Here is a 121,896-nt window from a genome sequence, read left to right on the forward strand (position 1 = left end):
AAACCCTTGATTTAGAGCTCCGACCAGCTTTGGCCATTGGGGCAAAATGAATGTACTTACTAGTTGTTCTAATGAATTTTCTGGAGTAAATTCTACCAGCACCTTAACAGTTAACTCCTTGACTTTCCAGTGATTGACAGCTCTGTCCTCCTATCTTAGCTCTTGTCTGCTCCAATCACCTCTGAGACTGGGACCTCCAGTTATTCACTGTGCCTGATGCCTGCTATAGTGTATACCTTGTGTGCATATACTTGCATCCTACCCTGTGATAGCTTTTCTGACCTATTGGTTTTCTAACTTGTGTCCCTGACTACATGTTTGTCTTCTGATTTGGTCTGTATTTAAGTCCTGTGTGACTCTGGTTTGCCTCATTGACTCTGTTTATTGCCCAGTGATTTTGCACTAGTATCTGCTTCTCTTGGTTTGACCTTAACTTGCTGCCCATCCACCATTGTGTATTTTTTGTCCTTGTCTTACAATTGTCTTGTATTTGTCTCATGTCCTGTTCCACCTGTATTAGCATAGAGAACATCTCCAAGTTGATCCGTGCCGTATAGGGCACATTGAGCCAAGTAGGCAGGGACAGTGGGCGTGGGACAGCGTCAGGGATGGACATGTCTCTGCGCCACCTGTGTGTACCCTGAACTGTCCTGACAGAGGTCTATGGAAATCTACTAAAGAGTGCTAGGGAAACATACTAAAAAGTTCTAAGGAAACCTACTAAAGAGTGCCGGGGAAATCTACTGAAAGGTTCTAGGGAAATCTACTTAAGGGTTCTAGGGAGACCTACTAAAAGGTTCTAGGGAAATCTACTAAAAGGTTCTAGGGAAATCTACTAAAAGGTTCTAGGGAAATCTACTAAAGGGTTCTAGGGAAATCTACTAAAGGGTTCTAGGGAGACCTACTAAAGAGTTCTAGGGAAATCTAAAGAGTGCTAGGGAAATCTACTAAAGAGTGCAAGAGAAATCTACTAAAGGGTTCTAGGGAAATCTACTAAAGGGTTCTAGGGAGACCTACTAAAGAGTTCTAGGGAAATCTACTAAAGGGTTCTAGGGAAATCTACTAAAGGGTTCTAGGGAGACCTACTAAAGAGTTCTAGGGAAATCTAAAGAGTTCTAGGGAAATCTACTAAAGGGTTCTAGGGAAATCTACTAAAGAGTTTAAGGGAAATCTACACTAATGTTGTCAACTAGAGGTTGCAGCAGAGAGTAAAAAGAAAATGTGAATGTAAGTGCGTGTGAATACATGTAAGTCAATGGCTTTAACTTTACGTTTTCCAATTGCTCTTACCTAGTAACAGCTTAAGACCGGGTTTACACACAGTAAGACACCAGCCGTTCTGTGAGCCGGCCGGTGTCATTGAAGATCATCCCAGACAGTATTGCAGTCTCGGCCAGATGAACTTCATTTCTGTTTAATTGGGATGCGGGCGCATTCCGGTGTGCCCGCTTCCCAGTTCACCATAGCACATAATGAAAAGTGCGTCTGGAGCTGCACTTTCCATTGTGTGAACTGATGACATTTCTGGGCGGCTGCACAATGAATAGCGGCTGCAAAAAACTGACATGTGAGTTTTTCCTGCGGCCACTAGGAATCCCGGTTGGAGTGTATACTATGTGTCAGAGGAGATTTCTACAGATCTCTTCTTCACCCGCCAAATCCTGAGGCCCAGGTGTGAGGCAGGAGTAAAGCTCTTTAAGTTAAAGATCACTTTGCCAAACATCTGAGATAAATAAAGTTTATTATAACAATATGTAGTATGTTCCTATTATATGTATATGGCACCACCACAATATCCAGTAGTACAAACATTGTTCTTATCACCCTTGATTAGGCGTCTGCTGAAGTCTACATGGCAAAAGCTCAAGGAAGTAAATTACCACCGCGCTACAACTTTTCTTCCCCTAACACCGCTGTGTAAAGTGTATTCGGCAGAGTGTTCAATTTCAGGTTGCCTAGCGACAACCTGGCTCCCTGCCTGGGTGACCACCATCTGCACTGTGGAGTAATATTACAGAAAGATCAAAGAGCAATAAACAGATTTTATGTGGACAGTATAGAGTAAGGCTCCATGACGTCTCAGCGTGACCGTGTATTATAGTGTTGGGTGCCATATAATGCTAAATTTAGAGAGTTTCCCCTGGTAATACCTACGTACCAGCTGTCCCGAGTGAGACAACCCCACAAACCAGAGAGCAAAAGAAGCAGAGCTTATGAAAACCCCACTATATCCAAACATTTTAGAGGTGTTCCAGGATGGTGGGGCTGATATATATATATATATATATATATATATATATATATATATATTTCCTGCTGGAATAACTTCCTCCAGTTAGTTCATGTGATCAATCTCATGGTGACCTCCTTGAAATTACAGATGTTTCTGTGCTTAAGAAAAAAAAAATCTGCATGGACTGTTCCGCACAACCTCATCGTGGGGGGAGACAGAGGCTCCCATTACAGTTACTGATGCTCCTATGTCCCTTTTCCAGATCTGCTCCTCCACACAATCCTGTCTCTGAGCTCTACAGGCAGCTCTTTCCTCCTCCACACAGTCCTGTCTCTGAGCTCTACAGGCAGCTCTTTCCTCCTCCACACAATCCTGTCTCTGAGCTCTACAGGCAGCTCTTTCCTCCTCCACACAATCCTGTCTCTGAGCTCTAGAGACAGATCTTTCCTCCTCCTCCACACAATCCTGTCTCTGAGCTCTACAGACAGCTCTTTCCTCCTCCACACAATCCTGTCTCTGAACTCTACAGACAGCTCTTTCCTCCTCCACACAATCCTGTCTCTGAGCTCTACAGACAGCTCTTTCCTCCTCCACACAATCCTGTCTCTGAGCTCTACAGACAGCTCTTTCCTCCTCTACACAATCCTGTCTATGAGCTCTACAGACAGCTCTTTCCTCCACCACACAATCCTGTCTTTGATCTCTACAGACAGCTCTTTCCTCCTCCACACAGTCCTGTCTCTGAGCTCTACAGACAGCTCTTTCCTCCTCTACACAATCCTGTCTCTGAACTCTACAGACAGCTCTTTCCTCCTCCACACAATCCTGTCTCTGAGCTCTACAGGCAGTCCTTTCCTCTTCTACACAGTCCTGTCTCTGAGCTCTACAGGCAGCTTTTTCCTCCTCTACACAATCCTGTCTCTGAGCTCTAGAGACAGCTCTTTCCTCCTCCCCCACACAATCCTGTCTCTGAGCTCTACAGGCAGCTCTTTCCTCTTCCCCCACACAATCCTGTCTCTGAGCTCTACAGACAGCTCTTTCCTCCTCCCCCACACAACCCTGTCTCTGAGCTCTACAGACAGCTTTTCCCTCCTACCCCACACAATCCTGTCTCTGAGCTCTACAGGCAGGTCTTTCCTCCTCCACACAATCCTGTCTCTGAGCTCTACAGACAGCTCTTTCCTCCTCCCCCACACAGTCCTGTATCTGAGCTCTACAGGCAGCTCTTTCCTCCTCCACACCGTCCTGTCTCTGAGCTCTACAGACAGCTCTTTCCTCCTCTACACAGTCCTGTCTATGAGCTCTACAGACAGCTCTTTCATCCTCCACCACACAATCCTGTCTTTGATCTCTACAGACAGCTCTTTCCTCCTCCACACAATCCTGTCTCTAAGCTCTACAGACAGCTCTTTCCTCCTCTACACAATCCTGTCTCTGAACTCTACAGACAGCTCTTTCCTCCTCCACACAATCCTGTCTCTGAGCTCTACAGGCAGTCCTTTCCTCTTCTACACAGTCCTGTCTCTGAGCTCTACAGGCAGCTTTTTCCTCCTCCCCCACACAGTCCTGTATCTGAGCTCTACAGGCAGCTCTTTCCTCCTCCACACAGTCCTGTCTCTGAGCTCTACAGACATCTCTTTCCTCCTCTACACAATCCTGTCTCTAAGCTCTAGAGACAGCTCTTTCCTCCTCCCCCACACAATCCTGTCTCTGAGCTCTACAGGCAGCTCTTTCCTCTTCCCCCACACAATCCTGTCTCTGAGCTCTACAGACAGCTCTTTCCTCCTCCCCCACACAACCCTGTCTCTGAGCTCTACAGACAGCTCTTCCCTCCTACCCCACACAATCCTGTCTCTGAGCTCTACAGGCAGGTCTTTCCTCCTCCACACAATCCTGTCTCTGAGCTCTACAGGCAGCTCTTTCCTCTTTCTCCACACAGTCCTGTCTTTGATCTCTAGAGACAGCTCTTTCCTCCTCCACACAGTCCTGTCTCTGAGCTCTACAGACAGCTCTTTCCTCCTCCCCTACACAACCCTGTCTCTGAGCTCTACAGACAGCTCTTCCCTCCTACCCCACACAATCCTGTCTCTGAGCTCTACAGGCAGCTTTTTCCTCCTCTACACAATCCTGTCTCTGAGCTCTAGAGACAGCTCTTTCCTCCTCCCCCACACAATCCTGTCTCTGAGCTCTACAGACAGCTCTTCCCTCCTACCCCACACAATCCTGTCTCTGAGCTCTACAGGCAGGTCTTTCCTCCTCCACACAATCCTGTCTCTGAGCTCTACAGGCAGCTTCTTCCTCCTCCACTCAATCCTGTCTCTGAGCTCTACAGACAGCTCTTTTCTCTTCCCCCACACAATCCTGTCTTTGAGCTCGACAGACAGCTCTTTTCTCCTCCACACAATCCTGTCTCTGAGCTCTACAGGCAGCTCTTTCCTCCTCCACACAATCCTGTCTCTGAGCTCTACAGGCAGCTCTTTCCTCCTCCACACAATCCTGTCTCTGAGCTCTACAGGCAGCTCTTTCCTCCTCCACACAATCCTGTCTCTGAGCTCTACAGGCAACTCTTTCCTCCTCCACACAGTCCTGTCTCTGAGCTCTACAGACAGCTCTTTCCTCTTCCACACAATCCTGTCTCTGAGCTCTACAGACAGCTCTTTCCTCCTCCACACAGTCCTGTCTCTGAGCTCTACAGACAGCTCTTTCCTCCTCCACACAATCCTGTCTCTGAGCTCTACAGACAGCTCTTTCCTCCTCCACACAATCCTGTCTCTGAGCTCTACAGGCAACTCTTTCCTCCTCCACACAGTCCTGTCTCTGAGCTCTACAGACAGCTCTTTCCTCCTCCACACAGTCCTGTCTCTGAGCTCTACAGACAGCTCTTTCCTCCTCCACACAATCCTGTCTCTGAGCTCTACAGGCAGCTCTTTCCTCCTCCACACAATCCTGTCTCTGAGCTCTACAGGCAGCTCTTTCCTCCTCCACACAATCCTGTCTCTGAGCTCTACAGGCAGCTCTTTCCTCCTCCACACAATCCTGTCTCTGAGCTCTACAGACATCTCTTTCCTCCTCCCCCACACAATCCTGCCTCTGAGCTCTACAGGCAGCTCTTTCCTCTTCCCCCACACAATCCTGTCTCTGAGCTCTACAGGCAGCTCTTTTCTCCTCCACACAATCCTGTCTCTGAGCTCTACAGGCAGCTCTTTCCTCCTCCACACAATCCTGTCTCTGAGCTCTACAGGCAGCTCTTTCCTCCTCCACACAATCCTGTCTCTGAGCTCTACAGGCAGCTCTTTCCTCCTCCTCCTCCACACAATCCTGTCTCTGAGCTCTATAGACAGCTCTTTCCTCCTCTACACAATCCACACTGTCATAGTAAATGCGTCTAAGTTAAAAGTCGGAAAAAAGTAGCAAACACATTCACCTGGTACTGACCAGACGTAGGCCTGCACCAGTCGTAAATGATAAATTGGGCACAAATCCCAGATTATGCACATTTTTGCTGATTCCAATAAACAGGAGGCGGCAGCTGTGGTTGAGCTTTACCATGACTGCTCTTAGTCTTTGCATACAGTACTCTAGTCTAGCACTAAGGGGGTGCTGTTCAAACTTAGCAAATTTCTATCACTGTGAACATATTACTATACATACATATAATAGAGGTAATAACATATTCCTATAATGCAGTGGACTGGGTGAATAAAGTGTTAAGAGTTTCAGCTTGTCTTGAAGGCTGCATACTTGGATGCACATTGAAGAAACCATTCATGTGTGAATAATGGCCACAAGAGGGCAGAAGTTCTGTCAATCAGATCCATGATCTCATAAGAGTGAATTCTTCGTGATGGCAGGGCACCACCTAGTGGCGTCATCTGGAAATGACATAACACCCAGGGCAGTAAAATCGTAAATTAGTTAATATTTTTTCTGTCTTCTTCCGTGGAGTAGCAAAATGTTTGATATGGTTGAGAAGAGATGTTTAAAGGTCATATTACTCCCTTTTCCTTTCCTTTTAAGGCCAAGCTGAATGTCTTGATGATCTTGGTAATATTCATAATCATTGTCCCCCAGTTACCCATCAAGAGGACAAATAGGAAACGGAGGGAAATCTGACAGTGTTACTGTTTTACTAGTGAAGAACAAGAGATGCATCAACTGACTAGTTCTCTGCATAGCTGTTGAGGTGTCACCATGTGTTGCTGCTCTCTGGAAGGGATGGTAAGGCATGGTTCAACCCAATGGGAAATAAGTCCAGAGAGTCAGGGTACACAGTAAACAGCAAAGCATGGTACAGGCAAAGCACTGAGCTGGCTTCTCTAGTCTCCAACCCCTAGCAGAAGAAGGTTTTGTGTGCAAGGGTAAGGCCTAAGAGTACTATTACACAGGCCAATGAAGGCCCGATAATAAATGTAGACGAGCCCTGCAACCTGGATAGGTAATTCTTCTTTGCTAATTGTCAGCCACCGGTCGCGTACTGCTATTACGACAATTATGGGTCAGAACCTATATCAATGATCAGCCGATGACAATGATCATCGGCTGATCGTTGTCTTTATTACACGGAACGATAATCGGCCGGATAGGGCTTATTCAGCCGATTATTATTCCGTGTAATAGTACCCCTAGCAAGCAGCCTTTTTCTAGGTCTCTGCAGGCTTGTGTTCTGGTCAAATGGCCCAGGGTCTGTAGAGTCTGTGTATTCTTCTTTGTCTTCTGTGCAGTCTAGCAGACTCTCTTCACCTCTCTAGTCTATGTCTGCAGAACCACAGGCTACTCACTGACTTTTGCTTTAGGGTACAAACCCACACACCGTATACGCAGCTTATTTACTGCTGCGATACGCAGCAAATACGCAACAAACACGCAACAAATACGCAGCAGATTAAATCTAAATAACTGGACACAGCATCAAATCTGCACCACCAAATCTGCTTCAAATCTGCTGCGTTTTTTCTGCGTATCTGCTGTGTATACGGTGTGTGGGTTTGTACCCTTAAGGCTGGGTTCACACATACCTGAATCGCAGTGGATCTCATGCCGCGAGTTCTGCAGCGCGATCTGCTGTAATTCCTGTCACTGTCAGTTTGAATAGGTTTATATACTCGCAGCGGAATTTTCATTCCCGCGGCCCGGTGAATACTTTACACATCCACGCTCCCCCCTGCTTCTTTGGCTCCCAGCTCCCTGACGTCTCACTCAGCCAATCAGTGGCTGCGGCAGGATAGCGCAATGATTGGCTAAGCGGAACAACAAGGGAGACGGTAAACTTTTATGTGTGTAGGAGGCCACATGTTATGGGGGTCTGCGCGTAGCTTGAGGGACCCCCAGCACAAATTGTTATGTCAAGTATATACAGTTATATCATACCTCCCAAGAGTCCCTCTTTTAGAGGGACAATCCCTACTTTTGACCCATGACCCTTTGTCCCTCTTTTCCCCTCGTTTTGACCTAGAAATGAGATTGGCATTAAAGGAAACCTATAACCTTGGGCACCCCCCTCCTGAAGCCACCCCAACCCTGCACAAGGCCCTGCATACATACCCACTCTTGCATATCCTACCCCTGGTGCCGGTCCCGCCGCGGAGATACGGCCGCCGGCTCATCTGTGCACGCAATATGCTAATTAGTGGAGATGAATTCGATAGCCATAAGAAATCACTGTTCCATCTCAGCTCATTTGTATATTTAGCGTGCAGATGAGCTGGCGGTCAGATCATTGTGGTGGGACCGGTAGCGGGACACGCAGGAGCGGGTATGTATGCGGGGGGCTGTGCAGGGGTGGGGTGGGTTCGGGGGGCTGCACAGGGTGACAGGATCGCCTTAATAGACATTTTATGTTGCTCTAGAACAGGGATGGGGAACCTTCGGCCCTCCAGCTGTTGCAAAACTACAATCCCCATCATGCCTGGACAGCCAAAGCTTAGCTTTGGCTGTCCAGGCATGATGGGGATTGTAGTTTTGCAACAGCTGGAGGGCCGAAGGTTCCCCATCCCTGCTTTAGAAATTGTCTTACTGTATGATAGACCCAAACTTGCATATTATTCCCTTGTGTGATGCAAGTTGGATCCTAAAAATCGTTATATTCCAATGAATCATGTGACATTACAGCCCCGGTCACACATGCAGATCATATGGCCCCATACACACATCTATAGGAGTTACGGATCACTTTTAGGGACATGATCCGTGCCGCCAAAAAATGATAAAGCCGTTGTGCGTCCGTGTCACCTATACTGAAACACATTTCTCATCCTGTCCGCAGTTGTGGGTCCGCAATAACAGACAGGGTTACTGATGTGTGACTGGGACCCTAGGCTGCAGTCTCACATACAGGATCTGCTGCAGATTTGCAGATATCAATGTAACTAAACGCATCAATCAATTTGCAGGATATCCTATATGTGTGATTGTGTGATTACATCCTTAAAAAAGTATAGAAATGTCTGTAAAATGTAGACTGAGCCACACGTGTGCGTCTTTTGCCGTCCAAAAAGTTGGGAGATATGGTTATATTAGTTATTATCATGTGTATGCCCTTATACCAGGCAGAGGGTGCACTGCGCAGCCGCAGACCTGACGGACTCTAGCGCTGTACAGCAGGGGGCGCGCAAGAGGAAACAGCCTGCACAGCTCTGCGCTCCAGCCTCTATGGTGTACACTGCGGCCATAGTAACAGTCGCTATGGCTCCGGTTGTCAGGGAGACGGGACGCGGCCTGGAAGCTACTGTGAAAAGTGCGAGATAGAGAGCGGCGTGTGATGATCCCGGGCGGGCGAGGACCATGACGGACATCATCTGCCAATGGCTGAACGACGATCTGGGGCTCTCCCGGCGTGTAGGTGAGTGACGGCCATACTCATAGTGTGTACAGTGCCCGAGGACGTGCTGGGACTTGTAGTGTCACCGCAGCTGACGGGACGGGACGGGGGAGAAGGGGGAGGGGGGTGTCTCACCAACCACCACTACAGAACAGTGAATGGCGCCCCCTATATAAGTCTATAAGAACATGTTACCATCCCATACACTGCTGCTGCAGAACATCTCACCATACACTGTTGCTGCAGAACATCTCACCATACACTGCTGCTGCAGAACATCTCACCATCCCATACACTGCTGCTGCAGAACATCTCACCATCCCATACACTGCTGATGCAGAACCTCTCACCATACACTGCTGCTGCAGAACATCTCACCATCCCATACACTGCTGCTGCAAAACATCTCACCATCCCATACACTGCTGCAGAACCTCTCACCATACACTGCTGCTGCACAACATCTAACCATCCCATACACTGCTGCTGCAGAACATCTCACCATACACTGTTGCTGCAGAACATCTCACCATACACTGCTGCTGCAGAACATCTCACCATCCCATACACTGCTGCTGCAGAACATCTCACCATACACTGTTGCTGCAGAACATCTCACCATACACTGCTGCTGCAGAACATCTCACCATCCCATACACTGCTGCTGCAGAACATCTCACCATCCCATACACTGCTGCTGCAGAACCTCTCACCATACACTGCTGCTGCAGAACATCTCACCATACACTGCTGCTGCAGAACATCTCACCATCCCATACACTGCTGCTGCAGAACATCTCACCATCCCATACACTGCTGCTGCAGAACCTCTCACCATACACTGCTGCTGCAGAACCTCTCACCATCCCATACACTGCTGCTGCAGAACATCTCACCATACACTGCTGCTGCAGAACATCTCACCATCCCATACACTGCTGCTGCAGAACATCTCACCATCACATACACTGCTGCTGCAGAACCTCTCACCATACACTGCTGCTGCAGAACATCTCACCATACACTGCTGCTGCAGAACATCTCACCATCCCATACACTGCTGCTGCAGAACATCTCACCATCCCATACACTGCTGCTGCAGAACCTCTCACCATACACTGCTGCTGCAGAACCTCTCACCATACACTGCTGCTGCAGAACATCTCACCATCCCATACACTGCTGCAGAACATCTCACCATCCCATACACTGCTGCTGCAGAACCTCTCACCATCCCATACACTGCTGCTGCAGAACCTCTCACCATACACTGCTGCTGCAGAACATCTCACCATCCCATACACTGCTGCAGAACATCTCACCATCCCATACACTGCTGCTGCAGAACCTCTCACCATACACTGCTGCTGCAGAACCTCTCACCATACACTGCTGCTGCAGAACATCTCACCATCCCATACACTGCTGCAGAACATCTCACCATCCCATACACTGCTGCTGCAGAACCTCTCACCATCCCATACACTGCTGCTGCAGAACCTCTCACCATACACTGCTGCTGCAGAACATCTCACCATCCCATACACTGCTGCAGAACATCTCACCATCCCATACACTGCTGCTGCAGAACCTCTCACCATCCCATACACTGCTGCTGCAAAACATCTCACCATCCCATACACTGCTGCTGCAGAACCTCTCACCATACACTGCTGCTGCAGAACATCTCACCATCCCATACACTGCTGCAGAACATCTCACCATCCCATACACTGCTGCTGCAGAACCTCTCACCATCCCATACACTGCTGCGGCAGAACCTCTCACCATCCCATACACTGCTGCTGCAGAACATCTCACCATCCCATACACTGTTGCTGCAGAACATCTCACCATCCCATACACTGCTGCTCCAGAACATCTCACCATCCCATACACTGTTGCTGCAGAACATCTCACCATCCCATACACTGCTGCTCCAGAACATCTCACCATCCCATACACTGTTGCTGCAGAAGATCTCACCATCCCATACACTGCAGAACCTCTCACCATCCCATACACTGCTGCTGCAGAACCTCTAACCATCCCATTCACTGCTGCAGAATATCTCACCATCCCATACACTGCTGAAGAATATCTCACCATCCCATACACTGCTGCAGAATATCTCACCATCCCATACACTGCTGCTGCAGAACCTCTCACCATCCCATACACTGCTGCTGCAGGACCTCTCACCTTCCCATACACTGCAGAACCTCTCACCATCCCATACACTGCTGCTGCAGAACCTCTCACCATCCCATACACTGTTGCAGAACATCTCACCATCCCATACACTGCTGCTGCAGAACCTCTCACCATCCCATACACTGCTGCTGCAGAACCTCTCACCATACACTGCTGCTGCAGAACATCTCACCATCCCATACACTGCTGCAGAACATCTCACCATCCCATACACTGCTGCTGCAGAACCTCTCACCATCCCATACACTGCTGCTGCAGAACATCTCACCATCCCATACACTGCTGCTGCAGAACCTCTCACCATACACTGCTGCTGCAGAACATCTCACCATCCCATACACTGCTGCAGAACATCTCACCATCCCATACACTGCTGCTGCAGAACCTCTCGCCATCCCATACACTGCTGCTGCAGAACCTCTCACCATCCCATACACTGCTGCTGCAGAACATCTCACCATCTCATACACTCTTGCTGCAGAACATCTCACCATCCCATACACTGTTGCTGCAGAACCTCTCACCATCCCATACACTGCAGAACCTCTCACCATCCCATACACTGCTGCTGCAGAACCTCTAACCATCCCATACACTGCTGCTGCAGAACCTCTAACCATCCCATACACTGCTGCAGAATATCTCACCATCCCATACACTGCTGCTGCAGAACCTCTCACCATCCCATACACTGCTGCTGCAGGACCTCTCACCTTCCCATACACTGCAGAACCTCTCACCATCCCATACACTGCTGCTGCAGAACCTCTCACCATCCCATACACTGTTGCAGAACATCTCACCATCCCATACACTGCTGCTGCAGAACCTCTCACCATGCCATACACTGCTGCAGAACCTCTCACCATACACTGCTGCTGCAGAACATCTCACCATCCCATACACTGCTGCAGAACATCTCACCATCCCATACACTGCTGCTGCAGAACCTTTCACCATACACTGCTGCTGCAGAACCTCTCACCATCCCATACACTGCTGTTGCAGAACCTCTCACCATCACATACACTGCTGCTGCAGAACCTCTCACCATCCCATACACTGCTTCTGCAGAACCTCTCACCATCCCATACACAGCTGCTGCAGAACCTCTCACCACCCCATACACTGCTGCAGAACATCTCACCATCCCATACACTGCTGCTGCAGAACCTTTTACCATACACTGCTGCTGCAGAACCTCTCACCATACACTGCTGCTGCAGAACATCTCACATCCCATACACTGCTGCTGCAGAACCTCTCACCATCCCATACACTGCTGCTGCAGAACCTCTCACCATCCCATACACTGCTGCTGCAGAACCTCTCACCATCCCATACATTACTGCTGCAGAATATCTCACCATCCCATACACTGCTGCTGCAGAACCTTTCACCATCCCATACACTGCTGCTGCAGAACCTCTCACCATCCCATACACAGCTGCTGCAGAACCTCTCACCATCCCATGCACTGCTGCTGCAGAACCTCTCACCATTCCATACACTGCTGCTGCAGAACCTTTCACCACCCCATAAACTGCAGAATATCTCACCATTCCATACACTGCTGCTGCAGAACCTCTCACCATCCCTTACACTGCTGCTGCAGAATATCTCACCATCCCATACACTGCTGCTGCAGAACCTCTCACCATCCCATACACTGCTGCTGCAAAACCTCTCACCATCCCATACACAGCTGCTGCAGAACCTCTCACCATCCCATACACTGCTGCTGCAGAACCTCTCACCATTCCATACACTGCTGCTGCAGAACCTTTCACCACCCCATAAACTGCAGAATATCTCACCATCCCATACACTGCTGCTGCAGAACCTCTCACCATCCCATACATTACTGTTGCAGAATATCTCACCATCCCATACACTGCTGCTGCAGAACCTCTCACCATCCCATACACTGCTGCTGCAGAACCTCTCACCATCCCATACACAGCTGCTGCAGAACCTCTCACCATCCCATACACTACTGCTGCAGAACCTCTCACCATCCCATACACAGCTGCTGCAGAACCTCTCACCATACACTGCTGCTGCAGAACCTCTCACCATCCCATACACTGCTGCTGCAGAACATCTCACCATCCCATACACTGCTGCAGAACATCTCACCATTCCATACACTGCCGCTGCAGAACATCTCACCATCCCATACACTGCTGCAGAACATCTCACCATCCCATACACTGCCGCTGCAGAACATCTCACCATCCCATACACTGCAGAACCTGTCACCATCCCATACACTGCTGCTGCAGCACATCTCACCATTCCATACACTGCTGCTGCAGAACCTCTCACCATCCCATACATTGCTGCTGCAGAATATCTCACCATCCCATACACTGCTGCTGCAGAACCTCTCACCATACACTGCTGCTGCAGTACCTCTCACCATCCTATACACTGCTGCTGCTGCAGAACCTCTCACCATCCCATACACTGCTGCTGCAGAACATCTCACCATCCCATACACTGCTGCTGCAGAACATCTCACTACCCCATACACTGCTGCTGCAGGACATCTCACCATCCCAAACACTGCTGCTGCAGAACCTCTCACCATCCCATACACTGTTGCTGCAGAACATCTCACCATCTCATACACTACTGCTGCAGAATATCTCACCATCCCATACACTGCTGCTGCAGAACCTCTCACCATCCCATACACTGCTGCTGCAGGACCTCTCACCACCCCATACACTGCTGCTGCAGAACCTCTCACCACCCCATACACTGCTGCTGCAGAACCTCTCACCACCCCATACACTGCTGCTGCAGAATATCTCACCATCCCATACACTGCTGCTGCAGAACCTCTCACCATCCCATACACTGCTGCTGCAGAACCTCTCACCATACACTGCTGCTGCAGAACATCTCACCATCCCATACACTACTGCTGCAGAATATCTCACCATCCTTATACACTGCTGCTGCAGAACCTCTCACCATCCCATACACTGCTGCTGCAGAACCTCTCACCATACACTGCTGCTGCAGAACCTCTCACCATCCCATACACTGCTGCTGCAGAACCTCTCACCGTCCCATACACTGCTGCTGCAGAACCTCTCACAATACACTGCTGCTGCAGAACCTCTCACCGTCCCATACACTGCTGCTGCAGGACCTCTCACCACCCCATACACTGCTGCTGCAGAACCTCTCACCACCCCATACACTGCTGCTGCAGAACCTCTCACCACCCCATACACTGCTGCTGCAGAATATCTCACCATCCCATACACTGCTGCTGCAGAACCTCTCACCATCCCATACACTGCTGCTGCAGAACCTCTCACCATACACTGCTGCTGCAGAACATCTCACCATCCCATACACTACTGCTGCAGAATATCTCACCATCCTTATACACTGCTGCTGCAGAACCTCTCACCATCCCATACACTGCTGCTGCAGAACCTCTCACCATACACTGCTGCTGCAGAACCTCTCACCATCCCATACACTGCTGCTGCAGAACCTCTCACCGTCCCATACACTGCTGCTGCAGAACCTCTCACAATACACTGCTGCTGCAGAACCTCTCACCGTCCCATACACTGCTGCTGCAGAACCTCTCACCATCCCATACACCAGTTAGTTATCACTCATCCTATCAAGAGGACAGAACTTTTTAAGTTGAAAACTCGCCTTTATAGAATCCTGCCATCTAGTGCCTGTATAACTCTATGCAGTGAGCACATACAGAACCATACCGCCACTGATGCCTCTCCATCATCTCAGGACTTCCTGGCGGTGGGGTCAGGGTGCCCCTGCATTAACCCCTTCTTTGCAGTAGTTCCAGCACAGCGGCTTGCTCTCTCTGCTCCTGTTACTAGGTAGTGGTAACAATAAAATTATCCCACAGGGAGTCTCATCTCTTCCCTCCTGAATTAGTGGGAAACTCCTCCGTTTACAGGAGTTTCCCTTTAAGGTTCATATTGAACAGCATAGACATCCAGATGTCATGGTGAGCTCAGCTCTGCTACATCCTTGTACACACATATCTACATTCTAGAGCGGGGGTGGGGAACCTTCTGCTCTCAAGCCTGATGGGAATTGTAGTTATGTAACAGCTGGAGGGCCGAGTCTTCCCCATCCCTGTTCTAGAGGCGGCTGCTTTACATGTTATCATAAGGGGTTAAATGGTGGTTTCCGATTTTGGCAGTCACCCTTTATTTGCTGTAGTTACAGCCATGCTTTACCTCAGTGGACCTGGCGAATGTCCCCAGCGTGTCACCTGTGTACACCGGGGAGGATCTTCCTGCAGCGCAGCGGAGCTCATCATCCTGCTGACTGCCTGCTATACCATCACACCATCACCCTGCCATGGTACTGCTCACTGCCTGCCAGCTGTCAGTGAGGGGCAGCCATCACACATCACCCTGCCATGGTACTGCTCACTGCCTGCCAGCTGTCAGTGAGGGGCAGCCATCACACATCACCCTGCCATGGTACTGCTGACTGCCTGCCAGCTGTCAGTGAGGGGCGGCCATCACACATCACCCTGCCATGGTACTGCTGACTGCCTGCCAGCTGTCAGTGAGGGGCAGCCATCACACATCACCCTGCCATGGTACTGCTGACTGCCTGCCAGCTGTCAGTGAGGGGCAGCCATCACACATCACCCTGCCATGGTACTGCTGACTGCCTGCCAGCTGTCAGTGAGGGGCGGCCATCACACATCACCCTACCATCATCCTGCTGACTGCCTGCCAGCTGTCAGTGAGGGGCAGCCATCACACATCACCCTACCATCATCCTGCTGACTGCCTGCCAGCTGTCAGTGAGGGGCGGCCATCACACATCACCCTACCATCATCCTGCTGACTGACTGCCAGCTGTCAGTGAGGGGCAGCCATCACACATCACCCTACCATCATCCTGCTGACTGCCTGCCAGCTGTCAGTGAGGGGCAGCCATCACACTTGACCCTACCATCATCCTGCTGACTGCCTGCCAGCTGTCAGTGAGGGGCGGTCATCACACATCACCCTACCATCATCCTGCTGACTGACTGCCAGCTGTCAGTGAGGGGCGGCCATCACACTTCACCCTGCCAACATCCTGCTCACTGCCTGCCAGCTGTCAGTGAGGAGCAGACGTCGCTCTGTTGACTGCCTGCCAGCTGTCAGTGAGGGGCAACCATCACACCATCATCCTGCTGACTGCCTGCCAGCTATCAATGAGGCGCGGCCATTACACATCACCCTTCCATCATCCTTCTGACTGCCTGCCAGCTATCAGTGAGGGGCAGCCATCACACCATCATCCTGCCATCGAAATATTCCATGTTGTGTAAGTGGTAGATAGGACGCTCAGACAGCAGTCACCCTATAGAGGTCATAAAGGGTCTCCTCTCTTTTGGTTTATTTGCCAGATAGAATAGCACAGATCTTAGATGGAGGATAATATGTAATGATGAGAATACTGATTTAAAGGGAGGGGTAAGCTATAAAAAAATCGATATGTTGCTGGGGAGTCGTAAAAAAACAAATCATACTCACCTTCCCTGATCCCCCACTGCCCCTGGTCCCAGTCCTCTCTTCCTCACTACTTGTTGCGGATTCCATGGTCAGTCTTCTTAGCAGGAACTGCCCGCTCAGCCAATCGCTAACAGCAGCAGTGTCCTGCCTCAGTTAGTGATTGGACAGGCAGGCAGGTCATGTACCAGTGTCCTGAAAATAGCAACAAGCAGAGAGGAACCAGGAACTGGAAGGTGCTGGAGGGGAGCTGTGGAGGACCAGGGTAGGTAAGTATGACTTGTTTCTAATGTGGCCCTAAATACATATTAAAAAAAGTTTACAAATTTACAAATGGAAATATCCCTGTATGTGGGTTCAACGCTTGATCCCATGGCCGTTTCTAAGTAATAGTGCCAGGATAATAGTTTATAACATGGTTGTCAAACTCGCGGCTCTCCAGCTCTTACAAAACTACAATTCCTGCCATTCCATGTCGATGATCAGTAGAGGTATATATGGAATCAGGCTGAGAGGGAGTTGTGCATCCGAGGTGTCACATATATATGATTGAGACTCCTTTATATTGTAGATACATTGCTGAAGATCCGTGACCAGACACATAGGATCACCCATGGCGATGCCGCGTCATATGCTCTTTATAATTCAGTGTATAGACATAGACCACCATCAATAGATTGCATGTTATGCTGGACATCAGAAGATAGATTAAAGGGGAAAAAATTGTTTTTAAATCAGCTGGTGCCAGAAATGTATACAGATTTAAAATTGACTTCTATTAAAAAATCTCCAGTCTTTCAGTACTTATCAGCTGCTGTATGTCCTGCAGGAAGTGATGTATTCTTTCCAGTCTGACACAGTGCTCTCTGCTGCCACCTCTGTCCATGTCAGGAACTGTCCAGAGCGGGAGAGGTTTTCTACAGGGATTTTCTACTGCTCTGGACAGTTCCTGACATGGACAGAGGTGACAGCAGAGAACACTGTGTCAGACTGGAAAGAATACATCACTTCCTGCAGGACATACAGCAGCTGATAAGTACTGAAAGACTTAAGATTTTTAAATAGAAGTCATTTACTGATCTGTATAACCTTCTGACACCATTTGATTTAAAAGTATATTTTTTTCACTGGAGTTCCCCTTTAACCCCTTAACGACAAAGGGCATAAATTTACGCCCTATTGCCAGTAATGGGGTTCAGAACGGGGCCGCGCGGCGACCCCGCTCTGATCCGCCACGATTATTAGCGGGCACAGTCCGATCGCCGTGCCCGCTAATAAGGTAATCAGATGCAGCTGTCAAAGTTGACATCTGCATCCGAATACCGTATGCAGCCGTTCCCTGGTGTTGTCCCGGAGGAGCGATCTCTCCGCCAAGATGGCGCTGATGCCGGCTCGGCAGTCGAAAGCAAACAAGTGCCGATCTCATTGATCTATGCTGTATGCTGTATGCTGTATCTATGCAGCATAGATCTTAATGAGAGATCAGAGTGTATATACTAGAAGTCCCCCAGGGGGGCTTCTAGTATAAGTGTAAAAAAATAAAAATAAAGTGTTGTTGTCAATAAAAAGCCCCCTCCCCTAATAAAAGTTTGAATCCCCCCCCCTTTCCCCATGTTATAAATAAAAATAAATAAACATGTTTGCTATCGCCCGAACTATTAATTAATCCCATTCCTGATCTCGCACGGTAAACGGGGTCAGCGCAAAAAAATACCAAAGTGCAAAATTGCGCATTTTTGGTCACATCAAATCCAGAAAAATTGTAATAAAAAGTGATTAAAAAGTTGCATATGCGCAATCAAGGTGCCGATAGAAAGAACACATCATGGCGCAAAAAATGAAACCTCACACAGCCCCATAGACCAAAGGATAAAAGCGCTATAAGCCTGGGAATGGAGCGATTTTTAGGAACATATATTTGTTAACATTGGTTTTAATTTTTTACAGGCCATCAGATACAATGAAATTTCACCACATATTTTTTCTTTATGAAAAAATTCAGCCTGTCATTGCAAAGTACAATTAGTGGCACAAAAAATAAGGGCTCATCTAGGTTCCTGCCCGGATCGCATCGCCCGGTATTCCTGTCCCGCGGCCGCTTCCTGGTCAGAGCTGCAGCAGGAAATGTGACTTCTCAAGGCAGCTCTGCCATTCAACGGCTGAGGCGGCACTCCGGAGTCCCCAGGCGGGACTCCAGTACGGCCGCTGATTGGCAGAGCTGCTTTGAGACGTCACGTTTCATGCTGCAGCTCTGACCAGGAAGCGGCAGCGAGACGGGAGTACTGGGCGGTGCGATCAGGGCATCGGCGCTGGAACAGGGGAGGTGAGTGACCTCCGGCTTCAATATCCACTCCCTCCCTGGCGATCCTCCAAAATACCCCCCGGCCCGGAGTACCCCTTTAAACCACAAGCCTTAAAGGGAATGTACTGCTTAGATTTTTTGTTCATTAAATTAACATTTAAAAATAAAATAAAAATTATTATTTGGGCAGCATTTTGAAGGTTGCTTTACAGGAGCTCCATGGGTGTACAAAACAATAGACACTGTTGACTTACATGGGATGTTTTCTAGGTATGGTCTGTGACCTGTGCCGAGGTCTTCCTGCAGGTTTGGGGAGGAAAGCTGCTGTGACTATTACCTATTGTGAATAGCCTGACTCCATATTATATTATATTATACCATATTATATTATCAAGCAGTATCACTTTTCACTCTAATCCATTGTGTGATGAGAAGGAGGAGACTCTGTTAGGTGTAGGTGTCAGCTCATCATTAAACCGAGTGGCCAGAATGCAAGATTCCAGGATTACTTCATATTATACATAGAGATAGTAAAACCGAAAATTAGAAAAAAAACACAAAACAAATAATTTTTTTCAAAAATATATTTAACATAAAAACTTGATTTAAAGGAACTATCCATTGTTAGAAATACATGTCCGCTTTCTTCCAGCAGCGCCATTCTTGTTCTCAGGTGTGGCGCTTTTTTCAATGCCACCATGTGTTCAGCAATGGCCATGCCACGTTGCTGAGACTCTGACCACTTTGTCTAACCATTGGCTAATACATGAGGCAGAGGTTTCTGATTTTTCATTGTGTGGGAACGTCCTGTACTTTGTTGGATGTGCATTCATTTTTTTCCTGATGTCTCTTGGCTTCGCCATCTGTATAGGCCCGGTGGTCCAGGATACAGGTGGTGGTACATGTAGATACCTTATTGGGGCTATGCATTTTTTCTTTGCTGTGGTTCAGTAACATCGGTGGGGGGGTCTCCTCCTTCCTTTTGTTAGTTAGGATGATCTTGGGATTTATGAAAATACAGGTATATTATGTATTTACAGTGCGGTGTGTAATATGTATATTATTGTATGTGTACACATTGCACTATATGTAGTTGTAGGTATGACAGGTGAATAAAAGGTCACAATATGGACCATCACTCTGCATAAAAAAGTCCTATTGTTGGACTTAAAGGGTCAGTCCCACATGTTGTCCATTGAACGTATGGAAAGAAGGCAGCTTACACCAAGCCAAGGCAACCCTATGACACCTGTCCATGCACATGCCCTATTCTAATTATTAGGACTCACCGAGCATTGCATGGTACCTGGGTAATCTGACGTGTGGAGAGCAGATGGGACCGCATCATTGGACTGACAATTTAGTCATTGCTGAGTTAATAAACTTCACCTTTTTCACTTTAAACTTTCCTTAACTGAGGGAAAGGTGAGCGTGGACACATCTGTACGCTGCCTCAGACAGTTCCTAGACTCATCTCTGCCTGGTTCCTCAGTGCTTCTCACCACTGTCCCTTGGTCTGCTGGACTAACCACACTGAGTTATATGTTAGATACCCTAGAGGAAAGACCAGGTCCTCATAGGAAAACGTTTAACTTCAGCAACAATCTGTCCTGCTGTGCCTGCACTGCTCTCTATTACCAATGTATAGCAGGGAAACCCTATCATTGAGCTTACACTGTGGATCCTGGGGAAGAACCAGTGCCATTATATCTAATAAAACTAATCCCATACACGTCATTCATGAGTCACCTCCAGCAAACAAACAAGAACCAGCAGGAATACAAGGGAAAACAAACACCTCTGCGTCCCCAGAGGATTGGCTGCACATGCTGGTACTGGTCGAGGCGGAAGTCAGGGCTGATTGTTCTCTCTAATGATTTGTCTCTGCAGGTGTAGACACCCACTGAAAGTTCATTCTCCTAAAGTTTTTAGACCTGTAGCTTCAGTGCATCTCTGTATATAGACCTGATGAAGATGGAAATAAGGCTGGGTTCACACTGCGTTTTTGCAATCCGTTTTTTGCAAAATAAAACGGATGTAAAACGGATGCATTTGTGTGCATCCGTTTTGATCCGTTTTTCCATTGACTTCCATTGTAAAAAAAAAAAAAACGGATGAGATTGATGTACAGCTGCAAAAAGAATCACAATAGGAAAGTAGTTACCAGAGCTGGTGTAAGCAGAGAAGTGCTGCTGCTTCTGCTGTTGATGATGATGATGATGATGATGATGATGATGATGAAAAGCTAAAGGGAGGGGGGGGGGTAACATTCAGGAGGCAGCACTGTGTACATAGTAAGAACACAAGTGTTTACATAACTGATAGGTGGTCAGACATAAGGGAAGCCTTGATTTACCTTTCAGGCGCAGTGTGAACCATCTAGAGGAGGCTGTCAGGCTCAGCTTACATGCACACAGTACAGGTATCCCCCTTAACACTATCTAAGCCCCGCCCCCACTTCCTTTATTCCGTCTTTTTCTCTTTGCTGCTCTACAGACAGAGTTTATCAAACAGACAGAAGACACTAGATTATAGAGAAGGGAGACACCTAGCGGCCAAGGCTTTACAGCAGTTTCTTTTCAGGGGTAAGGGTTGGGAAACAGATATGTTAGCAATGACATGGAGGGAAGGTGACCCTGGTGAAATGACAGTGATAGTATAAAGTCAGCTGAAGCTGCCTGTATCTGCGTGAGTGATGTCTATGTATTCTCTATTACACTGTATATTCTTTTTTTACCATCTAGAACCAAAGACCTTTGCCAAGGAGTTCTCTACAGGATACCTGATCGGGGAGGTTTTACACAAATACGAGCTACAAAATGACTTTGACAAGTTTTCACAAAGCAGGTGAGTCCGAGTGTGTGACCTGGTCAGGGCTGATCTCTGCCTGTCCGCCTCATGGTGATACCTGGTGATACTTAGTCATTACATAACTCTCACACTCTCACGGCATGATGGGAGTTGTAGTTTTGCAACAGCAGGAGGGGGTAACCTAGACACCGAGCTGTCAACAATGGGAGGGATATAGCAGTGTATCAGGAGAAGGAGACACTTTGGTAAATGAATGTATGTGCCAAAATATTTAACTTGAAGGGTCCTACAAGTATAACTATATTAGATATGGGAATACCCCATTAATGACAGTGCCCAAGGAGCTGTAGTGCTGATAAAGTGCTGCATCCTCTTCTAAGTTTATGTGTGCACATTAGGATGACCAGGAGCAGAGAATACAGCACTATATCATCTCATTGAATTATTCCCCATCCACAGGATAAGGGATACCAAGCTGATCGGTGGAGGTCCAGTCACTGAGGCCCCACCTATTCCAATAACGGGATCACTTTATTCTTTCCAGGGAGAATTATGTACCTGTTCACCGATAAGCATGTGATCCCCTGTCCTGTTGATGTGGATGACTTAATAAGATTGCAGTACCCCCTTATTCTCCAGATCAGTGGAGTGGCATGTCCTAGCAATAGTTATTAGCTGGATAGGAACGCACAGCAGATTCCACTTTCCTATACAATGGGCCACTGCGAAAAAGGTCAGGACCCCGTCCGCTCTACGCCTGTACAGTGTTATACGTCAGAGGTATACGCAGGGGGTGTACAGGTTGAGTGCACAGAGCTTAATCGACGCCTTGTGAGACATCATAAAGACTCAGGTATTCTCCAGAGAAAATTATCTTGCAGCTCTTGTACTCAATGTGTTAGGTAAACAGTTAACCCTGAAGTGACCTGCAGGGAGGGAATAGAGCAGTCATAGCTGCGGCTCTCACCATAGGCTTTGGCTGCCCATGCATGATAGGAATTGTAATTTTACAACAGCTGGAGGGCTGCAGTTTCCCTGTCCCTGCTTTATAGGTTCCTTGATATTGGACATTGGAGATTACAGGGACATTAATGCGATTTCTCGCTATTTATTTCCGCAGATCAACCAACTCCAAACTGAACAACTTCACCCGGGTGGAGCCCACCTTACAGCTTCTCAGTGTCCCCTTTGACCAAAATGTGGCCCAGAATATCATGTCTGAGCAGCACGGAGCGGCCACTACGCTCCTCTACCATTTATACATTGCACTCCAGAAAAAGAAGAAAGCCGGGCTGACAGGTGTCGCATTGGAAACGCTAAGAGCAGCGGCCCCAGCAAAACTGCAAAGCATCGGAACCGAGATGTATCGGGAGGTAAGCCTTCAAAATGGTCCAGCAATGTTTCCCAACTTGTGGCTCTCCTGCACTAGTCCCAGCATTTCCACTATGTCCTATGCACTATGTATAACAGTGTTTCCCAGCCTGTTGCTCTTACCTTTTGCAAAACTACAACTCCCAGCATTTCCACCTTGGGCAGTGTACTGTGCTCTATGCATGGCATTCTTCCCCAATCTCCCAGCATACCTTAATGGGAACTAGTCAGCTCCCATATGTTGTATAAATGCTGAATTTAGTTGTCTGGCAGAGTGTCTAGTCATGGGAGAGGAGCCCTGCTCTCCTACTAACTTAGGCTTGATATCCTAAGGGCCATATTACATGGGGTGGTTATCGTTCGAAAAATCGTTAGAGTGTTCGGATATAAACGATAATCGCTTTGTGTAATAGCAGGCAGCAGTTAAACGACCAACGAGAAATCAGTGATTTTTTTGTTCATTGTTCACAAATTGTTCAAACATCATTTGGTGTAATAACACGTTGTTTGGTCATTCCATGGTCTATCAGCCAGGAAAGGACGAGCACTAGAATGACCGTAAGTAACAATCATTGTTCTATGTAATAGGGTGAACGATTTAAGATCGTTTGTCATTGCGGTCATTTGAGATTGTGAATTGCCCAAAAATCGTCCCATGTAATACCACCCAAAGTCTCGAACCTTGTATGAGGTTCCTAGCACTTAGAATGAGGGCAGGGGTAGCAGGGCCGCATGCACTGCAGCTCAGCCCCCATCACTACTTACCAAGATAACTGGTTAAATTGATTATTGACTTTTTGCCATAGCAACTAAATGCTGTGCCCGACAGCTAAACAGGTACTGGCCAGCTTTTACATAGCATGAGAGACCGGATTGCAGTTCTTTGGGGCATGCTGGGAGTTGTAGTTTTGCAAAAGGCTAAGGAACACTGATGGGGAGAATTACAGTCTTTTCAGACACTTCAGTCCACTGATGATCTATCCACAGAAGTAGTCATCAGTCACTAATCTCCACCCACTCTACACAGTGAATGGGGCCGGGTAACCCTACAAATTGCATTTCACAGAGACGTGCGCCAAATTAGTTAATCAGTCAGGTAAAACCCAAATAGGGAAAAACCCCACAAAAATAGTAAATCTGTATTTATTGTAAATTTCTAGAGATTAAAGACCCTGGTCCCTCGGCAGTCAGACATCAGTTTGCAGCAAGTCACCAAACAGTTTGAGTTAAAAGCCAAAGAGATGGAGGAAAGGTTGGCCCAGATTCAGAGCGACGAGCTGAAGAAAATTCAGAAGATACAAGAAGAATTAAGGATGCAAGATATTGAAAAGGTAAAATGTAGTGAGCCAATGCACATGTTACAATGAGATCTTACAGAGCAGGGGTGGCCAACCTCCCTCTAGCTGTGGAGAGCTACACTGTACACTACCGCAGGTCAGACACCACTGTACTAGGGTTATGTAACTCTCCTCAAATGCAAGTTCCCAAGCACACAGTAAGAGACTCTTACCACGGCACTGGCAATGGCATAGGCCAAATCTATAGGAATATAGGAACAAAAACACAGTCTGCAGTGCTGGCCCTTTAAAGGGAACCCTTCACCCTGAGGGGAGGATAATATATTGTGTAGAATGGGGAATCCCTACTTGTGTGCAGCCCACAGCGCATGCCCAGCACTGTAAGAGATGAGTCTGCTGTCACACTCTGCCCACCAGTCACTGTGCATAGGGAAAAGCCTGACAATCCCTGGCAGATGGGCAGGCAAAGTGACGCTTAATGAATACAGCAATCCCAGCGCCATTGTGGGAAACACTGGGCGGCTTACTGCTCACCTTACCTGTAGATAGGGGTAAGATAATGTAGGTCTGGATACCCCTTTAAAAAAGATATGCAACAACATTGTAATTTGTAAGAATCAAACCGCAGTGGGTTCTACTGAGAACAAAGAGACCGAGGTCCATTCAGCTTTTTGTGGCACAATGGGTGGAGGGGAGCGATGCAGAGCAAGGAAAACCCATAAGGTATTTCCGGTAGTCCTAGCTTTATGTCATCTCATCTTGTGCTGGTAAAATCCCTTTAACCCCATAGGTCAGGACATGGCACCCTGCCAGTTGTATACTTGTTGAGCTATGAAGCCATTTTACATAGATTTGTTTTACAGCTTCGTCGAGCAAGAAGAAGACAGAATGAAATAATGGCCAGAATCCAGGCAGCAATCGTGCAGATCCCGAAACCGCCTCTAAACCGCACGTTAAAGGCCATCGAGGCGCAAAAGTGTCTCAAAAAGAAGAAGGAAGCTGAGGTTGGTGTCGTAGAAGTATTCTACGCCCACTGCATATACATGGTTATGATGTAATAGACTGGAACCCACTGCTCGTCCAGCTTCTAAGGTCTTTTTAGAAGTTGCTGAATGGGGTACACGAGGCTCACCAGTGGACATGGCTATAGGGACACAATCTCCAATGTTACAGAATAAATGCACATTCAGTGTAAAGCGGGATGAACCTATTTTAGGGTGTTCAGAGTTTACAATAAGGTTCCTCATTTATTGATTTCAGTACCTGTGGTGGCTTGGAGGGAAAGTTAGCGCTAGCTGGCGATCACTACTGGTCTCAGCATTTCATCAAAGGATGGTCCAACATAGGACGCCATTGTAGGCTAGGGCTACACGGCAAGTGGTCACATGACAGCAAGTCTTATCCACATAAGATGATGGTTATAGAGGGGTTGTCCAGCAAGCAGAAGACAGCTAAATCCTTTTCTCGCTGTCGCTGAAACTTCCCTCCCTCTGAGACATGGGGGGCAGAGCTAAGTTTCGTCCCGGCAATGTCCGGATCTCAGAAAGTAAGCGCAGGTGAGCAGAAGGCTTTAGCCATCTTGTTAAGGAAGCATGTTCCGGTCTAGCTGCAGGGCCCACATGACCCGGTCTCTGACCCGCGGCATCTCACTGCTGCTTTGGAAAGATCTGAAGTTGCGGCTTTTTATGTTTCTCTATTTCAGACCTTCTATCCACCTTTCTCATAATCTTGTTTTGTCTCATATTACAATGAAGGCTTTGTTCACACACCTTCAGATTGACAGATGTTTGTATTGAATGGCTCTCATTCTACAGTGAATAACAGCCATTATTATAAGAATCATTTGCAGCAGTGTGAACATAGCCTAAACCTGTCTGGTTTTATGATAACAGACTGCAGCAGGAGCCTCCCCCCCTCTACTCTGTCTATAGTAAGTCAGAAAGTGTATTAAGCCCCACCCCTTAGTTAAGCCACACCCCTTACAGACCAGTGAGAGAGTAAGGGCCCTATTCCACCGGACGATTATCGTTCAGATTATCGTTAAATCGTTCGAATCTAAACAATAATCGTTCGGTTGAAATGCAGTTAAGGATTAACGACCGAACGAGAAATCGTTGATCGCTTTATAAGATCTGGACCTATTTTTATCGTTACTCGTTCGCAAAACGTTCGCAAATCGTTCGCATTGAATAAGACATCGTTTGGTCGTTCGCAATAGATACGAACGCAATAGCGAATAAATAGCGAAGAAAAAACAATCGCAATTACGATCATAAGTAACGATTATCGTTCCATGGAAATGACTGAACGTTTTCAGGTCTTTCGCAATAGCGGTCGTTTGAGATCGCTAATCGTTAACGATTATGCAAACGATAATCGTCCGGTGGAATAGGGCCCTAACCCGGTTTCTTTCAGGAACACACAAAGTATGTGATCTGTCTTACTATTCACCTGGGAGGAGATTGACCTCATGATCTCAGTTCTTGGGATCAGCTGTACCTTTCAGCCTTCAGTGAACTACTTTAGCATTTCTATTCCTGCCCAACTAGGACGGGATATACCAGATAATCTCATTAGATGTTTTGTAAATATTAACTGAATGTACTAAAATAATTTTTATTGTTATTTTTTTTAACAGGAGGTTTATAATGAACTAACAAAATTCGAGAAGTCGGTGAAAAAAGACGGCATATCAAACAGTGTCACCCCGAATGGCAGGTAGGGTCTTATGTGTTTGGCTGGACTTTTGCTTCAACTGCCCTGCCTGACCTATCCACGGGGGGCAGACAGAGAGGTGCAGAGCAAAAAGGAAGGGCGTTGGAGACTGAAGCAGTATAGGCGCTGTGTTTTTTACAGAGATAAAGCCACATACCCACCAGGCAGTAATAACATCACAATATGTAAGGCAGGTGCTATCTAACCGAGTCAGAAGGTTGTTAGCCGCATTGCAGGAGAGAGTTTCCCTTAACTGCTCACTGGCAAACATGACAAACATTGGCATACTGCTATTCCTGCATAGTGCCGTACATACAGGCCGTGGCAATCTGCATGTGTGCAGTTACCAGTATTACTGCCAATGACATCTCCCACAGTAACAGAGTAAATCCAGGCCATATAAAGGGTTTCTCCCATATTCTACCTATATCACCTATCTGCAGGTCAACTATAGGGAGCCCTAGGATCTGTACTGAGTCTTCCATTTCTCTTCATCACAAGACCTTGGTGAAGAGAAGTTTTGAGCGGTCATTGAGCATGGCACCTCCTGCTGTATTCAGTATCTATGGGGCTGACAAATACAGCATTGGCTATAGGATGACCTCTGTAACCCCTTATGTTACATGATCAGTACACATTATGGTCTCACTTGGGATATCAGCCTCAACATTTCAATCACTGGGATTGAAATCTTGGGCCTAGAAAAGTATTGTCTGGTGACCATCCTATACTTTATGTATGCCATTGTCCAGACTAGTGTTATGTGATAGTGATTCCTATGTATGTGTCCCCCAGGAGCCCAACCTTACAGAGAATCAGGTCTACAGCCAGCATTGGGGCAGCCCTGGTAAAGGTGGATTGTTCAGAAGATTATGTAAAGAAAATTCAGAGGAGGGTCGAGGAGGACGTTGTAGCTCGTGAGCAGCGGGAGAAGCGGCGACGCAGAATCCTAATGGAGCAGCTTGTTGCCCATGGGGCACAGGAGGTAATGGGTGGATATATCTACTTACACATGAAAGTTTCGATATTGGTTATCCAGAGACATGACATAAAACAATGTCACCGCACACCAATATATGATTGTGGCCATATTACATAAATTTCTGTGAGATGTTTGTATTGGTGGGGTCAGGGTGGTGAGACACAAACCGATCACCAAAATGAAGGATCAGAAGTGCTCAACTGGACGCACTGTACCCCTTCATCTCCGCTATAGCGAGCAGTATACAGAAATATAATGGAAGTCTATGGGACTTCTAGCAATATTGTGTACAGGAAGTCCCATAGACTTTCAATCTAGAACTGTTTAGAGTGGACATAAAGGGACAGATTGCATGGAACCGAGTGCTTCTGCCCCTTCATTTTAGCGATTGGTTGGGGTCTCGGCACCCAGTCTCTCACTAACACAAACTTCCTGACAAGTCACTATACACTTGACACTTTACAATCTATTTTTTGATCCTACAGGGGAAATATCTGTAATGGGGCATAGAGAATGGTTGCCATACACACCAGCTCCGTACACAAACATATGTGTGTGATGCCACATGACAGCTTTGTTGTATATCCATCCAATACAAAGTTCTCTTCTCAGGAAGCTTTTCGGGAAGAGCAGCTTATTAACCGTCTGATGAGACAGTCCCAGCAGGAGCGCAGGATTGCCGTACAGCTGATGCACGCTCGCCATGAGAAGGAAGTCATGAGGCAAAACAGAATTTTCCGGGAGAAACAATATCAAGAAAGACGGGAGCGAGAATTTCAAGAGGCTCTGGATAGGGAAGCGGTACGACAGACTAATACCTCTATATCCACTTACTGTACTCCGGATCCTGTTCCATTAAACTCTTTAAAGGGACTCTAACACCTTCAAAACTTAATTTATCAGTAATTATACAATCATGGAATATACAATGCTAATTTTGTATCTGCAATTGTTATCTTCCTATGCTCTTGCAATCGTTTGCTATAAGCCTCAAATGAAGGAGTCTATGTAGTCCTCTCCATTATATTTTTGGGCTAAGTAGTCCCGTCTATGCATCTACATGCCCAGTGTGTAGGCTTACAATGGGGAAATACAAGGGAGTGAAAAGCTACAGATTTGGAATAAGAATCCTTTATCTATCTTACAGATAACTTTAGTTTAGGGTTTGGGGGTAGGGGGAGGGTTTGGTGGTGACAGAGTCCCTTTAATGGTGCGTTCACACCTACAGGATCTGCAGCTGATTTTCTGCAGCAGATTTCATTTAAATAACTGAACACAGCATCAAATCTGCTGCAGATCTGCTGCAGATCCTGTAGGTGTGAACGCACCCTAACAATATATAATTTACAGCTGATCTTACAATAACAGGATATCCTAAAGAATCCCCACACAAGTACCAAAATCATAATTATTAGTCTCTATTATTCTCTGATTTTTAAGTGTCTAGTGTATATGCATTGTGTAAGGATTGTGCATAATGACCCACTCCTTAATATACATCTACCGTATATATGACTTTACTTCCTTTATAAGCTGGAGGGAGAATAGCTGCACATAACTCTGATTCTATACAGCGGTTCCTCTATAAAAGACACTATAACATCTTGCAAATTGGGGGCGTTGGATGAAGATAAACAGGCAGTGGAAGCATAAAAGTGTGAAGTATACCTGTCGCTTTAAGAAACATGTCAACACTTTTGTTTGGTCAGGGTCTTATGACAGTATTAGAAGGCCTGACTCTCACTGACCTTACTGAGCCTACTACACGGCTTCATAATCATGTGAGCGGGCCATGCTTTAAAGGTGTAAAAGCTTGTTCCTGTGCTCCCTGCTCCCCAACAGCTGGTGCTGACACTTCTCTGAAGTGACAGGCTGCTCAGCCTATCGCTGACCGAGACGGGACAGCCCCACGGCCAGTGATTGGCTGCATGGGCTGTCACTGCAGAGACGGGTGTAGAAGTGTCAGTAGTGGCTGTGGTGAGCCGTGAACACAGGAAAAAGCATCGGTGAGGACAAGGATTTTTGAACATGTTAAAAGACAGCGATCAGCTGGAGCAATATCTGCCCAATTCTGCCTGATTTATCAGATAATCACCCTGTGTGATAGGACCCTTAGTGTTCATTGTTATGCTACGTTTACACGGAGCGATAATTCGCCCAATAGATCGTTTAACGATTTTGAAGCAACATTTGGTTTTTATAACTATCAGCGTTTAGACAAATAAATCATAAGAAAAATCGTTATTGTGATCGTTTTTAAGATCACTTGAGCCCATCTTTTACATAGGGTAAATCGGTGAAAGACTGTTTACACAAAGCGATCCGCGAATTTTCAGCGAAGGACGAACAACGATTTAAGAACATGTTGAAAGATCAAAATGAGCGATTTCTTGTTCGTCGTTTGATCATTTGCTGTGTTTACACGATACGTTTATCGCTCAAATGCAATCGTTTATGCGAAAATTCCAACAATAATCATTCCGAGTAAACGCAGCATTAGTTTATGGTATATTCAGGCAGGGGCTACACAGTGATTCCTGATCACACAACCAGGAACCTTCGTGTTACGCTGTTACTACAAGTAAATGGGGTTGTGTTGGGACCTGTAGGCGACTGTGACCCCTCAAAAAAATCTGTGAATCGCTGTGTCCTCTCAGCCTAAAAGAGTTGAGTTTCTGGTGTATGGGAGCATAAAACCTCTCTAATATAAATAAATCTATTGCTCTATTACCCCCATCCCAAGACCACATACCTGTTATATGGGATGGCATGTATGAAGTGTGCTAACAAACCAAGCACGCTCCTTAGCTACCAGCTGGCACTATACTAGTTATAATAGCTCATAATGACTAATAAGAGCAAATCAGCTTTCACCCTTTAAATGACACATTTATTACAGTTGCAGCATGTGAAAGGCTAAATGACAGGTGCTGCTCCTGGGTGTCTGATTGACAGGGTGCCGAGGCTATGCCTGCCTTAGTGGATAAACTGATATAGTCTGCCTCAGTCTGTATTGGCAGAGCACAGACTTAAATCCATCTAACCTATGTATGTTAAATATTACAGGCCCTGCAGAAACAAGCCAAGCTAGATCGAGAGGAAGAGATCCGAAGAGTCCAGGAGCTGTATGACCAGATAGCAGCAGAGAGAGCGGAGGCCCGATACAAGAAGCACTACTCCTCCTGCCAGACAGTAGTCAGTCAAATTGTGGATCTGGTCACAAAAATTGGAGAATACAGAGAACTTACAAATAGGTAATAAAAGTTCACTGCTAATATTCATAATGATTATGGGCTGTGTCCATGCAAGCATTGAGCGCATACTACCACCACATAGTGGTACTGAAAAAAAACCATGCCTGTGGCCCTCTTCTGCAGCACCATCCCTATGCCTCATGTTAGATCTCAGCCTTAGGCACCCTTGGCAGCACCAATTCTATGCCTCATGTTACATGTCAACCATGGATACCCTCTGCAGAACTATCTGTATGCCTCATGTTAGATCTCAGCCATGAGCATCCTCCAAAGCACCATCCCTATGCCTCATATTAAATCTCAGCCATGGGCACCCTCTGCAGCAAAATCTTTATGCCTCATGTTATATCTCAGCCATGGGCACCCTTGACAGCTCCATCCCAATGCCTCATGTTATATCTCAGCCATGGGCACCCTTGGCAGCACCATCCCAATGCCTCATGTTAGATCTCAGCCATGGGCACCCTTGGCAGCACCATCCTAATGCCTCATGTTAAATCTCAGCCATGGGCACCCTTGGCAGCTCCATCCCAATGCCTCATGTTATATCTCAGCGTTGGGCACTCTTAGCAGCACCATCCCAATGCCTCATGTTAGATCTCAGCCATGGGCACCCTTGGCAGATCCATCCCAATGCCTCATGTTATATCTCAGCCATGGGCACCCTTGGCAGCTCCATCCCAATGCCTCATGTTATATCTCAGCCATGGGCACCCTTGGCAGCACCATCCCAATGCCTCATGTTAGATCTCAGCCATGGGCACCCTTGGCAGCTCCATCCCAATGCCTCATGTTATATCTCAGCGCTGGGCACTCTTAGCAGCACCATCCCAATGCCTCATGTTAGATCTCAGCCACAGGCAGCCTTGGCACATCCATCCCAATGCCTCATGTTATATCTCAGCCATGGGCACCCTTGGCAGATCCATCCCAATGCCTCATGTTATATCTCAGCCATGGGCACCCTTGGCAGCACCATCCCAATGCCTCATGTTAGATCTCAGCCATGGGCACCCTTGGCAGCTCCATCCCAATGCCTCATGTTATATCTCAGTGCTGGGCGCTCTTAGCAGCACCATCCCAATGCCTCATGTTAGATCTCAGCCACAGGCACCCTTGGCAGCACCATCCCAATGCCTCATGTTAGATCTCAGCCATGGGCACCCTTGGCAGCTCCATCCCAATGCCTCATATTATATCTCAGCGCTGGGCACTCTTAGCAGCACCATCCCAATGCCTCATGTTACATCTCAGCCACAGGCACCCTTGGCAGATCCATCCCAATGCCTCATGTTAGATCTCAGCGTTGGGCACCCTTAGCAGCACCATCCCAATGCCTCATGTTATATCTCAGCCATGGGCACCCTTGGCAGCTCCATCCCAATGCCTCATGTTATATCTCAGCCATGGGCACCCTTGGCAGCACCATCCCAATGCCTCATGTTAGATCTCAGCCATGGGCACCCTTGGCAACTCCATCCCAATGCCTCATGTTATATCTCAGCGCTGGGCACTCTTAGCAGCACCATCCCAATGCCTCATGTTAGATCTCAGCCACAGGCACCCTTGGCAGATCCATCCCAATGCCTCATGTTATATCTCAGCGTTGGGCACCCTTAGCAGCACCATCCCAATGCCTCATGTTATATCTCAGCCACAGGCACCCTTCGCAGCACCATCCCAATGCCTCATGTTATATCTCAGCCATGGGCACCCTTCGCAGCACCATCCCTGTGCTTTATGTTAGATCTCAGCCACAGGCACCCTTCACAGCACCATCCCTGTGCTTTATGTTAGACCTCAGCCATTGGTACCCCAGCAGGGGTACATCTGCTGTACGTGCAGTTTAGGTCTTGAGTTTTGGAAAAGTAATTCTAGGAAACTTTTGTTTCTATCTGCTTTCAGTATTGTTTCTGCTGTCATTGTGGAAAGCGTTACACAGAACTGCCCAAAAACTTCTCGCCAAGGAAGTGCTGAAATGGCAAATTCAGCTAAACCAACAGCAAAAAACTCCCGGATGGTGGAGTTATTGTATTATGCTCCCCAGTTATAATAAAAAGCCCACCAGCCACGATATTTATTGTGATTAGAGATACTCATTAGCCCCTTGTTTTTGGGTGAAGCATCATAGTCTAGAGCCATAGTCCACAATAGTCTATTGAAGTTTGAAAATCTTCTGAAATCCATTTTGGGTCAGATTTGCTTTATTTGGCTGTCGATTCCAAGTTGGATTTGAAGAAAATAGGCAAGATTCCCTGCTCCTCTACACTGAGCAGCAAAGCTAACACTGCATGCTTCACCACTGGCCTGTACATTTGCAGCGAATTTTAAAGGAGAAGCATCTAACCTGGTGATATCTCCCCATAGGGCACAGGGCACTGAGGATGAGGGTAAGTTTCTTACCTTTATCCTCATCACTCTTTTCGTCTACTTTGTAGTTTAATCCATATTCTAATGATGCACTGGTGAACTGGGTGTGGGACTACCTGCACCAATCCGCCCTGCCTGTCCCTTCTAATGAACATTGGGGTGGCTTTCTGCAGTAACATCACTCCAGCAACCATAATTGCAGAGCGCCACATGAATATCTAACCTGTCGATATGTCCCCATAACAATAATTTTTATTTATAAAGCGCCAGCACTTTACAGTTCTCCACGGGGCGCTGAGGATGAGGGTGAGTTTCTGACCTTGATCCTCAGCACTGTTTCCATGATATTAGAAGTTTAAGCCACATTCTTATTAAGCGTTTTGGTGCTCTTGGTGGGACTTCTAAGGAATATCAGCAGAGCGGGCTGATTCTTTGTACCGGGAGTTGTAGCCTCCAGTGCACTAAAACCATGCCTAACTAGTATGTGGGTTAAACTCCTAATATCACAGAAACGGCGCTGAGGATCAAGATCAGAAACTTCCCTTCATCCTCAGCACCCTTTGTCCTATAGGGACATATCAGCAGGTTAGATGTTTTGATGTTTTTCATATGTATATTGGCCCATGGCGGTTATCATGCTTATATGATCCAACCACAAAGTTATACCATGTAAACCAGTAAATACCATGTGAACCAGTAAATTCAGTGCAATGCAATGAGGAAAGAACTATTGTAAAAAATCTGCTTCCACCAAATACCTCCAAATACTGTGTGAACATTGCCGTATACTCTTCATATATTCTATCACTGGGTATCGGATAAATGTGTCTTTTTTTCCGTTCATCAGACTTATCCCTGGAAAACTGATGCGAGAATGGAAAGAAATCTTTTTTACGGGATTGCCTCTGTACGGAGAAGCTTCTATAGATCTGCTGTCGTCTGACCCAACGCCTGAGCAACGTGCGGAAATGGAGAAAGAAAGCCTGCTGGATGAGAAAGACTATGAAGAATACAAGGTACAGCCAGAGTCGCCCCCCACATTGTACACTGCCCACCAGCCATGACTGACTGTAACAATAAAATCCTAGACTTTCACATTTGAGGTCTCATTTCTCGATTATTTAGATTTCAGGAGAAATAAAGCGGATAATATGAGCAGACATTACATATAATACCATTGCCAGCTGCTTTGCTTCAGACATCCGGGGAAACTGGGATCCCCTTCATGCTGCCTGAACCACAAATCATCCAGGCCGTCCCAGCACCACCTCCCCATTCCACTATCTTTGATAGATCCAAAGAGAGAGAGAGAGAGCGATCTGTCAATCAAGGCTGGTGTGGTTAGGGCAGGAAGGTGGTGCCAGGGACCTTCCATATGACTTGTGGCTCAGGCAGCATGAAAGTGATGACAGGTTCCCTTTAAGTAGATATCTCATAAAGTTAGCATATGGTGTAAGTGAGGACATGTCATGTTTATTGAGATTTGGGAGTTGTCCTATCTTGTCTCAGTTTGTATATCGCGCGCTGTCTGTTGCCCCATCCTCTGTGTATTCTTTTGGCCCCCTCGGATATCCAGCCAGGGTGCAGCCTCTGTAGCAAATGCCATGAAGTTTTATGAGATGTAAATAAAAGGTAATATTTCCCCCCACCCATCGGGCTAATCTGCGCCTTCTCCCTGGTGTACGCCTCGGGCAGACCCTTCATAAATTTCCCCCATTGTGTTTTAATAATGATATATACCTTGAGGGACTTCCCAATATATACCTCTGCTGTATAGCTCTGATCATCCGGTGACAGTGTCAGAGCATGGCATGTATTAGGCATTAGTGTGCCCGGTCAGTTCATGGAGTTTAAGTGTTGGAAGTAGGGATGGCCCGAAACCGCTGAGGTTCGGGTTCGTATGAACCTGAACGCTCGGCATCAGATTCCCACTGTTTGCCCGCTCTGTGCAGCGGGTGGATACAGCGGGAGGACCGCCTGGAAAACTGGGATACAGCCTATGGTTATGGCTGTATCCTAGTTTTCCAGGCGGTCCTCGCGCTGTATCCACCCTCTCCACGGAGAGGGCAGACAGCGGGAATCATTGCCGAGAGTTTGGGTTCGCTAGTTGGAAGCAACCGGCTGGTCTTGTGTGTTCCCCGTATGAAGTGGTTAGTACCGACCAAAAGGGATCAAAGAAAGGGCAAGTGGGGCAAGTTAATGGGCACCAAGGGGGGTAAAAAATAGCCTTTCTAGTCTGATCCCACAGAAAAGCGTCTGTAGAGCAAACTGCTAGAAAAAACCTTCCTGCTGTCTATGATAGAAAGGTGTAAGGTCTCGCAGGATGTGGCAGCTTGTTGTGTATGGTGCCTGCAGATCGGTCAGAGCCCTTATGACCCCTGTTTACCCCATGAAAGTGGCATAGCAGCATGATGGAGACCTTGTGTCCTGGCATCATGTGGATGTTACTGTGACACGTACCACCTACCTATCCATTGTACACACCAAGTCCAAGGATAAGTGTGCAAAACAGCTGGAAAACAGCCACCCCTTTAAGATGTGTGCCTCCTCCACTGACTTCTTCCCTATATCCCCCTTGAAGGATTCCACCCACCTCCTTTTAAAGCTGCATGATACTCAAAAACCCAACGTTACGGGAATAGCTATAAAGATAAACCTTTCCATCCAGTTATTAGGAGACAATAAGTAATACATGTGAACAATAAAAAAACAATATGCAGTAAATGTTCTTTTCTTTTTTCACTGCACCAGTGGGCGGCAGCACTTCAGGTCATTAACCCCATAGGTGCTGTAAGGAAAGTGCTGTTTGCATTGCCACGATTACATGTACTTTGCGGCTGTACCCAGATGATGGCAATAACATGTGTCGGCTTCATCTCCACTAATCGTGTTCCTGAATCTACCTTGATTATAATCTCTCCTGCTGAGGTGAGAAAAACAAGAGGTGTGACCTGGGTTACAAGAGAACACGCTGGAGAGCTGTCAGAGATCCTAAGATTTATAATATATATACAGGCTGGAGAGCTGTCATAGATCCTAAGATTTATAATATATATACAGGCTGGAGAGCTGTCAGAGATCCTAAGATTTATAAGGCAGTCATTTTTCTTAACCTTGCAAGTCATAGAAGTCTATTCCCAAGAATACAATATATGTTGAGTCTGACAGCGAGAGTCAGATACATGGCATCCCACCCATCAACTATCTGTCATATATAATGAAAAGAGACGTCCCAGCTCAGCCTCTGCAATACAATCTGCTCCAGTCACTGTGTACGCAGGCTCCTTGGCTCTGGCATATTAACGTGAACTCCTTACAAAATATTCCATCCAGTCCCATAGTCTTCTCTCTTCCTTCTGCTTCCGAAAAGACCCCTCAGGAGCAGGACCTGCTGGCTCAGCCAATCACAAGCGCAAAAAGAAGAGAGATTGGGGTCCGGACATAGGTGAACATGGGCTGTGGGGGACTGAGGTTGGGTCAGTATGTTATTTTTTTCTATTTTGTAAAGGGGTCCAGGCACAATGTTAATTTTAAGTTTTAGCCACAAAAAACTTTTTGAAACCAGATCAAATGAAATTCAGAAATCAGTTCAGTACCGTGTGATTGTGGGATGCCTCCTGTACATCAATGTGCCAGTTATCTCCAATTTCTCTAACTAAGGTGGGATAATTTACCCCTTGTGACAGCCTTAAAGTGTCACTGTCGTTTACATTTTTTTTGCAGAAATCAATAGTTCAGGCGATTTTAAGAAACTTTGTAATTGGGTTTATTAACTGAAAAATGCATTTTTATCATGAAGAAGCAGTTTGAAGCTCTCCCCCGTCTTCATTGTTCTCTATGAAGAGGGGAATGGTGCAGGGAGATGAGGCACCAAAACAGGACAACAAAGAGTTAATTTACAGCTACATCACCGGGCTATCTCCTCTGAAGTCAGCACTGACCTCTCTGACCTCTGAATACCGCTTTCACACAGGTCCCTCTGTGTAATCCTTTGTTCTCTGCTGGCGACTAACCCCCTCCTCCTCCCTCCCCTCTCCGTAGGTTACACAGGGCTCGACTGATGTAAAAGAGTTGAAATTTCCTGATAATGAGCAGTGAAGGAGAGAAAGGAGGGGGGGGGGGCCTGGGGAAAGTCTTTTTGAATGCAGATAATGGCATATTTGCCTAATAAACCCAATTACAAAGTTTCTTAAAATCGTCTGTGCTATTGATTTCTGAAATTTTTTTTTTTTTAAATACGACAGTGACACTTTAAAGTGGTTATAGGAGGAGGGGTCCAACTCCCAATCAAGAGGCAAGGAGTGCCGACTTGGTGAAGTAACCATCAACCCAGCATAACACCAGGTGTATGATGAAGAAGTTCCATATGGACCGAAACATTACGGTTACTGCTGTAAAAAATTTAAACTTATACGACTATCCAAAATTCTACACTTGCTTGTGCGTAGCGATTTCTACCACTTTCTCTAACTGAGAGGGAAAGATTCTAAGACAGTAACTGAGACCATAGTCCGAGATGTCAGCGCCGTTCAAAATTGTGTGTCCTAGTGATTGAGAGACCAGTGACAAACTGGAATTACATCAAGAGGTGCAAAGAGAGGAAGCTTTGTACAGGCAGGTAGTTGGATTTGAAGAATTGTGCGTAGTGACCCATGATGTACTGTGAGTGACATACCAAGCCTAGGGTTTCACACAGTGTCTACATGACCATCAGGAGGCCACACTGGGCTACAAGACAGAAGGTCCAGCCAGAGGTGTCCATTGACCTTACGCCAAGACCCTCAAAAGGATAGTCCACTCAAACATAACATTTTCATATGTTGTTGCCCAGTTCCTTCCATACTTGTTATTATCTATTCAGTCTCCTTTCCCCAGTCCTAAGCTGCTACTTTCTACTAAAGACACAAAAAAATTGTGTGCAGGCTGTTAACTGTCTCCCCCTTCTCCCCCTTTTTAGACAACTGGTGTAAACAAGTCCCTATCTGCAACTTTGTAATTCTGGGAGGGTTAATCACAATGAGTTCATCAGCAACTTCACCTCAATTTAACCCTCCCAGCATTACAAAGTTGCAGATAGGGACTTGTTTACATCATCTCGGAAGGAAGGGGGAGATGGAGAGAAAAGCTCACACGCTGTTTTCTGCGTCTTCAGCAGAAAGCAACAGCTCAGCACGGGGAGAAGAAGACTAAAAAGATAATAACAAGTATGGAATGAATTGTTAGTCTCACCATGGGCAGAAACATATTAAGAGGTAAGTTTGAGTGAAATACCCATTTAAAGGCTTCAGAGCAAGATGGCAATAGAGAATGAAGGAGATGAAATTGAGGCTATTCTCTTCAGTCATTGGCCTGGATGGTGATGGGTCTGGAGACCATGTTCGCAACATAGTGATGAAGATCACATAAGAAACATCTATGTCCCAAGATTATGGTGCGGGGTGGAATAATGTAGGGTAGCCAGAGCCCTCTAGGTACACTAACAGCTCGGCAGCATTACATTCATTTGGTTGTGGAGTCAGTGGTTTGGCCATTCCTCTAAGGTGTCCCAGGAGCCATATTTCAACAAAACAACACCTGACACCATGTTGTTTGTGTGACTTTGCGAGGACCTGCTACCATGGCCCACAGGGTCTCCGGTCCCCCATCTAGCCCTTATCATTGGTTAGCTATTACAAAGGGAGCTGCCAGCAGAGAATCTTTGTGATTTTGATAAATTTGGCGTGGCATAACATCCCTCAGGCAACCATTAATAACCCGATATGTGAGAGTCTGTGTATATCTGCGAGTGGCGCTCACATTCGACAATCACTCAATCATCATTTGCATATGATTATCATGTCTACCGATCCTGCAATTCCCATAATTCCTTGACTTTTCCTCTCATATAACATGGAAGCACCAGGAAGGAATATTTGGTGTAGGGGGGCAGGATCAGCGCTATAAGCTAACAGGTTATATATGATGGTCTCGTATCTTTATCCACTCTTCTGAACCGTTCTTGTCGCTGTAGAATAGAGTGAATGAATAGCTTGTATCTGTACTACCACCACACACACACTCACATTTATTATATATTTCCTGCCGTGTTGGGGGAACATTCACCACAATAATCACGCCTTCAGGCCACTTCCTGACGCTACACACTGCGCCCTTATCTCTGGAGGAAGTCACAGCATTATTTTAGGTACCTGCAGCTACCTGATATATATATAACGCTTTATCCGTCTACACAGTATCTCTATGTTACCTTAGATCTGTGCAGATCTGAAGTTTACTCAGCTACACAAGTAGACCGAAGGTTGTAGAGTATTTTTGGAGCTCTCGTACTCTCATACGGTCTTTAATGTGTTATTATTAGAAGATATGATGAAAAGTAGACACAACATTCATCTTCCAGTCACTCATAGTAACATAGTAACCTAGTTAATAAGGTTGAAAGAAGACAAGAGTCCATAAGGTTCAACCTAGGGAAACCCTACTGTGTTAATCCAGGGGAAGGCAGATGACAATTGCCCCATCGCAGGGAGAAAATTCCTTCCCAACTCCAATGGCAATCAGAATAATCCCTGGATCAACGTGTCACCAGAAATCTAATGCCTATAACTTGTAATATTATGTTGTTCAAGAAAAGCATCCAGGGCTAAACTTATTTAATGAATCGGCCATAACAACATCATGTGGCAGAGAGTTCCACAGTCTTACCACTTGTACAATAAAGTACCTACGTCGATGCTGATGGTGAAATCTTCTTTCCTCTAGACGTAGTGGATGCCCCCTTGTCATGGTAACAGACCTAGGAGTAAAAAGACCACTACAAAGATCTCTGTACTGTCCATTCATATATTTGTACATTGTGATCAGATCGCCCCTAAAACGTCTTTTTTCTAGTTTAAATAACCCCAAGCTTGATAACCTGTCCTGGTACTGTAACCCACCCATTCCCTTAATGACCTTTGTTGCCCTCCTCTGCACCCGCTTCAGTTCAGCTGTGTTCTTCTTATATACCGGTGCCCAAAACTGTACACAATTTTCCATATGTGGTCTGAGCAGTGATTTATAAAGAGGCAAAACTATGTTCTCATCTTTAGCATCTATACCTCTTTTGATGCACCCCATTATTTTATTAGCCTTGGCAGCTGCTGCCTGGCACTGATCAGTAAAGTTGAGTTTACTGTCCACCAATACCCCCAGGTCCTTTTCGGAAGCAGTTTTACCCAGTGTTTTATTATTTAGCACATAACTGTACTTATTATTTCTACGGCCCAAGTGCATAACCTTACTTTTATCCACATTAAACTTCATTTGCCATTTCACTGCCCAAGCCTCTAGCTTCTCCAAATCCCTCTGTAATAAGATATTATCCTCCTTTGTACTGATTACTTTACCCAGTTTAGTATCATCTGCAAAAATGGAGATTCTACTTTGTAGCCCCTCTACAAGATCATTAATAAAAATATTAAAAAGAAGTGGACCCAACACTGACCCCTGTGGTACCCCACTAGTAACTAAAACCCAATCTGAATATGTTCCATCAATGACCACCCTCTGTTTTCTATCACACAACCAGTTACCCATTTGCATATGTTTTCCCCCAGTCCCAGCATCCTCATTTTGTACTTTAACCTTTCATGCGTTTGAAAAGTCCAAATACACAACATCCACAGCCTCCCCCAAGTTCAGTCTATAACTGACCTCTACATAGAAGCCGATCAGATTAGTCTGACAGGACCGATCCCTCATAAATCCATGCTGGTGCTGCGTCATAAGATTATTTTCATTAAGATACACCAGTATAGCATCTCTTACAATCCCCTCAAATACTTTACCTACTATAGATGTTAGACTTACGGGCCTGTAGTTTCCAGGATCGCTCTTTGATCCCTTCTTGAATATTGGTACCACATTAGCTATGCGCCAGTCCTGTGGAACAATCCCTGTCATTATAGAATCTTAAAATATTAGGAATATCGGTCTGTCTAACACAGTACTTAATTCTTGCAAAACTCTAGGATGGATACCTTCTGGGCCTGGTGACTTATGGATTTTAATGTTTTTCAGGCGTCTCCCCATTTCTTGTTGTGTTAGGCAGGTGAGATTTATGGGAGGATTTATATTATCCCCAGTCATGTCGTCTGTTATGGGATTCTCCTCTGTGAATACAGTAGAGAAGAATGTATTTAATAAATTGGCTTTTTCCTCTTCCCCATCCACCATTACACCCAGATTATTTTTGAGGGTACCAACATTTTCAGTTTTAAGTCTTTTGTTATTTGTATAGGTGAAGAACATTTTGGGATTTGTTTTACTTTCTTCTTTCTGTTACAATTTTTGCTTCTTTTATTTGTTTTTTTTACACATTCTATTCTTCTGTCTATAGTTGCTCAATGCTTTCCCACGACCTTCTTGTTTTAGTAGTCTGAATGCTTGTTTCTTATCATTTATTGCACCCCTTACAGCTGTAGTTAACCACATTGGATTTCTCCTATTTCTATTACTTTTCTCCCATATGGTATGTGTCGTTCACACGATTTACCCAGGATCCCCTTAAATATGTCTAATTTTTCTCTTGCTAATTTTTTTTATTTCTGAAGGCATTGTTCCAGTCTATGTCCCCAAAATTTTTGGAAATTAGCCTCCTGAAATGTAATGTTTTCGTAGCCCCTCTACTCAGCATTTTATTGAAGGATAATTGAAAACTTAAAGGGGTTGTCCAGCGAAAAAATGTTTTCTTTCAAATCAGCTGGTATCAGAAAGTTAAATAGATTTGTAATTTACTTCTATTTAAAAATCTCAAGTCTTCCCATACTTATAAGCTACTATATATCCTGCAGGAAGTGTTGTTTGTTTACATTCAGAAACAGTGCTCTCTACTGACATCTCTGGCAGAGTCAGGAACTGTCCTGAGCAGGAGAGGTTTTCTATGGGGACTTGCTGCTGCGCTGGACAGTTCCTGACTCCGCCAGAGATGTCAGTAGAGAGCACTGTTTCTGAATGTAAACAAACAACACTTCCTGCAGGATATATAGTAGCTTATAAGTATGGAAAGACTTGAGATTTTTAAATAGAAGTAAATTACAAATCTATTTAACTTTCTGAAACCAGTTGATTTGAAAGAAAAAAAAATTTCACTGGACAACCCCTTTAATATGTTGTGGTCACTATTACCTAGGTGACCCCCCCCCCCCCCCCCTCTATTTTTGATATTCTGTCTGGCCTATTGGTTAAGATTAGTTCCAGGAGTGCCCCCCCTCTTGTTGGTTCCTGTACTAGTTGGGAAAGGTAATTATCTTTTACTATTTCCAAAAAACCCGCTTCCCTTGCTGCAGTTGCAGGTTTCTGCTTTCCAGTTTATATTTGGGTAGTTAAAGTCCCTCATAATAATGACTTCCCCCTGCTTCGCTGCCACATTTATTTGTCTTATAAGGAGATTTTTTGCTTACTTCTTTCTATAGGAGTTTTATTATTCTTCGTCCCACCCCTTATTTCTACCCAAAGAGACTCCACATTATCATCACTTATATCCTCCCGCAGAATGGGCTTAAGGCAAGACTCAACATAAATATGGCAAAGTATATATTGAACGTCCCCTGCTTCAAATCTCTATCCCTGTGCCTTGTATCTTTCCTAGTCTAAGCTGCTTGGGCTGCTTATATGTGTCTGCTTTCAAGGCAGCAAGTAATGAAGGAAGTAATGAAGACTTACATGATATGGACCTACATATTACACCTGAAGGAGCTATTGGGACATCCCATTCGATCCCAGTCGCTTCTCCTTTGCAGGTATAACAGCTTCCACTTTTCTGAGAACTTTCTATAAGATTTTGGAGGTGTCTGTGGGAATTTCCACCATTCATCCAGAAGATATTAGTGAGGTCAGGTCGGGAGAGGTCGGGCTCACAATCTCCGGTCTTGATGTTGGATGGGGTTGTGGTCAGGGCTCAAGTCCCCTCCATGTCTTTATGGACCTTGCTGTGTGCACTGGGGGCAGTCATAGGGGAGCAGAAAAGGACGAACCCAAACTGTTCCCACAAAGATGTGTGGATGTCCATGTGTAGGTTCTGAAGCATTAAGATTTCCCTTTACTGAAAGTAATGAGCCCAGATCGACCCCCGAGGATCCCCCATAATATTATCCTCCTCCACCATACTGTGCAGCTGACACAATGCCGGCAGGCAGATAATCCATCCATATCATCCATCAGACACCAGATAAAGAAGTGTGATCCCGCACTACACAGCACATGTCTCCTCTACTCCAGTGTCCAGTGGTGGTGGCTTTAAACGCCTCTGACGTCTAGCATTGTTCTTGGTGATATAAGGCTTGCATACAGCTGTCAGCCATGAAGCCCCCTCCGGGCACAGTCTTTGGTCTGGTACCAGATGAAGTTCGGTCTAAGTTGTGGGGTCAGCAGTGTTGGTGTGTTTCATACACTATGCTCCCTAGTACTCGGTGACACGTTCCTGGTCTCCACTTCGTGGCTGACGCTTCCACTTCTCTATAATACATCACAGCTGATGGATGAAGATCCAGGAGGGAAGAAATCTTAGGAAATGACTTGTTACTGCACCGCCCTGGTACAGGGAGCTCTATAGAACGACCCATTCTGACACCAGTGTTATTATTGGTAAAGAACTTTATAGACCTATGGCAATAGGGCTGAATGAGACATTAGAACCAGACCTGGGATCCAAGACGTATCTGCACACAGTAAAATTATTACATGAGGGCACTGACTGCAGCTAGCAATGAGAATGATACCGCTATTATATCGCCAGGGCATTGTAGCGGCCATTGCTGTGGGTGTATTGGTGTATGAGAAAGTGGTTGAGAAATACTAAGTAAAAGGAAATTCTTAGTTTGTGCTAGTCTGGTGGTTAGCATAGAGTGCTGAAACTCTGGTGGTCAGCCTAGTGATAGCCTATGGTACATTTAATGTGGTCAAGAACCAGATGTAGCAGTGTATATGTATTTTTTTTTATTGTATTAGGTGGTAGATTAGAAGCCAAATGTCAAATAAATCTCACCATTTCAGTGCTTGTCGGGGGGGGGGGGGCATTCACATCATATTTATAGGGGTTATCCAGAATTACTCGCTGTTTACCCCCAGAAATAGCACCTCTCTTCTCCTTAGGTTGTGTGTGGTATTGTAGCCTAGGAGAAGGTTTGGTAGGTAAGGTTAGTGACATAGGAGAATGTTTGGTAGGTAAGGATAGTGACATAGGAGAAGGTTTGGTAGGTAAGGTTAGTGACATAGGAGAAGGTTTGGTAGGTATGGAGAGTGACATAGAAGAATGTTTGGTAGGTAAGTATAGTGACATTGGAGAAGGATCAGAAGGTAAAGTACTCATATAGAAGAAGGTTTGTTAGGTAAGGATAGTGACATAGGAGAAGGTTTGGTAGGTACAGTTAGTGACATAGGAGAAGGTTTGGAAGGTAAGGATAGTGGTGTAGGAGAAGGATCAGTAGGTAAAGTACTCATATAGAAGAAGGTTTGGTAGGTAAGGATAGTGACATAGGAGAAGGTTTGGTAGGTAAGGTTAGTGACATAGGAGAAGGTTTGGTAGGTACAGTTAGTGACACAGGTGGAGGTTTGGTAGGTAAGGTTAGTGATTTAGGAGACGGTTTGATAGGTAAGGTTAGTGATATAGGAGAAGGTTTGGTAGGTAAGGTTAGTGATATAGGAGAAGGTTTGGTAGGTAAGGATAGTGGCATAGGAGGAGGTTTGGTAGGTAAGGATAGTGATATAGGAGAAGGTTTGGTAGGTAAGGATAGTGATATAGGAAAAGGTTTGGTAGGTAAGGTTAGGGACATAGGAGAAGGTTTGGTAGGTAAGGATAGTGACATAGGAGAAGGTTTGGTAGGTACAGTTAGTGACATAGGAGAAGGTTTGGTAGGTAAGGTTAGTGATATAGGAGAAGGTTTGGTAGGTAAGGTTAGGGACATAGGAGAAGGTTTGGTAGGTAAGGATAGTGACATAGGAGAAGGTTTGGTAGGTACAGTTATTGACATAGGAGAAGGTTTGGTAGGTAAGGATAGTGATATAGGAAAAGGTTTGGTAGGTAAGGTTAGTGACATAGGAAAAGGTTTGGTAGGTAAGGATAGTGACATAGGAGAAGGTTTGGTAGGTACAGTTAGTGACATAGGAGAAGGTTTGGTAGGTAAGGTTAGTGATATAGGAGAAGGTTTGGTAGGTAAGGTTAGTGACACACAGGAAGATTTGGTAGGTAAGGATAGTGATATAGGAGAAGGTTTGGTAGGTAAGGATAGTGACATAGGAGAAGGTTTGGTTGGTAAGGATAGGGACATAGGAGAAAGGTTGGTAGATAAGGTAAGTGACAGGAGAAGGTTTGGTAGGTAAGGATAGTGACATAGGAGAAAGTTTGGTAGGTAAGGATAGTGACATAGGAGAAGGGTTGGTAGATAAGGTTAGTGACATAGGAGAAGGTTAGGTAGGTAAGGATAGTGACATAGGAGAAGGTTTGGTAGGTAAGGATAGTGATATAGGAGAATGTTTGGTAGGCAAGGTTAGTGACATAGGAGAAGGTTAGGTAGGTAAGGATAGTGACATAGGAGAAGGTTTGGTAGGCAAGGTTAGTGACATAGGAGAAGGTTAGGTAGGTAAGGATAGTGACATAGGAGAAGGTTTGGTAGGCAAGGTTAGTGATATAGGAGAAGGTTTGGTAGGTAAGGTTAGTGACATAGGAGAAGGTTAGGTAGGTAAGGTTAGTGACATAGATGCTGCAGCTTTCTCCCGGGGGATGAGGCCTATTGACATCACTATTATGGCAGCATCCTTGATTCTACAGCTTAGCAGTAAGATGCATGTGACCTACTTTCATGTTTAGGTAGACGTGATCTCGGTCAACCTGGGGTTTGAGGAACCAGAAAAGTATTTGACAGTGTAATGCAACAATGCTGTCAAAAAGTATTTCCATAGTTCTATATTATTGTCACGCTGATCACTGGCTGATCTTTTAACACTGTGTTAAATGAGATAAAGGAAGGGGGTCCGGGGTCTCATCACTATATCCTTTCAGTGTGTCATATAACTTTCCTGGGTCCACAATGCCACCTATGATGTTTTGATGCCCTCTAAGCTTCCTCCAGGAGGGGGCACTGTAGAGTAAGCCCTTTTCCTTATGAAGGTTTGAGCTGACTTTAGTATAAGGTGTATGGGACAGTTCCATGACAGATGATGTGGACAGAGACTCTTGATGTCCCCGTCACCTGTCCCTGACATTTCTCTTTGTTCTTTCACAGACCATGACTGGAGAGTGGACATCGTCTGATCCCGGAGCCATGAAACCTGCCCCCAATAATAACGTCCTGGGCCATGTAGTTCACAGACTGCTGGATATCGTTCATCCACCCCCAGCACCGACGGTGCCTCCAGTGTTTCCTCCATTCCCCATTAAAGGCTGCATACTTGGAAATGTTTATTCTGGGAAGAGCACCTGCCTGAAGCACCTATCACAAGGTACCGCCATGCTGTCTGCTCCCCAGACGCCTTCATTATTGCAGTACTGAGTAGCAGAGCTGAGTTTTTCAGGTGTAGTAATACTGAGTCTGCTATTCTGTTGTATTTAGGACATTAGATAAAATGACTCTACTATGTCCTGTATTCTCTATGGGGAGGGTTAAGCTGCATCCAGAGAGCTCTGACTGCAGCTTATCTCTCCCAGAACAAAGGGGTCAGACAGTGATTTTTTTCATCACACCTGAACCCTATCTCCACCGATACCATTTGTCTGCCCCATACATCTTAGACAGGTGAAAGTATAGAGTGTATGGGGACCTTACAATATATGTTTGCTGTATTAATCCGTTCTTGTGTTTCCTGTCATCAGCATACGGTGTCCAGGTGCTTAGTGTGGATGACCTGGTGCAGGAGTCTGTTAAGGCCTATCAGAAGAATGAAATGGAAGAAGAGGTCAGTGTGCCTGCAGCAGATCCGGAAGAAGCCGATGGCAACAAGGTATAGAATATGAACGGACCGGGGATTGTCTGTTCCTTCTAGGCTTTATAGTAAATCAATGGATGTGGAGTTTAGATTTCAGCCTGGTACCAGAAAATAATGTAGATTTGTAATTTACTTCTATGTAGAAATCTCCAGTCTTCCAATACTTATCAGCTGCTATATGTCCTGCAGGAAGTGGTGTATTGTTTCCAGTCTGACACAGTGCTCTCTGCTGCCACCTCTGTCCATGTCAGGAACTGTTCAGAGCAGGAGAGGTTTTCCATGGGGATTTCCTACTGCTCTGGACAGTTCCTGTCATCGTCAAAGGTGGCAGTAGAAAGCACTGTGTCAGACTGGAAACAATACAACACTTCCTGCAGGATATACAGCGGCTGATAGGTACTGAAAAAGTAGAGATTTTTAAACAGAAGTAAATTGCACTTCTCGCCAGAGTTCCCCTTGGGTTAACCTGTCAAAAAGCAATCTTCTGCCGCCTGCACATCTCTCCGTGTATAACGCTCAGGCTGAGATGAAGGGGAGGAAACATCAGGAAAGAGGGAAAAGGCCACATGTGATAGATTTTGTATTTCTTTTTCCCAAACAGATGACAGAGAGTTTTCCTGCTGCCCCGGATGGGCCTGAAACCCAATCCTCTGAAAGTATTATTGCAGCTAAGAGTAAGTATCTCTGGGATGTAGGATATTGTGCACATGACATCCCGCTCCATATAACACAGTCAGGTTGTCTTGCAGTTTGTATCAGTTTCCTTGTAATATTGGAAAGTGCACCACAACTTGATGGTCTTACCACCCTCACTTTGAGGGTCATGTTCCGAGCAACAGTGAATGTGATTGGCCAAAGACCTTCTGCAACCTCTGGCTTGTAGACTCATGCAGAGACAGCCGAAGTCCGGCCATTTTAAAAAAGGCAGCCAACAGGGGCAGGGGCGAATGTAATAAGGAGTGCTAACTTCTTAGCGCACTAAGAGAACAGGTTACAGAAGCCCATAGAAGTCAATAGAGATCTAAAGGGGAGAGAAGTATCTGTAATAATATGTTATATTCATGTCTTTTAGGTGGTGATGAATCATCTCACCCACAGACCACCAAGTCCCCGAGAGACATTACAGCACCAAAGGACAAAGTGGTATAGTACAGCTGATGTCACATGACCAGGCTCCTTATGGTTCATGAGGGTTTCCAGAGAGTAGAAAAAAGTTTTTAGTAAACCCACCTCATGATTTTTGCACCATTCGCCTGTTCTTATGGTGCGGTCTGTGAATACGACTCCCATCATGCACTGAGATTGAAAACCACACTGCTTTCACCCCTTAATGATATGTTTGCCTTCAGGATGCCATGCAGTCTTAAAGGGGTATTCTAATCTGGGGTAGTTACGCTCAAACCACATTGTCCTTCCTACTCCCCCCCCCCCCCATCGTTAGAAAGACGACCCCAAATATCAGCTAAATTTAGCTGCGTTCGGATCTCTTCAGCAGTTCCAGCTGAGGATTCAGGGTCCCTGTTGTCTATATCGCTGAAGGCCCCAGTGGTTGGACCCTTACGATCTCTGGGTTATGCCCTATTCTGTACATACTGTTAATAGCGCATCACTACCCCCTTTAAGAACGTGACTCCCGTAGCGCCGGTCTGAATGAGTTGGCAGTGCACATACCCCATACTGCTGTCACACAGGTATGGGGGGGGGACATAATCCTTTTGGACATCCTTTGATGATCTGTTTTTTTTCTTGAAGCTCTCGTGGCGGGCTCAGCTAGGGGGGATGATGGAGACACATATGAGAAAAGGAAAGCCGGTGCCAGACGAGCTGCTTGTTGAAGTTCTCATAGAGGCCATCAAGTAAGATGATGTTTTGTGATTCCTATTTTTAAAGTATGAAGTACTGTTTTTTTATCTATCCTTTGGTAGAACGGGTATAGATTCCACCAAGATGATTGGCAGCTCAGGACACTGTTCTTGTTGCATTCTACACTGCTGGCATAGTGCACCATAGAGGAACAGGGACTTTATTTCCATCAACACTCACTTAACATTTGTTATCTCAGATGTGAGGGACCCCAGCCCAGTAAACGTATGCTGCACTTAGTAAACGGTGATGCTTACAGAAATGCCGCTCTCTTCACGGATGCCGTATGCATTGCCAGTCATGTACTTTTACTTGTCTGGATCTTGCCTAAGGGTGGACAGATGTTCATTGTATGCCCTGGGGACCATAAATAACTCTTCTTTCCTCTTCTTGAAAAAATTAATGTATAAACTTTTGCCTGTAAGGTGAATGTTCACTTTTCTGCGTATTTGTTTTTGGTCCTTCAATCTGTAAATCTGTTTTACCATCAAAAACACATAAGTGACTAACATTTGTTACTGTGTACAGGGTTATCATGTAGTTCAGTGTATTATCAGTATGCAGTGAGCTACTGAGCTCCCTCTAGTGGTGGCTGCAGGCACACACAATTGTAGATAGGACATAACCAGTCAAAATGGGAATAATCCTTCATGGTTGGCTCCTGTCCCACACTAGGAATATCAGGACCTGTAACCAGGAACGAGCGGGGTCCAATAGTGATTACTGCCGTGATCTAACCCTACGTGATTTCATGCCGCTAACCTCAGAACATTACTCATCCAGTGAAAACAACACCTTCTAGGCTCGTACTCTGATTTCACTTCTCAGAATATAGTGAAGAAAACATATTGTAGCTCATGTCATTAGGTTTTATAGAGGAAATGAACGGCCTGAGGTTCATATTGAGGGCGCTTTTATGTCAGGGTGCGTGACTGAAGAAGGTCAGCGCACCACATAACATTATACATTACAGAGGCTGCATGTCACATAGGAAGCTGTGACCTAAAACCCTTCCACAAGGGGTGGATGTCACAGACCTACAGAAAGTCAAGACTACAGGAGGTGCCAGTGAGGAACAGGTTGCAGCTCTCAATTTTTCTGGGGCCTTTAATATTGACGATGTGGTTGGTGGCTGCAGGATTGTCCTGTTTCTATCATATAGTATAGCTACACCACAGCTTTAATGCAACAAGGTGCACAGCTCTTTACAGCTGCAGTAAAGTTATTAGAGTTAGAGCTGTGCCATATAATGACCCCTGCACTTGTGTGTCCATCACATGAACGGGAGTGATGTAACAAGCCCGGCACCTGTGTGTCCATCACATGACCGGCACTGATGTAACAAGCCCCGCACCTGTGTGTCCATCACATGACCGGGACTGATGTAACGAGCCCCGCACCTGTGTGTCCATCACATGACCAGGACTGATGTAATGAGCCCCGCACCTGTGTGTCCATCACATGACCAGCACTGATGTAACGAGCCCCGCACCAGTGTGTCCATCACATGACCAGGACCTGTGTTTCCATCACATGACCAGGACTGATGTAACGAGCCTGCACCTGTGTTTCCATCACATGACCAGGACTGATGTAACGAGCCCCGCACCTGTGTGTCCATCACATGACCAGGACTAATGTAACGAGACCTGCACCTGTGTGTCCATCACATGACCAGGACCTGTGTGTCCATCCCATGACCGGCACTGATGTAACAAGCCCCGCACCTGTGTGCCCATCACATGACCAGCACTGATGTAACGAGCCCCGCACCTGTGTGTCCATCACATGACCAGCACTGATGTAACGAGCCCCGCACCTGTGTGTCCATCACATATCCGGGACTGATGTAATATCTTGGATATGCCCTATTTATTAGATAGAATTAAGTTAGGGCAACACCTCGTTTTTGCAAAATGTTTTTTTTTAATCCGTGTTTACAAAAAAACTGATGGACACACACAAAAAAAAAAAAAAACAGATCAAAACACATCTGTTTTTTACCTTACACAAAAACGTGGTCAACCACATTTTTGTGTACACTAAAAAAATTAGTTAGTGATCTTTTTTTATAATGGAAGTCAATAGAAAAACAGATCAAAATGGATGCACACAGATGGATCGTTTTTTTTTGTAAAAACGGATGAAAAAAAGGATTGCAAAAACGTAGTGTGAACCCAGCCTTATTTGTATCCTAGTTATGATTTTATATATATATATATATATATATATATATATATATATTGAATATATATTTGATTAATATATATATATATATATATATATATATACTATGTGCTGTAATGTATAGACAATATATATATATATATATATATATATATTTGCTTTCAGTCGTATTCCAGCAAACACTGGGTGGATTATGGATGGATTCCCAGCTACTGTGAATCAGGCAAAGCTCCTAGAGAAATCCCTCACCGGGGAAGATCCAGAGAAAACTACGGCAAAGAGGAAGAAGAGTAAAGTGTCACCCTTAGTGGATGATCCAGTGGCACCGCAGGAGCCCCCACCGCCATCACCGGGCCTGGACTTTGTGGCCTTCATAGATGTATCAGACACAGTCGTGTTACAGCGCGCTGCATCATTCACTGGTGAGAATTATTTGGGGACCAGTATAAAGCACAGGAAGAAGTTTCCGCTCTAATATCCAGTGTCCCCTGTGTGCTCTGTGTGTGGTGTAGTATAGAGGATCTGCCAGCTCTCTGCCCCCTGTGTGCTCTGTGTGTGGTGTAGTATAGAGGATCTGCCAGCTCTGTGTCCCCTGTGTGCTCTGTGTGTGGTGTAGTATAGAGGACCTGTCAGCTCTCTGTCCCCTATGTGCTCTGTGTGTGGTGTAGTATAGAGGGCCTGTCAGCTCTCTGTCCCCTATGTGCTCTGTGTGTGGTGTAGTATAGAGGATCTGTCATCTCTGTGTCCCCTGTGTGCTTTGTGTATGGTGTAGTATAGAGGATCTGTCATCTCTGTGTCCCCTGTGTGCTCTGTGTGTGGTGTAGTATAGAGGATCTGTCAGCTCTCTGTCCCCTGTGTGCTCTGTGTGGTGTAGTATAGAGGATCTGTCAGCTCTATGTCCCCTGTGTGCTATGTGTGTGGTGTAGTATAAACGACCTGTCAGCTCTCTGTCCTCTGTGTGCTCTGTGTGTAGTGTAGTATAGAGCAGCACTTCTCAAACTTTTTCTACTGGAGCCTCACCCAACAGACCAAGGCAATGCTTGCGCCTCACCAGACTTACCAAGAGGATGCCTGGGCCTCACTATTTGTGGCGAAAGTCCATTTAAAAGCTGGAAATAATGCTAGGGCTACCTTTCACTCATCTCCCAAGCTCTCTATACTAATAAAGCAAGTACAAAATGAGTTAATAATGTTGCTAAAATGGAGATTTTTGCAAACAGCAAAAGGACAGTGCAGATCATAGTCATTTTTGTGAAAACTGGCTCCCCAGCTGGGCCTCACCAACAAATAGGACCCGCCTCACAGTTTGAGAAGCACTGACTTATGTCACCACATATATAACCACATATATCACCATTCATATCACCACATATATATTTCCATATATCACTACATATATCACCATACATATCACTATATATCACCATACATATCACCACATATATAACCACATATCACCACATATATCACCTTACATATCACCACATATATCAGGACATATATCACCATACATACCACCACATATATCACCATACATATCACCACATATATCTCCACATATATCCCCACAAATATCACCATACATATCATCACATATATCACAATATATATCACCACATATATCATCATACAGATCACCATATATATCTCCACATATATCACCATGGATATAACCACATATTTCACCATACAAATCACCATACATATCACCACATATATCACCATAAATATCACCACATATATGACCATACATATCACAACATATATCACCATACATATCACAACTTATATCATCACTTATATCACCATATATATCACCATATATATCACCACTTATATCACCACATACATCACCATATATATCACCATACATATCACCAGGCCCGGACTGGTAATCTGGCAAGCCGGGCAAATGCCCGTTGGGCTGGCCAGATTACCAGTCCGTGGGCCGCCCGGGCTGCATAAAAAAAAAAAATCACCGCCGCGGCCCGTTTCTCTTCCCGGTCCACTTCTGCCCGCTCCGGTCACCGCAGCCCGCTCTGTCCGCCTCCTGTCACCGGATCACAGCCTCTGCCCCCTCCGGTCACTGCAGCCCGCTCGGCCCGCCCCTGACATGCGCCGCTAATCCAATCAACGTGGAGCAGCGTGGGGCCGCTGCGGCCGGCCGTGGAACGCTTGTTACGTGCACCGCAGCGGCCCCACGCTGCTCCACGTTGATTGGATTAGCGGCGCACGTCAGGGGCGGGCCGAGCGGGCTGCGGTGACTGTAGCGGGCAGAGGCTGTGATCCGGTGACAGGAGGCGGGCCGAGCGGGCTGCGGTGACAGGAGGCGGGCCGAGCGGGCTGCGGTGACCGGAGCGGGCAGAGGCGGGCTCCGGTGACAGGATGCGGATCGAGCGGGCTGCGGTGACCGAGGCGGGCTCCGGTGACAGGAGGCGGACCGAGCGGGCTGCGGCGATAGGAGGTAACAGGAGCGGGCTGCAGAGACCGGGGGCCATCTATAAAGTAGGGGGGAGAAGAGAGAGGGGGGCCATCTATAAAGTAGGGGGGAGAAGAGAGATGGGGGCCATCTATAAAGTAGGGGGAAGAAGAGAGAGGGGGCCATCTATAAAGTAGGGGGGAGAAGAGAGAGGGGGGCCATCTATAAAGTAGCGGGGAGAAGAGAGAGGGGGCCAACTATAAAGTAGGGGGGAGAAGAGAGAGGGGGGCCATCTATAAAGCAGGGGGGAGAAGAGAGAGGGGGCCATCTATAAAGGAGGGGGGAGAAGAGAGAGGGGGGCATCTATAACAGAGGGGGGCATCTATAAGGGAGGGGGAGAAGAGAGAGGGAGCCATCTATAAAGGAGGGGGGAGAAGAGAGAGGGGGGCATCTATAACAGAGGGGGGCATCTATAAGGGAGGGGGAGAAGAGAGGGGGCCATCTATAAGGGAGTGGGGAGAGAGAGGGGGCCATCTATAAGGGAGTGGGGAGAGAGAGGGAGCCATCTATAAGGGAGGGGGGAGAGAGGGGGGGCATCTATAAGGGAAGGGGGAGAGAGAGGGGGCCATCTATAAGGGAAGGGGGAGAGAGAGGGGGGCATCTATAAAGGAGGGGGAGAGAGAGGGGGCCATCTATAAGGGGGGGGGGAAAGAGAGGGGGGCATCTATAAAGGAGGGGGAGAGAGAGGGGGCCATCTATAAGGGGGGGGGGGAGAAGGGGCCATCTATAAGAGAGGGGGGATAAGAGAGAGGGGGCCATCTATAAGGGGGCTACATAGAGGGATGCATATACAATAAGGGGGCCACATAGAGTCAGCCTACCCACTAAATGAGGGTGTAAAGGGGACAGTACAGATGTGCAGTTAGTATAGAGATGAGGATGGTGTCAGAGTGAGGAGCCTAATATGTCTGTCCGCGGTGACATTAGTCAGTATGCGGTGACATTAGTCAGTATGCGGTGGGATTAGTCAGTATGCAGTGGGATTAGTCAGTATGCGGTGGTATTAGTCAGTGTGTGGTGGTATTAGTATGTGGAGGTGTCAGTCAGTATGCTGTGATATTAGTTAGTATGTGGTGGTATTAGTATGCGGTGATATTAGATAGTATGCGGTGACATTAGTCAGTATGCGGTGGTATTAGTCAGTATGTGGTGGTATTAATTAGTATGTGGTTGTATTAGTCAGTATGCGGTGGTATTAGTCAGTATGCGGTGGTATTAGTCAGTATGTGGTGGTATTAGTTAGTATGCGGTGGTATTAGTTAGTATGCGGTGACATTAGTCAGTATGCGGTGACATTAGTCAGTATGCGGTGGTATTAGTCAGTATGTGGTGGTATTAGTTAGTATGTGGTTGTATTAGTCAGTATGCAGTGGTATTAGTCAGTATGTGGTGGTATTAGTTAGTATGTGGTTGTATTAGTCAGTATGCGGTTGTATTAGTCAGTATGCGGTTGCATTAGTCAGTATGCGGTGGTATTAATCAGTGTGGTGGTATTAGTCAGTGTGTGGTGGTATTAGTCAGTGTGTGGTGGTATTAGTCAGTATGTGGTGGTATTAGTCAGTATGTGTTGGTGGTGTTAAACTCAGCACGGTGACCGGTGAAGCAGTCTGTCTCTGTACACTGTGTAGTGGTGATGACCTGTAACTGCAGCTCAGCTACACAGTACAGAGACAGAAGCTTCTGACCCCATTTACTGTGTTATTATCTGTAATTCCAGTCATGACCGTGATGATACAACATGTAGCTATGCTGCACTCACAACATTGTCTCATAACTTATCACCGCACGGCGAGTGGGCCTGTGTGCTCGGAAATGCCAGGGCTGATTTTTAGTCCCAGTCCGGCCCTGCATATCACCCTTTATGTCGCCACATATATCACCATACCTTTCACCATCCATATCACCACATATATCACCATCCATATCACCACATATATCAACATAAATATCACCACATATCACATTACATATCACCATACTTATCACTACATATATCACCATAAATATCACCACATAAATCACCACATAAGTCACCATACATATCACCATATATATCACATCATATATCACCATGCATATAACTACATATCTCACCATACATACCACCACATATATCACCATACATATCACCTTATACATCACCACATATATCACCATTCATAACACCACATGTATCAGTATACATATCACCACATATATCACCTTATATATCACTACACATATCACCATAAATATCACCATATATAACCATATTTCACCACATATATCACTATACATATCACTACATATATCACCATACATATAACCACATATATCACCATACATATCACCTTATATATCACCATACATAAAAACACATATATCACCAAACATATCACCATATATATCACCACTTATATCACTATACATATCACCACTTATAGGGCTGTACACTATACATATCAATACATATATCACCCCATATATAAGCATACATATCACCACATATATAACCATACATATCACTATATATATATATATATATACACACATATATCACCATACATATCACCATACATATAAACACATATATCACCTTACATATATACACCTATATCACCATACATACCACTACTTATATCATTATACATATCACCACATATATCACAATACATATCACCTTATATGTCACCACATATATTGCCATACATATAACCACATATATCACCATATATATATATATATATATATATATATAATCATTAATATCACCATACATATCACCATATAAATCACCACTTATATTACCCCACATATCATCACATATATCACCATACATATAACCACATACATCACTATACATATCACCATATATATTATCATTTATATCACCATACATATCACTACATATATTACCATACATATAGCTATTTATATCACCATACATATCACCATATATATCACCACATATATAAGCATATATATCACTACATATATCACTATACATATCAACGCATATATCACCATACATATCACCGCAAATATCACCGTGTATATGACCAAACATATCACCATACATATAATTATATAACACCACATATATTGCCATACATATCATCACATACATAACCATGTATCACCACATATATAACCATACATATCACCACTATCACCACATATATAACCACATATATCACCATTCATATCACCACGTATATATTTACATATATCACCACATATATGACCATACATATCACCACATATATCACCATACATATCACTATATATCTCCATACATATCACCACATATATAACCACATATCACCACATATATCACCTTACATATCACCACATATATCATGACAAATATCACCATACATACCACCACATATATCATCATACATATCACCACATATATCCCCACATATATCACAATACATATCACCACATATATCACCATATATATACCACCACATATATCATCATACATATCACAATATATATCTCCACATATATCACCATAGATATCACCACATATATCACAATACATATCACCACATATATCACCATATATATACCACCACATATATCATCATACATATCACAATATATATCTCCACATATATCACCATAGATATCAACACATATATCACCATACAAATCACCATACATATCACCACATATATCACCATAAATATCACCACATATATCACCATACATATCACAACATATATCACCATACATATCACAACATATATCACCACTTATATCACCATATATATCAACACTTATTTCACCATATATATCACCACTTAGATCACCACATACATCACCATACATATCACCCGTTATGTCGCCACATATATCACCATACATTTCACCATCCATATCACCACATATATCACCATCCATATCATCACATATATCAACATATATATCACCACATATCACCTTACATATCACTACATATATCACCATAAATATCACCACATATATCACCACATAAATCACCATACATATCACCACATATATCACATCATATATCACCACATATATCACATCATATATCTCCATGCATATAACTACATATCTCACCATACATATCACCTTATACATCACCACATATATCACCATTCATAACACCCCATGTATCAGTATACATATCACCACATATATCACCATACATATTACCACATACACTCACCGGCCACTTTATTAGGTACACCATGCTAGTAACAGGTTGGACCCCCTTTTGCCTTCAGAACTGCCTCAATTCTTCGTGGCATAGATACAACAAGGTGCTGGAAGCATTCCTCAGAGATTTTGGTCCATATTGACATGATGGCATCACACAGTTGCCGCAGATTTGTCGGCTGCACATCCATGATGCGAATCTCCTGTTCCACCACATCCCAAAGATGCTCTATTGGATTGAGATCTGGTGACTGTGGAGGCCATTTGAGTACAGTGAACTTATTGTCATGTTCAAGAAACCAGTCTGAGATGATTCTAGCTTTACGACATGGCGCATTATCCTGCTGAAAGTAGCCATCAGATGTTGGGTATATTGTGGTCATAAAGGGATGGACATGGTCAGCAACAATACTCAGGTAGGCTGTGGCGTTGCAACGATGCTCAATTGGTACCAAGGGGCCCAAAGAGTGCCAAGAAAATATTCCCCACACCATGACACCACCACCACCAGCCTGAACCGTTGATACAAGGCAGGATGGATCCATGCTTTCATGTTGTTGACGCCAAATTCGGACCCTACCATCCGAATGTCGCAGCAGAAATCGAGACTCATCAGACCAGGCAACGTTTTTCCAATCTTCTACTGTCCAATTTCGATGAGCTTGTGCAAATTGTAGCCTTAGTTTCCTGTTCTTAGCTGAAAGGAGTGGCACCCGGTGTGGTCTTCTGCTGCTGTAGCCCATCTGCCTCAAAGTTCGACGTACTGTGCGTTCAGAGATGCTCTTCTGCCTACCTTGGTTGTAACGGTTGGCTATTTGAGTCACTGTTGCCTTTCTATCAGCTCGAACCAGTATGCCCATTCTCCTCTGACCTCTGGCATCAACAAGGCATTTCCGCCCACAGAACTGCCGCTCACTGGATGTTTTTTCTTTTTCGGACCATTCTCTGTAAACCCTAGAGATGGTTGTGCGTGAAAATCCCAGTAGATCAGCAGTTTCTGAAATACTCAGACCAGCCCTTCTGGCACCAACAACCATGCCACGTTCAAAGGCACTCCAATCACCTTTTTTCCCCATACTGATGCTCGGTTTGAACTGCAGGAGATTGTCTTGACCAAGTCTACATGCCTAAATGCACTGAGTTGCTGCCATGTGATTGGCTGATTAGAAATTAAGTGGTAACGTGCAGTTGGACAGGTGTACCTAATAAAGTGGCCGGTGAGTGTATATCACCATACATATCACCTTATACATCACCACATATATAACCATTCATAACACCACATGTATTAGTATACATATCACCACATATATCACAATACATATCACCATATATATCACCACTTAGATCACCACATACATCACCATATATATCACCATACATATCACCCCTTATGTCGCCACATATATCACCATACATTTCACCATTCATATCACCATATATATCACCATCCATATCACCACATATATCAACATATATATCACTAAATATCACATTTTATATCGCCATACATATCACTACATATATCACCATAAATATCACCACATATATCACCACATAAATCACCATACATATCACCACATATATCACATCATTTATCACCATACATATGACTACATATCTCACCATATATATCACCATATATATCACCACATATATCACCATACATATCACCTTATACATCACCACATATATCACCATTCATAACACCACATGTATCAGTATACAAATCACCACATATATCACCTTATATATCACTATACATATCACCATATATATCACCATACATATCACCATATATGACCACATTTCACCTCATATATCACTATACATATCACTACATATATCACCAAACATATAACCACATATATCACCATACATATCACCTTATATATCACCATACATATAAACACATATATCACCAAACATATCATCATATATATCACCACATATATCACCATATATATCACCAATTATATCACTATACATATCACCACTTATAGCGCTGTACACTATACACTCCATAGAAAAGCATACATATCACCACATATATTACCATACATATAAACACATATATCACCATATATACAATCATTCATATCACCATACATATCACCATATAAATCACCACTTATATTACCCCACATATCACCACATAGATGACCATACATATAACCACATATCACCATATATATTATCATTTATATCACCATACATATCACTACATATTAGCATACATATAGCCATTTATATCACCATACATATCAGCATATATATCACTACATATATCACTATACATATCACCGCATATATCACCATACATATCACCAAATATCACCAAACATATCACCACAGATATCACCATATATATCACCAAACATATAACTATATAACACCACATATGTTGCCATACATATCACCACATACATAACCATGTATTACCACATATATTACCATACATATCACCACTATCACCACATATATAACCACATATATCACCATTCATATCACCACATATATATATTTCCATATATGACCATACATATTACCACATATATCACCATACATATCACTATATATCACAATACATATCTCCACATATATAACCACATATCACCACATATATCACCTTACATATCACCACATATATCACCATACATACCACCACATATATCCCCACATATATCACCATACATATCACCACATATATCACCATATATATACCACCACATGTATCATCATACATATCACCATATATATCTCCACATATATCACCATAGATTTCACCACATATATCACCATACAAATCACCATACATATCACCAGATATATCACCATAAATATCACCACATATATGACCATACATATCACAACATATATCACCACTTATATCACCATACATATCACCATACATATCACAACATATATCACCACTTATATCACCATATATATCACCACTTATTTCACCATATATATCACCATCCATATCACCACATATATCACCATCCATATCACCACATATATCAACATATATATCACCACATATCACATTATATATCACCATACATATCACTACATATATCACCATAAATATCACCACATAAATCACCATACATTTCACCACATATATCACCACATATATAACATCATATATCACCATGCATATAACTACATATCTCACCATACATATCACCACATATATCACTATACATATCACCTTATACATCACCACATATATCACCATTCATAACACCACATGTATCAGTATACATACCACCACATATATCACCTTATATATCACTATACATATCACCATAAATATCACCATATATATTACCATACATATCACCATATATCACCATACATTTCACCATATATAACCACATTTCACCACATATATCAGTATACATATCACTACATATATCAACAAACATATAACCACATATATCACCGTACATATCACCTTATATATCACCATACATATAAACACATATATCACCAAACATATCACCATATATATCACCACATATATCACCATATATATCACCAATTATATCACTATACATATCACCACTTATATCACTATACATATCACTTTATACATCACCACATATATCACCATTCATAACACCACATGTATCAGTATACATACCACCACATATATCACCTTATATATCACTATACATATCACCATAAATATCACCATATATATTACCATACATATCACCATATATCACCATACATTTCACCATATATAACCACATTTCACCACATATATCAGTATACATATCACTACATATATCAACAAACATATAACCACATATATCACCGTACATATCACCTTATATATCACCATACATATAAACACATATATCACCAAACATATCACCATATATATCACCACATATATCACCATATATATCACCAATTATATCACTATACATATCACCACTTATATCACTATACATATCACCACTTATAGCGCTGTACACTATACATATCAATACATATATCACCCCATATATAAGCAAGCATATCACCACATATATAACCATACATACAGGGGCGGTCTTGGCATTTCTGGGGCCCCAAGCAAAGTTATGTCTGGGGCCCCCCCCTCGACACGCGTTCCAAAACATTAGATTGCTGTGTGTTGCCCCCAGATATACATACTGTAACTCTTGTGCGCTACCGCCAGTAATATATACTCCTTGTATGCTGCCCCCAATAGTATATACCCCTTGTGTCCTGCCCCCAGTAGTATATACCCCTTGTTTGCATCCCCCAGTAGTATATAGACCCCTGTGTGTTCCCCCAGTTATATATAGCCCCCCCGTGTGCTCCCCCAGAAGTATTTAGACCTCCTGTGTGCTGCCCCAGTTGTATATAGACCACCTGTGTGCTGCCCCCAGTTGTATATACCCCCTGTGTGCTCCCCCACTAGTATATAGCCCCCTGTGTGCTGCCCCCAGTTGTATATACCCCTGTGTGCTCCCCCACTAGTATATAGCCCCCTGTGTGCTCCCTCAGGGGTATTTAGCCCCCTGTGTGCTCCCCACTTGGATATAGACCTCCTGTGTGCTCCCCCACTTGGATATAGACCCCTGTGTGCTCCTCCAGTAGTATATAAACCCCCTGTGTGGTTCCCCCAGTAGTATATAGACCCCATGTGTGCCCCACCAGTATTATATAGACCCCTTGTGTGCTTCCCCAGTTGTATACAGACCCCTGTGTGCTCCCCCAGTTATATATAGACCACCTGTGTGCCTCACAAGTAGTATATAGACCCCCCTGTATGTTCCCCCAGTATTATATAGACCCTCTCTGTTCCCCACGAGTAGTATATAGACCCCTGTGTGCTCCCCCAGTAGTATATAGCCCCCCTGTGTACTCCCCCACTTGGATATAGACCTCCTGTATGCTCTCCAAGTTGTATATAGACCACATTCTGCTGCCCCAAGTAGTATATAGACCCCCTGTGTGCTGCCCCAGTAGTATATAGACCCCTCTGTGAAGCCCCAGTAGTCTATAGCCCCCCTGTGTGCTCCCCCTGTTATATAGCCCCCCTGTGTGCTCCCCCATTTATATACACCCCTGATGTGCGCTCCCCAAGTTAAACAGACCCCTGTGTGCTCCCCCTTCCATATAGTATATAACACAATAAAACAAACACTTATACTCACCTGGGTCCGGGCGTCTCCTCTTCTCTTCACTCTTGTGGCCGCAGGAAGGGTTTTCCCTGCGATCACAAGAGGCCGCACTCCCCTTGTCCTGGCGCTGATGCTCCAGTGATGTCACTGGAGCACTGGCACCACAAGGACAAAGTTGCCACTTGTGACCGCAGGGAAAACCCTTCCTGTGGCCACAAGAGTGACTGACAGGAAGGGGGCCAATGTCTCCCGCCCTGTCAGTGTTGCTGCATGTAACTATGAGCGCTCATTACGAGTGCTCATAGTTACAGTTCAGATGGCAGCAGCGAGCGGGGCAGCGGCCCTGTCCAGCGGTCTTGAGCACAAGAGCGGGGTGTGGGGGCCCCCCTGGATGTTGGGGGCCCCAAGCGATCGCTTGGGGTGCTTGGTGCCAAAGACCGCCACTGCATACATATCACTATATAACCACGTATATCACCATACATATTACCACATATATCACCATATATATCACCAAACATATCACCATACTTATAACTATATAACACCACATATATCGCCATACATATCACCACATATATCACCATACATATCACCACATATATGACCATATATGCAGGGGCGTAACTAGAAATGGCTGGGCCCCACAGCAAACTTTTGATTGGGGCCCCCCCCTCCTCGACCAACCACTATGCCATCAACACACCCAGCTCTACACAGGTTCTATACACCATATAAATTACACTGCAGTTATATTAAGTGACTCACAGGGGACGCCTTCTCTCATTAGAGTTGTTTCCTTTTCATTTTCTTCTCCATCTGTCCTGGGCCATTATAAGAACTCCGAGCCACGAATCCACAGAATCTGCCAGACAGACAAATTAGGCTCTGTGTAGACAGCTTATAGATTGCCCCTTGTTCAGTCCTCCATATAGATGGCCCCATGTGCATCTACTATAGTAGAGATCCCCCTCTGTGTAATCCATTTATAGTAGATGACACCCTCTGTGCATCACCTATATCAGAGGTAGGGAATCTCTGCTCTCCAGCTTCTGCAAAACTACAACTCCCATCATGTATGGACAGTCAAAAATAAAGCTGTAGTTTTGCAATAGCTGGAGAGCCAAGGTTCCCTATCCCTGCCCTACAGTATATGGTCCCCTCTGTGTAGTCCTGTTAGATGACCCCTCTGTGTCAACCCCACCAGTGTAGTTCCCCTTATAGATGCCCCCTAGTCCCCTTCATAAATGGCCCCTCTGTGTAGTTCCCCTTTTAGATGGCCCACATTTCCCATAAAAGTAGCCCCCAGTGTTGTCCATCCCCGTCTCGCATATAGGTAGCCCCCAGTGTTGTCCATCCCCGTCCCGCATATAGGTAGCCCCCAGTGTTGTCCATCCCCGTCCCGCATATAGGTAGCCCCCAGTGTTGTCCATCCCCCATATAGGTAGCCCCCAGTGTTGTGCATTCCCATCCCCCATATAGCCCCCAGTATTGTGCATCCCCCCATATAGCCCCCAGTATTGTGCATCCCCCATATAGCCCCCAGTATTGTGCATCCCCCCATATAGCCCCCAGTATTGTGCATCCCCCATATAGCCCCCAGTATTGTGCATCCCCCATGTAGCCCCCAGTGTTGTCCATCATTAGCCCCCAGTGTTGTCTATCCTTAGCCCCCAGTATTGTGCATCCCCTTCCCCACATAGCCCCCAGTATTGTGCATCCCCTTCCCCACATAGCCCCCAGTATTGTGCATCCCCTTCCCCACATAGCCCCCAGTATTGTGCATCCCCTTCCCCACATAGCCCCCAGTATTGTGCATCCCCTTCCCCACATAGCCCCCAGTATTGTGCATCCCCTTCCCCACATAGCCCCCAGTATTGTGCATCCCCTTCCCCACATAGCCCCCAGTATTGTGCATCCCCTCCCCCACATAGCCCCCAGTATTGTGCATCCCCTTCCCCACATAGCCCCCAGTATTGTGCATCCCCTTCCCCACATAGCCCCCAGTATTGTGCATCCCCTTCCCCACATAGCCCCCAGTATTGTGCATCCCCTTCCCCACATAGCCCCCAGTATTGTGCATCCCCTTCCCCACATAGCCCCCAGTATTGTGTATCCCCTCCCCCACATAGCCCCCAGTATTGTGCATCCCCTTCCCCACATAGCCCCCAGTATTGTGCATCCCCTTCCCCACATAGCCCGCAGTGTTGTGCATCCCCTTCCCCACATAGCCCGCAGTGTTGTGCATCCCCTTCCCCACATAGCCCGCAGTGTTGTGCATCCCCTTCCCCACATAGCCCGCAGTGTTGTGCATCCCCTTCCCCACATAGCCCGCAGTGTTGTGCATCCCCTTCCCCACATAGCCCCCAGTATTGTGCATCCCCTTCCTCACATAGCCCCCAGTATTGTGCATCCCCTTCCCCACATAGCCCCCAGTATTGTGCATCCCCTTCCCCACATAGCCCCCAGTATTGTGCATCCCCTTCCCCACATAGCCCGCAGTGTTGTGCATCCCCTTCCCCACATAGCCCGCAGTGTTGTGCATCCCCTTCCCCACATAGCCCGCAGTGTTGTGCATCCCCTTCCCCACATAGCCCGCAGTGTTGTGCATCCCCTTCCCCACATAGCCCCCAGTATTGTGCATCCCCTTCCTCACATAGCCCCCAGTATTGTGCATCCCCTTCCCCACATAGCCCCCAGTATTGTGCATCCCCTTCCCCACATAGCCCGCAGTGTTGCCCCTCTGATTAAAAAAACAAACACATAACTCACCTAACCCCACGCTCCCCCGTCGGTCGCCGGTCTCCTTTTCTCTCTGCCTCCGCCCGATGAGCAGCCCTCTGGTGAAGTCCCGGCAGCGTCATCGCTGAGCGCTCAGTGTGCGCCGCGGCGGCTGGGACTTCCGGTTTGTGTTCTTAGTACCGGAAGTCCCAGCCGCGGCGGCGCACACTGAGTGCTCAGCGATGACGCTGCCAGGACTTCACCAAAGAGCTGCTCATTGGGTGGGACACTCTTGTGATCGCAAGCAGAATGCTTGCTTGCGGTCACAAGAATGATTGACAGGGCGGGAAGCCTATGGCTTCTCGCGCTGTCAGTCAGAACACTGAACACCCGGGAGGCCCGGGAGGCCGCCGGGTGTTGCAAGCGGTCATCTTCGGGGGGCCAAGGCCACGGGCCCCCTGATGTTAGGGGCCCCGTAGCAGCCGCTACGGCTGCTACGGCGGTAGTTCCGCCCCTGCATATATATCACCAAACATATCATCATACTTATAACTATATAACACCACATATATCACCATACATATCACCACATATATAACCATATATCACCACATATATCACCATACATATTACCACTTATATCAGCGCTTCTCAAACTTTTTCTACTGGAGCCTCACCCAACAGACCAAGGCAATGCTTGCGCCTCACCAGACTGACCAAGAGGATGCCTGGGCCTCACTATCTGTGGTGAAAGTCCATTTAAAAGCTGGAAATAATGCTAGGGCTACCTTTCACTCATCTCCCAAGCTCTCTATACTAATAAAGCAAGTACAAAATAAGTTAATAGTGTTGCTAAAATGGAGATTTTTGCAAACAGCAAAAGGACTGTGCAGATCATAGTCATTTTTGTGAAAACTGGCTCCCCAGCTGGGCCTCACCAACAACTAGGGGGCGCCTCACTGGTGAGGCCCGCCTCACAGTTTGAGAAGCAGTGGTATAGAGGACCTGTCAGCTCCCTCCCCTCTGCGTGCTCTGTGTGTGGTGTAGTATAGAGGACCTGTCAGCTCTCTGTCCCCTGTGTGCTCTGTGTGTGGTGTAGTATAGAGGATCTATCAGCTCTCTGTCCCCTGTGTGCTCTGTGTGTGGTGTAGTATAGAGGACCTGTCAGCTCTCTGTCCCCTGTGTGCTCTGTGTGTGGTGTAGTATAGAGGACCTGTCAGCTCTCTGTCCCCTGTGTGCTCTGTGTGTGGTGTAGTATAGAGGACCTGTCAGCTCTGCCCCCTGTGTGCTCTGTGTGTGGTGTAGTATAGAGGATCTGTCAGCTCTGCCCCCTGCGTGCTCTGTGTATGGTGTAGTATAGAGGGCCTGTCAGCTCTCTGTCCCCTATGTGCTTTGTGTGTGGTGTAGTATAGAGGACATGTCAGCTCTCTGTCCCCTGTGTGCTCTGTGTGTGGTGTAGTATAGAGGACATGTCAGCTCTCTGTCCCCTGTGTGCTTTGTGTATGGTGTAGTATAGAGGACATGTCAGCTCTCTGTCCCCTGTGTGCTCTGTGTGTGGTGTAGTATAGAGGATCTGTCAGCTCTCTGCCCCCTGTGTGCTGTGTGTGGTGTAGTATAGAGGACCTGTCAGCTCTCTGCCCCCTGTGTGCTCTGTGTGTGGTGTAGTATAGAGGATCTGTCAGCTCTCTGTCCCCTGTGTGCTCTGTGTGTGGTGTAGTATAGAGGATCTCTCAGCTCTCTGCCCAATGTGTGCTCTGTGTGTGGTGTAGTATAGAGCATCTGCCAGCTCTCTGTCCCCGGTGTGCTCTGTGTGTGGTGTAGTATAGAGCATCTGCCAGCTCTCTGTCCCCTGTGTGCTCTGTGTGTGGTGTAGTATAGAGCATCTGCCAGCTCTCTGTCCCCTGTGTGCTCTGTGTGTGGTGTAGTATAGAGGACCTGTCAGCTCTCTGGCCATGGTGTGCTCTGTGTATGGTGTAGTATAGAGCATCTGCCAGCTCTCTGCCCCCTGTGTGCTCTGTGTATGGTGTAGTATAGAGGACCTGTCAGCTCTCTGTCCCCTGTGTGCTCTGTGTGTGGTGTAGTATAGAGCATCTGCCAGCTCTCTGCCCCCTGTGTGCTCTGTGTGTGGTGTAGAGCATCTGCCAGCTCTCTGTCCCCTGTGTGCTCTGTGTGTGGTGTAGTATAGAGGACCTGTCAGCTCTCTGCCCCCTGTGTGCTCTGTGTGTGGTGTAGTATAGAGCATCTGCCAGCTCTCTGTCCCCTGTGTGCTCTGTGTGTGGTGTAGTATAGAGGACCTGTCAGCTCTCTGTCCCCTGTGTGCTCTGTGTGTGGTGTAGTATAGAGGACCTGTCAGCTCTCTGTCCCCTGTGTGCTCTGTGTGTGGTGTAGTATAGAGGATCTATCAGCTCTCTGTCCCCTGTGTGCTCTGTGTATGGTGTAGTATAGAGGACCTGTCAGCTCTCTGTCCCCTGTGTGCTCTGTGTGTGGTGTAGTATAGAGCATCTGCCAGCTCTCTGCCCCCTGTGTGCTCTGTGTGTGGTGTAGAGCATCTGCCAGCTCTCTGTCCCCTGTGTGCTCTGTGTGTGGTGTAGTATAGAGGACCTGTCAGCTCTCTGCCCCCTGTGTGCTCTGTGTGTGGTGTAGTATAGAGCATCTGCCAGCTCTCTGTCCCCTGTGTGCTCTGTGTGTGGTGTAGTATAGAGGACCTGTCAGCTCTCTGTCCCCTGTGTGCTCTGTGTGTGGTGTAGTATAGAGGACCTGTCAGCTCTCTGTCCCCTGTGTGCTCTGTGTGTGGTGTAGTATAGAGGATCTCTCAGCTCTCTGTCCCCTGTGTGCTCTGTGTGTGGTGTAGTATAGAGCATCTGCCAGCTCTCTGCCCCCTGTGTGCTCTGTGTGTGGTGTAGTATAGAGCATCTGCCAGCTCTCTGTCCCCTGTGTGCTCTGTGTGTGGTGTAGTATAGAGGATCTGCCAGCTCTCTGCCCCCTGTGTGCTCTGTGTGTGGTGTAGTATAGAGCATCTGCCAGCTCTCTGTCCCCTGTGTGCTCTGTGTGTGGTGTAGTATAGAGGACCTGTCAGCTCTCTGTCCCCTGTGTGCTCTGTGTATGGTGTAGTATAGAGCATCTGTCAGCTCTCTGTCCCCTGTGTGCTCTGTGTGTGGTGTAGTATAGAGGACCTGTCAGCTCTCTGTCCCCTGTGTGCTCTGTGTGTGGTGTAGTATAGAGGACCTGTCAGCTCTCTGTCCCCTGTGTGCTCTGTGTGTGGTGTAGTATAGAGGACCTGTCAGCTCTCTGTCCCCTGTGTGCTCTGTGTATGGTGTAGTATAGAGGATCTGTCAGCTCTCTGTCCCCTGTGTGCTCTGTGTGTGGTGTAGTATAGAGGACCTGTCAGCTCTCTGTCCCCTGTGTGCTTTGTGTGTGGTGTAGTATAGAGGATCTGTCATCTCTGTGTCCTGTGTGCTCTGTGTGTGGTCAGGGCCGATTCTATCTTGTCTGCTGCCTGAGGAAAAAATTTTAATTTTGCCCCCCCCCCCCCGACTCTAGATTAAATTATGTAGCAACTATTCCCACATCACCCCAGCTATCAATAAACTTATTATTTTGTCATTTTGTATTATGAGGGTCTGTAGTTGTTGTGCTGTATTATGATGTTCTGCAGCAGCTGTGCTATATGCTGGCACTTGTAGTACAACAATTGCAGCTAAAAGATGATGTCTTTATAAAGTAAGAGGCCATTACTTTTAAAGGTGAGCAGTGCTATACAGATATCATAATGCACATAGATTATTGTAATACACCTCGGCTGCTGCAGAACCTCATTACACATCTCAGATGCCGCAGAACCTCATAGGTCTCTTACTTTAAGGAACCAGAATCATCTTTTAGCTGTAAGTGTTGTACTACAAGTTCCAGCATATAGAACAGAGGGGCTGAGAGCTGGATTCTGACATAATAAATGATGAGGCTGTGCACACCAGTGCTACCTGCTCTGCATGAAGTGGCAGCCTGGCTGTCTGGATACAGCAGGACAACTGCAAGTTTACAGCAGAAAAATACTTAAAAAAAAACTGCAGAAAATATGAAATATAGAGCAGCTGAAGCTTGTGTGCATGCACTGGTATACACACTGTACATATGAGGTCTCTGCCATGATGAAGGGTCTGTGTACAAATCAGGGGAGCAGTGAGGGAAGTGCTGGAGATCTTCTAAGAGGTTCAGGACAGGACTTACAGATTGTTATGGTCCTAAGCCTGTGTTTTCTGCCTGCCCTGTAAGAACTGAGCAGCCTGTTGCTATGGACAGACTCTCCCCTTACTGTTTTATCCCCCGACTCGACTGCTGAGAACATGTTATAGGAGTCAGGACACAGTAACTGCATGAGAGAAGCAGAGCCCTTCTATACAACTAGGAGGAAGGGAGGGGGTTAACCCTTGGATGACACTGACAACAAAGAACAGTAGTGCAGAGCAGCTGTATCTCTACTGCCCGGCTTTCCTGCTCTCTGCATGACTTATCTCCTGGTTGCCCTGTAACATAGATGAGTGTCAGGGATTACACTCACCTTAGCTTTTAACTTTGCCCACCAGTGCTGCATGCCAGGAACAGATCGATAGCCTGTATGAGCAGCTGTCCCCTCTCAGAATACTGCCCCCTGCAGGCGGGGAGGAGCCTTGTCTGAGGCAAAACGCTATCTGCTTCTCTGCCACAGATTACACAGATGTCGGACACTGCTTGGGGAGGAAGCTGAGACAGAGCACAGGGACACAGCACACTGGGCTGCAAATGACAGCAGCAGGGAAGATTCTGCCGCCCCTGCAGGCTCCCAAAATCTGCCGCCTGAGGCGGCATCCTCATTCTGCCTCATGGCAGAAACGAGCCTGTGTGTGGTGTAGTATAGAGGATCTGTCATCTCTGTGTCCCCTGTGTGCTCTGTGTGTGGTGTAGTATAGAGGATCTGTCATCTCTGTGTCCCCTGTGTGCTCTGTGTGTGGTGTAGTATAGAGGATCTGTCAGCTCTCTGTCCCCTGTGTGCTCTGTGTGTGGTGTAGTATAGAGGACCTGTCAGCTCTCTGTCCCCTGTGTGCTCTGTGTGTGGTGTAGTATAGAGGATCTGTCAGCTCTCTGTCCCCTGTGTGCTCTGTGTGTGGTGTAGTATAGAGGACCTGTCAGCTCTCTGCCCCCTGCGTGCTCTGTGTGTGGTGTAGTATAGAGGACCTGTCAGCTCTCTGTCTCCTGTGTGCTCTGTGTGTGGTGTAGTATAGAGGATCTGTCAGCTCTCTGTCCCCTGTGTGCTTTGTGTGTGGTGTAGTATAGAGGACCTGTCAGCTCTCTGCCCCCTGCGTGCTCTGTGTGTGGTGTAGTATAGAGGACCTGTCAGCTCTCTGTCTCCTGTGTGCTCTGTGTGTGGTGTAGTATAGAGGGCCTGTCAGCTCTCTGTCCCCTGTGTGCTTTGTGTGTGGTGTAGTATAGAGGATCTGCCAGCTCTCTGTCCCCTGTGTGCTCTGTGTGTGGTGTAGTATAGAGAGCCTGTCAGCTCTCTGTACCCTGTGTGCTTTGTGTATGGTGTAGTATAGAGGATCTGTCAGCTCTCTGTCCCCTGTGTGTTCTGTGTGTGGTGTAGTATAGAGGATCTGTCAGCTCTCTGTCCCCTGTGTGCTTTGTGTATGGTGTAGTATAGAGGATCTGTCATCTCTGTGTCCCCTGTGTGCTCTGTGTGTGGTGTAGTATAGAGGGCCTGTCATCTCTGTGTCCCCTGTGTGCTCTGTGTGTGGTGTAGTATAGAGGATCTGTCATCTCTGTGTCCCCTGTGTGCTCTGTGTGTGGTGTAGTATAGAGGATCTGTCATCTCTGTGTCCCCTGTGTGCTCTGTGTGTGGTGTAGTATAGAGGATCTGTCAGCTCTCTGTCCCCTGTGTGCTCTGTGTATGGTGTAGTATAGAGGACCTGTCAGCTCTCTGTCCCCTGTGTGCTTTGTGTGTGGTGTAGTATAGAGGATCTGCCAGCTCTCTGTCTCCTGTGTGCTCTGTGTGTGGTGTAGTATAGAGGATCTGTCATCTCTGTGTCCCCTGTGTGCTCTGTGTGTGGTGTAGTATAGAGGATCTGTCAGCTCTCTGTCCCCTGTGTGCTTTGTGTGTGGTGTAGTATAGAGGATCTGCCAGCTCTCTGTCTCCTGTGTGCTCTGTGTGTGGTGTAGTATAGAGGATCTGTCATCTCTGTGTCCCCTGTGTGCTCTGTGTGTGGTGTAGTATAGAGGATCTGTCAGCTCTCTGTCCCCTGTGTGCTCTGTGTATGGTGTAGTATAGAGGATCTGTCAGCTCTGTGTCCCCTGTGTGCTCTGTGTGTGGTGTAGTATAGAGGATCTGCCAGCTCTCTGCCCCCTGTGTGCTCTGTGTGTGGTGTAGTATAGAGGACCTGTCAGCTCTGTGTCCCCTGTGTGCTCTGTGTGTGGTGTAGTATAGAGGATCTGTCATCTCTGTGTCCCCTGTGTGCTCTGTGTGTGATGTAGTATAGAGAATCTGTCAGCTCTCTGCCCCCTGTGTGCTCTGTGTGGTGTAGTATAGAGGACCTGTCAGCTCTCTGTCCCCTGTGTGCTCTGTGTGTGGTGTAGTATAGAGGATCTGTCAGCTCTCTGTCCCCTGTGTTCTTTGTGTGTGGTGTAGTATAGAGGATCTGTCAGCTCTCTGCCCCCTGTGTGCTCTGTGTGTGGTGTAGTATAGAGGACCTGTCAGCTCTCTGTCCCCTGTGTGCTCTGTGTATGGTGTAGTATAGAGGATCTGCCAGCTCTCTGTCTCCTGTGTGCTTTGTGTGTGGTGTAGTATAGAGGGCCTGTCAGCTCTCTGTCCCCTGTGTGCTTTGTGTGTGGTGTAGTATAGAGGGCCTGTCAGCTCTCTGCCCCCTGTGTGCTCTGTGTGTGGTGTAGTATAGAGGGCCTGTCAGCTCAGTGTCCCCTGTGTGCTCTGTGTGTGATGTAGTATAGAGGATCTGTCAGCTCTCTGTCCCCTGTGTGCTCTGTGTGTGGTGTAGTATAGAGGGCCTGTCAGCTCAGTGTCCCCTGTGTGCTCTGTGTGTGATGTAGTATAGAGAATCTGTCAACTCTGTGCTCCCTGTGTGCTCTGTGTCCCTATTCATTGCCCAAAATTGGGAAATGGATAGGTAGGCTCAAATCGTGCCAAAAATCAACAGGTGAATAATGGCATTTTGGGCACAAAAGCGTCAGATTAGGTCCCATACAACATAATTGAACGGGCATCAGGTACTCCTGGTGGATGATATAAAGTTGGATCAGCCAAATATAAATAGCTGGAGAGACAAATCTGTGCCACCCTCACCACCCTCTTTATCTAGGCTGGGGATCAATGATCGCCTCTTCTCCATGGCCGGTAAAGGAGACTTAGCCACTATGGCGTCTATAAGGTGCGAGTACAGTCCCTACTATTAGTTATCAGATTAATAAGCTATAACATTCCCACAATTATATCCTCAGATGGCCCTGATACTGCAGGTAGTCCGGAAGACGTCTCCTCCATCAACCAGGTGCCACACAGGTGAGTGCAGCAGAGAGTGTTTGTCCCAGGTGGATTTACCATGGACCCCCCATACAATATAAATCCAAAATTTAAAGTTTTCTCTAGTTTTTTTATTACCTTAATAGCTTCACACGTACGCAGCAAAATCCGCTGTGGATACTTGCCCATTCACTTCAATGGGCTGACATACTCGCAGCGGGATTGTCATCCCGCTGCAAGTATGTCAAATTTAACGCTATTAACCCCTGCGGCCCGGGAACTTACTGTAGCCCCCTGCTTCTGGATTCCCCTTCCAGGATGTGACAGGGGAGCTGCATACAGTATACATGTGTGCTGTTACCATCCAGCAGAGGAGGTTCTTATTACCTCCCCTACCTTCTTTTTATGATGTGATGACTCTGCTCATTTTATCCTGGTCTGTACAGCAAAGCTATATATATATATATATATATATATATATATATATATATATATATTCTCAGCAGCTTTGCTTTGCTGTACAGACCAGGACAAAATGAGCAGAGTTGTCTCATCATAAAAAGAAGGTCTGTACAGCAAAGCAAAGCTGTTGAGAACAGATTATATATATATATATATATATATATATATATATATTTATATTAGTTCTGTTCTCAGCAGCTTTGCTTTGCTGTACAGACCGGGACAAAATGAGCAGAGTCATCTCACCATAAAAAGAGGGTAGAAAAGAGAGAGTTTCCTGTAACTTTTGCCTATGTTTACATCACACCCACGGCAGGCAGGAAGCTGATATATGTGATCGCTACCTAAGTGTACGGTATTACTACCAAAGTATATGAAAGGGGAGGGATTATACTTGTAGGTGGTCATGTGCAAGGGAAAGATTCAGCTGACCACACCCGCATCCATTCACCTTCCCGGTGCTCAGCCGTGCAAGCTTTCACCAAAGGATATGTAGGAAAAAAAAGCCAGCAGTCTCAGGGGTAAAAGCCGACATCTTGGTCTTTATTGGGGTTTCACATGTAATACAGACGGGACACGGTAGACTGACACATCACGTGATCTTACTCATAGTCAGGTGGTCGGGTGTTATGGATAACTTTATATGGGTAATGAGGTTTTTGTCTTTTAGGATAAAAGGTTTCCTTGACAATTGGGGCCCACTGGAATTGTGGTTTTCAGCGCAGCCAGATATTTTAGTCAAAGTAAACGGTGAAGTGGAGGAGGATGTCCTGTGTAAGAAGATGGAAGAAGTATTTTTATCAGCTCTGTACAATAAACAACATCAAGGTACATGTTCCTGGTCTACAGGGTGATTGGTTACAGGGAACTTTCCGCTACATCACGGACAAATTAGACAGGGTATCAGGCTCTTAAAGGGATTATCCCAGAAACTGAACAATTGTCCTCAGTTTATGTTTAGTATTGCAGCTCAGTTCCAATGAAGTGAATGGAGCCAAGTTGTAATACCATACACAGCAGCTAGGTTTCTCCCAATCCTGGATAACCCTTTAAAATTTAGACACAATAAAAGGTGAGTCTCACATTAAAATCAAAACGTGCATTATTGGCTTTTATATTGTGTATACGGTGTCAGATAACTAGTGCATAGAGTGCCCAGATAATGTCATATAATACCGCACTGTTGTATCGCAACACAGCAATCAGGTTAAGGACATAGAGTATCCAGATATACAGTATATACAGTGATCAGAGTGCCCAGTTATACAGTATATAATGTGATCAGAGTGCCCAGATATACATTATATACAGTGAGCAGAGTGCCCAGATGTACAGTATATACAGTGATCAGAGTGCCCAGTTATACAGTATATACAGTGATCAGAGTGCCCAGTTATACAGGATATACAGTGATCAGAGTGCCCAGATATGCAGTATATACAGTGATCAGAGTGCCCAGTTATACAGGGTATACAGTGATCAGAGTGCCCAGATATGCAGTATATACAGTGAGCAGAGTGCCCAGATATACAGTATATAGAGTGAGCAGAGTACCCAGCTATATAGTATATACAGTGAGTACCCAGTTATACAGTATATAATGTGATCAGAGTGCCCAGATATACATTATATACAGTGAGCAGAGTACCCAGCTATACAGTATATACAGTGAGTACCCAGGGGTGATTCTAGCCTCTCTGCTGCCCGAGGCGAACTATAGAATGACGCCCCCCCCCCCCCCCCCCGTCAATCCGCCCACATTATAATCCACTACTGCCCCCCCCCCCCCCCCCCACTGCTGTCCCCAATAAACATAATGTTTGGTCCCTTGCTGCACAGAGGATGTCAGGAGAGGAGGAGGCTGACTTTATAGGAGAGGTCCCAGCAGCACAGAGGATGTCACGAGAGGAGGGGGCTAATCCTATAGGAGAGGTCCCAGCAGCACAGAGGATGTCAGGAGATGAGGGTGCTAATCCTATAGGAGAGGTCCCAGCAGCACAGAGGATGTCAGGAGAGGAGGGTGCTAATCCTATAGGAGAAGTCCCAGCAGCACAGAGGATGTCAGGAGAGGAGGGTGCTGATCTTTTAGGAGATGGTCCCCCTCTTCCCCCCTTATAGATGGTCCCCCTCTTCCCCCCCTTATAGATGGTCCCCTCTCCCTTATAGATGGTCCCCCTCTCCCCCCCTTATAGATGGTCCCCCTCTCCCTCCTCCCTTATAGATGGTCCCCCTCTCCCCCCTCCCTTATAGATGGTCCCCCTCTTTCCCCTCCCTTATAGATGGTCCCCCTCTTCCCCCCTTATAGATGGTCCCCCTCTTCCCCCCCCCCCTTATAGTTGGTCCCCCTCTTCCCTCTCTCCCCCCCTTATAGATGGTCCCCCTCTCCCCCCCCTTATAGATGGTCCCCCTCTTTCCCCCCCCTTATAGATGGTCCCCCTCTTCCCTCTCTCCCCCTCCCTTATAGATGGTCCCCTTTCCCTTATAGATGGTCCCCCTCCCCCCCTTATACATAGTCCCCCTCTCCCCCCTCCCTTATAGATGCCCCTTTATAGATGGTCCCCCTCTTTCCCCCTCCCTTATAGATGGTCCCCCTCTCCCCCTTATACATGGTCCCCCTCTTCCCCCCCCCTTATAGACGGTCCCCCTCCCGCCCCTCCCTTATAGATGGTCCCCCCCTTATAGATGGTCCCCCTCTTTCCCCCCTCCCTTATAGATGGCCCCCCCCTTATAGATGGTCCCCCTCTTTCCCCCCTCCCTTATAGATGGCCCCCCCCTATAGATGGTCCCCCTCTTCCCTCTCCCCCTCCCTTATAGATGGTCCCCCCCCCCCTTATAGATGGTCCCCCTCTTTCCCCCCTCCCTTATAGATGGTCCCCCTCTTTCCCCCCTCCCTTATAGATGGCCCCCTTCCCCCCCCCTACCTTATAGATGGTCCCCCTCTCCCCCCCTACCTGCACAGCAGATAAAACAAAAACAAAAAACAGCACACAACTCACCTGCCCTCCGTTCCCCCGTCGAGCCTCTCTGGTCTGGTCCCGGCTGATGTGCGGCTGCCCGGGGTGTCCCGTCCTGTCCCCGGCAGCGCGCGCATCACAGAGCTCTGATGCGCGCGCTGCCGGGGACAGGACGGGACACCCCGGGCAGCCGCACATCAGCCGGGGGACTAAGGCTGCATTCCCACGTTCCGTGATCCTGACGGATCACGGACGTGGAATGCATGTACTGGAGCCCCCCCGCCCCCGGGCAGTATCTGTAATGAGATGCTGTGAGCGGGGGAGACTGTATTCATAAGCGCCGCGCTGTAGTATCAGCACCGCGCGGCTGATTTAGTACAGCGCGGCGCTTATGAATACAGTCTCCCCCGCTCACAGCATCTCATTACAGATACTGCCCGGGGGTGGGGGGGCTCCAGTACATGGTACAGTCAGGGCCGTTTTAATACATTGGTGGGCCCAGTGCACAGCCCTCAAGAGTGGGCCCCCCCTTACCTTTCTGCACATTGTATAATGTACTGAATTTGTCCCCACACTGTATCAAGAGCCCCAATACATACAGTAGTTACCTTATAACACTATTTCCACCATACAGTGATTACATATTACATAAAAAATGCACTAAACAAAACAGAAAGATATCACCATTGATACCATTACATAATACCGCCATACCATGACCCCTATCAGTACAAGCCTATAACAGAGTGAAGTTACATCCAGTGACTCACCGGGGGCGTCTTCTCCGATCAGAGTCTGTCACCTTTTCTTTTTCTCTCCATCCAGCCTGGGCCACCTTGAAGTCTTCTCCTGGCTGTGAATCTTCTCTCCAGAATCTGCCAGACAAATATTTTAGGCTGAAACACATACAGTAGTTAGGTCCCTTGTACCCCTATACAGTAGTTACACCCCTCTGTACTCCTACATAGTTACACCCCTCTGTGCCTCCATAGTTTTAAGGTGTCCCTGTAGTATATAGACCCTCATGTGCTCCTCCAGTTATATACAGCCCTCCTGTGCGCTCCCCCATTAGAATATAGCCCCCCTGTGCACTCTCCCCAGTAGTATATAGCCCCCTGTGCTCACCCACAATAGTATATAGCCCCCCTGTGCTCTCCCCCAATAGTATATAGCCCCCCTATGCTCTCCCACAATAGTATATAGCCCCCCTGTGCTCTCCCACAATAGTATATAGCCCCCCTGTGCTCTCCCACAATAGTATATAGCCCCCTGTGCTCTCCCCCAATAGTATATAGCCCCCCTGTGCTCTCCCACAATAGTATATAGCCCCCCTGTGCTCTCCCCCAATAGTATATAGCCCCCCTGTGCTCCCCCTCAATAGTATATAGCCCCCCTGTGCTCTCCATAATATATAGCCCCCTGTGCTTACCAATAGTATATAGCTCCCCTGTGCTCTCCCCCAATAGTATATAGCCCCCCTGTGCTCCCCCCAATAGTATATAGCCCCCCTGTGCTCCCCCATAGTATATAGACCCCTGTGCTCCCCAATAGTATATAGCTCCCCTGTGCTCCCCAATAGTATATAGCCCCTGTGCTCCCCAATAGTATATAGCTAACCTGTGCTCCCCAATAGTATATAACCCCCTGTGCTCCCCCATAGTATATAGCCCCCTGTGCTCCCCCATAGTATATAGCTCCCCTGTCCACCCCCATAGTATATAGCTCCCTGTGCTCCCCCATAGTATATAGCTCCCCTGTGCTCCCCAATAGTATATAACCCCCTGTGCTCCCCCATAGTATATAGCCCCCTGTGCTCCCCCATAGTATATATCCCCCTGTGCTCCCCAGTAGTATATAGCCCCCTGTGCTCCCCATAGTATATAGCTCCCCTGTGCTCCCCCATAGTATATAGCTCCCCTGTGCTCCCCCATAGTATATAGCCCCTTGTGCTCCCCCAAAGTATATAGCTCCCCTGTGCTCCCCCATAGTATATAGCTCCCCTGTGCTCCCCCATAGTATATAGCCCCCTGTGCTCCCCCATAGTATATAGCCCCCTGTGCTCCCCAATAGTATATAGCCCCCGTTCTCCCCCATAGTATATAGCCCCCTGTGCTCCCCAATAGTATATAGCCCCCGTTCTCCCCCATAGTATATAGCCCCCCTGTGCTCCCCAATAGTATATAGCCCCCGTTCTCCCCCATAGTATATAGCCCCCCTGTGCTCCCCAATAGTATATAGCCCCCGTTCTCCCCCATAGTATATAGCCCCCTGTTCTCCCCCATAGTATATAGCCCCCTGTGCTCCCCCATAGTATATAGCCCCCTGTGCTCCCCCATAGTATATAGCCCCCTGTGCTCCCCAATAGTATATAGCTCCCCCTCCCATATAACATTGAAAAAAACAAACACTGTTACTCACCTAGGTCCACGCGTTCCTCTTCTCTTCCCTCCTGTGGCCGCACTTCCTGCGGTCACAAGAGGCTGCACTCCCCTTACCCTCGCGCCGACGCTCCAGTGACGTCGGGCGCTAGAGGGAGAGCGCGGCCTCTTGTGACCGCAGGAAGTGCGGCCACAAGAGGGACTGACAGGGAGGGAGCCAATGGCTCTCTCTGTCAGTGTCGCTGCTGCTGCAGCGCTGAAGCGCCGCAGCAGCAGCGGACGGGGGCAGCGGCGGACGGGGGGGCCCTGCAGGGGGCGCCATGGAGGGGTAAGTAGATTACCCATCCATGGCGCTCCCCCCTGACAGGCTGGTGGCCGGAGCCCTGTGCGACCGCACTGGTCGCACATAGCAACGGCCGGCCTGCTCGGGGGGGCCCCTTTAACCAGTGGGCCCGGTGCACGTGCACCATGTGCCCTCTGGTTAAAGCGGCCCTGGGTACAGTCAGTGGCGGATTATAATGTGGGCGGCCGCCCGAACCGCTCATATTATAATCTGCCACTGAATGCCGCCCCCATGAAGATAGCTGGTGGCGCCGCCTGAGGCAGACGATTCAGGTCGCCTCATCATTGCGGCGCCCCTGTGAGTACCCAGTTATACAGTGTATAATGTGATCAGAGTGTTCAGATATACATTATATACAGTGAGCAGAGTACCCAGCGATACAGTATATACATTGAGCAGAGGGCCCAGGTATACAGTATATACAGTGAGAAGAGTGCCCAGATATACAATATATACAGTGAGAAGAGTGCCCAGTTATACAGTATATAATGTGATCAGAGTGCCCAGATATACATTATATACAGTGAGCAGAGTGCCCAGATGTACAGTATATACAGTGAGCAGAGTACCCAGCGATACAGTATATACATTGAGCAGAGGGCCCAGGTATACAGTATATACAGTGAGAAGAGTGCCCATATATACAATATATACAGTGAGAAGAGTGCCCAGTTATACAGTATATAATGTGATCAGAGTGCCCAGATATACATTATATACAGTGAGCAGAGTGCCCAGATGTACAGTATATACAGTGAGCAGAGTACCCAGCTATACAGTATATACAGTGATCAGAGTACCCAGCTATATAGTATATACAGTGAGTACCCAGTTATACAGTATATAATGTGATCAGAGTGCCCAGATGTACAGTATATACAGTGATCAGAGTGCCCAGATGTACAGTATATACAGTGAGCAGAGTACCCAGCTGTACAGTATATACAGTGATCAGAGTACCCAGCTATACAGTATATACAGTGAGTACCCAGTTATACAATATATAATGTGATCAGAGTGCACAGATATACATTATATACAGTGAGCAGAGTTCCCAGATATACAATATATACAGTGATCAGAGTATCCAGATATACAATATATACAGTGATCAGAGTATCCAGATATACAATATATACAGTAAGAATAGTGCCCAGATATACATTATATACAGTGATCAGAGTACCCAACTATACAGTATATACAGTGAGCAGAGGGCCCAGGTATACAGTATATACAGTGAGCAGAGTATCTAGATATGCAGTATATACAGTGAGCAGAGTATCCAGATATGCAGTATATACAATGAGCAGAGTGCCCAGATATACAGTATATACAGTGAGCAGAGTGCCCAGGTAAACAGTATATACTGGGCACTCTAGAACACATTCTAACCCTCATAGCTGGGAACTGTCAGTAGTGACACAGGGGCAGCAGGGGCATAGAAAGCCTCAGACCACGTGTTGTGTAACACAATGTTATCCTTCTATACACAGCAAAAAAGCCTGAGAAGAGAGAGGAGATCCCACCGCCACCACCGGCCACGCCACCTCCACCACCGGCCACACCGCCTCCTCCAGAGACCACCCAGCAGCCCCCCGCCACAACATCAGACAAAAAGACCTCTGCTAAAAAGGGAAAAGGACGATCCAAATCTCCCAAAGGTCTCGTAACTTCTGTTTCTTCTTAATTGAGGATTTCCTTCATAAACGTACTATGACTGGGCGTCCATGCTGACGTAGATTGTCAACCAGAGAGCCAGCCCTGCGATGCCCCCTGCGTCTCTAGTTCTCCTGTTACCTGTGCTGCCCTCTTTGCTGTCCCCTCTTTTCCTGGATCCCTACATCGGGCTGTCTCCTCACTAACCATCTGTCAGACGTTTTCTTAAGACTTTAAGACCGCTCTTTTCTTGGTCTGATCATCAAGTTTTTCTGAACTTAACCTTCACCTTTGCTGGACCGTCTTATGGGACTCCATCAGCCCTAAACTTGTCGCCAAAATGTTCAGCACATTAGACTGTAAGCTCTCTGGAGCAGCGCTTCTTTATACCGTGTTGTTAGTGTATAGTCACACAGCATTCATCATTTACTCCTTTGTACAGCGCTACAGTATATGTATGGCACCTTCCAAATAAATACATAGGTGTAAAAAGGGGAGAGTTCCCAGTTTACATAAAAATGTGGAACTTTATGGCACCCTTGCTATGTAGGTGGGGCTTAGCTTAAAGGGGACCAGGCCTCCAGAGTTCCCCTGGACTGCAAAAGCCTAGCAATGTTCACAGAGTGGGTGTTTACATGCAAGCAGTGGGCCATTATTTAGGAGAGTGGGAGCTGGACATTGCTGGGCTTTTGCAACCGCAGGGAATGCTCCATGGGCTTTATCTCCTAATTTACATAAAAATCTCAGCACTGGAGCGATGGATTGAAATAAGAGTTATGTCTCATACACTGCCTTTACTTTAGTCAGCTGACATGTTCGCTTTAGGCCCCGTTCCCACTGAGCAAAACTAGCCTCCCGCTCATAATGGGAGTCTAGGGGAGGTGCGCGGTCCTGCTCTGTCCGCGCTGAAGAATGAACATGTTCCGCGGCGGAATTGTCTGCCGCGGAATTCCGCTAGTTTTGCTCAGTGGGAACGGGGCCTTAAAGTGTACCTGTAAATCTTTTCATATATTGAGACACGTCAAACGTTTGATGCAAGTGTTTAGACCTTGATCGATTGCTGGAACAAGCAAGGAAAGAAGTGCGTACCTGAGCTCTCCCTGTTCTCTGTACATGCGACTGAGATGGTCGTGACATCTGGGAGAGGACGTGCTTAGCCACTGCGCTTCTCCTGAATTTTTCTAGCAATCGGTTGAGGTCTAAAAAATTAAGAACCTGCAGAATTCTGAAATTCTATGTGGATGGGATTATAACTATAAAATGATACCACGTCCATTATATCAGTCTGCTTAGAGCCAAAGATCATTGCGTATTGTGTACTGGTGACAGATGCTGAGGTTATCTCCCATATGTGGTCCTCCAGCTGATGCAAAACTATAACTTCTGCTGCTGTCTGGGCATGCTGGGAATTGTAGTTTTGCTACAGCTGGAGGCTTATAGGCTGTTGTAGAGTCTGTATTAAAGGGGTTTCCTTCCTAGGACAAAAGCAGCACTTGGTCACTATTCCCAGATAATCGAGGAGTACAAATAACATCCATTGAACATATGCAGGGTCATTGTGGCACCCATGAACAGAACTATGGGACATAGACTGTGATAGGTACTTACCTATGAATGGCTACTTCATCCCAGTTTATGACATGTAGATACATTGATATATGAACAGATATTGTGGGTTATACTAACAGAGACTACTGTGCTGCCTCACTTACTGTATATGACAGAAGGTGATATATAAACCCCAGATTTATAAAGACTGCTTCAACGCGATGGCATAGATCAGAAGTTTCATGCAGGAAGCAACAACAGGAGCGAGACTGACAGCTGATACCATTCATATGGATTATAGAACAAGTCAACCAATTATACCGCACCATCATACCATCAACCAATATGGCTTCATTATATATAATTTCGTTCATTTTTAGTCTAATATTCTCAGCAGATTCATTTTTTAAAGGGGTTTTCTCAATTAAACATTTATATAATATCCTGAGGTAAAACTTTTAAAGGGGAACTGCTCAAATCAACTGGGAGCAGAAAGTCATACATATCTGTAAATCACTTCTATTTAAAAATCTCCAGTCTTCCAGTACTTATCAGCTGCTGTATGTCCTGCATGTATATTCTTTCCAGTCTGACACAATGCTCTCTGCTTCCACCTCTGTCCATGTCAGAAACTGTCCAGAGCAGGAGAGGTTTTCTATGGGCATTCGCCACTGCTCTGGGCAGTTTCTGACACAGACAGAGTTCCCCTTTGATGGTAGTAAAGGTATAAAGTTTCTCCCCCCTCAGTATGTATATTTTTCCACCAGTAGATAGAGGTGTACCCCTGTAGATTAAGTGGCCCCAGTAGGTAGAGTTTTCCTCCAGTGGTTAGAGTGTTGTCTCCCTGTAGTTATAGTTACCCCTTGGTAAGTATAGCTGCCCCTCCAGTAGATGGAGATGTCCTATGTAGGTTAAGTTGCCCCCCAGTAGGTAGAGCTAAATTGCTGCCCGAGGCGAGATGCTAATCTTGCCTCATGGCTGATCAGGCCCTGCCACTGGATATGCCATAAATGGCTGACCATTGTAGCATAATAACAACAGGTACAGGCGCAGGTGGGGTATACAAACAGTGTGTACAAGGGTCACATGCTCACTATAATACAGTCAGTATCTTTGTAAAGCTACTGCAGGCAGCAATGTGATATTTTATTGTTATTTTATGCTCATAGATAGTTCTGAAGAGAAGAAGGAAAAGAAAGACACGCCTCGTGGCAAAGACTCTGCCTCCAAGTCTCCAAAGTCAGGTACTGTAAGATTTGTAGTCTTTCCGGGTTCTGTTCACTCTGTATTGTGCCTAAGCTTCCATTTTGGATTGTCAAGTGGGCGTAGTCTGGTCTAACAGGAGCCGTAGTTTCCTGCTGCAGCAGATTTATCACCATTTATTCTGCAGATGGATGAGTATAAATTGTTGCTCAGAGCTAGCCTGTTTTGCATATTATAATAGAAAGAATAACCTGCTGGGAACATACGACCAGAATAAGTAAAGAAAGCACAACAGCAAGCCCCCCTAGTTCTAGGCCTCAAACTGTCCCCACCTATTTGCCCATCCGACCCTAGGTGGTCGGTGACAACTGGTCGACGTTCCCTTTCCAATCCAAAGTGCACACTGAGACGAGACAAGACAAACAAACCAATGGTCGTACAGAAATGGGTTATAAAGCCAAGAGGGCAAATACAGTAGCAAATGGGAGGTCAGAAAGGTAAGCCAGAGGTCAGAAGATCCAAAATAGTGATACAGGTAAACAACAGCCAAATGCAAATTTAGACTTATAGCAAGCACTGATCAGAGGGCCAGAGGTATTCTTATGGCATGATTGGACCAGTCCTCTGACATCCAAGCCACACAGATCACACACTGGTAAAGAAGGAATATGAGGGGTGAAGGTGAAGGTAAATCACCATTAGCTTCACAGTCTGCAGCCCAGAAAAGGAGGAGAAACAGCTGGGTGTGGTGGAATCCAATTAACACAGCAAAGAGTGAAATAGAGCAGTGTTCAGACATGTGCCAGACAAAATATTTGTCAGCTGATCAGACAGCTCTTTCCTGCTGAAAAATCATTGGCTGTCAGCTGTGCTTCTCCCTGCTTATTAGGGGATGTGCAGCCCTCTCCTGTAATCAGCTGTCAGTCACACATCCCCCTATTAAGCAGGGAGAAGTAGAGCTGATAGCCAATGGTTTTTCAGCAGGACAGAGTTGTCCGATCATCTGACGAACAAATGTTTGCTTATTAATCAGCTTATCGGCTATCCCCATTACACAGGACAACAGGATAGCTATCTCTTCCTGAAATTATACTGACCAAAGGTCTATATCAGTAAGGTTTAAAGGGGTTGTCCAGTGAAAATCTTTTTCTTTCAAATCAACTGGTGTCAGAAAGTTATATAGATTTGTGATTTACTTCTATTAAAAAAATCTCAAGTCTTCCCATACTCATCAGCTGCTGTATGTGATGCAGGAAATGTTTTATTTTCAGTCTGACACAGTGCTCTCTGCTGACATCTCTGGCCGAGACGGGAACTCTCTAGAGAAGGAGAGGCTTTCTATGGGAATCCCCATTGAAAACCTCTCTTCGTTTCTGGACAGTTTCTGTCTCGGCTAGAGATGTCAGCAGAGAGCACTGTGTCAGACTGAAAATAAAACAACATTTCATGCAGGATATACAGCAGCTAATAAGTCTGGGAAGGCTTGAGATTTTTTAATAGAAGTAAATCACAAATCTATATAACTTTCTGACACCAGTTGATTTGAAAGGAAAAGATTTTCACTGGACAACCCCTTTAATGTTACTGACCATGGGAGTGTCCAGAGCTCTGCTGCAGCACAGGAGAAACTATGGAGATTAAAGTTATAATAGTAAAAAAGAGTCTTGTACTAGTTTAGATGAGTGAAGGGCGCATGAAGGAGCACGTTGTGGATAGGTTTGTGGTTCAGAACCAGAACTCTGCACTAGAGTGAATATACAGCCAGTATATGATCATATATAAATAGATAGATAGATAGATAGATAGATAGATAGATAGATAGATAGATAGATACTATATACACTATACTTTATATATTCATTGCACTAGTAACCTTTTATTTTACATCAAAAAGGATCTCCGAGAGGTCGATCTCCGGGCAAGAAGAATAAGTCTGTTCCAACTACACCGGAGCCATCTTCTCCACCACCTGCCGGTCCTCCCCCAATAATGCCAGGGTCAGCTGAATGGGTGTATGTAGATGAGCCCCTTCCACAGGTACATGTAGATGGGGTGCTATCTGTTTAAAGGGAATGTCCCATGAAAAGTAATATACTTAGACCCAGCCCCGATTTCTAAACATTTCTTTTGTATTTACTCACTATATATATCCCAGGAATTATGTTAGCATAGCGCCACCTGCTGCTTGATGTCAATAGCTTTACTGTGTCCACCTCATTTGAAGCGCACATGTTCAGTATTTCTTTTCTCTTTCTAACATGTATGTCTTGGAAAAGAGAAAGTAGGAATATCTGGTGAGAGAAGTGTTATTTATAATAAAAATTTCCACAACCAAGACAATGTTTATGGAACAATCCCTATAAGGGTGTGTTCACATGTCGCTAATATGCTGCAGTTTTGTTGTGTATTCTCCTAACATAACTAGTCAAATTAGTTTCAACAAATCCACAGTGTGTGAACATTCCTTAAAGGGATATTCAGGGTAGAATTGTTTAAAAAGACTAAAGCCCCTATTACACGGGGCGATTGAGAGGAGCAAACGAGCGTTGTCAGCTATTACACATGGCGGCATCGAACGGGGGGGGGGGGGGCTGCCTGGCCAAAGGACCTGCCTGCTCAGCCATTCTGTGGCTCAGGTGGGATAAATATCTATATCCCTGGTGGTCTAGGGCAGAGAATGGATTAATATTAATATGCCTGGTGATCTCCAGTGGAGAAGAAATTTATTTTGGTATCCCTGGTGTTCTGGGGCAGAGAATGGATTAATATTAATATCCCTGGTGGTCTGCAGTGGAGAAGAGATTTATTTTGGTATCCCTGGTGTTCTGGGGCAGAGAATGGATTAATATTTATATCCCGGGTGGTCTGCAGTGGAGAAGAGATTTATTTTGGTATCCCTGGTGTTCTGGGGCAGAGAATGGATTAATATTTATATCCCTGGGGGTCTGCAGTGAAGAAGAGATTTATTTTGGTACCCCTGGCGGTCTAAGGCATAAAATGGATTGATGTTTGTATCCCTGGTGTCCTAGGGCAGAGAATTATTACTATACCCTTAAAGGGAATGTGTTGCCTAAATCTTCTTTTACTTATTGGAGTCAGATAAAAAAAAAACTTGTTCTTTTATTCTAATTTGTTTCTATCTTTTAACTTCTGACTATTTTCTGATGTATTTCACTATTTGTAGATTGTTACAAGGGCTGCCATATTTGCCTGGGCTGTTTTTAACAGCATTTAGTGACATGCTTTACAGTTAGACTCGTGGACATAGACGACAATAGACAGAGTCTGTTCCTATTAGATGAATGTAAAACATCATTGAGCGTGCTCTGTGACCTTTAAAGAAGTCATTCCACAGGGAGCTGCTATTGTCTTGTATTGATGCTATCTACCTACTGGTGTCACATGAGGCTGCAATGCTGTACAGATCACTTTACAGCAGACTTCTTTTATCAGGATTATTTTATACTATAGATTGAGAAATAGAAAATCAGAAGAAATGTCACCAAAAATTCTTTAAAAATATGTTTAACATAAAAACAGGTATTTAAACAAAAAGTTATTTTCTGATGACACATTCCCTTTAAGTGGAAAGTACCGGTAATGCTGTGTATTTAGGAGTACTAGTAGTTTCCTCCTTTTTTCTCTTTGGAACAATATTTCACAGTGACGTAAAGCAATGATACAACCAATACTAGAGAAAATAGTTTTTACAATTTCTTTCACACAGGAAGTTCCCGAATTCTTAGTTCCCTACTGGGAAACCATAGACGAGACCTATGATAACCATGTCAAAGTTGGATTGAGGAGCCTGAGAGAGGAGCGGCTTATTATGATTCATTATCTGTATGATATCAGGTACATGTGAGGGCCACCCTAACCACTCACAGGGGGCAACCTAACCACTCACAGGGCGCACCTAACCACTCACAGGGGGCACCTAACCACTTACAGGGGGCAACCTAACCACTCACAGGGGGCATCTAGCCACTCACAGGTGGCACCCTAACCACTGAGAGGGGGCAACCTAACCACTCACAGGGGGCACTTAAAGGGGTACTCCGGCACTGATAAAAAAAAACTGAACTGAAGCTCCAGTTTGTGTCTTCATTTTTTCTTCGCTTCCTGGTTTGGGGTTTCCCATGATGCACTTTGTCTCCTGTGATGTCTAACTGACTCTGTAAAACTGTTAGATGGCTTACATCTTGTTCCGCCAATCAGAGCTGAGCAACCTGAGTCATCTGACAAAGGGAGGCTGGCCTAACAGGGCTTAGACCCGCCTCCCTCTTGATGATGTCATTGTCACAAAATGGCTTCCACAGAGCAGCCCGGGGTCAGCAGTCATTAGGTAAGAATGAGTTTACTTCACTTCCTGGTGGGGGGTTGAGGGGGGAAAAGATAGGGAAGGGGGGGCAGATAGGTAAATGAAGCATATTACAAAGTTATATAACTTTGTAATGTGTTTCACTGGAGTACCCCTTTAACCACTTTCAAGGGACACCCTAACCACTCACAGGGAGCATATAACCACTCAGAGGGGGCACCTTAACAACTCACAGGGGGCACATAAAGCTCACAACCCCTTTACTGCATTACTGTTAGTAAAATCCTTATGATTCGTCATGGCACCACCTCCTCACCTCTACATGGTACATGCTAGGCTCATGGGTGCAGTAAAACATCCTAACATGCCCATTTGCACTATTAGGGAGGGGTACAGTAGGGATCACAAACACTCCGTTATAGGAACTTGTTGCACACATGGGATTTTTGCTGTATAGCTTTGCTAATATCGTGATCTGTTCTTTCAGGAACAAATTCAAGGACTATTTGCGGCGGCCGGACCATAAGCAGGAGTTTGTGTCTCAGTGGCAATCTGACTTCAACTCCATTGCGGAGGACATGAGGGGAGATGGTGAGACGAAAGCAGAACTGCACCAAAGAGTGGATGTAAGTGAGGAGGAACAAAAACATGATGAGGTTTTTTTATCAAGAAATATCAACTTCAATGGTGATGTTGGCTGTATTGACCCTCTGGCAGTTGTGGGATGCAGTCAGCATGGCTCTCTAAGTCATTAAACATTTTTGTTACCTTCTCCTCTTTTCCCAATAAAGGATTTAAGAGATCGTCTGTGGGATATCTGTGACAACAGAAAGGAGGAGGCCGAGCAGGAGAGGGCCAATGTCATGAGCGATGGCTGGCTGGAGGACCATGTGGGAATACTCATGAACCATTTTTTTTCATTGATGCAGGTATTTCTATGTGAAAGCAAAACTTTACCTATTATTCTTTCACATGCATTTTACACGACTAGAAACACATGGCTGCCTTTTTTCATAGACAGTGCCACCCCCGTCCTCAGGTTGTGTGAGGCATTACAACTTGGCTCTATTCACTTCAGTGGAGCTAAGCTGCAATACCCCACACAAACTGAGGACAAGAGTGGTGCTGTTTCTGGAAGAAAGCAGCCATGTTTTTCTAATCTTGGATAACCCTTTTAAGTAGAAGAAACGCAAATATAATTATATTGCTGTTTGGAGACAAGGATAAGCATCTGCCAGACACCCTGGATCCACATGTCTCTAGAGGAACATAGATGGGCAGTCTTACAGCATCATGTATCCATTTCTTATTTTCCTATCAGCAGACTTCGGGGGGCAGTCTCTATATGTATAGGGGCTGCCAATATCACGTTTGCCCCTTACATTCAGGGTACAGTATACTGTTCATCAGCATTGGGAAGCTGACATATACCATGGCGTACTGGCAGTAGCCCCATTCACTTTATTGACCTGAATGTAGTCCAGTGACTGGGTTCGGGACATGAAATTTTCCATCACTCTCAACTCCTATGAGCACCAACATCATCTGTTGGTGGGCGGCCAGGAGAGCCCCATATACTGATGGCCGAACTCTCTGCGACTGGTGGGTACAGCCATCAAAAGTCTAAAGTGTATGGGAACCTTTAGACTGTTGACAGGTCTAATGTGCAGAATATGGCACAGCCTAGGTCAGTCGGGGGCCCTTGTTGGATTTTGTGCCCAGCTTTGATCGGGCTACTAACTATAGAAACCAGGATATTACTATACATAGGAGCGGTGTGGGGAAGCTGACAGGGTGCGGTGGTGCAGGTGGGGATGAGTATTTAGTGATGTGATAACCGTACCCTGCCGCTCTCATCATTGGGAATGTGGTTTGTGCACAGTTCCCAGGCTCAGGCATTACTGGTTTCCTCACTTCTTCATTCACTTCCACTCCGGCACCATTAATCTCACTGGCAGCTGCTGTGAGGGTATATGTCATGTATATACCAGGTACGATGTATGCCACCAGCTATCTGACCTGTACACATGATACATACAGACTCCCTGGACTTGTGGTTGTGGGTTTTCAGGTAGTAAGGGCCGCCGGAGGGGATCACCACAGGAAGTCTTGTGCCAGTCATAAAAATTTTTTTCTTTTTTGTTGCATTTACATTTTATTTAAAATCCAGAAAGCTTCAGAATCTTGTTTCCAGAACAAAACCCCAATATAAGAAAGGCTTATAGGAAGAATACAAGATGGCAGGGGCAGTGTAATGGGGAATGTTCTGCTGGAGACCTTGTGTCCTGGCGTACCACCTACTTAACCATTGTACACAGTAAGTCCCCCCCCCTTTATGAGAGCGGGACCCACTTATGGAAGCAGATAATGCCCCAGGGGCCATACTGCAGACATTGTTACGGACAAGGGGGGGGATTTATCAAACATGGTGTAAAGTGAAACTGGCTCAGTTGCCCCTAGCAACCAATCAGATTCCACCTTTCATTCCTCACAGACTCTTTTGAAAATGAAAGGTGGAATCTGATTGGTTGCTAGGGGCAACTGAGCCAGTTTCACTTTACACCATGTTTGATAAATCTCCTGCAAGGAGATCAAAGAAGATGGGGGAGACCATGTCCATTGTTCTGTATTAATGGACATAGTGAGTGGTAATATAACCATTGATACATCACTTTTCTGTATATGTAGGTGGAGGTGGATCGTTTCCAGGATACAATGCGCTTTCTTCGTGACTACTATGATGGGATGCAGAATAAGATTCCAGCAGAGGGCGCTCAGGAGTTTGTCCGCATCCCTCTTCTGGACATGTCTAATGCCGACTCACCGGAGGAATCTAACACCCTAAGAAGGTAAATAAGATCATATACAGCAGTGATGTCACCTAATGAAGAAAGTCTGACATCATATAACAAGAATTGCACAGCATGGAGAGGGGGAGATACCAGGGCACAATGGGGGGGCAAACACCTGGACACAGCAGGTGGGGAAGCAGACACCGGGGCACAGCAGGGGAGAAGCAGACACCTGGGCACCGCAGTTGGGGAGCAGACACTTGGGTTCAGCAGAGGAGGGCAGACACCTGGGCACAGCAGGGGGGGAGGGCAGAAACCTTGGCACAGCAAGGGGGAGAGCAGGCACCCAGGCACAACAGGGGGAGGGCAAACACCCAGGCACAGCAGGGGGGGAGCAGACACCTGGGCACAGCAGGGGGGGAGCAGACACCTGGGCATAGCAGGGGGGGCAGACACCAGGGCATAGCAGGGGGCAGACACCTGGGCACAGCAGGGGAAGCAGACACCTGGGCACAGCAGGGGGGAGCAGAAACCTGGGCACACCAAGGGGTGTAGACACCCGGGCACAGCAAGGGAAGGCAAATACCTGGGCACAGCGGGGGGAGCAGACCCCTGGGCACAGCAAGGAGAGAGAGCAGACACCTAGGCACAGCAAGGAGAGGGAGCAGACACTTAGGCACAGCAAGGAGAGGGAGCAGACACTTGGGCACAGCAAGGAGAGGGAGCAGACACCTGGGCACAGCAGGAAGGGGGTGCATATAACTGGGCACTGTGCCTGCTGCCCCCAGTGATTATGATATATAGGAGTGTAACCTGCTGTTTGTAACAATGGGCTCCTCCCTTGGAGAGTCCAGGTGTCGCCCCCGTGTGGCTGTGTGGTCGGGGTGCAGAGGCTTCCATCCTCCTCATTACACACAGAAGACTTTCTTGACCTTTTTATCTTTCAATGATTTCCTGATAGTCATCAGGAAATCCACGTCCTGCTGTGTCACCATCTCTAATCCTCTATCGTCCTCGTTCTGTGTAGTATAGGGTAAAGCAATCCCCCATATGAGTAATAGGTTCCTGCATATCGAGTCTGATGGTAGAGACTGTGTGCCCGCTGTCTGCAATAGTTGTGAAATTGAAGCAGCTTTCTTTTATTTTGTTAACTTCTTAGAAGTTCTTCATTACGGATTGTGCGTAAAAGAAGAAGCGAAAGTGCAGTCTACAGCAACCTTACAAACCTTCTAGTTTGATAATCTTATCCAGAAACAGATGGGAAGATTCATCAAACTCTGCTATAGGTCTGATGTGGCGTTAGCTGACATGGATAGGAAGAGCTGGATAATTCTATCCCAGAGTTAAGATCCTGCGACTAAGGGCCCTATTACACTGAGCGATAATCGCCCAAATCGGCTGATATTTAAAGCGCTTACCGTAAATCCGACGGGACCTGCGCCTGTCTGCTCGGGAGCAGGTGTACATTTCTGCCATAATTTACACCTTGCAGATATAGGTATATACTTTGTGATACATGTTTTTCTTTTTTCTATTTGCATTTCACAATTTTAGTGTAACTTTAATCCTGGGACACGCTCATGCATGCAGAAGCTGTACTGTCCACTGCTCCATCCTGTGCAGGTGATTGTTCCGTGTAGCAGACAGATGACCCTGCAATATGTGATGGGCTCCTAACTCCCAAGCATAATAAATTAAACCAAATAACGCAAAATAAAGACACAACAGATTGTAATCAAGTGTCAAAGGGTCATAATTTTATTTAAAATTTCATGACACTGACAAATGGCAGATCCTCAACTCACAAAGAGTCACTCTCCAGCACTCAGGCGAGGAAAAACCTCCCGTGGAGGAAACCTTGAGGGAGCCATGGCTGGAGAGTTGCCCCTCCCCTAGGCTTAGAGGGCAATATCATACTATAAATATATAATAAACTGGATGTGAGAGAGATCTGGCTGCAATATCTGTCAACTTATTGATGGCTAGGGGGATGTATCTCTTCTCCCTCTCAGATCCAGGACCACTTCTCAAGAAGGTGGAGACTCTGGGTAGTCTAAAGCAGTAGACTAAAGCAGTCAACTTTTTTTTCCTGCTAGAACGTCCAAATTCTATCAAGGGAAGGGAGGAGTAAAGTGGTCAAACTCAAGGTCCTCTGGTGCATCCAAGTTGGCGATGATCAGGGCGCAGTGCATTGCTTTATGTAAACTTATTTATGACATAAGCGCTTGTCATCACAGTGAATGGTTGCCATGGTTACCACAGGTAAACACATCTGAAGAATTAACCCTTTTATGACTGGTGATGCACTTTACTGCAGAGGTCACTAAACACACTCATGACCAAGCTGATACCGGAGGTCGGACCCACTAGAATCAGACTCTAAGGAGATCCACCCGGACCCTAGCTCCAACTCCACCATGTATATATGATGACTGTTAGCCATGAGACTGCAGTCCGTTAGGATAAATATAAGCTTAGCCCCTTCCCTGGCCTGTGACGGTGCCAGCATACCCCCTCCGCTATGGTGGCAGTTCTTGACTTCCCTTTTTCTCATTGACCTGCAGAAGCTCTTGTCACCCCCATCACATCTGTCACATATCTGACATCTCTTCTGTAAAGTGCGAGAAGATGACACTATTCTTAGAAGTGTCCTGACCACTAATGTACAGCGTCTATGTAGGATCCTCGCTGACGTGTCACATGGTAGACGCTCTGTGGGCAAATTTATTACCACCGGGCTTGGGGGAAAGTGGGCCGGAGCAATATAGTGAGGCCTCGTACCGTAACATGTATGTCTAGACTGGATACCATTGTATACTCAGCTGAGAGCAGGACTAGCTATGTACAATGTATCAGTCTGGAGTCCAGGCTGTAGAGCTCACAGAGCATTGTCTAGACTGGATACAATTGTATTCTCAGATGAGAGCAGGACTAGCTATGTACAATGTATCAGTCGGGAGTCCAGGCTGTAGAGCTCACAGAGCATTGTCTAGACTGGATACAGTTGTATGACTTCTCAGCTGAGAGCAGGACTAGCTATGTACAATGTATCAGTCTGGAGTCCAGGCTGTAGAGCTCACAGAGCATTGTCTAGACTGGATTCAACTGTATCTATATCTCAGCTGAGAGCAGGACTAGCTATGCACAATGTATCAGTCTGGGGTCCAGGCTGTAGAGCTCACAGAGCATTGTCTAGACTGGATACAATTGTATCACTTCTCAGCTGAGAGCAGGACTAGCTATGTACAATGTATTAGTCTGGAGTCCAGGCTGTAGAGCTCACAGAGCATTGTCTAGACTGGATACAACTGTATCTATATCTCAGCTGAGAGCAGGACTAGCTATGTACAATGTATCAGTCTGGGGTCCAGGCTGTAGAGCTCACAGAGCATTGTCTAGACTGGATACAGTTGTATCACTTCTCAGCTGGGAGCAGGACTAGCTATGTACAATGTATCAGTCTGGAGTCCAGGCTGTAGAGCTCACAGAGCATTGTCAACACTGGATACCATTGTGTATAAATTGACTTTCCCTATGTTTCCTGAAGGATTCCCTTGGTTCCCAGGAGACCTCCGACGCCAGAGGTGAGCTCTGCAAAACAGAAGAGTAAGTCAGCTACTGTGAAAGGAAAGGAGGATGTCAGCGTGGAGGTGACCGGACAGCTCCCTGAGGGCGATCAGAAGCTCATTCATGATGCATGGCAGACAGCACTGGCAGCCATTGCTAATATGGTAAAACATTGAAAGAATGATCCCTTTCTATTCAGTGTTTTAAAGTAATACTCTGAAATATTTTTTTATATCAACTGGGGTCAGAAAGTTATACATATTTGTAATTTATTTCTATTTATAGAAGTAAATCATAAGTCCTCCAGTACTTATCAGCTGCTGTATGTCCTGCAGGAAGTGATGTATTCTTTCCAGTCTGATACAGTGTTCTCCGCTGCCACCTCTGTCCATGTCAGGAACTGTCCAGAGCAGTAGCAAATCCCCACAGAAAACCTCTCCTGCTCTGGACAGTTCCTGACATGAACAGAGGTGTCAGCACTGTGTCGGACTTGGGGGCGGGGAAGGTGATGGCAACTGGGAATGTAATATTGCAGTGGTCTGCAGTGCAGTCATACGTTCTTTAACCGTCACTTGAGATATTTCCCTTTCTCGAATTGTAGAAACTATTCAGCAATTTTTTCACTACGTCTGTTTCTGAGAAACATATAAGAGATTTATGTCAGTCATTGATAGGAGAGCGGGGGGGGGGGGGGATGGAGGGGAAGGTCACAGGTTCACCGAGCGGTTGTCACAGATGGCTGTACATTATTTACTCTGTATTATTCTCCGGTCAGCCATACCATTATAAAGGGGCTATCCAAGATTAGAAAAAGGACAGCCACTTCTGTGCGCCACCCCTGTCTTCAGGTTGTGTGTGGTACTACAATTCAGCTCCATTCACTTCAATGGAACTGAGCTTTAATACCACACCCAAACTGAGGACAAAAGTAGCGGTGTTTCTGGAAGAAAGCAGCCATGTTTTTCAAAACCTTGACAATCCCTTTTATTCTATGGCTGCTAGGTGGTGTTTTATATGTTCCCTTTTTCCCCCTTTTGTATGTGTTTTATATCAGCTCGTACATTTTACCCCCCAGGTAACAATTGAAAAACAATCCCTGGAGGTGGAGGAGGAGAAGGAGCGCCAGATGCTGGAGCTGAAGGAAAAAGAAAGAGCTAAAGTCTCTCAGAGCAGCCAAAAAGGGGCAAAAAAGAAATCACCCGTCAGGAAGAAAGGTTAGTGCCCCCTAGTGGTGGTGGGAATAAATGCCCATGTGACCATGGAGGAACACTGGATGGTATAGGTATAAAGGCACTATAGCTGGCAGATGGATCTTCTCTGTACCTCACGTAATTGTATTGGTCCACCATGGAGACATGGGGGAGGGGTAGACCCTGGGGATCTGTTACAGGGGTACAGGAGGAATAATACTTTTTTGGGAACATATAGCTGGTTCTGTTGTAAAGATATATATCTTGGAGTTCAGCATGTAGGAGGAGATGCCGTGCATCGTTTTCAGAGGGGCTCTGCTTCTCATTGAGGATCTCTATCTGGTGCACAGAGCCTTACAGCAGAGCTTCATGGGAAAATGTGCAAATGGTAGAAGTGTAGTGAAGATATAATGTCCAGTCCTGATTTGTATGTCTGTTCTTTATTCTAGGAGGGAAATCACCGGGACCGGCAGCCCCCACACCCCCACCTCCGGCCCCAGAGGAGAACTCAGAGCTGCAGAAGAAACAGGACTGTAAGATGAAGATGAAGCAGGAATATCTGAGCGCCCTTGAATGTGAAGGTCGGTGCTGGTAACAAAAGTGTGTCTGAAGTGCCCCATATATGATCCTCGTACTGTTAGAGCCTTTTACTGAAGTGTGTTTTATAACTTTCTTTGTTGACCTCAGCAGTGCCCTATATGTGGTTCTCGTACTGTTAGAGCCTTTTACTGAAGCTTTTTTATAACTTTCTTTATTGAGCTCAGATGAGCCCCATATCTGATTCTCATACCATTAGAATCTTTTACTGAACCTTTTTTTAAATAAATTTCTTTGTTCAGCTCAGAAGTTGCTCGTATGTGATGCTCACATTGTTAGAGCCTTTTACTGATGTTTTTTTCATACCTTTCTTTATTCCACTCTGCAGAACCCCTATGTGATCTTAACATAGAGCCTTTTACTGGCGTTTTTTTATAACTTTCTTTGTTCACCCCAGCAGTGTTTCATATATCTCTGTTAGAGCCTTTTACTGAAACTTTTTTATATAACGTTTTGCAAAGCCTAACAGCTGCCCTCTATGTGATCCTCATACTGTAACTGTACTGTAATAACTTTTTGTTCAGCTTAATAGTGCCTCATATGTGATCCTCGTACCTTTTACTGAGTATTTTATTTTTATAACTTTCCTTGTTTAGTTCAGCAGTGCCCCATACTGTTAGAGCCTTTTCCTGATGTTTTTTTCTTATAACTTTTTTCAGAGGCCTCTGTGAACTCCAGACTTGAACTGATAAAAGTAAAAGCCTTAGAAATGTGCCAGGAGATTGTGATAAGAGCGGAGCAGGCTTATAAAGACATGGACATGTGGCTGGGAGCGCGATTTCTGGCAGAGATGTCAAGGTACGACATGAAGCCCAGAGCAGCGTTGCCCAACCTGTGGCTCTACAGCTTATGCAGAACTGCAACTCAGCTGCCATTGCATGCTTGGGGGGGGGGGTTGTAGTTTTGCAGTGGCTGTGGCCACATGTTGGGAAGCACTGCTGTATAGTCTATGGGGAACATTTATAGTGTTGGGTACTGGGGAGGAATTCTAGTCAGGCATCATCAGATTTACCGGTGATGCAGCATTCGTTTATTCACAGCATTGGAAAGCTGATCCAGATTGCCCATCACTGTGTAGAAACCGGCACAAAGATACAGTATGAACTCTGCCTGGAGCAAACTGATTTCTATGTGAACTCTGATATAAAAGTGCTTCCTGATCCTGTACCGGAACCGAGACCTCCACCGGTGGAGAACCCTCCTGGGGCCACACTTACCGTATCTCAACTCCACAGATTGCACAAGCAGTTCCTGCAAGTGGCCCCTGGTGGTGAGTTATCTATACAATTCACACTATATGTATTGTATACATAATGTATATTATATATAACTATGTATATTATAGCTATAAATAAGCCAGCCAGATCAATGCTTAAGTGGTGGTCGGTAACTTAGAACAAATTCTTTCTTATAGGTCTTATGTCAAGTAAGTTATTCTCAGATATTTTGGTGGATCTGACTTCGATGACTTTTGGGGACGATGCTCTCCCGGATGTATGGATGCATCTTCCACTATCTGAGGTAAGTTTACATTTCCAGCTAAGTTCCAAGTGACAACTTCTGGACAGTGCCAGCCTTGGGTTAGATGGTGCCCCATGCCCCTTCCTCTTGTGGCCTATCACATAGTGCCCAAATGGTACACCAACGCGGTGTTGAGATATCACTGCCCCAGTGAAGATATGTCTTTTGCAGAACTGTACAGATATATAAGTAGCCCTTAAAGAGGCCATGGGATAAGGAATAGGGGATACGTTCTAATGGGACAAACCCTTTAAAGGGATTGTTCCGCCTTTCAACATCTTTTTATGTTGTTTTTAGGTCCAACCTTTTTATTATTAAATTCAAAGTATACATAAAATCTCTTGGGCTCCCCCTAGTGGTGGCTGCAGACAGTCACAAGTTTATCATTTATCTGTACATCTCTGCTATTAATTTGAAACTCTATGTTCAAAAATGGAGCAGAAATCGATACTACAGGCAATTTTAAGAAACTTTGTAATTGGGTTTATTAGGCAAATATGCCATTATGTGCATTCAAAAAGACTTTCCCCAGGTCCCCCCTCCCTCCTCTCTCATTCACTGCTCATTGTCAGGAAATTACGTTTTGTTACATCAGACATGCCCCTGTCTGTTCTATGGAGAGGGGAGGGGGAGGAGAAAGGAGGGAGATTAGTCGCCAGCAGAGAGAAGAGAACAAAGGATTACACAGTGGGACCTGTGTGAAAGCCGCTGTTGAGAGGTCAGAGAGGTCAGTGCTGACTTCAGAGGACATAGCCCAGTGATGTAGCTGTAAATTAACTCTTTGTTGTCCTGTTTTGGTGCCTCATCTCTCTCCACCCCTCCCCTCTCCGTAGAGAACAATGAAGACAATGAACAATGAAGCAAAATCTAAATATCCCAGTTATTAAGTGGTTAAAGCTTACCTGTCATAAAAAATAAACCCTTCTGACATATTGGTGCTGTTCTATCTGAATTCCAGATCCAGGAAATAACCTCTGTGTTGTCGGACGGCTTTGACTCTGTGAATTGGCGAAAGTTTTTGCTATCTGTTTCTTCTCCCTGGCCATACCCGTCTCTGGCCCAGCTCCTGGAGACCCTGCAGAGGTTCCAGGCCATAGATAGCAGTGGATACGGCACTGTGCATGAAGATCAGTACAATCAGGTGACTGATATATACAGAGGTAACAGCGCTGAGCATGTAGACATGAGGAATTTCTAAGCCAAAGGTTAATAAACTTAGGGTCCTTTTACACGGCCTGACATTGGCGCCAATTTAATACACCAATCTGTGTGCCTGTGTTCCTCTCTCTCCAGCTGGTCCCACCACCAAAGGGAATTCATGTGAACTCTAATTTGGAACTAAGTTGGACTCCTAGCCTACTTAATGCTCTGCAGAGACAGCAGTGCCTTTACATGGCACAATAATCAAGTGGCTGGGCTGCATGAACAATCCTTGTAGCTTTCATGCACTGCTGTGTGATCCGGCATCCCGCTCTCTTCAGTCCAGCTCTCTGACCGCTGCACTCGCTTCCTCTGGCTATTAGTTATTCTGGAAGAGGCGTGTGTGGCGACCTGTAGTTACAAAGGCGAACCGGACAGGAACTGACAATTCCAGATCACACAGCAGTGCAGTAGGTATGTATACACTGCTTGTGTGATCTGGAAACTGACAGCACAGATATAAACATATATGTGACTGCACAAAAAATACAAGGATCGTTGGTGCGGCTCAGCCACTTGATTATTGTGTGTGCTGACAGTTTCTAGATAGATCACACCAGCAGTTGAAAAAGGCTATTGCCAAAATGCTTCCTACATTCATGCTGTGAGTGGATATGTGAAACCGAAAAAAATGGTGAAACATTAGTGAGTGCCGGGACTTTTTTCTTTTATGTGATTGGGACCTTGCTTCCTTCCACGTGGACCATTGCATTAACACGGAGTGCTGACCACTGCCCCTGTTGGTGTGATGATGTGGGGAGGACTCACTGCCCCTGCTGGTGTAATGATGTGGGGAGGACACACTGCCCCCTGCTGGTGTGATGATGTGGGGAGGACTCACTGCCCCTGCTGGGGTAATGATGTGGGGAGGACTCACTGCCCCCTGCTGGTGTGATGATGTGGGGAGGACTCACTGCCCCCTGCTGGTGTAATGATGTGGGGAGAACTCACTGCACCCTGCTGGTGTAAAGATGTGGGGAGACTCACTGCCCCCTGCTGGTGTGATGATGTGGGGATGACTCACTGCCCCCTGCTGGTGTAATGATGTGGGGAGGACTCACTGCCCCCTGCTGGTGTGATTATGTTGGGAGGACTCACTGCCCCCTGTTGGTGTGATGATGTAAGGAGAACTCACTGCCCCTGCGAGAGTAATGATGTGGGGTGGACTCACTGCCCCCTGCTGGTGTGATGATGTGGGGATGACTCACTGCCCCCTGCTGGTGTGATGATGTGGGGAGGGCACACTACCCCCTGCTGGTGTGATGATGTGAGGAGGACACACTGCTGGCTGCTGGTGTAATGGTGTGGGGAGGACACACTGCCCCCTGCTGGTGTAATGATGTGAGGCCAACGCATACAACAGTGTTCACCCCTTGAGGCAACCAACGGGGTCCTGGAGCCCCTGTAGTTTTTCCCTATAAACTCCATTCACTCAGATATTGTAATCACATAGAAAGTTTCAATTGATGTCAACCATGCCTTTGTGGTGCGTTTTTTTGTTTGTTTGTTTTTGTCAGTGAGTGTGCGTCTTCTCTTATATATGTTAGTTAAATATATTTCTAAATTCTCCCCTGTAAGGTAGAGCTGTGGTTTACAGGAGAAACTGAGGGGACTGAACCCGAAGACCCAACACAACCTCTTCCCTTCAACAGACTGGAGCATCTCATAAAGGTAATGACTGTAATACAAGTATAAGTGGTAAAAGGGACACTCCAGGTAATGCTCTGTGAGCTAAACAGCCTGGACCCCAGACTGATACATTGTACATAGCTAGTCCTGCTCTCAGCTGAGAAGTGATACAGTTGTATCCAGTCTAGACAATGCTCTGTGAGCTCTACAGCCTGGACTCCAGACTAATACATTGTACATAGCTAGTCCTGCTCTCAGCTGAGAAGTGATACAATTGTATCCAGTCTAGACAATGCTCTGTGAGCTCTACAGCCTGGACTCCAGACTAATACATTGTACATAGCTAGTCCTGCTTCCAGCTGAGAAGTGATACAATTGTATCCAGTCTAGACAATGCTCTGTGAGCTCTACAGCCTGGACTCCAGACTGATACATTGTACATAGCTAGTCCTGCTCTCAGCTGAGAAGGGATACAGTTGTATCCAGTCTAGACAATGCTCTGTGAGCTCTACAGCCTGGGCCCCAGCCTGATACATTGTACATAGCTAGTCCTGCTCTCAGCTGAGAAGTGATACAATTGTATCCAGTCTAGACAATGCTCTGTGAGCTCTACAGCCTGGAGTTCAGACTGATACATTGTACACAGCTAGTCCTGCTCTCAGCTGAGAAGTGATACAATTGTATCAAGTCTAGACAATGCTCTGTGAGCTCTACAGCCTGGACCCCAGACTGATACATTGTACATAGCTAGTCCTGCTCTCAGCTGAGAAGTAATACAATTGTATCCAGGCTAGACAATGCTCTGTGAGCTCTACAGCCTGGACCCCAGACTGATACATTGTACATAGCTAGTCCTGCTCTCAGCTGAGAAGTGATACAATTGTAGCCAGTCTAGACAATGCTCTGTGAGCTCTACAGCCTGGACCCCAGACTGATACATTGTACATAGCTAGTCCTGCTCTCAGTTGAGAATACAATTGTATCCAGTCTAGACAATGCTCTGTGAGCTAAAGTCATCAGCAGCTCCACAAATTTCTGTTAGTGTGCCAAAATGGAGTCTAAGCTCACAGAGCATTGTCTACTCTGGATACAATTGTAGCAAACACTCAGCTGGACACACAAATGTGGCCACTGCCAGTGTAGGGTATTACAGGCAGTTGTGGGTATTGCAGGCAGTTGTGGGTATTGCAAGCAGTTGTGGGTATTGCTGTCAGTGTAGGGTATTGCAGGCAGTGTAAGGTATTGCAGGCAGTGTAGGGTATTGCAGGCAGTGTAAGGTATTGCTGGCATTGTAGGGTATTGCAGGCAATGTAGGGTATTGCAGGCAGTAAAGGTATTGCAGGCAGTGTAGGGTATTGCTGGCAGTGTAAGGTATTGCAGGCAGTTTAGGGTATTGCAGGCAGTGTAGGTAATTGCAGGCAGTGTAGGGTATTGCTGGCAGTGTAGGTTGTTGCAGGCAGTGTAGGGTATTGCAGGCAGTGTAAGGTATTGCAGGCAGTGTAGGGTATTGCTGGCAGTGTAGGGAATTGCAGGCAGTGAAGGGTATTGCAGGCAGTGTAGGTTGTTGCTGGCAGTGAAGGTATTGCTGGCAGTGTAGGATATTGCAGGCAGTGTAGGGTATTGCAGGCAGTGTAGGGTATTGCAGGCAGCTTAGGGTATTGCTGGCAGTGTAAGGTATTGCAGGCAGTGTAGGGTATTGCAGGCAGTGTAAGGTATTGCTGGCAGTGTAAGGTATTGCAGGCAGTGTAGGTTGTTGCTGGCAGTGTAGGGTATTGCTGGCAGTGTAGGGTATTGCAGGCAGTGTAGGTTGTTGCTGGCAGTGTAGGGTATTGCAGGCAGTGTAGGATATTGCAGGCAGTGTAGGGTATTGCAGGCAGTGTAGGTTGTTGCTGGCAGTGTACAGTATTGCTGGCAGTGTAGGGTATTGCAGGCAGTGTAAGGTATTGCAGGCAATGTAGGGTATTGCAGGCAGTGTAGGGTATTGCTGGCAGTGTAGGGTATTGTCGGCAGTAAAGGTATTGCTGGCAGTGTAGGGTATTGCAGGCAGTGTAGGGTATTGCAGGCAGTGTAAGGTATTGCAGGCAATGTAGGGTATTGCACGCAGTGTAGGGTATTGCAGGCAGTGTAGGCTATTGCAGGCAATGTAGGGTATTGCAGGCAGTGTAGGGTATTATAGGCAGTGTAGGGTATTACAGGCAGTGTAGGCTATTGCAGGCAATGTAGGGTATTGCAGGCAGTGTAGGGTATTACTGGCAGCGTAGGGTATTGCAGGCAGTGTAGGGTATTGCTGGCAGTTTAGGGTATTGCAGGCAGTGTAGGTTGTTGCAGGCAGTGTAAGGTATTGCAGGCAGTGTAGGGTATTGCTGGCAGTGTAGAGAATTGCAGGCAGTGTAGGGCATTGCAGGCAGTGTAAGGTATTGCAGGCAGTGTAGGTTGTTGCTGGCAGTGTAGGGTATAGCAGGCAGTGTAGTGTATTGCTGGCAGTGTAGGATATTGCAGGCAGTGTAGGGTATTGCAGGCAGCTTAGGGTATTGCTGGCAGTGTAGGGTATTGCAGGCAGTGTAGGGTATTGCAGGCAGTGTAAGGTATTGCTGGCAATGTAAGGTATTGCAGGCAGTGTAGGTTGTTGCTGGCAGTGTAGGGTATTGCTGGCAGTGTAGGGTATTGCAGGCAGTGTAGGTTGTTGCTGGCAGTGTAGGGTATTGCAGGCAGTGTAAGGTATTGCTGGCAGTGTAGGGTATTGCAGGCAGTGTAGGTTGTTGCTGGTAGTGTAGTATATTGCCTGCAGTGTAGGTTGTTGCTGGCAGTGTACAGTATTGCTGGCAGTGTACAGTATTGCTGGCAGTGTAGGGTATTGCTGGCAGTGTACAGTATTGCTGGCAGTGTAGGGTATTGCTGGCAGTATAGGGTATTGCAGGCAGTGTAGGGTATTGCTGGCAGTGTAGGGTATTGCAGGCAGTATAGGGTATTGCTGGCAGTGTAGGTTGTTGCTGGCAGTGTAGGGTATTGCTGGCAGTGTAAGGTATTGCTGGCAGTGTAAGGTATTGCTGGCAGTGTAGGGTATTGCTGGCAGTGTAGGTTGTTGCTGGCAGTGTAGGGTAATGCTGGCAGTGTAAGGTATTGCTGGCAGTGTAAGGTATTGCTGGCAGTGTAGGGTATTGCTGGCAGTGTAGGTTGTTGCAGGCAGTGTAGGGTATTGCAGGCAGTATAGGTTGTTGCAGGCAGTGTAGGGTATTGCTGGCAGTGTAGGTTGTTGCTGGCAGTGTAGGGTATTGCTAGCAGTGTAAGGTATTTCTGGCAGTGTATGGTATTGCAGGCAGTATAGGTTGTTGCAGGCAGTGTAGGGTATTGCTGGCAGTGTAGGTTGTTGCTGGCAGTGTAGGGTATTGCTGGCAGTGTAGGGTAATGCTGGCAGTGTAGGGTATTGCTGGCAGTGTAGGGTAATGCTGGCAGTGTAAGGTATTGCTGGCAGTGTAAGGTATTGCTGGCAGTGTAGGGTATTGCTGACAGTCTAGGTCAGGGGTCCCCAAACTTTTCACGCAGGGGGCCAGTTCACTGTCCCTAAGACCGTCGGAGGGCCGGACTATAAAAAAAAACCACAAAAAAAAAAAACTATAATCAAATCCCAGTGCAAAATGCCACAATGCCCCCCCCCCCCAAAAAAGTAAAAGCATCCCTCTCTTTCCACCCCTTACCCAGCCCCCACTCAACCCCTCACTCCCCCCTCAACCAGCGTCCCCTATCTCCCCCTTCACACCCTCAACCAGCCCCCTCACCCCATATACTAATAATGTATCCCTGTATTGTCCCCTATATAGTTATATTGTCCCCCTGCAATGTCCCCCATATAGTTATATTGTCCCCTGCAATGTCCCCCATATAGTTATATTGTCCCCCTGCAATGTCCCCCATATAGTTATATTGTCCCCCTGCAATGTCCCCCATATAGTTATATTGTCCCCTACAATGTCCCCCATATAGTTATATTGTCCCCCTGCAATGTCCCCCATATAGTTATATTGTCCCCCTGCAATGTCCCCCATATAGTTATATTGTCCCCCTGCAATGTCCCCCATATAGTTATATTGTCCCCTGCAATGTCCCCCATATAGTTATATTGTCCCCCTACAATGTCCCCCATATAGTTATATTGTCCCCCTGCAATGTCCCCCATATAGTTATATTGTCCCCTGCAATGTTCCCCATATAGTTATAATGCCCCCCTGCAATGTCCCCCATATAGTTATAATGACCCCCTGCAATGTCCCCCATATAGTAATAATGTCCCCCATATAGTTATAATGACCCCCTGCAATGTCCCCCATATAGTTATATTTTCCCCTGCAATGTCCCCCATATAGTTATATTGTCCCCCTGCAATGTCCCCCATATAGTTATATTGTCCCTCTGCAATGTCCCCCATATAGTTATAATGACCCCCATATAGTTATAATGACCCCCTGCAATGTCCCCCATATAGTAATAATGTCCCCCATATAGTTATAATGACCCCCTGCAATGTCCCCCATATAGTTATATTGTCCCCCTGCAATGTCCCCCATATAGTTATTATGCCCCCCTGCATTGCTACAAAAAAAAAAAAAAAATTATACTCACCTAATACTGTGTTCATCTCTTCTAGCCTCTTCAGCCGGTCAGTCGCCGGAGGGATCCCCCAGCAGGAGCAGCGACGTCATCACTGCCCCTGCCGGAGGATCCCTCAGAGATCATGTCCAGGTTACATCCCAGGCGGGAGGGTTGGTGGTCCGTGCGGCGCGGAGGAGGCTGCCGGCAGGGATAACATCTGACACTGCTCCGGGATCTGCGGTCCGTTGCACCAGACCGCAGATCCCGGAGCAGGACCGCAGATCTCGGAGCAGTTTGAGATGTCGCCCTGCCGCCAGCCTCCTCCGCGCCGCACGGACCACCAGTGATGACGTCGCTGTACCTGCTGGGGGATCCCTTCGGCGGGGATGTCGGCAGCAGTGTGGATGCGGGGCAGGGGCTGGCGTGATCCGGAAGGGGGAACTCTTTTATTGGTGGTCAGTGAGAGCAGTCTTCTCACTGACCACCAATGAAAGAGTTGTCCCTTCCGGAAGTGCGTCGGGGGCCGGATAAAACGCCTCTGGGGGCCGCATGCGGCCTGCGGGCTGTAGTTTGGGGACCCCTGGTCTAGGTTGTTGCTGGCAGTGTAGTTTTTTGACATCACATTCTGGCCGGTCACATACACATAATGGACTGAACCGTCTTATGTTTTATAATAGATTTTTGTCATTGTTTCTGATCCCTCTAGTTTTTCTTTGACTTGTTTGCTGAGCACACGCAGCCTCCTCGTCTCCACTACACAGATATGTTGCTGTATTTCGCTTCTCACTCGGACCCGCTGGAAGGATTTTACCGAGCGCTAAGCATCACGACTGGGAGACCAGTCAAGAAGCCCCCAGAGGAAAATCTGCTTGTCAAGGTAATAAGCCCGGAGCATTGTCCCTTAAAGGGGTTACCCAGGATTAAAAGAAGCACAGCTACTTTCTTGTAGAAACAGCTCCACCCCTGTCCTCGGGTTGTGTGTGGCGCAGTTCCTGTAAGAAAGCAGTCATGTTTTCACAAGCCTGGACAAACCCTTTAAATATGTATACTTATCAGCCATTACATTACAACCACTGATAGATGAATAATCTGGCAACAGTGTTGCAAGCGTGAGGATGCTGCCACTGACATGGGCTAGATGTAAAGTGTAGATGCCGGGGTCACAGCATCTCAGGGGCGGCTGTGATGGTGGAGTTTCCCTTTAGGATGTACATGCACATACAGTATAGTGAGTACTCCACTCATACATATCACTTTCAGTCTCTTCCAGCCATGGATGCCCTAGAAGAAAATAAGGAGAAAACAATAGAGAATGATGATGATGATGTCATCCCCAACACGGAGCAGCCAACAATCACTTTACAGGAGGTCCTGCGCATCTTTCAGCATGGCGCTGGAGATGATGGCGATACTCATAGGTTTCGCCAGCTGGAAAGAGAAGCAAATGATTATCACAAGGTGAGCTGAGTGATTCTATAGAAAATACAGGGATTGTCCGATGTCCTGATATACTGTGTACCCCAAAGGGGAGGATTGTATGCAACTATACATCATACATGATACATCTCGAATACAGCGATAGGTCAGTATATGATACATTTCTGTATATAGCTATAGATCAGTATATGATACATCTCTGTATACAGCTATAGCTCATAAATGATACATCTCTGTATACAGCTTTAGCTCATATATGATACATTTGTCTATACAGCTATAGCTCATATATGATACATCTTAGTGAATAGCGGCCGCAGAAAACCTATCAATGCTCACAATGGAGTGTGCAGCTCCGGACGCACGCTCCATTGTGTGAAGCGGGGAATTCAGATGCAGGCACGCACAGATGCGCCCGCATCCAAATTCAGCGGCAATGAAGATCTTCCGGCCGGTACTGCAGTACCGGCCGGATGATCTTCTCTGACACCGGCCATTCTGTGACACGGCCAGATCACGGAATGGCCGATGTCTTACTACGTGTGAACATAGTCTTACATTATATATGATACATCTCTGCATACAGCTATAGATCATATATGATACATCTCTGTGTACAGCTTTAGATCAAATGATACATCTCTGCTTGACATGGACATTTCCGCAGATTTCTGGGTTTATATAAATTTTCTGATATTTCATTTTATTGCTTATTTTCTCATCCAGGTAATCAGGGACATATTCAATGAGATGAGTCTGGATGCATTGGGTCACGTGTCCCTTCCTGCCCTCCTCAAGCACCCCATTTTTCAAGAACTTGTGGAAGCTTGTCAACTTTATAAACTCTCAGTAAGTAAATTGCCTAACACCTTAAGGGTGCCTTCACACAGGACAACTCGCAGCGGAAATACCGCAAGATCCGCTACAAGGTAAGGTCCTGGCAGGTCCCTGTGAATACATACTCGCAGCGGTCTTGAAGATCCAGCTGCCCCCTTAACCCCTTAATTGGCTCCCGCTGTCTTTATACATTACCTGTCTCCTTGCTGCATGGGGTCCCGGCTTCCTGCTCTGCCGCCCAGCCAATCAGTGGTTTGCCCTGCCACAGCCACTGATTGGCTGGGCGGCAGAGCAGGAAGCTGGAACCCCATTCAGCAAGGAGACAGGTAATGTATAAAGAGAGCGGGAGCCGATTAAGGGGTTAAGGGGGCGGCTGAATTACAGACCGCTGCGAGTATGTATTCACAGGGACCTGACAGGACCTTACCTTGTAGCGGATCTCACTGCAAAACTCGCAGCTAGATTTCCGCTGTGAATCCCCCCTAAAGGGACTTTCCATGTTTGTCTCTTTCACCACCCCCGTCCTCAGGCTGTGCGCAGCATTACAATTCAGCTCCATTCACTTCAGTAGAACTGAGCTGCAATACCACACCCAAATTGAGGACAGGGGTGCTGCTGTTCCTGGAAGAAAGCGGCCATATTTTTGTAAGCCTTGATAACCCCTATAATGCTGTAACAGAAAAGAATATATCCTAATTTATTTATTTTATTTTTTTTCAGGATATCCGGGATATAGTTGAGAAGAACAGGTCCGTACAGTCAAATGAAGTAGAAAGTGTGACGACCAGCAATGCTGGGACATAACAGCACATATATATATTTCACTGATCCCACTGCTGTGCAGGTATTCTGTCACCCTCAGTATTTTATATAGCTGGGTTCTAATGCTTGGAGACAAAGAGACATCTTCCCTCTATGAACTTGGATCTTACACTGACCTTTTAAATAAAGCATCGTGCTATATCTGTATGTAAGCCTCAGTGTTATTACTCACTTGCTGTTACCATTTCTCTGCTTTACTCCTCTGTGCTACCTGGCACTGATCTTCTGAACGCACAGTACTGTAGCTATGTCCTATTTAAGAAAATGGGGAGAAACTGCAGCCCATTCCATCACCCCTATGTGTAGTACAACAGTCTAGGTATGAGGGCTAGTAGGCACTGAAGATGCTGCAGCACCCACACAAATGCAGAGGCACCTTTAAACAGAAGGTAGGTGGGAGTGCCAGGAGTCAGACCCCCACTTATCCAATATTTATGGCCTGTCCTGAGGATAAGTCATCAAACTTATGGAGCGCCAAACCTTCATAAGGCAAGATGTTTTTTTCTTGCTTTGGCCAGATTAGCCATAGCAATGCATGCATGTATAATCCTGATTCATCATATAACACATCTGGTACAAAACTACCGCTCACTTATCAGCTTTGATGTATGAACTGGGATGGAATGAGTTACCTCATTGTCATTGGAATCCATTAGTGTACTGTTCTGAATCATCATATAGCAGATTTTGGGAAAATCACTTATCAGCTTTGCTGTGTGAATAGGCGGAGTCATCTCAATATCATTGGGATTTATTAGTGCACCATCCGGATTCATCATATACCATATCTGATACAGGACTACAACTGACATATGCGATGAAAATGTGAACAATTTGTCCACAGAGAGACACAGTAAGGTATAGTAAAATTCTTTTCAACTGGCATAAGTATGGCCCGATAGATGCCATATTATTAAACCTTCAAGATTACTGGATAGTCATCAACTTTTCTGTCACCATTTATCAGCTTTTCTGTATGAACTGGGACAGTATGAGCAGAGTCATCTCACTGTTTTAGGGATCTCTCTGTTACAGGGATACAGATCACGTATCGGCTTTGCTGTATGAACTGGGTCAGATTAAGCAGAGTTATCTTATTGCCATTGGGTTCTATCAGTTCACTATCCTGATTCATTATATAACAGATCTGGCACTATGCTACAGCTGACATAAGAGTGGCCCGATAGATGCCGTATTATTAAACCTTCTGGATTGTTGGATAGTCATAGAAATGACGCCATAGAGATGTTAGCACAAAATCTACTGCAACACTTTTCTCAATCAGAGGATGTTGGTAATTGCTTATTTGGCGCTGTGTTCTATGTCTGGTCTTTTCTAATGGAAAAATAGGGCCCCCATTCTCAAGATTCCGAGGGGTCCTACCGCTGGGCATAAGGGATAAGGTTATCAGAACAAAATACTCCCTTTATTGGAGTTTCCTAAGGGAATTAGGAAAAGGAACAGCTAAGGTGTGCTCCTCTGCCTGCTAGGTCTCATCCAGACCATGTGTAGGCTCTGAGCGTCCATCCAAAGCACCAAAGCATTGATACTGGGCCAGGAACTCCTTAGGCAGACTGTTGGTGCTGGAGGGGGAGAAGAGAGTGAGGAAAGGAAAGTCGTGGTGAGCCCCTGGTCATTGTTTCGACAGGGGGCTTTGAATAAACGAGGTCCAGAGGTGGAAAGTCCCAATGGTGTAATGAGGACCCGTTGCAAAAGGATACTGCAGCATTTGAGAGGGCTTCAACACCACATGGTCAGTAGAGCAGTGTACCAGAGTCCTCTGACGGTGGGGTCCTGTGGATGGTGGTGAGAGGACTGTTGTGGGGATCCAGGGAAGATGGTATTTGGCAAACTGACCCTGGAGGTCGGCCACTGCTCACTACAAACCTCCAGTAAGAAAGCCTGAAACAGTCAGGGACCCTCCTGGAACTTATGAATAGAGATGATTGAACATCGGAAAATCTTAGGCAAGTCTTATCCCCAACAAGGGAGATTCCGCAACAGAGGCATCACCTGTCTTCATGAGTAGAGATGATCAAACATCGGAAAATCTTAGGTTCTATAGAACTCGAACCTTCCACATTTAATTCCCGATGCCTTCCCGGTCCTATTACCTAGGCTGAATTCTGGAATTCCAGGTGGTACCCGGGCTGTTTCCTCCTTCCCCCATGGACCGGGAAGGCATCAGGAATAAAATCCGGAAGGTTCGACAAGGTTCGAGTTCTATAGAACCAAAGATTTTCCGATGTTCGATCATCTCTACTCATGAAGACAGACGATGCCTCTGTTGCAGAATCTCCCTTGTTGGGGATAAGACTTGCCATTTGTGATATATCTTGCTGGAACAGGGATTTAGCTGCCTGTCTATATCTATACTGACTTGCCACATGTTTGATGCTAAGTGCCAATTGCTGAATCAGTGACAGTGGTTACTTGTCCTATGCCAATTGCTGAATCAGTGACAGTGGTTACTTGTCCTATGCCAATTGCTGAATCAGTAACAGTGGTTACTTGTCCTATGCCTTTTGTTGAATCAGTGACAGTGGTTACTTGTCCTATGCCTTTTGTTGAATCAGTGACAGTGGTTACTTGTCCTATGCCATTTGTTGAATTAGGAATTCTGCTATTGTGTCTTTTGCTAATTGTTGAATCAGGGTCTCTGCTACTTCTCCCAGGCCAATTGCTGAATCAGTGACTTTGCTACATGTCTCATGCCCTTACTGTCCCTTTAGTTTCTGAGGAAAAATGCCTAAAAAAAAAGGAAGTCTGATAAATATGGCAATTCAAAAGTTTCCAAATATACAGACTATGCAGTGGAGACGCAGAAAGCCAGCACTCAGTTTATAGATCTAAAAAAAAAAAAAAAAAAAGGGGGTCTGACAACCAGGGGGGTGAAGTACGCACTCATGTTCCCTGCAAAGCTGAGAGAGGAATGGAAGGGGAAGACGTGTTTTTTTCAGTCAGCATAGAAAGCTAGTGGGTGGATGGATTCTCAGGGTGTGAAACAGCAGTTCTGAATATAATATTGCCTAAACAAATTTAAAGTGATGGTGTATTGTGAAATGGTCCAGAAGGGGCAAAACTAGCAGGCAAAGTAAGGGATGCATTGTCAGGTAACAGCACTTCAAATGGGCGAGGGGGGGGTGTAGATAGGAAAAGAGACAAGAAAGGAAGATACATCATTTTGTTGGGGGAGTTAAGGTGTATTTTAGTGTTCTTGTATATCCCACCCCCGTACTCATCCTGTGTTCTTAAAATTGTTTTTAATTATGTTACTAAGAAAGAGAGTTGTCCAGTTCTCGTCACAGGAGACTTTAACTGTGTCATGAATGAAAGTAAAGAGAGAAAAAGAAGTAAGGAGGTAATATATGTGGCGGTGGTGTCTCCTTCGGCAAAAGTTTGTGACAAGACAGGGTTAATAAATATTTGGCGTAAAATATACCCTGCTGCCCCGATTTTCTCCTGTGTACAAAAGACCAGTAACACAATGTCGTTGACATGAGACTTTGTAATGCTCAGATGTTGAAATACATGAAGAAAATAAAATACATGGTTGGATCAGTAATAGAGATGAGCGAACCTGGAGCATGCTCGAGTCCATCCGAACCTGATCGTTCGGCATTTGATTAGTGGCGGCTGCTGAACTTGGATAAAGCCCTAAGGCTATGTGGAAATCATGGATAAAGTCATTGGCTGTATCCATGTTTTCCAGACAACCTAAGAGCTTTATCCAACTTCAGCAGCCACCGCTAATCCAATCCCAAACGATCAGGTTTGGATGGACTCGAGCATGCTCGAGGTTCGCTCATCTCTAATCAGTATCTGACCATTTACCATTATATGTTGGACTGATGACGAGGGGGAAGGAAGGAAGGAGAGTGAGTTTGGAAGATCAATCCGTATTGGCTTAAGTTATTAAAAAATGAAGATGTAAGAATGTAAGACACATCCCCGTTTCAGACAGCCTATGCGAGGTGGGTGGTGGATGTCCCTTCCCTAGATGATCGGCGGTGGAAGGAGGTGGTGAGCTCTTTTTATCCTACGGTAGTTAGCGCCAGGGATCGGCTAATTCAGTTCCGCTACCTGATGCGAACCTACTATACCCCGGAGAGACTCAGGAATATGGGGGTGTCCCCTTCGGATACCTGTTTTAAATGTCAGTCGGATGTTGGCACTTTCATGCATGCTGTGTGGTCGTGTCCCAAGATTCAGGCCTTTTGGCGATCGCTTCTGCAGTTCCTGTTCGACCACTTTGACTTTCCGTTTGTCTGCACCCCATCAGTTTGTCTGTTAGGCATTATCAATGATATCACGCAAAACAAATACTACAGGGTTTTCATAAGGTTTCTTTTATTCTGTGCAAAAAAGATTATTGCAATGGAGTGGAAATGCACGGACGTTCCCTCCTTGTCTCGCTGGAAACAGCTGGTTAATAAGTATGTTCCACTATATGAGGTCCTATATGAACATCGTAAGGTTCTCCGGAAGTTTAAAAAGATTTGGATACACTGGCTCATGCTAGTTGTTACGGTGGATGATTAGATCTTTGGGGGGGTCATGGAGGGGGGGGGGGGGGGAGGGCACCATGGGGTGTATGGTGTGTGGATGTTCGAATGTGCATGTCGTCTGTGTGTTTGTGTCCGTCTTCATCCGTATGGCCGCGCAATTGTGCGGTGGAGTTATTCCGAGGATGCACGCCTAGAATAGTCCCCCTGTCCCATTATACAGCCTAGTAGTTAGCTCCTTCTTAGGCTAGGATGATTCCTTTTGGTGTGTGTCCTCCACTCATTCACAGGGCGGATTGTGCCCGATCATGTTATTTGCTCTTTCTTGTATGTTCTCATTGCAAAAGTTTAAATAAACTCTTTAAAAAAAAAAAGAATGTAAGTAATATCATGATGGTAAATTGTGAACATGTTAAGTTGCTATATGTTGGAAAAGGAATAAACGGAGAGTTTTTAAAATAAAAAAAAATACTTGACCACAGTTACTTTGGAGTGAAGTGTGGCTTCCAGAAGCTTATCTCTGCAGAACCCGCTGCATCCTTACATGGGTTACCCATTGATTTCAGGGGAGACTGTAATACATAATTTCACCCATTGAGGTGCTGCAGGGGAATTGAGCACTTGCAGCGGATTACAGCTGATCACTAGAGGTCTCAGTAGCCAAACATCATGTTGGCCCATAGAGGTCATAGGAATTTTTAAAGATTGTCCACACTCGATCATGGCCTTGTGGAGTTGGCCATATTTTTGTGTTATGGTTGGAGATCACAGGTTGAGGGCCATCATACAGTGTTTTTGTTTTCTCGCCAAAGACTCTTGTATCAAAGCAGACACGTTCTCCAGACGTCTTGTTCTAACCACGCAGGGAACGTGAAGAACAAAGCCCTTGTATCAGGAGCCGCTGTTGTACGACTGTACCCCAGTGAGCCACAGGGCGACCACAACATCCTTCTTTGCTGTTTGCTCCTTAGTTCTCGTTGATCTTAATCTCTTTTATTTCACTTATGACAGCGAGATGGTAATGCTAACCACCATGTGCTCAGGTTCCTCTACATCTTCTGCTGTGCCAGAACAAGCACAAATAACAATGAGAACATATAGAGTAGGTCATTGGTCATATAGTGAGTAGAGGAGAAGAGTAAGAAAGGAAGAGGTGGAGGAAATTATGAAAGAAGTGACTTCCTGTAAGATGCTATCCTATAGGGTAAGGATCCCATTGGAAGAAAGATGTGGATTTCATCCAAGGGGCCCAGATCTATAAAAATATATCATGGATATCAGATCTGAGAGTTTCCCGTAAACCAGGGAGAGAGTGAGATTTTGCCAATTCTCAGCTTAAAGAATGAACAGAAGGCACCAAATGATCCTTTCGATGATTCTGCTCAGTGATGCCTCCATTTTGTCAGGCTTGTGACTTTATATCCACAGGCATTATGCTTAAAGGAGTATTCTGCTCAAACTTAACTTTTAATATGTTGCTGCCCTTGGTGTGAACATAAGAAACAGCCTATTCTTACCTCTGCGCTCCCCCTCTGACGTCATCTTTAGGTCCCGGCTGAACTATCCCAGCTGCTCTTCCAAGACGCACTCATCTGGGGGTATAGTCCGCTCAGCCACTGGCCAAATTTCTGTCCCGCCTCAGTGAGTTAGGGTCCTATTCCACGGGCCGATAGGGGCCCGATCAACGATGCAAACGAGCCCCGATCTGCTAGATCGGCGCTTGTTTACTGGGCCTATTCCACGGCCCAATGATCGTTAAGTGAGGGCTGCAGGGACATCGTTACCGATGTCCTTGCAGCACTTGTTTCAAACATTACCTGTCCGGGCTGCAGGTCTTCTCCTTCTCCCAGGGTCCAGCGCGCAGCAGCTTCGGAGCAGGGCTGTCTGAACTGACAGACCACTCAGCCAATTACTGGCCACGGCAGTCCCGGCCAGTGATTGGCTGAGCGGTCTGTCAGTTCAGACAGCCCCGCTCCAAAGCTGCTGCACGCGGCACCCCAGGAGAAGGAGAAGACCTGCAGCCCGTACAGGTAATGTATGATGCTGCTGAAATCGTCGGTCGCCGCCGCGCACCACTATTCCACCGTAGCGATGCGCTGGTGGCAAACAATGATTTTAGGTCTGAACCTAAATGAACGATCAGCCGATGACACGATCATCGGCTGATCGTTCTCTCTATTCCACGGAGCAATAATCGCCCACAATGAGCCGATTCAGACGATTATCGCTCCGATTTGGCCGATTATCGCTCCGTGGAATAGGCCCCTTAGTCGAGCAGGCTATCTTCCAGATTAGTCCATCTCGGAATTGGAGGTGGAATTGTTCAACTGGGACCAGAAGATGACCTTGGAGGACTTCAGGGGAGTGCTGAAAGGTAAGAATAGGCTGTTTGTTATGTTCTCCCCAAGAACAACAACAAAATAAAAGTTAAATTTGATCTACATACTGCTTCAATAAAGGACATGATCCCGGAGAGTAGGACAACCCAAAATACAAATGGGAGGATACCCAAAGACGGAGTGGTCTATTAGGTTGGCAACCAGATAGCAATGTGTGAGAAGGTCTTAAAAACTAAGATACTGTGGGACTTTCAGCATTGTTAACCCTAGTGGGCCTATACTGACCCATAGCTAAGGTTCTGTGTATACTAAGGAAGAGCGTGTTAGCAGAACTGGACAGGACAGCTGGGATGACTGTCCTGGTAAGTGTTGCCTAAAACTCTTATTTAGCTGGTAAAGTTAAAGGGCATGGATCACCTATTAAACAATAGGTCATTTTCTAATGACACATTCCCTTTAAGTCATTGTCTAGTTTAGAAATCCATGTAGGCTACAAGGGAATTTTGGCTGAATATAAGAGAGGGGTTCACCCATCCAGGTCCCTTATGTATAATCCACAGAGTGGAGGTATCTCCTAAGACTGTCTTTCTTTCGGGAGGTCCCAACATGTCAGTTTAATGAACTCTGAATGGAGACATCCTAACAACATGATAGATCCGGCCTGGGAAGAGGTTTCAAAAGTGAAAGGAGCATTTGTAGATCTGTTGCCAAGGAGTCGTAAATAACAATGTGCGATGATCACAATGCCAAGTAGCCAAGCAACCAGAAGCCTGCAAACAATCACTGCAAAAACTTCTGGCTGATTCCTAAGTCTCAGGATAAATTTCCTCCTGGATGTCTTGTCTCCTGAAATGGATCGCCTTCCCAGGCCGAGGGCCTTAGGATGTGTGATATGTGGTGACCCGGTGTCTCCATGCCCATCTCCAGCATGCCCACCTGAATCCTTCAGGGATGTGGCCCCAGTGGTCTACAGGTCCGTCTTGCTGTCTTCTTCTTACCCTCAGTTTACCAGACAAGAACTGGAGTCTAAACTGCAGACTGGTGAGATTGAAAGATTCCAGATCTATCCGGTCAAGAACTGTCCCGAGTCTCGTGAGGACCGACAGCTCCCGGCCCTGGCCAGCCATGACTCTATGACTGTGTCACATCGACACCAGAAAACCTTCCCAGGCTTCTTCTCCAATCTGGGGCATCTGCAGAGGCAGCTTGTGTCTGGTAGGTACAGTTGTCTATGGTGTAGCTGAATGTCATCTGTTGTTCTCTGGCATCAGCCACTTTGAGAGGAGCATAACAGAAAAATTACCATATTGTCTGGTTATGGCTGAATGTGGCTAAACAGTACATGGGCTAAACAAATAGTGCCCACAGGAACAGTGTTATATGGTGCCCCATGGAACAGTGCAGGATAGTGTCCACAGAAATAGTGTAGTAGGGTAGTGCCCCCAGGCACAGTGCGGTATAGTGCCCCCAGGAAGAGTGCAGGATAGTGTCCACAGGAAGAGTGCAGCATAGTGCCCCCAGAAACAGTGCAGGATAGTGTCCCACAGGAACAGTGCAGCATAGTAACCCTAGGAACAGTGCAGGATAGTGTCCACAGAAATAGTGTAGGATATTTCCCCCAGGGACAGTGCGGTATAGTGCCCACAGGAAGAGTGCAGGATAGTGTCCCACAGGAACAGTGCAGCATAGTGCCCCCAGAAACAGTGCAGGATAATGTTCACAGGAAGAGTGCAGTATAGCGCCTCCAGGAACAGTGTGGTATAGTGCCCCCAGGAACGGTGTGGTACAGTGCCCCCAGGTACAGTGTGGTAAAGTGCCCCCAGAAACAGTGCAGGGTAGTGTCCACAGGTACAGTGCAGGGTAGTGTCCATAGGAACAATGCGGTAAAGTGTCCCCAGGAACCCGTGCAGGATAGTGCCCCCAGGAACAGTGCAGGATAGTACCCCCAGGAACAGTGCAGGATAGTACCCCCAGGAACAGAGCAGGATAGTGCCCCCAGGAACAGCACAGTATAGTGCCCCCAGAAACAGCGCAGGATAGTGCCCACAGGAATAGTGTTGTATAGTGACCTCAGGAACAGTGCAGAATAGTAACAGGGTCATTTAGTGCCTATAGTAACAGTACAGTATAGTAACAGGACAATAGAGTACCCACAGGAACAGTGCGGTATAGTGCCTATGTAACTGTACGGTATAGTGCCTATAGTAACAGTACCATACAGTGGCTATAGTAACACTGCGGTATGGTAACGGTACGGTGTAGTGAATTTAGTAAAAGGGCCATATAGTGCCTATATAAACAGTACCATATAGTGCCCAAGAAATACTGCTACTCTGATACAAAAGCCTACAGAAACAACTGTACAGTCCTCCCAAGAACAGTGCCATATATGCCAAAAGAATAGTACCGCTCCAATAGTGCCCACCCAATAACAATAGCCAACAAATTCTCAGCTTATAACTTCTACTCTCTTCCCCCTCAGTCAGATGGGGAAAGCTGCAAGCTGTAGTGAAATCGCAATTTACCTCCATCAGGGGGCAGCGCTGGGTACAGGGCATTATCTATAGACATCAGGCCCAGCACCCACAAGCTGAATGGCAGAGCAATGTGCCCTGGGCACCCTAGTAGTCACAGGGGCGGCAGCCACTCAACTGTGCCATCCAGACATAGAGGAGTATAACAGCCCACCATTATAGTGAACGCATTAATATGCTGATGTAAAAATCTCCATACACACTGTATATACTCTGCAGTATATTTTATTATTAATTTTACTTCTTCTGTTCCTTATACAGGACCCCCAAGATGGAGACAACCTGCCGGCCAACAAGGCAAAGTAAAATCTAAGCCATTATCCAGCGCTATATGTTATAGGACCCAAAATACTGAACTATGGGGCTCAGCCACCCGCGGCCTGTTCCCTCCCATCCTGGATGTTTGGGCCCAACGTGATGCAATGCAGAGGTCTATCAAACTACGCGTATAGACAAATTGCTCCCAGCCTGCCCTGAAATAGTGCCCTTCCCAGCCTGCAGGGGGCAGCATTGTCGTAAACGTCATCTGTCCTAGCAAAGACCTCCATCTCCTTTGCTGATGCTGTATCCCACTGCCTGTATTTTCATGTTTTTAGACAGAAGTGTCACTGTCATTATAACTTTTAAAATCTAAATTGACAGTACATGTGAAATAAAGCTTGTAAAGTTTGTTATTTACATTTATTATTTTTTTGTTGTTATTATGCTGTAAAACAAAGCTGCAGCACATTGGGGGGGATTTATCAAACATGGTGTAAAGTGAAACTGGCTCAGTTGCCCCTAGCAACCAATCAGATTCCACCTTTCATTCCTCACAGACTCTTTGGAAAATGAAAGGTGGAATCTGATTGGTTGCTAGGCGCAACTGAGCCAGTTTCACTTTACACCATGTTTGATAAATCTTCCCGATTGTGACTATATATCTTATCAGACACCACAACAGGGACTAGACATTAGCCGGACATTACCACCCTAAGGCTATGTCCACACAACGTTTTTTCTACTCTGTTTAAAATCGCATCCGTCATTTTAAGTCTAAAATAACAGACGTCATTTAGATGTCTGGCCTCCCCTTAGTGCAATGACGGCTGTTGGTACATTAATCTAGTTTGAGGTTACTAACTGGCCTTTGGGTGAGTCCTAATTGAAAAGAACATTGTATTTAATAGCAAAAATAATAGAAAGAACAGTGACAAAAGAGAAACTGTGTGTAAACAACTAATAAAAAAAAGTCTGCTGTTTGCAAAAGACGTCCGAAAATAATGAACATGAATATTATTTTGACATCCGCAGCAATAACGTCCGTTATTCAATACATTGTGCGCATTGGACGTCCGTCTTTCCATTGACTTCAATGCATTGCCATTGCAGTCAGTTAAATCGTGGCAAAAACAGACGTTTTTTTAAATTGCTAAAGCAGACGCCTTTTCTCTATTTTTGACGCTGTGTGAACATTTAAACACCTGTTAAATGTATTGGTTATTCTCTACCACCAAGGACACTGACACCCCACCGTCCACCACAATGGGAGTGCTACCACACATAGAAACATAGAATGAGCGGTTTCTCTTGTATACCACCTTGAGTGTTTCATTTTCAGTATCACCAATGCCGGCGGATAAACATTGGTTTTCTTATGTATTTTATTATTTATTTGTTATTATTATTTATTATATTATTATTTATTGGCTGGATGTTTCAATATAATGTATATATGGACAAAAAAGTGTGGGGAAAAAACAAAAACACTTGGTAATGCAAAAAAAAAAAAAAAAATTCTCTGAACATATAAGATGAAACCACTTCCTGCCCTTAGATAATGTGGAAAGGAGATAACATCCTATAGAAATACAAAACAGATCATGACAACATGTACACAAGTGAGACACACGCATGTGTGCAGCCGGGGAATGTGCTAGTGTCACACATAGATAACTACTACTGCAGAGTGTGACCACATGTGTGGAGGCCGCCCTAAATCCCTTTAGGTTCTCTCCAGCCACCATGACCATTGCCCTGTGCCGCTGCCTCCCCCATATGGTGCATCCACAAGATAAATAACTATACCATAGAGTGCCCTATTCTTTCCAGTCTGACATAGTGCTCTCTACTGCCACCTTTGTCCCTGTTAGGAACTGTCCAAAGCAGTAGGAAATCCTTAGGGAAAACTTCTCCTGCTCTCCTGAAGGACATACAGCAGCAGATAAGTACTGGAAGAAGAGATTTTTTGATAGAAGTAAATTACAAATCTCTGGCACCAGTTTATTTGAAAGAATTTTTTTGGGGGGTGAACTACCCCTTTACCAGTGCTACCACCGCAATATGCTGCAAAATAAATATACTGTACAGCACCCAAGTAGAAGTGCCATACAATGTGTTGTAAATAACACCATATTGTGTTCAAGTAAAACCACCATACAGTACTCAGGTAATACGGGGACAAGTTAAAAGTGGCAATAAAAATAGGAGATATAGAAATCCTGATCTGTGGACCCCAACCAGGTGCACCACTACCCTTTGTGCCCCACACAGAAATATGATTCACTTTGTGCCCCCATACAGTAATAATGTTCCTCCTATGTGCCCCCATACAGTAATTATGTTCCTCCTATGTGCCCCCATACAGTAGTAGTCATCTGTTTTGCCCCTACAGAATAATGTCCTCTTCGTGGTAACAAATAAAAAAAACCTTACTTGCCCGCATTTCCATATGGAGTGGCGTGGTCGTCTACTCAGAGTTTGCTGCAATTTCTGAAGTCCTCAGGCCCCTGACCTCCTGTAGGCCACTGCACCAAAGTAGCCCGTGTCTTAAAGAAATAAGTGGCACGGCAAGGGCCAATGGCCTTTTGATTTGGATACAGTTGGGACCTGGGGCATGTGATAGGGGTTTCATATACAACCATTACACCCTGTACATACACTGCCTACACCATGTGATATGAAATTATAGCAAGTAAGATGAAGCAGGTCTTAGTCTTTGGGCTTATGTTGAAAATTAGATCTAGCCAGGGTTCTAGGGGTTAACAGACCTCTTATCAGCCCATCAACGTTTGCAGCTCACATCGGCTTCCCGGCTTCTTCTCATACATCGAAACAAGCCCTTAAATAGGCCACAGATATCAGACGTTCACCTCATTATAAAGCGCTGACCTGATTAAAAAAAGAATTAGTTCACCATTTCTTTCCTGGAGTCTGTGGCCCAAAAAGTGTTTTTTTGTTTGCAGTCTTCTGAAGAGACAATAGGTTATATGATGTATAGTTATCTCCCAATGTGAGAGCTGTATACAGGTGTGTGGCTATTAGAGGTAACCAAGGTAGCAGTTGTATCCAGACCCTAAAATTTTATGGGCCCTGCACAAAGATGGAAGAGACAATTGTCCACAATTTCTTGGTGTTGAAGTATTAAGATTTTCCTTCCCTAGGCCGACCCCTGAGCATCCCCCATAGTACAGGGTTGGACTGGCCCACCGGAGGACCGGAGAATCCTCTGGTGGGCCCACATCTCACAAACTGCAGTAACACTGACTGACGTGTAATTTTTCACTGGTTATT

General features: G+C 46.0%; 1 protein-coding gene across 3 annotated transcripts; it reads left to right on the forward strand.

Moving 5' to 3' along the window:
- The first annotated feature begins 8,924 nt into the window (after window positions 1-8,924).
- On the forward strand, window positions 8,925-109,097 carry SPEF2 (sperm flagellar 2). 3 transcript variants are annotated; one of them, XM_069963060.1, is made up of 37 exons: window positions 8,925-9,071; window positions 21,830-21,932; window positions 23,017-23,269; window positions 24,428-24,598; window positions 25,429-25,569; window positions 27,204-27,283; window positions 28,076-28,265; window positions 28,875-29,063; window positions 31,329-31,516; window positions 34,734-34,902; window positions 47,146-47,362; window positions 47,733-47,860; window positions 48,447-48,519; window positions 48,918-48,988; window positions 49,598-49,701; window positions 52,061-52,317; window positions 73,898-73,958; window positions 75,052-75,209; window positions 81,553-81,720; window positions 84,433-84,507; window positions 86,361-86,503; window positions 88,194-88,321; window positions 89,275-89,413; window positions 89,579-89,716; window positions 91,476-91,636; window positions 95,127-95,310; window positions 96,222-96,360; window positions 96,786-96,917; window positions 97,593-97,731; window positions 97,974-98,203; window positions 98,348-98,454; window positions 99,413-99,595; window positions 101,233-101,325; window positions 106,577-106,747; window positions 107,131-107,328; window positions 108,034-108,156; window positions 108,865-109,097. In XM_069963060.1, the coding sequence occupies exons 1-37, from the start codon at window positions 9,014-9,016 to the stop codon at window positions 108,946-108,948; spliced, it is 5,346 nt and encodes a 1,781-aa protein (XP_069819161.1). In that variant the 5' UTR covers window positions 8,925-9,013; the 3' UTR covers window positions 108,949-109,097. The 3 variants fall into 3 exon arrangements, with proteins under 3 accessions (XP_069819161.1, XP_069819162.1, XP_069819164.1); XM_069963061.1 differs by having other exon boundaries at window positions 95,145-95,310; XM_069963063.1 differs by lacking the exons at window positions 107,131-107,328; window positions 108,034-108,156; window positions 108,865-109,097 and having other exon boundaries at window positions 101,237-101,325; window positions 106,577-106,664.
- The last annotated feature ends 12,799 nt before the right edge of the window (window positions 109,098-121,896 follow it).

This window comes from Dendropsophus ebraccatus, chromosome 3 (assembly GCF_027789765.1).
Source record: "Dendropsophus ebraccatus isolate aDenEbr1 chromosome 3, aDenEbr1.pat, whole genome shotgun sequence".
In the NCBI taxonomy this organism is placed as follows: domain Eukaryota; kingdom Metazoa; phylum Chordata; class Amphibia; order Anura; family Hylidae; genus Dendropsophus; species Dendropsophus ebraccatus.

Excerpts from the sequence above, each read along its gene's own strand:
- SPEF2 (XM_069963060.1), top strand. The coding sequence starts at position 9,014 with ATGACGGACATCATCTGCCAATGGCTGAACGACGATCTGGGGCTCTCC. Across the intron at positions 21,933-23,016 it reads GACAAGTTTTCACAAAGCAG|ATCAACCAACTCCAAACTGA; the intron begins GTGAGTCCGAGT and ends TTATTTCCGCAG. Across the intron at positions 49,702-52,060 it reads GTTCTCATAGAGGCCATCAA|TCGTATTCCAGCAAACACTG; the intron begins GTAAGATGATGT and ends ATTTGCTTTCAG.